The 120,582-nt window shown below is 40.5% G+C and overlaps 6 gene segments (V, D, J or C); 1 reads left to right on the top strand and 5 right to left on the bottom strand.

The window, feature by feature from the left end:
* Positions 1 to 28,364: 28,364 nt before the first annotated feature.
* Positions 28,365 to 30,140, bottom strand: LOC139648137 (Ig kappa-b4 chain C region-like). The segment is given in 2 exon segments: positions 28,365 to 28,739; positions 29,902 to 30,140. A coding segment is annotated over 1 exon segment (261 nt).
* Positions 30,141 to 30,600: 460 nt separating this feature from the next.
* Positions 30,601 to 30,969, top strand: LOC139648119 (Ig kappa chain V region 2717-like). The segment is given in 1 exon segment: positions 30,601 to 30,969. A coding segment is annotated over 1 exon segment (369 nt).
* A 23,416-nt stretch (positions 30,970 to 54,385) lies between these two features.
* LOC139648126 (Ig kappa-b4 chain C region-like) lies at positions 54,386 to 105,127 on the bottom strand. The segment is given in 2 exon segments: positions 54,386 to 54,720; positions 105,001 to 105,127. Coding segments are annotated over 2 exon segments (384 nt in total).
* LOC139648127 (Ig kappa-b4 chain C region-like) lies at positions 78,683 to 79,992 on the bottom strand. The segment is given in 2 exon segments: positions 78,683 to 79,135; positions 79,976 to 79,992. A coding segment is annotated over 1 exon segment (267 nt).
* On the bottom strand, positions 87,594 to 89,322 carry LOC139648128 (Ig kappa-b4 chain C region-like). The segment is given in 2 exon segments: positions 87,594 to 88,080; positions 89,207 to 89,322. A coding segment is annotated over 1 exon segment (261 nt).
* Positions 100,807 to 103,055, bottom strand: LOC139648139 (Ig kappa-b4 chain C region-like). The segment is given in 2 exon segments: positions 100,807 to 101,288; positions 102,903 to 103,055. A coding segment is annotated over 1 exon segment (267 nt).
* Positions 105,128 to 120,582: the final 15,455 nt, after the last annotated feature.

The following is a 120,582-nucleotide window of genomic DNA, read 5'->3' as shown; positions in this document are numbered from 1 at the left end:
CAGAGTCATAGACAAACTTACAATGACTCTGTAGGAGTAGTCTCTTCTAGAACAACAACGCCCTGACACTTTATTAAGACCTTTTATTAAATTGATACATAACCTATTCAAACCCCATAGAATACATAACCTGGGTCAAAAAATAAGTATTTGAGCTGTGATTTGGATGATACAGGACGGTTTTGATGTTTGAAATCTGCTTGACCTTTCAGCAGTCATAATATTTCAATATAAAAAGGCAGCAGATATCCTTATACCTGTTGAGCCTCACTGTGGCCTGGTAGTTTGGATTTTGCTGTGGATCTAAAAACATCTACATAGACAAATCCCAGCTCTTTTCTCCACCAGCAAGGAGTGTCAAAACCTGTCACGGGGAGGCAAGTGAACCCAGGTGCAGACACAAAGACAGGAGGCAAAGAGTACAGTTCAAGAAAACATTTATTTACTGTGCTGGTAGCTGGATGTCTGGAGCTGAGGATGAGGCGGGAAGCTGGGCCAAGGCAGGACAGGCAAAGTGCAGGGGAGAGCCAGGCAGAGGGGGTCCAGAGCTCAGGGATCCAACACGGGAGACAGACGAGGCAGGAAGACTGGAGGGTAAGGGCTGGAGTCTGGCTGAGGTGTACTCATGACAGAGAGTATGATTCGGCGGAGAGTGGATGGCAGACTGGGGTTTTTAAAGTGTGGGCTGGAGGGAAGCAGGTGAGCAGACAGTGATGAGTGATAGGATTCAGGTGTGCAGGATGAGCTGAGCTGGGAGCCAGGAGAACAGGGATGGGAGACCACGCCCACACACACACAAAGCATGGACAGGGAAAGAGACAGACAGGAGAGCACTAGGAACACAGGAAAGGGGAAACACAAGGAAAACACAAGGGCTAGGCAGGGATCATGACCAAACCTCTAAATTTGTGCATTTGAGCAGCTCTTCAATGATGAACATCTCCCAGGCATCTTTTGGGGACACAGCAGTTGGTCCTACTGCAGGTCTGGGAAGCTCCTCAGGATGTTATGGGTTCTTGCTGTGCCTTCAGAGGGACGAAGCTCACTCTGATAAAAGCCCTGTCCACTTGATCTATCAGACTGATTCTGACTTTCCTCTTCAGGAGTCTCATCAGAAGAGTCCTCTGTCTGTTTATCTAGGAGAGCTTGACTCCCAGGTGCATCTACAAACAGCTTGTCCCTGTCTCTCAGTCCAAGTCAGAAGCATCAGACATGTCAGAATCTGAATCAGGACCAGCAATAGGCTCCTCATCTGTTGATCTGGTATCTGGTCCTCAGTCAGCATCTATGACACTTTCTGCTATATATCTGGAACTATTGTGACCAGAAGGATGAAGCAAAACAAAAGAAGGTACTTCATTTTAAATGCACATAAATCAATTGATGAATTAGTCGATATGTGACTATAACTGAGCAATATTCAATCTCTAGATGAATAAGGTTAAATGCACCAGTCAACATTAGTAAATCTCTAAACTGGCTAATTATTATATTCAATTATACTAGTTAGGTCAACAGTACATCCACAACAGCTATCTTGCAAGTAGTTTTGGACAAATTTGTTTCTCACTATAGTAAGGGATATGTAAATATGATGTAACATAATCTACCATAGGACATCAGAAAAGCAGAATATAACAGAATATACATTAATTAGATACATGAGTATTCTTGCAGAGTCGCGAAATTGTTATGTTACATTTCAAAAAAGTGTTAAAAAAATGTTGTTCCTGACTGTAAAAACTGCAAAAGTCGCTAACACATTCCATAGAAAATGTATACGGGTAATTTGTAATACAAATGCAAAAAGTATTATTACTCCAAAAGTAATAATTCAGAACAAGAAACATTCAGAACATCAAGAACAAGATATGTAATGATAAAATGCATTGATTTAAAAGATACAGCAAAGAAACGCCCTCCACCCGTTAAGAGGCCAGTGTTGATCAGTGGCTGTCCTTTCAGAGACACTGACACGCCGGCAGCAGAATGATGATGTCACAGATTCTCCTGCTGGGCACCCTAGGGCTCCTTGCTCAGGGTGAGACTCTCTTCTGAAAACTTTGTTTCAGGATGTAACCAGGTTTACCAGAATGATGTTCTGCTATGATGGAGAAACACTGAAACAACCAGCATTTACCTTCTTCCATCTATTCTCCATGTTAAAGAAATGATACTCTTCTGTTTTGAAATTGATCATCTTTCTTCAAGTTGTATTTGTCGCAATAACCCTTCTCCTCTGTTTTGATATTTTTTCAGATTCATTGGGACAAATCGTTCTGACTCAGTCTCCGGAATCTCAGTCTGTTGAACCAGGACAGACGGTCTCTAGCAGATGTAAAACCAGTTCAGATATTAGTAGCTACCTCAACTGGTACCTTCAGAAACCTGGAGAAGCTCCTAAACTCCTGATTTATGATGCTGCAAACCGTCAGTCTGGGATTTCAAATCGTTTTAGTGGGAGTGGATCTGGGACTGACTTCACTCTGACCATCAGTGGAGTCCAGACTGAAGATACAGGAGTTTACTACTGTCAGCAGCGTAAAAGCTGGCCGATCACACAGTGATACAACGTCGTACAAAAACCTCCCTCAGCTGGAGAGGAACTGATCTGACTCAACAGCTGCAGAGAAACTAAAACATTAGAGGTTTGACTAAAAAAACAGGTCATAATAGTATACAATAATTACATTTTCATCATTAGAGGTTTGACTAAAAAAACAGTTCATAATAGTATACAATAATTACATTTTCATCATGAAAACTAATTTGTAATATAGTTTTAATGATTATATCGTTGAAAATTGGTTTGAAACAGGACTACTGTTACAGTACGTCTAACACTTTACTCAAAGTCAAACACATTTTAAATATAGAATTTCAACTGTCATGAAGCAAGATATTTTAAAACAGATTATGAGACATTGATACTTTATTTGCAAGTTTAATAATAAATATTAAGAGGTTCTTCATCATTTAACTATTATTTTCTAATTTATTTTCTACTGCAGTTATTTTCTACTTCAAACATACTAAGAATTTGTCAAACAATCTCAATCTCAAACTCAGTGCAGAATTACATCAAATAAATTAAAAAAAAAAAACTCCACAAATTCCTACTCATTCCAATTCTCCAGCAAAAGAAAATACAATTTAATGCATTGTGTAATTCAATATTATTTCAATGTATCATATTTTAGGACAAACATACTGAGAGTCCTTTAGCAAAACAATTCTCCCAACCTTACAATTGAACAGATTCAGTGTAAACTATTTTCAGTGAGTCTAAATGTAATTAATTTGACATTATTTATGAAGTAGAGATACATTTTCTTGGCTGTTTCAATGCGTGTCAATCCATCTCTATTCATGTTTGACCTCCCCATGCTGACCTCCAATCTGTTGAAAGTCAACTTCCCAACCATTCAGCTGTTCCTTCTCCACCCTCTAAAACCTGGACTGGGAAGACTGGTTCAGTCCAAACACAAACCCACACTTGACTTGTTGTGCTCCATTCAGCCTCAGGTCAGAAAACTGAACAACCCTCTGTCAGTGATAATGCTTCCTTTTCATTTTTAAAGACGTCTTCTACCTTTTAAATTGAAAGGGGGACACATCAAGGGGATCTGTTGTCACCACTTTTATTTGTCTCAGAGCTTGAACCCTTTGCAGAGACAGAACACACACATACATATTTCAGTGGTCAAAACTGGAGGTCACACTCATGTTATATCCCTTTATGCTGATATCCTGCTTTTTATTTCTAATCCTGAAATTTCTTTTACTACTTTTGTAGATTTATTACAAAGACTCAGCATATTACGTTATTTACACAAGTGACTCACTTCTCACATTTGCAGCTTGAACTGGGAAGCCTTTTGGCCAGCCAGACAGGAGTGTTACTGCCCTGATTACATTAACCTGCCACTTACTGAACTAACATAATACTAAACTTTCTCACTTTTCTTAAAATTTTCATACATACTTTTACACTTTACATGTTCTACTGATTAGGCCTACATATACATTAGTAAATACAAGTGAATATTATATCCATCCAAATCCTCAGCCCATCACCCATTCCCTAACCCCATTCAGATCTATTTTTACTCTGAGTATGTGCCAACAACTCCAATGTTGAGGTGTTCAGCCACGTCAGATGAATTTAAATCTCCATCCTCCTGCTGTTCCTGGAGTGATCTCCTCCTTCCCGACTGCTCATGACGACGATTCCCCCGACTGTACATCCAGATGTATGCAGCACATAACTAACCCCGTCCAAATAGGGCTTATGTTGATATTCATATCACACTCAGCTTCTAAAAAATAAACATGCAGGCTGATAGGGCAATTCACAAAATCTGTTCCAGTTCTGGGCAATTGATTACAGATCCTAAACAAATAAATGATAGGTTTTTGGAATATTACACACAGTTATATTCCTCTAGATCCACAGCCACTAATTCTGACATTGCAGACTTTCTTAATGCTGTAGAGATGCCTGTTCTCAGCACAGATGCCGTAAAGGAGCTGGACACTGCATTTACGTTGGAAGAAATCAAATCGGCAATACATTCATTTCCTAATGGTAAAGCTCCTGGCCCTGATGGGTTTGGGATCGAATTATTCACACTCAGAAACAATAGCATTGCTGCTTCGAATGATCAACTGCTCTGTAAAAACTGGAATTTTTCCTGGCACAATATATGAAGCAAACATGTGTCTTTTATTGAAAAAATATAGGGATGGAACTAATGCAGCTTCTTATAGGCCTTTAAGCTTTCTAAACGACCAAAAGATAATTGCAAAGGTTTTAGTTAACCAACTGAATAAACATATTGGCTCCCTCATATATCCTGATCAATCAGGCTTTATTCCTTATAGATACTCTTTTTCAAATGTTCGCCTGCTGTTGGTCTGCTGTGTTAACGAACTATGATAAATCCACCCAGTTCCTATTACATCGTGGGACTCGACAGGGATGTTGTCTTTCTCTGATGCTCTTCGATTTGGCGCTCGAGCCTTTGGTGATTTCTATTAGGAGTAACACACAAATAACAGGAATAAAATTGGGCACTGTGGAGTCCCTTATTGGCTTGTATGCCGATGATGTGATCCTGAGTCTCTCTGACGTCCAGACCTCTCTTCCTCCTCTTCAAGTCTGATTGGGGATTTTGGTAAGATATCAGGTTTCTCTATTAACTGGGTAAAGAGTCTCTTTATGCCCCTTACTGATGATTTAAACTCAAGTTTTCTTAACAACCTGCCCTTTAAAATCTGGACTGATCAGTTTGTCTATCTTGGTCTGAAAATTTCCAGGAAACCAACAAATTTATTCAAGCTCAATTACCTAGATATGGTTATGAAGCTCAGAAAATTCATTGAAAATTGGAAGCTTTTACCATTATCTATGATCGGTCAGGTGAATGTTATCAAGATGGTGGTACTCCCTACATTTCTTTATCTTTTTCAAAATATACGTTCCACTCCGTTCCAGCGCGTCCCGTCTCCTCTCTCCGGTGCGCCCACGGCCCACACTGATGATGTGTTTTGACTGTGTGTATATGTGGTGTGCATGCATATAGCTGATCTTCTGATCTAGCTGATCTTCCAAAAAAAAGGGGTTTGTCAGTGTAGAGGTGCGCAGAATGACGTCCCACCGGCTCAATCTGGTGCTACACATTTAATGAAAATTTTCTGCAAGATGCAACAATATATCTTTAGATTCACAATCTCTACACAGCACTTTCTGCTTCCATCTCGTACACAGAGATTCTCATATTCTGACGCTCGCTTGAAAGCTCCAAGGCAGGTGGTGTCTGCGTATATGGACTTGCAGGTGGCTAGGAAGACGTGGACAGTATGGCTTGTCCATTTTGCAGAGAGATTTGGTGGTAAACTAGCTACGTTTTACTGTATAGATTGTACATTGTTAACTTGATAGCAAGCTACGCTCTGATTACTGTAACCTTTCTTTTTCTTCCTTGCTGTGCAGTTGTTACCAGCCATAAACTGCACTTCCTACGTTATGATTACTATTGCTGACGTTAGTTTTATTTATAGCCAAATTGTAGCCTAGCCCATATTTTCTGTCCACATGACGCGCCGTGTCGCCATGGCGCTGTCAGGCGCTTTGTTTGCCACTTCGCGCAGGTGCAGTGAGAAAAAAAGCACTGACCTTGGGGAATCGACTCGTGGCTCTGCTTCAACTGTGCGAGAGCCTGACGATGGCCGACCAAATTTCACCACGTCAGAAATTCATCCGAACATCTGACGGCCGGTCGGGACCAGTTGATCAGTCCTCGCTCCCCCCTGTACACTGCATGGCAAACGACGCCCAACGAAGCTGAAATTCGGTCCGAGTTGTGAGGCTCAAAAATCAGGTCAGGAACGGGCTCAAATCGTACAGTGTATGTGCAGCTTTACAGTTCATCCAATTCCAGTTTTCTTTTTTTTCCACAAGTGCCTTTATGCAGTGTGTGACTCTGACTGTCTGGTGCTGTCCACGGTCGCCACATGACCGGTCTCTTGCAGGCTCGCAGAGTCTTATCTGGCACATCCAGAGTCACAGAGGCGTCGTCAGACTGCTCACTCTCGCCAGTCTCAGGAGCTGCAATCTGGGGTGGCTGTGTGGTTGTGCTGGTGGAAGGCCTTACTTTGGCATTAGGCAGTGGTGGGGGGACATCAGTCACCACCATGTGGCGACGCTCCAGCTCCTCAAGCAGCCTTTCAATAAGGAAAAAAAAGAAAAAACAATTTAGATTCCGTGTGAATACATTTCAGACAGAGGAAACAAGAAGTGAGGTTTAAAAAAAAGACTGAAAAGCTCTTGCACCAACCTGCTGAGTGGATCAGCATCATCCATGATTTGGCGAAGGAGACCATAACTAAACACCCTGCCAGACACTAGAATGTGGTGAACTTCCATCTTTGCCTTCTCCACCACTGCGGCAATGGCCTCTGGTGTACCTTGCTTCATGCAGACCCTGCGCAGATGCACTGACAGGGCTGACTGGGTTTTCTTGCACACAGGACATAGCAGATAGTGCCTGTTGGGTACACTGGGAATAGAAAAAGACATTCTTCACTTAATTTAAAACTTATTCAGAGAGAAGTTTGTACACATTAAAAAAGTCTTGATAAATTATATACAGTACTGTGCAAAAGTCTTAGGCACATGTAAAAGACAAAAGTAAAGCGAAGATGCTTTCAAAAATAAGTTTCTAATTATATAAAAATGTACTATAAAGAGCAGTCTACTGACACACTAATGCAGGAAAAAAATGAATAAACATCTAAGACAATTTATATAAAACCTCTTGGGACTTTTGCACAGTACTGTAGAAGGAAGAAAGTTTTTCCACAAGAGTTTCTACAGATTCAAATATAGAATTAAAAATTGATCTTAACTTACCCCAGGGAAGCCATTCTTCAGGAATGAAAAAAGCAGGTAAAAAAACAGGAACAAAAGCAGGAGAAATCTTCAATGAAGATGGGAACCCTTCTCTAGAAGCAGAAGATGGGTAACTGGTGGTCTGGTGGTCTCATCTTATATATGTCTAAAACAATCTGACAGTCCCGCCCACAGTCCTGCATTATTAGCATATGCATACCTGCATACCTGAGAGAGAGGGCCATTAAGCAGAACAAAAGATGTGGCCAGCCAAATTAGATGTGATTCACAGGTCACTTACTCAAGCTGAGAGTTGCACCATCAGTGTTGATGGCTCCCAAACTGAGGAAGGGTGTGACAGAATGTAGTTACTTGTAAAAAAAAAAGTCATTTCTAATCAAGTTAAAATAAAATAAACACATTCCTGGATTCATTGATTGATTGACTTTATTCGATAAATTAAAATACCATATACAAGTGTACATACAGTACTAAAATTCATCAGGATATCGCAATAAAGTCACACGACTTATTTCCATTGCGGTCCTGAGGTCTAGGCTAGGAGGCAGGCAGGAAAATGGAGTGACATGTATATGCTACTAATATCCCATTTTTACACTAACACACCTTATAGAAACCTCAATATTATACAATCATGAAAATAATAAAATACCACACAAGTTCAGAAACCAGTCCAAACTTAGAACTGGCCTAGAAAAGATGTTCACTATACTAGCTTACTCAGCATCCATTTTTTCAGTTGTTTTTTAAACCTATTCAGAGAATGGGCAGATTTAATTTCCTTTGGGATTTTATTCCACCCCCATGTGTAGAGAAATGTACTTCTCCCTACTTTGCTTTTTAGATTGGGTTGTTTCAGGTTAGATACACTAGCCCTCGTATTCAGGCCATGAGAGTCCAGAACATACTGAAAATACCCGGTAAAATAATTTGGACATAGATCTTGAAAAGACCTAGACCTTGGACATGCCTAAACGTGTCCTGTAGCTAAGAAAACCAAATTATTCTATTAGCAGCAGTGTAACAGTCAAATAAGTTCATTTGTCATTGTTTGGCCTAGTATGTGACACAGAGTCTCACCTGTAAAACACTACAACTGCATCAAAAACAGACAAAATGCTGCTCCAAATACTTTTTCTGGCTTTCTCTGTTCATGGCATCGTGTTTTGATTTGATCATTTGCAAGGAATTGATTAAAATTGCCAAAGCATGTCCATAGTGTGTGCTGGGGATTGGGGATGAGCAGTTGAGATGTGGGGAAATAGCCCGAAACCAAACTATTGTCTGTTTTTGCAGTCCTGCATTATTAGCATATGCATACCTGAGAGAGAAGCAACAGCAGCAGAAGAGGACCATTAAGCAGAAGAGGGCCATTAAGCAAAACAAAAGATGTGGCCAGACCTGTGAATCAAATTAGGTTTGATTCACAGGTCACTTACTCAAGATGAGAGTTGCACCATCAGTGTTGATGGCTCCCAAACTGAGGAAGTGAGGAAGGGTGTGACAGAATGTCAGCAGAACTTCTGCTGTCTGCTTCAGAAGTCTGTATCTGCCATCCCAGTCACTGCTCCATCAACAATGATGGTGACACTCCGTAAGTACGTACACAACTCTCACAAGATCACATCAACCCTGTCCTTCAGCAACTCCACTGGTTACCTTCCCTCACTGCTCCAAATTCACAATCTCAGGTCTAAACTAACAAGGCTTGCCTGTGCCTGCTGTTTCTGTTGTCCATGGACCTGGTCTCGATGGACCTGGTGTCGATGTTGACGGACCTGCTGTCGCTGATGGATCTTCTGATGGACACCTCTCCGGTCTGAGCAGACTTTTTCAAAACAGACATAATCAAGTGGAACAGAAATAGCTGTAGTCTCTAGGTTGAAGCAAATTCTAAAATACAGAAAATACTTCAAAGTTAATGTCTGTTGCATCTTTGCTTTGTGCTTTTGTTATATTTGTTTGTGGTCTTTTAATTAATTGAGGCAATGCACTGAGTTCACCTCACTGATTCTAAATATTTTCTTTCATAGGTCCATCATCCTATTTGCACAGCATACACAACCAAAGGCTTTATAGTGGTAAGTGCTGTCATATTTCTTTTCGTTTGTGTTGCTGTTAAAGCCTTGCATTTTTGTGACTTTTTGTGCTACATTTCCAAAAATAACTGTAGAGTTTGAGTTATAGATGGAAAATATCAATTATGTTTGTTTCTCAACTGATTATAATTGAAAATATAGACTTGCTTTACTCCACAAACATTGACATTCTAAACAAGCCTTTAACAGCATCAGAAAACATTAAAAACACATTTAGTTGTTGTTTAGTGTTAGTCCTTGTATTTAAAGACCTATCAATTAATTTGGAAGTGATAGCAGATTTCCATCATGTGTTTTGAATTTTGGTAGTGCAGCGGACCTTTGGATTATATCTGAATTGCAGATTTGGGCTTTAATGATGTGACTAATGATGATCTTGATGTATGTTATAGGGTTAGGTGGTGGGAATGTGGAGTTGTAAGGTGTGCACAGAAACTGTGTCAAGTAGGTCCAAGCTTTTGCATCACTACAAGTTAAAGCATCCACATTTTGGACGTAGGTCTCGCTTTCCATGTACATACCTGCACTGTCCATGTACATTTAAGACGTGGAATGCCCTTATTGTCCACCAAAGTAAAATCCACTCCACAGGGGTCACTCACAAAGAGGAAGCAATATTCAGTTGCCACCTTTGTGCTTGTAGTGATTTAGCATCAGAGAGGGAATATTTTGCTCTTACAAATGCACATCTCAAAAGAAATGAGACAGTCAATTCTATTCCAGGGTGTCTGCAGGTCCTTAAAAAAATGTAAAATGTCTGAAATTCAATTGTATAAGTATTAGGGCTTAAAAGTAATTAAAAAGTCTTAAATTTGAATTCATGAGGTCGTAATTTCAAAATAAACGTGCCTTAAAAGTCATTAAATTCTTAAATTTGAATTCATGAGGTCTTAATTTCAACATGAACTTGATTTAAGTCATTAAAGTCTTATTTGAATTCATGAGGTCTTAATTTCAACATAAACTTGACTTAAGTCATTAAAAAGTCATATTTGAATTCATGAGGTCTTAATTTCAAAATAAACTTACCTTGAAAGTCATTAAAAAGTCTTATTTGAATTCATGAGTTCTTAATTTCAAAATAAACTTACCTTGAAAGTAATTAAAAAGTCTTATTTGAATTCATGAGGTCTTAATTTTAACATAAACTTCACTTAAGTCATTAAAGTCTTATTTGAATTCATGAGGTCTTAATTTCAACATAAACTTTACTTGAGTCATTAAATAGTCTTATTTGAATTCATGAGGTCTTAATTTCAACATAAACTTGACTTAAGTCATTAAAAAGTCTTATTTGAATTCATGAGGTCTTAATTTCAAAATAAACTTGCCTTGAAAGTCATTAAAAAGTCTTATTTGAATTCATGAGGTCTTAATTTCAAAATAAACTTACCTTGAAAGTCATTAAAAAGTCTTATTTGAATTCATGAGGTCTTAATTTTAACATAAACTTCACTTAAGTCATTAAAGTCTTATTTGAATTCATGAGGTCTTAATTTCAACATAAACTTTACTTGAGTCATTAAATAGTCTTATTTGAATTCATGAGGTCTTAATTTCAACATAAACTTGACTTAAGTCATTAAAAAGTCTTGTTTGAATTCATGAGGTCTTAATTTCAAAATAAACTTGCCTTGAAAGTCATTAAAAAGTCTTATTTGAATTCATGAGGTCTTAATTTAAACATAAACTTGACTTAAGTCATTAAAAAGTCTTAAATTCGAATTCATGAGGTCTTAATTTCAACATAAACTTTTTCAATTTATTTTTTGTCAACATTACTAAAGTTCTTCTGTATCAGAGGTAGCATTTCTGATGTTAAAACTCTAAGCTTACTGCTGAAGCTAATCCTGCTTTTATACTGACCTACTGCACTTAGCTGCTGGGAAAATGAGCCAGCTCACATTGTACTGACTTGTAGAGAGAAACCCCAGAAAATCCTTGGACTTAGCTACCTGTCCCCAGTTCTATGGGAGAAAGTCCTGGTTAGATTTATACCAGCAGCAGCTTGCTGTCTAACCTAAAGGAAACTGTTACAATAACAGTTCCTACAATCATCTAGTTAACAACCCACCATATTCCTACCTAACACTGACCTCTGACGTGGACCAGATATACAGGACTGATCTTTATACTGATCCGCAGTGATGGTTTGAATTGGGAAAAGGTGTTTTGGCCAAAAATCAGCCTAAAATGTAGTTAAAATTTGTCTTTAAAAAGGTCTCAAAATATTAAATTTAACTCTCCTATGTGTGCAGTCACCCTGTATTCTGCTGGTTATCTTCCTATTTGTTCCTTTTCTCCTTTTTTTCTATCCTACTCTATTTTATCAAACTTTTTTATTATAAATTTGCATACCTGCTGCACTCAGTAATTGAAAAGTAGGCTTTTACCACTGAATTTGAAATCTAAAATTTATGGATGTCTGACGTCTAATCATTTTTTTGTGTGTGTCTGCAGAGTAAATGGCTTTGAAGATGGGGACTCCTGTGATCCTTAGGATCATCTTGACTGATGGCAGCTCCCAGAGGTTGACTCTCTCCCATGGACTCCCTGCATCCGTTGATGAGCTTATGGTTGAAGTGAAGAAACAGTGTAGACTTCGGGGCAATTTTAGACTTCAATTTAAGGATTCCATGTTTGGAAATTAGTTCCTTAACCTTAGCTCAATTTCAGAAGTAGAAGACAAAGGTACTCTTAAAGTCTTTGATATGTCAAGGCCCACCACTATGCAGCATGATGATGAGAGGTCTGCTTTTCTCAATCCAGTCCTAAAACCCCAAGCATTCAGTCCTTCATCTGTAAATGACTCTTCATCTCTGTCAGGTTGATCTGTGGATACAGATGTACTGTCATCAAGTGAGTCTACGAGCTCACGGTCCTCTTGGCCTGCTGTTTTTTCATGTGCCCAAGTTCTCCTATGATGCTCAATTACAACTTCAGCAGGCAAGTTTAGCTTATATTCAAAATGGCACTGTACTTATTCCGGATCCCAAGTTGAAGTCAGCCATCCTTGATGGTTTAGTGCAGGAAATTGTGCAGTATAAAGTCTATGTCAGTGATAAGGAGATGGAACAGGTAGCCCAGAGTCTTATCAAGACGCATCCATGTTTAACTGAGAAGGGGTCCTGCACTGGATGTGACGGATGGAAGACCAGTTTAAAATATAAACTATCTAACTACCGCACACACCTGAGAAAACTAGGCTGCCCAGAGGTGACAGTGAACTCTTTAAAAAACAAACCTGCAGGAAAGCGCAGTGCAGCCTTTGGTCTCAAAAAGGCAAAAAGAGCGGAGGTGAATTTTTGCCTGACATACCCATCAGCAGAAACTGAGGAGAGTCTGGAGGCCATGCAGAAAGATCTACTCTTAGACGTAAAGAAGAGGAACAACAGAGAGGTTGTGAAACTCAAGATGGAAAAGACTTTCGCACACAGAAGACATGAAGTCGTTAGTGATGGACCGATGGTGGAGGATTTCATGGCAAGGTGGCCTGCTCTGTTTGAAGTCAGTGAGGTAAGGCTTATCTCATGCTGGTGTTTTCATCTTGGATTTGCTGTTGTTGAGCTGTTGTTGTTCGTCTGTGCTTTATCTCCCTCCTAGACTGTACCAGTCTGCTGTATGTGTGATGGTGGCTTTCTCCCTGATGTTTACCATTTGAACCTGATTCCTTTGTGCTTTTTACCTGTTTTCAGATCAACGCTGAATTCAAGAGAATCACCACTGTCCCACTTCAATCCAAGTTCCTGTCTCAGCTGGACCTCCACTCGGACAACCTGATGAAGCTGTTCCAGAAGAGAGGAGGACAGCCAGGGGAAAGGCTCAAAACAATCATTGCACAAATGGCTGATGTAAGTGATACAGGGGTCCCACAGTCATGAAAAACCTAGAAAGGTTAAGAATTTTGACAATGTTTTTTGGAAAATATTCAGATTTTTAGAATTGTGGAAAGGTTATGGAAAATTGTAGAACGTTTTAGTTGCCACATAATATATTGGCAAGAAGGGCATACAAATTGTACGGAAAGCCAGGGAGGCCATGAGTGCATTTATTTTTCATCTTTCTCCTTCCACTATTTGTGCATCTTTTTGTCTCAGTTTTAACCTTTCCTCTATTTACTTATTTATCTTCATATATTTGTCTACCTCCTCTTTCTTTCTGTCTCTTTCCTGTCAATCTCCTTCCTACATGATTTGGAGCTCACAGCAAGGCTTGTACCATCGTAGGAACCCTGGTGTTATATTCTAGGAGAAATATCTACCCATATGACAGTTTACACCAGTAGTTGACTTTAAAATAAAGCAAAAGGGCTGAATTAAGACGCTAATCAAGAAAATTTCCTTTCAGTGTGATGATGTAGATGTTGGGCGCAAGTGTATCATTAAGGGAGTCTATCTACATGGGTGAAGATCCAGAAAACCTTGTGCGGGAATTTGTGGTATGTACATGAATCAGTGCTTACTTTTTTCACTTATCTTCCACTCTTCTCTTGTTCTCCCACTTGATCACTTGGGCTGAAATTATTCATTGATTAATAGAAAATGTATTGATTATAATTTTGATAATCTATTAAATTTTTCTGTTTCATACCATTATAAAATCAATACAATGTTTCTTTGTTGCTGGTTAAACTAATTTAACTAATTTGAGACATGACTTTAGTTGTGGTGGGACTGGCTAGTTGTGGTGGGTGTTTATCATTATTTTCAATATTTTTTAACTAAATCATTGATTATTTGAAAAAAAAAGTCAGATTATTTGAATAATCAAGAAAACAATCAGAAAATTAATCAGTTAAATGAATCATAGTTGCAGCCCTATATATCATCACACACTCAATAAATGTTCTGTCACTATTGTTTTTGTCTCTGTCCTGCTGTTCTATTACAATCCATCATTTTTGTAACTATTCACTTGGTCTAGGTCTACATTTTCACTCTTTGTTGCTCATCTTTTATTTTTAGAGTTCATGTGATTTAAATGTCAGCTGAAAAACCTATTTGTTTGATTGTAGTTACTTGTCCTTGTCTCTAAATTTACCTTCATTCTAACTTTCACCTTACCTTGTCTAGATCTATACTGTCACTATGCCTGCACAATTCATTCATATTTATTTATTATTTTCCCGATAGGGCTTGGTTAATAGGTCTTATTTACCTACCTTTATTTACCTACCTTTGTTTTGTACAGGGCATGGATGAAGACGCCATCAACGAGGCCATTGAAGACACCACTGTCGGCATTTATGTTCTTAAAGAACATGCTTCAAGTGATGAACCAGAGGACACTGGAATTGTCCTTGAAGGCATGAAGGTGTTGCAAGATCTGGATACTGTAGCGTTAGCTGTTGCTATGCTGTTCGGACTGATGTATTCCCTGAACCTCAGCTACCCTGCTGGTCTCCACTACACCTTTGAGGTAGTCCAAAAGATTTTCATGGAACTGGATGGAGGTAAACTTTCTACCAAAGCACTCGCTCTAAAAAACAGACTCTTTCAGTGAAAGGGTCGGAGAGACTGCGCTGCCAGCAATAAACCACAAGACATTTGAATTGTCCTTTCAGGGCATCTTTGGTATTGCTGTACCATTTGGACTGCCTTTTCATTTTCTCTTGTGAATCCACTGTTGTAAGTTGACAGTATTTTCTCTTATGAATCCATTATGAAAGCAGTTTAAAGAGGGTTTGTAACCATTTTTGTTTGCTGCTCTGAGCCAACTTTAAAAACAGCTGCAGTATTTGCTGCTTTGAATCCTTTTTGACAACAGCTCATACAAGGTTTACATATCTATTTGTGTTCATTACTCAGGGAAAACAGTTTACGCAGGGTTGATTTTTTTTTTTTTCATTTGTAAATCCACTTTGAAATACTGTTGTCAGCACTGTGAAAATGGTGTACGCAGGGTTAACCTTGGGAGTAAACTTTATAACAAAGCACTAGCTCTAATTTGCCTTATTCACTTTGTGCCATGTTTGGTTTACTTCAGTGAAATAGTATTATTCTTATTTTGTATTTGAACTTATGCACTGTTTGTGATAACAGTTCACAATATTTTGTTTTTGCACTTTTAAATTTACTGTGACAACAGTGGGTTTATACATGTCTTTGCTTTTCTTAATCCACTCTGAAGATATGTTATATGTTCATATTGATACACTGTGAAAACATGCAAGGTTAATGCAAGGTTACATTATGTGTATTGTGAATCCATTGCACTTTATGCAGAAATTTGTGTATGCTCTGCAAAATTTGAAGGCTCAATATAGCAAAATTTTAGTACAGAACTCTGACTCTTTGCCTTTTTTTTGTCAATGCAAATCAGTTTTTTTACATTTATGATTTTGTATTTGCACACTAAACATGGAACCAATGTCTACAATACATTTGGATAAAGTTAATTTTAACAAATCAAGTTAGATTTACAGACCTAACTCAGGTACCAGGGACATAATGAAATTGCTTTAAAGTTACATAATACCTTTGAATAATATTAGCATTAAGAAATCAAGTTGGAGTTACAGTTGAAAATCAGGTACCCTGGACATGATGAAATTACTTTAACATTACACAATAAATTGGTATTGCGGTAACTGACAAATAATATGTTGAATCAACATGATTCTTTTAAACAGTCTAATGTGAATGAAATATTTTGGTTTGACAAGCAATAATTAATTGAGGAAAAGAAGAAAGTTATGTCAGTTGGCCACATTCTGATCATGTGGGACCGATGTACACATTAAAATCAAGTAAATTCAAAGGACTTTTTTTTTCAGTGTATAGTAAGGGATATGTAAATATGATGTAACATAATCTACCATAGGACATCAGAAAAGCAGAATATAACTTATATACATTAATTAGATACATGAGTATTCTTGCAGAGTCGCAAAATTGTATTAAAAAAGTGTTAAAAAAATGTTCCTGACTGTAAAAACTGCAAAAGTCGCTAACACATTCCATAGAAAATGTGTGCGGGTAATTTGTAATACAAATGCAAAAAGTATTATTACTCCAAAAGTAATAATTCAGAACAAGAAACATTCAGAACATCAAGAACAATATATGTAATGATAAAATGCATTGATTTAAAAGATACAGCAAAGAAACGCCCAGCTCACCTTTACCCATGCAATGCATCAAATTAATTGTGTCAACATGACACATGCTCAGGACAGCTACACTTCACTGACTCTCTCTCTCTCGCTCTGTGTCTGTGTGTGTGTGTGTGTGTGTGTGTGTGTGTGCGTGTGTGTGTGTGTTTGCATATCTGTCCGGCCTCTCTGCTCTCCACCCGTTAAGAGGCCAGTGTTGATCAGTGGCTGTCCAGGCCTTTCAGAGACACTGACACGCCGCCAGCACAATGATGATGTCACAGATTCTCCTGCTGGGCACCCTGGGGCTCCTTGTTCAGGGTGAGATTCTCTTCTGAAAACTTTGTTTCAGGATGTAACCAGGTTTACCAGAATGATGTTCTGCTATGATGGAGAAACACTGAAACAACCAGCATTTACCTTCTTCCATCTATTCTCCATGTTAAAGAAATGATACTCTTCTGTTTTGAAATTGATCATCTTTCTCCAAGTTGTATTTGTCTCAATAATCCTTCTCCTCTGTTTTGATATTTTTCCAGATTCATTGGGACAAATCGTTCTGACTCAGTCTCCTGAATCTCAGTCTGTTGAACCAGGACAGACTGTCTCTATCAGATGTAAAACCAGTTCAGATGTTAGTAGCTACCTCAACTGGTACCTTCAGAAACCTGGAGAAGCTCCTAAACTCCTGATTTATGATGCTACAAACCGTCAGTCTGGGATTTCAAATCGTTTTAGTGGGAGTGGATCTGGGACTGACTTCACTCTGACCATCAGTGGAGTCCAGACTGAAGATACAGGAGTTTACTACTGTCAGCAGCGTAAAAGCTGGCCAATCACACAGTGATACAACGTCGTACAAAAACCTCCCTCAGCTGGAGAGGAACTGATCTGACTCAACAGCTGCAGAGAAACTAACACATTAGAGGTTTGACTAAAAAAACAGTTCATAATAGTATACAATAATTACATTTTCATCATGAAAACTAATTTGTAATATAATTTTAATGATTATATTGTTGAAACTTGGTTTGAAACAGGACTACTGTTACAGTAAGTCTAACACTTTACTCAAAGTCAAACACATTTTAAATATAGAATTTCAACTGTCATGAAGCAAGATATTTTAAAACAGATTATGAGACATTGATACTTTATTTGCATGTTTAATAATAAATATTAAGAGGTTCTTCCTCATTTAGAATGAATTACAACAAATAAATAAAAACAAAAACTCCACAAATTCCTACTCATTCCAATTCTCCAGCAAAAGAAAATACTATTTAATGCATTGTGTAATTCAATATTATTTCAATGTATCATATTTTAGGACAAACATACTGAGAGTCCTTTAGCAAAACAATTCTCCCAACCTCAGAATTGAACCGATTCAGTGTAAACTATTTTCAGTGAGTCTAAATGTAATTAATTTGACATTATTTATGAAGTAGAGTACATTTTCTTGGCTGTTTCAATGCATGTCAATCCATCTCTATTCATGTTTGACCTGCCCATGCTGACCTCCAATCTGTTGAAAGTCAACTTCCCAACCATTCAGCTGTTCCTTCTCCACCCTCTCAAACCAAGACTGGGAAGACTGGTTCAGTCCAAACACAAACACACACTTGACTTGTTGTGCTCCATTCAGCCTCAGGTCAGAAAACTGGACAACCCTCTGTCAGTGATAATGCTTCCTTTTAATTTTTAAAGAAGTCTTCTAGCTTTTACTTGGAAAGGGGGACACATCAAGGGTATCTGTTGTCACCACTTTTATTTGTCTCAGTGCTTCAACCCTTTGCAGAGACAGAACACACACATGTAAATATTTCAGGGGTCAAAACTGGAGGTTACACTCATGTTGTATCCCTTTATGCTGACGATATCCTGCTTTTTATTTCTAATCCTGAAATGTATTTTCCTACTTATCTAATATTTTCTAGATAGAGTATAAACTTGACAAAGTCAGAAGCCTTACTAATAGAACACTTTGGTAATTAGGGATCATTTTGTTAAAACATTGGATTATCTATCTAGGTGTAGCCATACAGAGAAATTTGAAAAAGAATAAATGAGAGCAATTTTGCTCCAGTCATGCAACCAGTGACAAGAGCTAAAAATGAAAATGGCCTCCTTTCATCCTTACATCCACACCTAGCTCCTGCCTGTCTTTAGGATACCACTGGTAAACACAGTCACTGTCATGTTGCTGTCACAGAGTTAATGAATAATATAATAAAAAATACACATGGACACATGGATACCATGTAAACACAGCTGATTTGGTGAATAGATCTTTATTTTCTTAACATATCAAGAATATTGACATACTGCAAGCAAGAAAACATAACTATTTAAAGATGTAATGAGTCCGGTGGCAGAAAGTGAGAGAGAGAGAGAGAGAGAGAGAGAGAGAGAGAGAGAGAGAGAGAGACTACAGTGCTGAGTGCAGACTGAGAGCAGTGGCAGAGTAAAACTAGTAGCAGAAGTCCTGGTATGTCAGGTCAGGACTGGGAACACTGGTCTATCCTCAGTGTCTCCGAGAGTGGAGACTGGGAGCCCTGGGTGGCCTCACAGGTCACAGAGCCCACCTTCCCCCACTGGTCTGCAGGGAGCCTCAGGGTGCTGCTCTAGCTGTAGTGGCCGTCCTTCTCCAGCACCCCGGGGCTCCTGCTCTCCTCCCAGCTGCTGCTGCTGCTGCTGCTGCTGCTGTGGTCCACCTTCCAGGCCAGCCTCAAGTCTGAGGGGAAGCCCTTGTTGGCCAGGCACATGAGCGTGGCCTTCCCCTGCTGCAGCTCCACGCTGGAGGGGGGCAGCACCGTCAGGGTGGGGACGACTCGACCCACTGAGAGAGAGAGAGAGAGAGAGAGAGAGAGAGAGAGAGAGAGAGAGAGAGAGAGAGAGAGAATAAAACAAGTGCATGCAAGTGAAAATAAACTACATCCTGTGGACTGCAGGCACTCAGATGAAGAAAATGGAGAGGAGGGGAGGCTGCTAGTTCTGAGCATTTTTCTCAGAAGACTCAGTAATAGGAGAGATTGGATGAAACTGATCTTCAATGTTTCACTTCCCTCTCTGAGCTCAGGAACTATGAAAACAGACAGGCATCATTACTGAACCATGGCAACAGACAGGTTTCACTAGTGAAGATAAAAACCACACACTCTTGCTCAAATGCATACATTTTAAATATCAAACTGAAATGTCAGTGTTTGATCATTACAAATTATGCACTGGAGCAAGAGTGTGAGTCTTTTTACTTTGTATCTTCCAGAACTCTTTGCTGAAACCAGTAAGTTGTAAGACATGGTGTGTGTTTGCTCTACTCATTTACGCAGGTTTCACTAATGAACCAGGGCAACAAACAGGCTTCATGTCTGAAAAAGGCAGTTACAGAAATAGTTTTGCAACTCACCTAATTACTCCTTGTACTAAAGTGTGTGATTGCAATTCTACACTGATATTATATGATATTCATTGATGCTAATGAAGACGTGGTATGTCATTAAAATCATTAAACTGACAAAACAAATAATATACTTAATAAATGCTTTGCAGAACATAAGAGATTTTTTTTGGCAACAATAAGGCTCTACATTTAAAAATTTCATGAACATTTTCTTTTAGACAGTCTTAAAGAGGAAGTCTTTGTCAACAGAAAACTTTATAAAATCAGAATATTGTCTACATTAACCAAATCCGTTTATTAGGAAAAATTAAATGACATGAATCTACAAACAGACAAAAATAATTTTCAGTGCAACCAAACAGTTTTTTCATTGGTGTAGTTTTATTTTATAATAGGAGACATGAAGAGCTTGGTGATCGCTGAAATAATATTAGATTCACTCTAGAGAGACACGGCTCTCTCACTTTGAGAACAACAAACTCACAAAAATCACGCTCAGTTTGTAAAATCATCCTAGTTGACATATTAAGTAGAAAAAAACTATCAAACTATGCCACAGATTTCAAACATTTATCAATTTTGGTTTGTATATTGTTTTGACATAATTGTCTTGCGGTGATATTGATTTCTCTAGCTGTAAACTAAAACAAGACAGAAGACATTTTTTTCAGCCAATTCTACATACAAAATGAGCGCTGATACATTGTTAATCAAGAGTTTGGTAACTTGACTGATCCATTTAGAAACAGCATCATCACAGTAATCCAAGTCCCTGTTGGAGTCAGTCAGAGCATTTCCATAGAGAGCCACTTTGCATCAGCAGCACCATGCTCCAGTGCTCTGGGAGAGTTTATAGTCCTGAGAGTTGAACACTGGATGACTGACAGCTGTCCTTCATGACAACAGAAGCCACAGAAATCCTCCTCATCAAAACATGACTTTGATCTCCATCCTCATCTGGACTCTCCTCTGCTGCTGCTTCACAGGTAAAGTCCAGAGAATCAAACTCCTCTCCTCTATGAACATCCGTCCCTCTGAAATGAAGCGGAGAAAACCATGACGGTGGTTTATGTTTTTGTCTCTGTATCCTCAGAGTCCAGAGGCCAGATCACAGTGACTCAGCCTGGAGCAGTGAGGTCTGCTCCGGGAGGCTCGGTCACCATCAGCTGTCGAACCAGTCCCAAGGTTTATGTTTCTGGCATGGACCACCGTTTAGCCTGGTACCAACAGAGAGATGGAGAAACTCCTAAACTGCTCATTTACTTTGCTAGTTATCGAGCATCAGGGATTCCAGGTCGTTTTACAGGCAGTGGATCAGGGACTGACTTCACTCTGACCATCAGTGGAGTCCAAACTGAAGATGCAGCAGTTTACTACTGTCAGAGTTTTCATGTTATCAACAGTCAGCGAGTGTTCACACAGTGATAAAGCGTCGTACAAAAACCTCCTTCAGTCACACTGAACAGAGACTGAACTGACTGCTGCAGCTGGAAGCTACTGCAGGAACTGATACAGTTCACTGAGGACACACACACACACACACACACACACACACACACACACACAATTGATTAATGATGGCATTCATAGTGTCACTACCAGTTTGCCTTCTGAACTTAAAACAGCCCACCTCCCACCTCAACAACCTGAAAGTTCCCCCAAATGAAGAGGACAGTTCCAGTGAAGAAGCCCAATCAGACCATTAAAAGCACAACAACATCTAGCAAAGTAAGCAGTCCTGATGCCGACCCCCAAACCACTGCTGAATGATCCAAACAGCTTATCCACGCTGGTCCTGGAATATCTGGACTGTCAGGATCCAAACAGATCAGGATGATCATTTAGTCAACTGGATCAGGAAGCCTTGTTTAGATAGAGGAAAGTCAAGAGAGTCTTTTTCTTGAAGGAAGGGAATAGTTGGGTGAACACATGTATCTATTGTACAGACACTGAGTCAGGCCAGAAGAGGGGAATGTGGTGTGAGACTGTAGAAGGAAACCTTGGCATCAGAAAATAAAGACAAGCCACTGGAAATGTTGAAAGCAGGTGTGGACATTTTACTGACATGGTTAAATAATAAATAATATTAAACTTTCAAATAGTAGGGAGGCGGTCCAGGTCAACAACATTATTAAGCAGAATTGGGATATAGTATATAGCGACAGTACTCTATAAGTGTAAACAGAGACTCCAAGGCTCAGCTTTAGACAGGACCCTACAGTAGCTAACAAGCTAGTGACAAGTTACCTGCCAGCTTAAAGTTATGGGGATGTTAGAGGGCTGATAGACTAAAAAGACTCAAAGGGAGACTCACTGAATACACTCCCTACAAGCCACCACTTACCCAGGGCTTAATGAACAAACTGACTTTCCCCTGTTCTTTAGCCATCCTGCCTGTTGGAATTCTATCAGTAAATAGTCCCGAGCATTAAGCTGCCAATAATGAAGCCAATTAGACTTCTGTCTTTATTCTCATCGGGTGTGTGTTGCTATACTTTGAGTGTTGCTATACTCTGTCTCTCATAACTAAGAGTCAAGCCAGAAATCTTGGCGTTATCCTGGATATAGATTTCAATAGCCACATCAAATCGGTAACTTCGTCAGCTTACTACCATCTAAAAAATATTGCAAGAGTCAGAGGAATAATGCCCAAACAAGACCTAGTAAGGCTTACCCACGCCTTTATTTCCAGTAGATTGGATTACTGCAATGGTCTGTTCACAGGGCTTTCAAAAAAAGCTCTTCGGCAACTCCAACTTATTCAGAACGCCGCTGCCGAAAACTAGGAAATACGACCACATTACACCAGTTCTAAAATCCTTACACTGGTTGCCAGTCACTCAGAGAATTGATTTCAAAATCTTTCTGCTTGTCTACAAATCACTCTGTGGCTCTGGGCCCAAACACATCTCTGACATGCTTGTGCCATATGAACCTTCTAGGACCCTTAGGACATCTGGGGCTGGCCTACTGGCTGTCCCAAGAGTTAGAACAAAACACGGTGAAGCAGCGTTTTGTTATCATGAAACACAGACCTGGAATAACCTCCCAGATGATATTAGACAAGCCCCGAATCTGACCACTTTTAAGTCAAAGCTAAAAACTTTCCTATTTTACACTGCCTACTCTATCCTGTAATGGCTAAAAACGTATCTTTTCAGCTTAGCTTTTAAATAGCCTTCATTTTAACTGTTTCTGTTCAGGATCCCAACAGAGCTGACACGGGCAAGTACGACTTTTCATTGGTCTTGTCCGGGTAATGCTTACTTGGACATGAGTGAACACTATATGTGGGGGGGACAGAGCTTTACCCTGTATGATTCTCATCCATCTGTGGATGGTGAGGTTTTTGACCAAGAGGATAATTTATGATTCTCGTCTGCCTTAGGCAGTGAGATCTGACGTAAATATCAGATCAAGAGTAGAATCAGGAAGGACAGGGGAAAAGAACATTACAGAAAAACATATGGGTTCACTCACAATGTGCATCTAAAAGTGGGAGTATTGTGTTCTTTTATCCATTTTACTTGAGTTGAACTGCACTAGTTTACTTTAAGTCTTTTGTATCTCTTGTCTGTACTTTTGCACTTTTTAATTGTAAATCTTTTACCTTTACTGTATTTTTATTACTCTGTAAAGCACTTTGAATTGCCCCAGTGTATGAAATGTGTTATGCCCAGTCTAGGGGTGTCTAAGACACAACATGAACAAGCCCCATCTTCCCCAAGTCCCAAGCAGCCACAAAGACAAATAGCTCAATATAAAGAAAGTAGGTTTATTTACAAGGTTAAATAATGTAGATAGAGCTTGATTTAACTTCAGGGTGGACAAAGGCCAACATAACAAACAAAACTCTAACTGGGAAGTAACCAATGTAAGCTCATGAAAACAAAGAAAACCAAATGACAACAACTCTCCCTAACTAACATAAACATGAGAAAATCAGGTTAGCCAAACTGGCAGTCCACCCCTACTAGCTCCAAAAGAAGGGAACAAAACCATGATCAGACATCATCAGAATCAAAAGTGTGGCCGGTTGGGAGAGGAGGGAGATGGGAGATGCCCCTGCGCAGCAGCGACACCATCTTGGCTCTTTATATAGCAGACTTCCTCTTGAAGCAGCCAATCACCTGCCGGAGCTGGAAGCTGATCCACCAATCACCTCCTTGTCCTCGCACACACCTATTTACATATTACAGAGACACACACACATCTAACAGAAATTACGACCACAGTCGTAACACCCCCTGTCCCAAGAATTGAACATCCCCCTGTGATTCAGAAATTTAGAAAGATCTGGACAAAGCATCGGCGATGACATTTTCTGTGCCTTTCTTATGAAAAATCTGCAGGTTAAAATCCTGCAGAAGAAGGGACCAGCGCATAAGCCTCTGGTTAGAGTTGCGCATCTGGGCGAGAAACACTAAAGGGTTGTGGTCAGTAAAGACTTGAACAGGTTGTGAACTGGACCCGACATACACTTCAAAATTCTGTAGGGCGAGCAGCAGGGCGAGAGCTTCCTTTTCGATGGTGCTACAGTTTAGCTGATGTTTGTTAAACTTTTTGGAGAAGTCGCAGATAGGATGGCAATGGCAATGGCAATGGCAATTTATTTTTAAAGCGCATTTCATTACGAGTAAACTCAATGTGCTTTACATTGAAAGACAAAAAATACAGGCATAAAACATGAGAACAAAGGTAACATGAGCAACATAAATATAAGAATATAAGCATGAGTAAAGTGCTGAAACAGAACCAATGAAGCATACACCCAACTTATATTAAACATACCACACAACAATAAAAACCCAATAAAATCAAACAGAAACCCCCGCCCCGTCACATAGCCGCACATGCAACCAACTGCACACAAAAAAAACCAAGTGCCACAATATGAGTACACACACACACACACACACACACACACACTCAAACACAGTAGCTAATCATAGGCTTTGGAGAATAGGAAAGTTTTTAGTTTGTTTTTGAAAGTGGACACAGTTGTGATGGACCTCAGGTCAGCAGGCAGCTTGTTCCAGAGAGCAGGACCACAGTAACTGAAGGCACCCTCACCAGACCTGGATCTAATTCTGGGTACAGCTAGAAGACCTCTGCCTGATGACCTGAGAGGCCTGATCGGGTTATGATCAGTGAGCAAATCAGAAATGTATTGAGGAGCCAAACCATTAAGTGCTTTATAGACTATTAGCAGGATTTTGAAGGTGATTCTGTATTGTACTGGGAGCCAATGACGTGTTTTCAGTACCGGAGTAATATGTTCAAATTTTCGTGTACGTGTAAGGACTCTGGCTGCTGCATTTTGAATGAGCTGGAACCGTCCTACAGATTGTTTAGATAATCCTGCAAACAGAGCGTTACAGTAGTCTAACCTGCTTGAGATGAATGCATGAACCAGTTTCTGAGAGTCAGTTTGAGATATAAATGCTCTAAGTTTTGATATATTTTTTAAGTGATAAAACGCTGTTCTAGTGATATTGGTAATGTGATTTTCAAAATTGAGATCAGTATCCAAAATAATGCCAAGTTTTCTGACTTGCTCACTGTGTTTCAGAGACAGCGATGCCAAGTGCGAGTACATTTTCTCTCTCTGATTTTTAGGACCAACTATGAGTATCTCAGTCTTGTCTGAATTCAGCTGTAAAAAGTTTCTTGACATCCAGCAATTAATATCGTCAATACAGTTTACCAGTTTGTTAAGAGGACTGAGATCATCAGAGGAAAGTGAAATGTACAACTGTGTGTCATCGGCATATGAATGGTAGGATATATTATGTTTCTTTATGATAGTACCAAACGGGAGCATGTATAGATTGAAGAGCAGTGGCCCAAGGATTGACCCTTGTGGAACGCCAGAGAAAATCTTTGTTTCTGCAGATTTAAAACTACCTATTGAAACGTAAAAGCTCCTGTCCTTTAAATAGGATGAAAACCATAGAACAGGACCCGCTAAGCCGACTGAAACATGAAGCCTTTGAATTAAAATGTTGTGATCAACAGTGTCAAAGGCAGCAGTGAGATCAAGTAATACTAAAATCGAAGTTCTCTGTGAGTCACTGTTGATCTTAAGGTCATTGATTACTCTTATGAGAGCTGTTTCAGTACTATGATTCGCTCTGAAACCCGATTGGTATGTATCATATATATTGTGAATTGAAAGATATTCGTCCAGTTGTTTGTATACAACTTGGCCTGCTCGTCTTCCTGCAGGAGAACAGCACCTGCGCCACATGCACTCGCATCTACCTGCAAAGCCTTAGCTGATTCAAAAGCAGCCTGGCAAGCGGGGGACCAAACAAAGCTTTTTGAAGGACTAACAAGTCCTGTGAGAGGAGCCACCACATCAGAGACATTTCTGCAAAATCCCCGATAATAGCCGCACATTCCAAGAAAACAACGTAATGCTTTTTTTGACTGTGGGGCTGGGAAATCGATAACTGCCTGCACTTTTGCTGCTACCGGACGCACCTGCCCTTGTCCCACCTGTTTACCCAGATAGGTTACATCGCCTTTGCCAAATTCACACTTTGCGAGGTTTAGGGTAAGGGAGGCCTCACGGAGACGGCTTAAAATGAGTGACAGTGTTTCTAGATGGTCGGACCAGGTAGAGGAGTAGGCGACCACGTCATCTAAGTATGCTTCACAATTTCTCACTCCATCCAGAACGTTATGCATGAGGCGCTGAAACGTTGGGAGCGTTGCCCAGCCCAAATGGCATAACGGTATATTGGAGGAAATTATCGGGTGTGACGAAAGCGGATATTTCTGAGGCCCGCGGCGTTAAGGGAACTTGCCAGTAACCTTTTAACAGGTCCAGCTTGGTTACAAATTTAGCTGAGCCTACTCTGTCTATACAGTCCTCCATCATAGGGAGAGGAAATGAAACGGTTCTTGTTTGTTTTTCTGTAGTCATTGCAGAAACGAGGAGTGTTGTCGGATTTTGGGACTAAGACACAGGGAGAGCTCCACGCACTAGTACTGGGAATAGCCAATCCATGTTCAATAAGATAGCTCACCTCTTGTTGCATCATGGCCCTTTTGGTTGGATTAACCCTGTATGCATCCTGCTTAATGGGGTTATGGCCCTCCACATTGATGTCATGAAACAAGACAGTGGTTTGTCGGGGATGGTAAGAGAAAAGTAACAAAATATCCTCAATCAAATGAATAATATCTGCATGAGCAGCACCGGACAGATGAGCCAAGAAAGACTCCAAATTACTCAGTACTTCTGAATTTCTCAACCGAGCGACTGGCATCGAACCACCTTTCACACCCTGCCACTTCTTTCTTCAAACCCCTTCCTTCTAGGAAGAGGTACCAGAGCATTAGCTGTCCAACCTCACGCCTCCATATGGCTCCTACACAGAGACTGTTTGTCACCTGAATGTGCAGGCTAGCTGATTTTTAATGGAAGTATTAGAAGTCAGGTAAATGAAGGGCCTTTGTAAGGTCACTTTATTAAAGGGTGGGCACTCTTATTTTACTCAGTAGTTCTCATACTGCATAGTGTAAGGATAATGTGTAGGTGTGGATTTGGCACATGTGTTTTTGTATGTGTGGTATGCTGTATGACTGTTATCTCATGTACTTCATTGTCATCTGTGTCTGTGTCTTTGTTTTTAATGGAGCGGCATCAAGGCAAATGCTCTGCCTCCACTGACCCCACCTATTGTTTTCCCTGTTCCTCCAAGCTGCCAGCATGGACTGGCCCAGAAATGAAATAAAATGCAATAAAATAAAATGAAATAAAATAAATACACTGAGCAATAAAATAGAGCATTTCCATTTTAGCAGCATCTCTTCAACATTGAACTGTGATGTCACAGGGCACAATGGAGAGCTGTAGGGTCGTATGGGTTGGAGGACTTGTTGATAAACTTAACACAGTCAGAAGCCTTACCAATAGGACACTTTAGTAATGAGGGATCATTTGGAGATTTTGGAGATTCTGGTAAACGCAGTCAATTTCATGTGGCATTCACTGAATTTATGAATGTGTGACAATGCATTACATATTCCCATCATTTCTTCTCAAATCAATTTTATAAAATTTTTATAAAATCCTATAGTCACTTTACCCTGAGACGAGTTCAGTCAAGTTAGTTCAGTTAAGACAGCATCATAAGACATCTGTTATTTTCATAATAATATCCATGGAAACACAACTGATTTGGTCAAAACAACTTTATTGTCTTAATATATAGAGAATATTGGCATTACAGCGAGCAAGAAAACATCACTATTTAAAGATGTAATGAGAGAGACAGAAAGAGAGAGAGAGAGAGAGAGAGAGAGAGAGAGAGAGAGAGAGAGAGAGAGAGAGAGAGCAGTAGCAGAGTGAAACCAGTAGCAGAAGTCCCAGTGAGTCAGGTCAGGACTGGGAACACTGGTCTCTCCTCAGTGTCTCCGAGAGCGGAGACTGGGAGCCCTGGGTGGCCTCGCAGGTCACAGAGCCCACCTTCCCCCACTGGTCTGCAGGGAGCCTCAGGGTGCTGCTCCAGCTGTAGTGGCCGTCCTTCTCCAGCACCCCGGGGCTCCTGCTCTCCTCCCAGCTGCTGCTGCTGCTGCTGCTGCCGTCCACCTTCCAGGCCAGCCTCCAGTCTGAGGGGAAGCCCTTGTTGGCCAGGCACATGAGCGTGGCCTTCCCCTGCTGCAGCTCCACGCTGGAGGGGGGCAGCACCGTCAGGGTGGGGACGACTCGACCCACTGGAGGAGACAGACAGGAGGTTGGAGAGAGAGAGAGAGAGAGAGAGAGAGAGAGAGAGTCAGAGAGAGAGAGAATAAAACAAGTGCATGCAAGTGAAAATAAAGTACATCCTGTGGATTGCAGGCACTCGAGGCACATGAAGAAAATGGAGAGGAGGGGAGGCTGCTAGTTCTGAGCATTTTTCTCAGAAGACTCAGTAGTAGGAGAGATTGGATGAAACTGATCTTCAATGTTTCACTTCCCTCTCTGAGCTCAGGAACTATGAAAACAGACAGGCATCATTACTGAACCATGGCAACAGACAGGTTTCACTAGTGAAGATGAAAACCACACACTCTTGCTCAAATGCATACATTTTAAATATCAAACTGAAATGTCAGTGTTTGATCATTACAAATTATGCACTGGAGCAAGAGTGTGAGTCTTTTTACTTTGTATCTTCCAGAACTCTTTGCTGAAACCAGTAAGTTGTAAGACATGGTGTGTGTTTGCTCTACTCATTTACGCAGGTTTCACTAATGAACCAGGGCAACAAACAGGCTTCATGACTGAAAAAGGCAGTTACAGAAATAGTTTTGCCAACTCACCTCATTACTCCTTGTACTACAGTATGTGATTGAAATTCTATATTGATATTATATGATATTCATTGATGCTGATGAAGACGTGGCATGTCATTAAAATCATTAGACTGTTAAAAGGATGTCATTAAAATCATTAGACTGATAAAATGATTGAGTAAAACAAATAATATACTTAATAAACGCTTCGCAGAACATAAGAGATTTTTTCTGCAACAATAAGGCTCTACATTTAAAAATTTCAATAACATTTTCTTTCAGACAGTCTTAAAGAGGAAGTCTTTGTCAATAGAAAACTTCAAACTTCAAAAATCTGAATATTGTCTACATTAACCAAATCCGTTTTTTAGGAAAAATTAAATGACATACAAACAGACAAAAATAATTTTCAGTGCAACTAAACAGTTTTTCATTGGTGTAGTTTTAGTTTATATTAGGAGACATGAAGAGCTTAGTGATCACTGAAATAATATTAAATTCCAAATCTAAACAGCAATATCTTCAAGAAAGGGTTACATTTATTGAATGAAAATAAAATGAATATTGAATCTGAGCTCATGGAGAAATCAAAGGTACTTACAGTTAACATCCAGTCTGGTTCCTCCACCAAAAGTGTACCACAGTGATACAAACTCATTGAGCCGCCGTACAAAAACCTCTCACTCTAGAGAGACACGGCTCTCTCACTTTGAGAACAACAAACTCACAAAAATCACTCTCAGTTTGTAAAATCATGCTAGCTGACATATTAAGTAGAAAAAACCTATCAAACTATGCCACAGATTTCAAACATTTATCAATTTAGGCTTATATTTTGTTTTGACATAATTATCTGGCAGTGATATTGATTTCTCTACCTGTAAACTAAAACAAGACAAAAGATATTTTTTTCAGCCAATTCTACATAAAAAATGAGCACTGATACATTGTTAATCAAGAGTTTGGTAACTTGATTGATCCATTTAGAAACAGCATCATCACAGTAATCCAAGTCCCTGTTGGAGTCAGTCAGAGCATTTCCATAGAGAGCCACTTTGCATCAGCAGCACCATGCTCCAGTGCTCTGGGAGAGTTTATAGTCCTGAGAGTTGAACACTGGATGACTGACAGCTGTCCTTCATGACAACAGAAGCCACAGAAATCCTCCTCATCAAAACATGACTTTGATCTCCATCCTCATCTGGACTCTCCTCTGCTGCTGCTTCACAGGTAAAGTCCAGAGAATCAAACTCCTCTCCTCTATGAACATCCGTCCCTCTGAAATGAAGCGGAGAAAACCATGACGGTGGTTTATGTTTCTGTCTCTGTATCCTCAGAGTCCAGAGGCCAGATCACAGTGACTCAGCCTGGAGCAGTGAGCTCTGCTCTGGGAGGCTCGGTCACCATCAGCTGTCGAACCAGTCCCAAGGTTTATGTTTGGAGCAGCTACCACTATTTAGCCTGGTACCAACAGAGAGATGGAGAAACTCCTAAACTGCTCATTCACTCAGCTAGTTCTCGAGCATCAGGGATTCCAGATCGTTTTACAGGCAGTGGATCAGGGACTGACTTCACTCTGACCATCAGTGGAGTCCAGACTGAAGATGCAGCAGTTTACTACTGTCAGAGTTTCCACTATATCAACAGTCAGTATGTGTTCACACAGTGATAAAGCGTCGTACAAAAACCTCCCTCAGTCACACTGAACAGAGACTGAACTGACTGCTGCAGCTGGAAGCTACTGCAGGGACTGATACAGTTCACTGAGGACACACACACACACACACACACACACCGAACACACACTGTATACACACACACACACACACACACACACACACACACACACACACACACAAACTGACACATACACACGACTTGTTTAGTGAGAAATTATGATGTTGTTCATAGTGTCACTTCCAGTTTGCCTTCTGAACTTAAAACAGCCGACCTCCCACCTCAACAACCTGAAAGTTCCCCCAAATGAAGTTCAAGTTCAAGTTCATTTTATTTATAAAGCACACTTAAAAACAATAATCGTCGACCAAGGAGCTGTTCCATTATATACAAAACACAAATAAAATAAAAATAAAAATAACAATGATGAAAATAAAGATCATACGGAATCAAAAGCTACAGAAAAGAGATGGGTTTTAAGGTGCCAATAGCTAGACCATGGAACAGCTAAAAGCTTTAGGTCAGTGGACCTGAGAGACCTGCTGGAAACTTGGGGGCAGTGTTAATTTTGACAGCAAATTTATATTTAGTTTTAGTCATAGTCTTTTGACTAAAATGCCATTTAGTTTTAGGCGTATTTTAGTCATCTGAATTGTTTTAGTTTTAATCGACCAAATATTATAAGATTTTAGTCGACTAAATCTACAGTAGATTTAGTCGATGAAAACTAACAGGGGCAGTTGAAGTGTAACACATTATCTAAACGTTTCTCTTGGATTTCCAAGTCATTTTCTGTATATAGCCTATACACAGATTGCTCTACATTTATCCATATGACTGTTCTTCTTTTCTCCCAAACGCTGGTGTGGCAAAGACATTTCTGAACACTTTATTCAATATTAATCTGCATTGAGGGAGCAAAGATTCAGAGTTAAAAAGTTAATATTAACGTTATCAGTCCACTCAGTGGATACTGACTAGCACCTATATGCTAATCTGCTAATCTTGGAAACCCAGCTGTATTCCGAATAATGTTAATAACTGAGTTCTTCTTTTCGGGAATTCAGCCGGTCGTCTTCTTGGCATGGAAAAAAAAAATATCCCCCACGCCCACGTCTGTAATGGGAGGCAGACGGGTCTGCTGAGAGAGCGAGTGAGCGAGAGAGAGAGAGAGAGTGAGAGAGAGAGAGACAGAGAGACTACTTCTGTTTGGATCTCTTCCCAACTCGTCTCTCCATAACATTTTCATCTCAAATGTCAATACATTTCGTCATAGTTTTTGTCATCAATTATTTTTTATTTAGTTATTGTCTCGTTTTCGTCAGCGAAAAAATGTCGTTGACGAAAACTATGATGAAAATTATTCGTCTAAGAAATGAACACTGCTTGGGGGTGTAGGAGATCGGAGATATGAGACGGGGTGAGACCAGTGAGGGCCTTAAAAACAAGTAATAGAATCTTGAAATCAATTGAACAGGGGGCCAATGAAGGGACACCAGAACAGGGGAAATGTGGTCTCTCTTGGTGCCGGTGAGAAGCCTTGAGGCAGCGTTTTTTTTATTTTTTTATTTATTTATTTAGCACAAAAGAGTAGTTCAAACAAAATATCCATAATGTACACCAACATCATAAAGCGCATGTGCAAGGAAGACCAAAGAAACCCCAAGGGGCTTGTGGAGTGTCTCCCTTAATGACAATCATAGTACAATATAGTGTAATAAAACCCCCAAAAAAGTTTAGAAAAAACAAAACAATATAAACCATTCAATAGATTAAAGAGTATAGGGATAAAGAAAGAAAACAAAACAAAACAGGCGGGACAGGGAAGACTGACTGATACCAAAATACAAGGAGTTACAATAGTCGAGGCGACAGGAAATGAATGCATGTATAACTATTTCCAGGTCGTGAAAAGAAAGGAAGGACTTGACTTTGGAAATGGTTCTTAGCTGCAGGAAGCTGGATCTGACTACTGAGTTGATCTGTTTATCAAAGTTAAGGTCTGAATTGAAAAAAACCCCCAAGATTCTTGGTAAAGCGGAGCTGCTGTCGGCCCCTAAATAGAACAGAATTAGCAAAACAAAACATTTTCCCACCAAACCGTGGTGTGCTCTCATAATTGAACTTGAATTTATAAAGAATTTATATATATATATATATTTATTTATATATATATATATATATATATATATATATATATATATGTATATGGCCTATTTACAAAGGAGCTAAAAGAAGTGGAGGAGAGGAGAGGTGAGGTGAAAAAATAATTAAATCAATATTAAAAATAAAAAAAGAAAGTTTGAGGAGATAACTATGTGCAGGAAATCTATATAAATCTCTTCCAGAAGGTTTTGAGCAGAAATAAATACTTAATAAATAATAATAAAAGATAGTTTGTTCCTTGTATTTCTTCATTCTCTCTTGTGCACGCATATAATCCTAAAAGCATGAAGTTTCTTGGGACTGCCAACTCCCACACACTGAAGCAGGAGGCCAACACCAGCCTTATAATCAGCAAGGCCCATCACAGACTTTTCTTCCTGCGTCAGCTCAGTCAATTTGCTGTGACCCTGGAAGCTATGGTTCACTTCTACAGGGCTGTCACTGAGACATGGTATGTCAATACAACAGCTCAAGAGAGGAAGCAGCTGGAGAGAGTTACAAGCACATCATCTAAGATCACTGGCTGTGAGCTCCATATGCCACCTGTATTCACAGGGAGAAACTGTCCACCAACCCTTCACACCCTGCCACTTCTTTCTTTAAACCCCTTCCTTCTAGGAAGAGGTACCAGAGCATTAGCTGTCCAACCTCACACCTCCATATGGCACCTACACAGAGACTGTTTGTCACCTGAATGTGCAGGCTAGCTGATTTTTAATGGGAGCATTGGAAGTCAGGTAAATGAAGGGCCTTTGTAAGGCATTAGGTCACTTTATTACAGGGTGGGCACTCTTATTTTACTCAGTAGTTCTCATATTGCATAGTGTAAGGATAATGTGTAGGTGTGGATTTGGCACATGTGTTTTTGTATGTATGGTATGCTGTATGACTGTTATCTCATGTACTTCATTGTCATCTGTGTCTGTGTCTTTGTTTTTAATGGAGGAAATGAAATAAAATAAAATAAAATAAATACACTGAGCAATAAAAATAGAGCATTTCCATTTTAGCAGCATCTCTTCAACATTGAACTGTGATGTCACAGGGCACAATGGAGAGTTGTGGAGTTTAGAATCTATGGAATCAGAGTTTCAGGTCCAAGATGCGCGTCGTGTGTCAGTTTACATGGATTCCCTCTGCGTACACACCACGTCTTCAAGACTGCCATTGACTGTGTTTTCACCTTGTTGTCTGCTGTTGCTTTGAGCGTGCATTCACCACTTACTTATCAGTAACCACCTTCTCCAAGACCCTGCAAAGGTAGGATTTTTTTCACTCACTTATCTAATTTCACTGCTTAACCTGTAGCATCCTAAGTGTCAGTGAAATGTTACATGTTACAGTTTGTTATATTGTCACCAAATGAATCACTATGGCTAGACTTACACTGCAAAGTTCAAATTTGACACTTTTTCCTCTTGTAACACTTAAATTTGATGTTGTAAGAGGGAAAAACAGGTGAAATAGGATAATTCTCTGTGTAGATAGCAATGTGTTGGGATCAGGATCCCAAAAGCATCCTAGCAGCAAGATGCTCTTGGTTAATATTAAAATGCTTTTGGGAAACAAGGCCCTGATCAGCCTCACATGGGGGAGTTACGGCTTTAATATGAGTCTGTCTGCTGTCAAGGCTCCTGCTGCATTTCTTTGAGGCCTCAAACATTTCACTGAGCTATTGGTGTCTTTCTCTGTAGTAATATTGTACTATAAATGAATAACTTGAATAAATGCTGTATCATACCATGCTGAATGTTATTTTCCATGGTGTTCAGGTTGCCTTGTCGAGATCATGGACTACAGTCCCTCTGAGGTGGAGAAAGCTGAGGCCCAGACCCCCAGGATACAGACCTGGACGGAGCTGGTCCACAGCTACTCCCTCAAACAAGTCATCTCCCAGCTGGCAGTTCAGGTACATTATCATGGATGTGTGTTCAATGTGATATGAAATGAGAACCTTTGAATCCAAAGACAATCACAAGATGCTCCAGTAGTTATAGTTCAGGCTTCTGCAGAATTATTTTATTACATTATGCTCCAACTATTAAACTTATTGACTTATATTACATGTATGTTGATCAAATCTCACCTTATGTTTTTGCTCCGTTCCTTGGTGAGTTACACAGTACATGCATGCTTCCCCTTCATTAAATCTTCATGGTTGAAACTCAAGTTGTCTCATGTTGGTCTTCAGATCAGCCCTTGTGCCCCTGAGCCTGTGGATTGTCTGCAGGCCCATGGCCTTCTGGACACACAGCGCCTCCTCTCTCCCTCCTTCCCCTGGGTCCAGGTGACGGAGGAGAAGCAGGAGGCCAACTGTCTCCTCCAGCCCACTGCGCACTACCAGGTGACTACTGTACTGCCGGCATGTTCAAATGCTGCAAGTGCAGGAGGAATCCCCTTTAATGTGTTGAAAATATTATGTCAAAATACATTGAATGACTTGTTAACACAAAAATAAAATGCATTGCAGTGTAAGATCAACAGCAGGCCTATATGTTGCCATCATATTATATCTAAGGTGTATATTTGCAGGTGGCCAAGTGCGTCCTGGGCAGCTTGGAGGAGGTTTTAGGGCCCAGAGCCGTGCTGGAGAAAGCTCTGTTGGTCTCTTCACCCATCCTCCAGCAGTATGTTGCTCACCTGGTGGCTCTGAACATAGCCCAGCTGGTCCCAGATCAGCTGTCACCCAACCAAGACAGACAGGTGAGTGAGATGAGTTAAACTTACTTTCAATTAAACTTAATCCTGTCTAGATTTGTATATGTTTTTATTTTATTCTATTTAAATTTTGTTCGGCTGACACATTTTAAAATGCATGACATGAATAACATAAAACTGTCAAGTATGATGACAAAAATGATTCAGAATTGTTTTCAGAGTGACAGTTTTGCAGTGGAAGCACTATGTTTGTAGTCACGTAAACATTTACATTTTACACTTACATTTTCAAGACTTAAAGTGTTTGCAACAGTAACATATGCTTAAATTCCTACATCACCAACAAGCAACCAATAGTGACAGTTCAAAGGTCAGAGCCATGGTGTCCTGACAATGGCTATCAAACTATTCCTGTGATCTTAGAATGATGATCTAAGACAGAGAAGAGGGAGGAAAACTATGAAAAGAAATCAGAGAAATGCAAGCTGAGGAGAAAAGTTGAAAAGACTTTGAAGTCAGTTAGTTCTAATATAAAAGCTGATGAAGTAAATGCAAACACTTACCAGCTTGTGATTTGACAGAGTCTGTCGGCAGCAGACTGCCTCCCTCTCCCTGCTACACTCACTGTCAGCAGTGAGCTAGTGGAGGATCTGCTCATCCAGCTGATGCTGAAGCTCCACCCACTGAACGGCTTTGGTACCAGACGGCTGGATCAGCAGCAACTTCTGGCCTTGTGCCTCCATGTAGGTGTACTACTAATACTACTATTATTACTACTATTACTAATACTGCTGCTGCTACTGCTACTACTACCCTTACTACAACTACTACTATCTAACTCTGTTCTTCTCTTCTCTTCTTCGTTGTGATCACCTCTCCTCTCCTTGTCCAGATGAGTGCTGTGACTCTGGAGACCCTGCGGAGAGTTCCAGGCGTTGCCGTGGATACCACTCTCCCTCCTCCACGGTGTAACACCAGGAGAGCCGCTGTGTTGCTCCAGAGCCACCTCATGAAGACCTTTGGATCATCTATTCAGGTACAACTGGATATCAGTGACAATCGCATCCCATTTGTTGGATATGTTTTTCATGCAATAGTGTGAGCACATGCATTTTCAGAATGGATTGTCCCAGTGGGAGTTGAACCCCTAACGCCCTATCTTGACAAAATACTCCTAAAAATTGTCCTTGGTCCAAATCTTTCTGGACTGCCTCTCACAAACATGCCTGGTCTGTTGATGTAGGTGAAGAAACTGCTGGCGATGAGAGACCCTGCTCTCCTCTGCTCAATCCCGCGTGTCATCATCGAGGCCGTCCTGACTATGTACCAGCCAGGCGGGCAGGCCGAGCTGTCAGGTGCTTCCAACCAAGGTGATCAAATGGAAGAAGCTATGGTCATTTATTGCTATACATCCCACAATACCTTGCACTTCATGCAATAGGTGTTCTCGACACAACCAGATTCACGTTGTGGGGAGGAATGGAGGTCTGGTCGGTCCCATGATTTTTTTTTACTTTAGAAATACTCTCCACTATGACACTGCTTCACCCCTCCTTGTTCTCTGCTCCCAGTGTTATGACACTGCCTGACTGATCCTTCTTTTCTGCTCTTAGCACCCAGGGAGAGAGATGAGATGGAGACCAGGCTGTTCTCTCAGCTTCTCCCTGAGTCTCTGCGGGAGAAAATGTTCCAGCAGTATGGAACTTGGATCCGGCGCACCAAGGTCTTCCAGAAGGCTCTGCGCAGGATCACTGACCAGGACGTCCTGGAATACCGGAGCAGAGTCACCAAGCCCCGCTCGTCCAACAGAGATGTGGTGTGGGTGGACGGCACTTTCTTTGTTGGTGACGACTACGAGGAGGTGAAGACGCCGACCAGCTCGCTAGCCAAGAACCCTCTGGCCCTCGACTGCAGCCTGGCTGCCTTCATGAAGCAGTTCCCGGAGACAGAACTGTTTGCAGAGACCAAGCCTGTCACTGACGGACTAGACAGTCGGTCTCTACTCAGTGTCCAAGGAACTGCAGGAAGGAGAGGAGACCAGGGGTTTGTGTATGGCTTCAGATCTCTCCAGTCTTCTCCTCCCCAACCACGGGCTGGTGACTCTACTCCTGTCCAACCACTTCTGACTACAGTAGGTTTACTTCAGCTAAATAAAACAGTGTGTAAGAAAGTGTTTGTGAAACTATAGGTTGGGACCCCAAACTTGAACCCTTAAATTACAGGCCTGTTTCTACTGGCTCCTCACATGCCAACAGTACCAACAAATTTATATTAGTCCAGGTCAAAGATTACAAAGCCCTAACTACCTAAGCTCCATCTGCACTGGGTTCAGGTGAGCCAACCAAAATCTTATGTTCTGACACAGGAAATAGCTGTGGTGCAGGAGTCTACCATCAGATGCATCCTGGTGGAACTTTTCCGAGGCAGAGATGAGACTCTGTACCGGCCGCAGAACCGCACCTTTGAGGAGGAGATGGTGCAGCACATCCACTTCCTGCTGCAGAAGGATGCGGCCAAGTACCAACACAACAGAGTCTTCCTCCGAAACCTCGAACGCCTCACCGACCCCGAGCAGGAGGTTTGTTTTGATTTCATTTGGGGTTAAAACAAAAACATCAAATTTTAAAAGGAACATGAATTCACTTCAAACTCACTTCACTAACAAAACGCAACTCAATATCAGGAAGATGTCCCCAATATTTTGTACATTCAGTGTATAAATTCAGTGTATAAACTCACCCACTTTCTCCTCCCGCAGATCAAACTGAGCCTGGATCTGTCCTGGCCCCTCAAAGTCGTTCTGTGTCAGGCCATTCCTAACGTCTGGCTGAGCAGACAAGGGCTGATGGAGGATCCTCAGTTCGCCTTGCTGGCCTGCAGCTTCGTAGCCACAGAGATCCTCAACCACCTCAAGCCCTCTGTGAGCTTCGCTGAAGGCACCAAGAGCGGAGATGAAACCCCGTTCAGCGTCAACATCCCAGTCCAGCGAGAGGAGGAGGAGACAGAGAGAGCCCAGACCCTGCTGGAGCTGCGTCTGCAGAAGGAGCGCAAGGAGAGCAGGGAGGAGTTCTGGAGCACAGAGCTGGAGGTGAGCCGCCATTCAAAGCAACATGTTCTCAAAGTCACAGTCTGCAGCACATGGTTAGTGTTAAACCTAAGGCATACACTGAATGGACAAAATATTAGGGACACTTGCTCTTTTCATGAAGTACGCTGATGAGGTGAATCCAGGTAAAAGCCATTATCCCTTATTAATTTCCCTCATTAAATCTATAGCAAGCACAATCTGACATGTGGATTGTGGGGCTTCAACTCAATATCAGGAAGATGTTCCTAATATTTCCTACATTCAGTGCAGTTTTACTGCAAAGCTAAAACTCCTTAACCATGGTACTGTGTAAACTGTAACTTTCCTGAAACACAGGCCATTTCCTACTGCTATGGTATGAACATGATGCTCAGAAACAATGCAAAAGGAAACATCAGCTTTAGCTTTTCATATCAATTTACCTCAGAGAAGAACAGACCAACCGTCCAGGTACAAATAAGATCTGACATTTTGTTTTACTCGACAGGTTGCTCCAGTGACAACAGAGCTGAAAGAGAAGAAGAAGAAGAAAAAGTGTCTCTCTTGGCTCTGTGGCCTCTTCAGGCGCAAGAGGACATAGACAGACACACACACACTTTGTATTGTTGTATTATTGTATTGTATCGTTGTATCCCAAACATCTCTCTCTGACCAACTGAGAAACCTCACAGGATGAGGAGCCGTGATTTGCCTCCATATAGTGCTTGGCTGTGGCATATCACCATATCACCAGTTGGATGGCTGTTTTGTGTATTTTGACAGATGACTTATTTTGATCAACATATGCACAATAAGCCTGATTTGCTGATGCTGCTGATTGCTGCTGATATATCAGTAGAACATTGTGTTTTATTCTTGTAATATTGTATTGTATAATTGTGTAATTGTTCACAAGATTGTAAACCTAGTGAACATTCTCAGTGAATATACTCCCACCTTAACATGTCAAGGTGATACGATGATTCTTTTTATTTTCTATACTTCTTCACTTCAGAGCTTTATTTCTTTAAATAAAATGTTTCCTGAATATCAGCTGTGCCTTCAACTTTTCTGTGATGTTTTGGTCAAATTGGACCATTTTCATGTTTACTATGTAATAACTAGCAGATTATTTCTCATGTTTACAAAAGGTTTCATGATAGTTTCAGCATAGGGTTTTTAAACACAAAAACCCACTGTCACCATTCTGCTTGGGTTTGGAAAATAAATAAGCCACGTTCCATATATACATGAGTCTTTATCACTCAACTTTGACCCAGAACTTTTATTTGCAATGCAATAACACCAAACCCTACTCCATACATATCGCAAATATCTGTGGTGACAAAGTTGTCTTGTCCCTCCTGTTCGTTTAAATACTTCAGAAAGTGTCCCGTTTACTCTAATTCTTATTTTGGATGTTGATACATTATTTTTAACCATGCAATAAACTTTTCATAAAATCCAAATGCTTCGCACGTTTCAAATATAAATGAATGTCAAATTAGTTGACAGTCTTTTGGTGCTCTGACACTTTGGTTAAATCTAAAGAATTCAAATGAAACTTCAGTCCCTTATCATTCCTATCTGTTCCTTTATAGAGATTTTTGGCAATATTTCAGAGAACGTGTTGCTGTTTTAGATTTTTCAGATTGGTACTTAGAGTTTTCATCCTTCATTTTAGAAATTATAGTTCTCTCCTTCTCTTTTTTTTAACTTAAATGCCAAGAACTTTAATGCTTTAATGCTTTTGGACTGCTATCGTAATACGTTTGTCTTGTGAAATATTTTTATCTCCTATTTTTTCATGTATGTTTTGCAGTCTTCCTACTTGTTTTTCTATTTCAATTTTTTACTTTTGTGACTTTTTTTTTTCAAAATGGCATATGCTATTATTTCCCCACGTATTGTGGCTTTAGCAGCTTCCCACAAAGTAATGGGTGTAGCTTGTCCATTGTCATTATTCTGAAAATATTGTCCCATAGCTTACCAAATTTTATCTTTAAAATTAAAATTTGTATGCTTTAGTAAAGAGTTATTGGTAACGCTTTAGATTACAGCCCGCAACATACAGTGTAATCTTTTGTACTAACGGTGTACCAGTACAGTACGTACCAATACATATATGTAGGTACAGGGGAACAAGATGTGAAGTTATGGAATAAGGGGAATTTTGGGAGGAATTTAGTTAGTTATTCTATTTTTTCAGGGTACAGTATGACCACAAAACTGAGCAAAAATCTAGACCTTTCAGGGAAGATGGACTGATGATTTCTGCAGCACTTAATATATCTGATGTGATTTTATTTCAAAATGACCTTATTACCAACACACAGGCAAACTACATTACTCCTTTATCATTTTGGGGTAGACCTACTTAAAATAACTACGGGGTACATCTGTGCGTTTACTTCGGAACAAAGGTCCAGGGGACAGTGTGTTGGCATGGATACTGTTGGCCTCTGAAGACTGTCAAAAAAGCAATGAATAAAAGTCAAAGATGAACGATGAAGGTGGCAGGATTTATTTAAAAACAGGATTATAGAAAAATCACACAAGCAAAAACAAGAGGTAAAGATTAAAACAAATGGCATTAAAAGCCTGTGTGTAGTAAATCGTTTTTCTATCCTGATGGGAGTGTGGGAGTGGTCTCTTCTAGGATGACAACGCTCTGACACTTTATTAAGACCTTCTATTAATCTCATGTACATGAGGATCATTTAAATAGTCAATGCTCCCAGCACTGAGGGGGAAACACCATGATATGCTCAGGACAGCTACACTTCACTGACTCTGTGTGTGTGTGTGTGTGTGTGTGTGTTTGCATATCTGTCCTGCCTCTCTGCTCTCCACCCGTTAAGAGGCCAGTGTTGATCAGTGGCTGTCCAGGCCTTTCAGAGACACTGACACGCCACCAGCACAATGATGATGTCACAGATTCTACTGCTGGGCACCCTGGGGCTCCTTGTTCAGGGTGAGACTCTCTTCTGAAAACTTTGTTTCAGGATGTAACCAGGTTTACCAGAATGATGTTCTGCTATGATGGAGAAACACTGAAACAACCAGCATTTACCTTCTTCCATCTATTCTCCATGTTAAAGAAATGATACTCTTCTGTTTTGAAATTGATCATCTTTCTCCAAGTTGTATTTGTCTCAATAACCCTTCTCCTCTGTTTTGATATTTTTCAGATTCATTAGCAGAAATCATTCTGACTCAGTCTCCTGAATCTCAGTCTGTTGAACCAGGACAGACTGTCTCTATCAGATGTAAAACCAGTTCAGGTGTTAGTTATCACCTCCAGTGGTACCTTCAGAAACCTGGAGAAGCTCCTAAACTCCTGATTTATGATGCAACAACACGTCAGTCTGGGATTTCAGATCGTTTTAGTGGGAGTGGATCTGGGACTGACTTCACTCTGACCATCAGTGGAGTCCAGACTGAAGATACAGGAGTTTACTACTGTCAGCAGGATAACAGCTTCCCGTTCACACAGTGATACAACGTCGTACAAAAACCTCCCTCAGCTGGAGAGGAACTGATCTGACTCAACAGCTGCACAGAAACTAAAATAATTTATTTACAGTGTTTACTGTTACAGTGAGTCTTACAGTTTTAGTCAGTCCAACATTATAAGGATTTAATTTCAACTGTCATGAATTTGAACTCTTTCCTTGAGATTATGAGGCATTAATACTTAATTAGTGATTTTAGAAAAATATATTAATAATAACTGAAACAGAATAGCTGAAACATACTGAATATATTTCCAGGGGCGGTTTTAGTGATTTGGAGGCCCCAGGCAAAGACTAATGTGTGAGGCCCTTCTCCATTTTGCTTAACGCAATCATAGCTAGTGAACAAAAACTATTTGGAGGCAGCTCTTTTCAGTTATCAAAGCCACAGAACTAAAGGACAGACCCAAATGAGAATTCTAACTGTTCTAACTGAAGAACTGCAAATGACCTTCAGTGTCACACACACACACACACACACACACACACACACACTCAGTGCTCTTCATCTGATGCATAGCACCGCGACTGCTAGGTGTGGAGAACAAGATGAGGGAAGCAGGAACAATACATGGCTCTTGTACATATGAGAATTGATAACTGGGCCGAGGTGCTATGAAAAATGTCCTTGTGAGATATTACGAACAATGAGCCTCATGCAAGAACCACTCGTACGAACAGATTCGTTCTTAAATCACTCGTACGAGCGTATTTACAATTTTCTCTTAGGTAAGAACAAAATGTAGGAGTGGTCCAGACCTGTCGTACGAGTCACGTACAATTAACCTGCCGTTCTCCAAAGCAAAAACGCAAAAAACTTTGTTGTTGACTAATAGATTGTATCTCTGTCACTTTGAAGAAATTTTGAGTTTGAATATACAGTATAAATGACACTGTAATGTATAATCTTGTTGAGATTAACTACAGTGGTTATAGTCACAGGGAAAATAGCAACCTCATAAATATCCATAGTAGCCTATAAGTGTGCTCAATACAAAGACAAAACAAAAAGGTTAGATTGTATTGGGGAAAATACATTATAGATGGAGATGAATCTGATTTAGGCTATTTTACTCCAGTTGATAACGTTAATGTGGGTTATTAAAGTGCAAGTGAATCTAAATTTTAAAAAGAGAAGAAATGGCTTGGTCTTACCATTAGACTCATGCATAAGCCTATATCATCACATGCTGCAGCAGCTTGCAAGTCGCTGTCCAGGGCGACATCCTCCTCCTGCCACATCCCAGTTATGGCAGGTATAGGCCTATTCTTTCATCTGTCTGTGTAAAGGAGAATTCCTCCTGGCCCTCCTGTTGCAGTCATGGGTCGTCTTGCTTTTTGCATCTAATTTCATGTCAAGCCATTTCTTTTTTTATTTCTGTGACGGTGCCCTAACGACAAATCACTATAGTCCTATAATATTCCTATAATACTCCGATAAGGACTTAGAGTGTCTGTGATACTCACTAGGGAGTGACCATATCATGGTATTTTCGTCTTCTGTAGTATCACTATAATATTCCTATAGGGAATTATAGATTTGTTGGGATATTTATTTAGTATTCATCTAAAATGTAGAATAGGAATACTATGCCTATAGTTGATTTCCGTAAGGGAATGCACAACAGACCACACTGCATTGACAGCACAAGTTATTTTTTTCCCATTCCTGGGCTTTATCAGGGCCTTTGATTCCACTATTAATTATATTAAATATTATATGCTTTGGTTGACTTATTTCTGATAGTAGGATTTCGGTCTCAGAGTTGGTAGACTTCTCTTTAGTGTTCCGTGTCATTTTTATGAATGAAGCTTCCCGACATATGGGCCGGACCCCTAACTTTATATGGCATTATCGGGGCGTCAATTATGCGAATTTATTTAGAACAGGTGGAATTAAAAAAAAGATAATAATAAAAAATTCACGAGGCCCTTTGGCGGACGAGGCCCCAAGCAATTGCCTACCTATGCCTTATGGTAAAACCGCCTATGTTCCGCCTATGTTCCACCCTCTCAAACCAAGACTGGGAAGACTGGTTCAGTCCAAACACAAACACACACTTGACTTGTTGTGCTCCATTCAGCCTCAGGTCAGAAAACTGGACAACCTTTAATTTTTGAAGACATCTTCTAGCTTTTAATTGGAAAGGGGGACACATCAAGGGTATCTGTTGTCACCACTTTTATTTGTCTCAGTGCTTGAACCCTTTGCAGACAGAACACACACATGTAAATATTTCAGTGGTCAAAACTGGAGGTTTTATATGTTGTTTCCCTTTATGCTGACGATATCCTGCTTTTTAATTCTAATCCTGAAATGTATTTTACAACTTTTGTAGATTTATTACAAAGACTCAGCATATGTTCTAGATAGAGTATAAATTTGGAAAATTCAGAAGCCTTACCAATAGAACACTTTGGTAATTAGGGATTATTGGGTTAAAACATATGATTGTCTATCTAGGTGTAACCATACAGAGAAATTTGAAAAAGAATACATGAGAGCAATTTTGCTGCAGTCATGCAACCAGTGATAAGAGATAAAAATGAAAATGGCCTCCTTTCATCCTTACATCCACAACTAGCTCCTCCCTGTCTTTAGGATACCACTGGTAAACACAGTCACTGTCATGTTGCTGTCACAGAGTTAATGAATAATATAATAAAAAATACACATGGACACATGGATACCATGTAAACACAGCTGATTTGGTGAATAGATCTTTATTGTCTTAACATATCAAGAATATTGGCATACCGCGAGCAAGAAAACATTACTATTTAAAGATGTAATGAGTCTGGTGACAGAAAGTGAGGAGAGAGAGAGAGAGAGAGACTACAGTGCTGAGTGCAGACTGAGAGCAGTAGCAGAGTAAAACCAGTAGCAGAAGTCCCAGTGAGTCAGGTCAGGACTGGGAACACTGGTCTCTCCTCAGTGTCTCCGAGAGCGGAGACTGGGAGCCCTGGGTGGCCTCACAGGTCACAGAGCCCACCTTCCCCCACTGGTCTGCAGAGAGCCTCAGGGTGCTGCTCCAGCTGTAGTGGCCGTCCTTCTCCAGCACCCCGGGGCTCCTGCTCTCCTCCCAGCTGCTGCTGCTGCTGCTGCTGCCGTCCACCTTCCAGGCCAGCCTCCAGTCTGAGGGGAAGCCCTTGTTGGCCAGGCACATGAGCGTGGCCTTCCCCTGCTGCAGCTCCACACTGGAGGGGGGCAGCACCGTCAGGGTGGGACGGACATCACCTAGGAGACACCAATCAGCTTAGAGGACAGGAAGGCTGCAGCTGTCAATCAATCACCAGGCGGTTTGACACCTTTACTGTGTGAGAGTCCATTTTCCCCTTTAAGGAGTTTCTGTCAGATTTTATGCTCCACCGGTCACTCACTCACACATTGTTTCACTTCCCTTTAAGAAGCCTCTCATGCATGAGAGCATCTCAGCATATATTTGCTACATTTTAAAAATTTCCTCCAAATTTTCAATTTTCTCTAACTGAATTTTATTTAAAAAGTGAAAAATATGAAAGAATTAGATTACCAATACATTTTAAAATGTTCTATGAAATAACTGGAAACCGGTTGAAATAATGGTCAAAATATAAATGTGTACTAACACATGAATTGTGTTGAAGAAAACAGTAAAAAAGCAGGGTTTAAAACGGCAATTGGAATTAGCAAACTGTCAAAATAATGTTAAAGTACACTATATATGAAAGCATGAGATTTGGCTACATTTTCAAATTTTCAGGTATATAGAAACGCTCATTACTTTAGTTTTAATTTGACTTACATTTACGGTAAAACTGAGAAATTAAACAAGAACCTGCCAAACCATTTCAAATTTTTTCTAAAACTTTTTCTAAAGCTCAAGCTGTTGACTTTTGACAGTCCTACAATGTGTAAAGAAAAGTGCAGTAAAGCAGCTGTAAGTTAGACTCCATGGTTAAGGAGAGAAACAGAGAAAAGGACACTATAAATCACAAGATATTTATATCTACTTAAAAAATCCTGACACAGCAATGAAAGCCTTAATAAATAATATGATGTTGAAAATTTGTGCAAGCAATTTTGGAACAAGTCAGGCAGCTGTAAGTTAGACTCCATGGTTAAGGAGAGAAACAGAGAAAAGAAAAGGTGACTATAAGTGATGAAAATCAACACAGTGAATATTTAAATGTACTACTAACATTCAGACACAGGAGTAAAACTGTTGATAGATGATATGATATTTTATATTTGTAAAGAAACTTACTTCCAACATCCAGTCTGCTTCCTCCACCAAAAGTCAACCACAATGATACAAACTCATTGAGCCGCCGTACAAAAACCTCTCACTCTAGAGAGACACGGCTCTCTCACTTTACCAGACAAAACTAAAACTACAATGCCTCAAAATGCAACATTAAACTAAGAGTTATGAATACATGCTTTCTCCTCTGGCCCAATAACTTATAATAATTAGATTGATCATTTGGATTACATTTATTAACTTTTTCTTTCACTGGTGAGAGAAAACTGATATTAGAAAAATTATATAATAACATGGAAAGTCAAATATTTTGCTCTAAAGTGCATCGCATATGCAAAAATTTAAAATGTAGTTAATAGATTAATAAAAAATATTAGATAGGTGAACTTACTTCCAACATCCAGTCTGGTTCCTCCACCAAAAGTGTACCACAGTGATACAAACTCATTGAGCCGCCGTACAAAAACCTCTCACTCTAGAGAGACACGGCTCTCTCACTTTGAACAAAACAAACTCACCAAAATTATTTTCAGTTCATAAAACTTTAGCTAACTGATGTAATAACAAGCTAAACTATCAAATTATTCACCGAAGTTTCAACTTTAGTCTATTTTTTATTTGTCTATTGTTAATTTTATCTTGTAGTGATATTGATTTCTCTAGCAGTAAACTATAACAAGACATGAGATATCCTTGAAGAAAATTTGTTTATAGACATCAAGCCAAATCTACATCAAATTTTGCGTGAATACATTGTTAATGAAGAGTTTGGTAAATTGATTGATCCATTTAGAAACAGCATCATCACAGTAATCCAAGTCCCTGTTGGAGTCAGTCAGAGCATTTCCATAGAGAGCCACTTTGCATCAGCAGCACCATGCTCCAGTGCTCTGGGAGAGTTTATAGTCCTGAGAGTTGAACACTGGATGACTGACAGCTGTCCTTCATGACAACAGAAGCCACAGAAATCCTCCTCATCAAAACATGACTTTGATCTCCATCCTCATCTGGACTCTCCTCTGCTGCTGCTTCACAGGTAAAGTCCAGAGAATCAAACTCCTCTCCTCTATGAACATCCGTCCCTCTGAAATGAAGCGGAGAAAACCATGACGGTGGTTTATGTTTTTGTCTCTGTATCCTCAGAGTCCAGAGGCCAGATCACAGTGACTCAGCCTGGAGCAGTGAGCTCTGCTCCGGGAGGCTCGGTCACCATCAGATGTCGAACCAGTCAGCCGGTTCATGTTCATAGCAGCTCCTACCACCGTTTAGCCTGGTACCAACAGAGAGATGGAGAAACTCCTAAACGGCTCATTTACTACGCTAGTTCTCGAACATCAGGGATTCCAGCTCGTTTTACAGGCAGTGGATCAGGGACTGACTTCACTCTGACCATCAGTGGAGTCCAGGCTGAAGATGCAGCAGTTTACTACTGTCAGAGTACCCACAATATCAACAGTCAGTATCCGTCTACACGGTGATAAAGCATTGTACAAAAACCTCCCTCAGTCACACTGAACAGAGACTGAACTGACTGCTGCAGCTGGAAGCTACTGCAGGCACTGATACAGTTCACTGAGGACACACATACACACACACACACACACACACACACACACACATTCATGCACACACACAAACGGCATGGTTGGTGAGAATTTATTATGTTATTCATAGTGTCTCTACCAGTTTGTCTTCTGAACTTAAAACAGCCCACCTCCCACCTCAACAACCTGAAAGTGAAGAGGACAGTTCCAGTGAAGAATCCCAATCAGACCATGAAAAGCACAACAACATCTAGCAAAGTAAGCTGTCCTGATGCCGACCCCCAAACCACTGCTGAATGATCCAAACAGCTTATCCACGCTGGTCCTGGAATATCTGGACTGTCAGGATCCAAACAGATCAGGATGATCATTCAGTCAACTGGATCAGGAAGCCTTGTTTAGATAGAGGAAAGTCAAGAGAGTCTTTTTCTTGAAGGAAGGGAATAGTTGGGTGAACACATGTATCTATTGTACAGACACTGAGTCAGGCCAGAAGAGGGGAATGTGGTGTGAGACTGTAGAAGGAAACCTTGGCATCAGAAAATAAAGACAAGCCACTGGAAATACAGACAAGCACCAAGAACAAGGAAATATGTTGAAAGCAGGTTGGGACATTTTACTGACATGGTTAAATAATAAATAATATTAAACTTCAAACAAGAGGAGACCTTCAAATCCTATTGATACAACATATAGTAGGGAGGCGGTCCAGGTCAACAACATTATTAAGCAGAATTGGGATATTGTATATAGCGACAGTACTCTATAAGTGTTAACAGAGACTCCAAGGCTCAGCTTTAGACAGGACCCTACAGTAGCTGACAAGCTAGTGAGGAGTTACCTGCCAGCTTAAAGTTATGGGGATGTTAGAGGGCTGATAGACTAAAAAGACTCAAAGGGAGACTCACTGAATACACTCCCTACAAGCCACCACTTACCCAGGGCTTAATGAACAAACTGACTTTCCCCTGTTCTTTAGCCATCCTGCCTGTTGTAATTCTATCAGTAAATTGTCCCAAGCATTAAGCTGTCAATAATGAAGCCAATTAGACTTCTGTCTTTATTCTCATTGGGTGTGTGTTGCTATACTTTGAGTGTTGCTATACTCTGTCTCTCATAACTAAGAGTCAAGCCAGAAATCCTGGCGTTATCCTGGATTTAAATTTCAATAGCCACATCAAATCGGTAACTTCGTCAGCTTACTACCATCTAAAAAATATTGCAAGAGTCAGATGAATAATGTTTCCAGTAGATTGGATTACTGCAATGGTCTGTTCACAGGGCTTTCAAAAAAAGCTCTTCAGCAACTCCAACTTATTCAGAACGCCGCTGCCGAAAACTAGGAAATACGACCACATTACACCAGTTCTAAAATCCTTACACTGGTTGCCAGTCACTCAGAGAATTGATTTCAAAATCTTTCTGCTTGTCTACAAATCACTCTGTGGCTCTGGGCCCAAACACATCTCTGACATGCTTGTGCCATATGAACCTTCTAGGACCCTTAGGACATCTGGGGCTGGCCTACTGGCTGTCCCAAGAGTAAGAACAAAACACGGTGAAGCAGCGTTTTGTTATCATGCAACACAGACCTGGAATAACCTCCCAGATGATATTAGACAAGCCCCGACTCTGACCACTTTTAAGTCAAAGCTAAAAACTTTCCTATTTTACACTGCCTTCTCTATCCTGTAATGGCTAAAAACTTATCTTTTCAGCTTAGCTTTTAAATAGCCTTCATTTCAACGGTTTCTGTTCAGGATCCCAACAGAGCTGACACGGGCAAGTACGACTTTTCATTGGTCTTGTCCGGGTAATGCTTACTTGGACATGAGTGAACACTATATGTGGGGGGGACAGAGCTTCACCCTGTATGATTCTCATCCATCTGTGGATGGTAAAGTGTTTGACCAAGAGGAGAATCTATGATTCTTGTCTGCCTTAGGCAGTGAGATCTGACGTAAATATCAGATCAAGAGTAGAATCAGGAAGGACAGGGGAAAAGAAAATTACAGAAAAACATATGGGTTCACTCACAATGTGCATCTAAAAGTGGGAGTATTGTGTTCTTTTATCCATTTCACTTGAGTTGAACTGCACTAGTTTACTTTAAGTCTTTTGTATCTCTTGTCTGCACTTTTTAATTGTAAATCTTTTATCTTTACTGTATTTTTATTACTCTGTAAAGCACTTTGAATTGCCCCAGTGTATGAAATGTGTTATGCCCAGTCTAGGGGTGTCTAAGACACAACATGAACAAGCCCCATCTTCCCCAAGTCCCAAGCAGCCACAAAGACAAATAGCTCAATATAAAGAAAGTGGGTTTATTTACAAGGTTAAATCATGTAGATAGAGCTTGATTTAACTTCAGGGTGGACAAAGGCCAACATAACAAACAAAACAACTCTAACTGGGAAGTAACCAATGTAAGCTCACGAAAACAAAGAAAACCAAATGACAACAACTTACCTCCCTAACTAACATAAACATGAGAAAATCAGGTTAGCCAAACTGGCAGTCCACCCCTACTAGCTCCAAAAGAAGGGAACAAAACCATGATCAGACATCATCAGCTTCCTTTTCGATGGTGCTATAGTTTAGCTGATGTTTGTTAAACTTTTAGTTTTGAAGTAGCAGATAGGATGGCAATGGCAATGGCAATGGCAATTTATTTTTAAAGCGCATTTCATTACAAGTAAACTCAATGTGCTTTACATTGAAAGACAAAAAATACAGGCATAAAACATGAGAACAAAGGTAACATGAGCAACATAAATATAAGAATATAAGCATGAGTAAAGTGCTGAAACAGAACCAATGAAGCATACACAAGTGCCACAATACGAGTACACACACACACACACTTGCAGCTTGTTCCAGAGAGCAGGACCACAGTAACTGAAGGCACCCTCACCAGACCTGGATCTAATTCTGGGTACAGCTAGAAGACCTCTGCCTGATGACCTGAGAGACCTGATCGGGTTATGATCAGTGAGCAAATCAGAAATGTATTGAGGAGCCAAACCATTAAATGCTTTATAGACTATTAGCAGGATTTTGAAGGTGATTCTGTATTGTACAGGGAGCCAATGAAGAGATTTCAGTAGCGGAGTAATATGTTCAAATTGCATTTTGAATGAGCTGGAGCCGTCCTACAGATTGTTTAGATAATCCTGCAAACAGAGCGTTACAGTAGTCTAACCTGCTTGAGATGAATGAGAGTCAGTTTGAGATATAAATGCTCTAAGTTTTGATATATTTTTTTAAGTGATAAAATGCTGTTCTAGTGATATTGGTAATGTGATTTTCAAAATTGAGATCAGTATCCAAAATAATGCCAAGGTTTCTGACTTGCTCACTGTGTTTCAGAGACAGCGATGCCAAGTGCGAGTACATTTTCTCTCTCTGATTTTTAGGACCAACTATGAATATCTCAGTCTTGTCTGAATTCAGCTGTAAAATGTTTCTTGACATCCAGCAATTAATATCGTCAATACAGTTTACCAGTTTGTTAACAGGGCTGAGATCATCAGAGGAAAGTGAAATGTACAGCTGTGTGTCATCGGCATATGAATGGTAGGATATATTATGTTTCTTTATGATAGTACCAAGCGGGAGCATGTATAGATTGAAGAGCAGTGGCCCAAGGATTGACCCTTGTGGAACGCCAGAGAAAATTTTTGTTTCTGCAGATTTAAAACTACCTATTGAAACGTAAAAGCTCCTGTCCTTTAAATAGGATGAAAACCATAGAACAGGACCCGCTAAGCCGACTGAAACATGAAGCCTTTGAATTAAAATGTTGTGATCAACAGTGTCAAAGGCAGCAGTGAGATCAAGTAATACTAAAATCGAAGTTCTCTGTGAGTCGCTGTTGATCTTAAGGTCATCGATTACTCTTATGAGAGCTGTTTCAGTACTATGGTTCGCTCTGAAACCCGATTGGTATGTATCATATATATTGTGAATTGAAAGATATTCGTCCAGCTGTTTGTATACAACGTGGCCTGCTCGTCTTCCTGCAGGAGAACAGCACCTGTGCCGCATGCACTCGCATCTACCTCTGATTTGAAAAGGCGGGTGAAGTCGGGCGCAGCGAGGACGGGTGCACTACACAGCAAAGCCTTAGCTGATTCAAAAGCAGCCTGGCAAGCGGGGGACCAAACAAAGCTTCTTGAAGGACTAGCAAGTCCTGTGAGAGGAGCCACCGCATCAGAGACATTTCTGAAAAACCCCCGATAATAACCGCACATTCCAAGAAAACGATGTAATGCTTTTTTTGACTGCGGGACTAGGAAATCCATAACCGCTACCGGACGCACCTGCCCTTGTCCCACCTGTTTACCCAGATAGGTTACATCGCCTTTGCCAAATTCGCACTTTGCGAGGTTTAGGGTAAGGGAGGCCTTGCTGAGACGGCTGAAGATGAGTGACAGTGTTTCTAGATGGTCGGACCAGGTAGAGGAGTAGGCGACCACGTCATCGAAGTATGCTTCACAATTTCTCACTCCATCCAGAACGTTATGTATGAGACGCTGGTTGGGAGCGTTGCCCAACCCAAATGGCATAACGGTATATTGGAGGAAATTATCGGGTGTGAGGAAAGCGGACATTTCTGAGGCCCGCGGCGTTAAGGGAACTTGCCAGTAACCTTTTAACAGGTCCAGCTTGGTTACAAATTTAGCTGAGCCTACTCCGTCTATACAGTCCTCCATCATAGGGAGAGGAAACGAATCGGGTCTTGTGATGGAATTGACTTCTCTGTAGTCATCGCAGAAACGAGGAGTGTTAAGACTAAGACTAAGACACAGGGAGAGCTCCACGCACTAGTACTGGGAATAGCCAATCCATGTTCAATAAGATAGCTCACCTCTTGTTGCATCATGGCCCTTTTGGTTGGATTAACCCTGTATGCATCCTGCTTAATGGGTTTATGGCCCTCCACATCGATGTCATGAAACAAGACAGTGGTTTGTCGGGGATGGTAAGAGAAAAGTAACAAATTATCCTCAATCAAATGAATAATATCTGCATGAGCAGCACCGGACAGATGAGCCAAGAAAGACTCCAAATTACTCAGTACTTCTGAATTTCTCAACCGAGCGACTGGCATCGAACCACCCTTCACACCCTGCCACTTCTTTCTTCAAACCCCTTCCTTCTAGGAAGAGGTACCAGAGCATTAGCTGTCCAACCTCACGCCTCCATATGGCTCCTACACAGAGACTGTTTGTCACCTGAATGTGCAGGCTAGCTGATTTTTAATGGAAGTATTAGAAGTCAGGTAAATGAAGGGCCTTTGTAAGGTCACTTTATTAAAGGGTGGGCACTCTTATTTTACTCAGTAGTTCTCATATTGCATAGTGTAAGGATAATGTGTAGGTGTGGATTTGGCACATGTGTTTTTGTATGTATGGTATGCTGTATGACTGTTATCTCATGTACTTCATTGTCATCTGTGTCTGTGTCTTTGTTTTTAATGGAGCGGCATCAAGGCAAATCCTCTGCCTCCACTGACCCCACCTATTGTTTTCCCTGTTCCTCCAAGCTGCCAGCATGGACTGGCCCAGAAATGAAATAAAATACAATAAAATAAAATGAAATAAAATAAATACACTGAGCAATAAAATAGAGCATTTCCATTTTAGCAGCATCTCTTCAACATTGAACTGTGATGTCACAGGGCACAATGGAGAGCTGTAGGGTCGTATGGGTTGGAGGACTTGTTGATAAACTTAACACAGTCAGAAGCCTTACCAATAGGACACTTTAGTAATGAGGGATCATTTGGAGATTTTGGAGATTCTGGTAAACGCAGTCAATTTCATGTGGCATTCACTGAATTTATGAATGTGTGACAATGCATTACATAATCCCATCATTTCTTCTCAAATCAATTTTATAAAATTTTTATAAAATCCTATAGTCACTTTACCCTGAGACGAGTTCAGTCAAGTTAGTTCAGTTAAGACAGCATCATAACACATCTGTTATTTTCATAATAATATCCATGGAAACACAACTGATTTGGTCAAAACAACTTTATTGTCTTAATATATAGAGAATATTGGCATTACAGCGAGCAAGAAAACATCACTATTTAAAGATGTAATGAGAGAGACAGAAAGAGAGAGAGAGAGAGAGAGAGAGAGAGAGAGAGAGAGAGAGAGCAGTAGCAGAGTGAAACCAGTAGCAGAAGTCTCAGTGAGTCAGGTCAGGACTGGGAACACTGGTCTCTCCTCAGTGTCTCCAAGAGCGGAGACTGGGAGCCCTGGGTGGCCTCACAGGTCACAGAGCCCACCTTCCCCCACTGGTCTGCAGGGAGCCTCAGGGTGCTGCTCCAGCTGTAGTGGCCGTCCTTCTCCAGCACCCCGGGGCTCCTGCTCTCCTCCCAGCTGCTGCTGCTGCTGCTGCTGCCGTCCACCTTCCAGGCCAGCCTCCAGTCTGAGGGGAAGCCCTTGTTGGCCAGGCACATGAGCGTGGCCTTCCCCTGCTGCAGCTCCACGCTGGAGGGGGGCAGCACCGTCAGGGTGGGGACGACTCGACCCACTGAGAGAGAGAGAGAGAGAGAGAGAGAGAGAGAGAATGAAACAAGTGCATGCAAGTGAAAATAAACTACATCCTGTGGATTGCAGGCACTCAGATGAAGAAAATGGAGAGGAGGGGAGGCTGCTAGTTCTGAGCATTTTTCTCACAAGACTCAGTAGTAGGAGAGATTGGATGAAACTGATCTTCAATGTTTCACTTCCCTCTCTGAGCTCAGGAACTATGAAAACAGACGGGCATCATTACTGAACCATGGCAACAGACAGGTTTCACTAGTGAAGATAAAAAACACACACTCTTGCTCAAATGCATACATTTTAAATATCAAACTGAAATGTCAGTGTTTGATCAGTACAAATTATGCACTGGAGCAAGAGTGTGAGTCTTTTTACTTTGTATCTTCCAGAACTCTTTGCTGAAACCAGTAAGTTGTAAGACATGGTGTGTGTTTGCTCTACTCATTTACGCAGGTTTCACTAATGAACCAGGGCAACAAACAGGCTTCATGACTGAAAAAGGCAGTTACAGAAATGGTTTTGTCAACTCACCTCATTACTCCTTGTACTACAGTATGTGATTGAAAATAAATGATGTAATAACAAGCTAAACTATCATATTATGCAGCAAAGTTCCAACAATAATCCTTTTTATTTGTGTATTGTTAATTTTATCTTGTAGTGATATTGATTTCTCTATCAGTAAACTAAAACAAGACATGAGATATCCTTGAAGAAAACTTGTTTATAGACATCAAGCCAAATCTACATCAAATTTTGCATGAATACATTGTTAATCAAGAGTTTGGTAACTTGATTGATCCATTTAGAAACAGCATCATCACAGTAATCCAAGTCCCTGTTGGAGTCAGTCAGAGCATTTCCATAGAGAGCCACTTTGCATCAGCAGCACCATGCTCCAGTGCTCTGGGAGAGTTTATAGTCCTGAGAGTTGAACACTGGATGACTGACAGCTGTCCTTCATGACAACAGAAGCCACAGAAATCCTCCTCATCAAAACATGACTTTGATCTCCATCCTCATCTGGACTCTCCTCTGCTGCTGCTTCACAGGTAAAGTCCAGAGAATCAAACTCCTCTCCTCTATGAACATCCGTCCCTCTGAAATGAAGCGGAGAAAACCATGACGGTGGTTTATGTTTTTGTCTCTGTATCCTCAGAGTCCAGAGGCCAGATCACAGTGACTCAGCCTGGAGCAGTGAGCTCTGCTCCGGGAGGCTCGGTCACCATCAGCTGTCGAACCAGTCCGAAGGTTCATGTTTGGAGCAGGGGCTTCTACAACTACCACCGTTTAGCCTGGTACCAACAGAGAGATGGAGAAACTCCTAAACTGCTCATTCACTCAGCTAGTTCTCGAGAATCAGGGATTCCAGATCGTTTTACAGGCAGTGGATCAGGGACTGACTTCACTCTGACCATCAGTGGAGTCCAGGCTGAAGATGCAGCAGTTTACTACTGTCAGAGTTTCCATGTTATCAACAGTCAGCATGTGTTCACACAGTGATAAAGCGTCGTACAAAAACCTCCCTCAGTCACACTGAACAGAGACTGAACTGACTGCTGCAGCTGGAAGCTACTGCAGGAACTGATACAGTTCACTGAGGACACACACACACACACACACACACACACCTATACTGTGTTCACATACACACACAAACCGACACATACACACGACTTGTTTGGTGAGAATTTATGATGTTGTTCATAGTGTCACGTCCAGTTTGCCTTCTGAACTTAAAACAGCCCACCTCCCACCTCAACAACCTGAAAGTTCCCCCAAATGAAGTTCAAGTTCAAGTTTAAGTTCATTTTATTTATAAAGCACACTTAAAAACAACAATTGTCGACCAAGGTGCTGTACAAGTATACACAAAACAAAGGACCTAAGGGAAGTGGAGGAGAGGAGAGGAGAGGTGAAAAAATAAATAAATCAATATTAAAAATAAAAAAGGAAAGTTCGGGGAGATAACTGCCGGAAATCTATATAAATCTCTTCCAGAAGGTTTTGAGCAGAAATAAATACTTAATAAATAATAATAAAAGATAGTTTTTTCCTTGTATGTCTTCATTCTCTCTTGTGCACGCATATAATCCTAAAAGCATGAAGTTTCTTGGGACTGCCAACTCCCACACACTGAAGCGGGAGGCCAACACCAGCCTTATAATCAGCAAGGCCCATCACAGACTTTTCTTCCTGCGTCAGCTCAGTCAATTTGCTGTGACCCTGGAAGCTATGGTTCACTTCTACAGGGCTGTCACTGAGACATGGTATGTCAATACAACAGCTCAAGAGAGGAAGCAGCTGGAGAGAGTTACAAGCACATCATCTAAGATCACTGGCTGTGAGCTCCATATGCCACCTGTATTCACAGGGAGAAACTGTCCACCAACCCTTCACACCCTGCCACTTCTTTCTTTAAACCCCTTCCTTCTAGGAAGAGGTACCAGAGCATTAGCTGTCCAACCTCACACCTCCATATGGCACCTACACAGAGACTGTTTGTCACCTGAATGTGCAGGCTAGCTGATTTTTAATGGGAGCATTGGAAGTCAGGTAAATGAAGGGCCTTTGTAAGGCATTAGGTCACTTTATTACAGGGTGGGCACTCTTATTTTACTCAGTAGTTCTCATATTGCATAGTGTAAGGATAATGTGTAGGTGTGGATTTGGCACATGTGTTTTTGTATGTATGGTATGCTGTATGACTGTTATCTCATGTACTTCATTGTCATCTGTGTCTGTGTCTTTGTTTTTAATGGAGGAAATGAAATAAAATAAAATAAAATAAATACACTGAGCAATAAAAATAGAGCATTTCCATTTTAGCAGCATCTCTTCAACATTGAACTGTGATGTCACAGGGCACAATGGAGAGCTGTAGAGTTTAGAATCTATGGAATCAGAGTTTCAGGTCCAAGATGCACCTTGTGTGTCAGTTTACATGGATTCCCTCTGCGTACACACCACGTCTTCAAGACTGCCATTGACTGTGTTTTCACCTTGTTGTCTGCTGTTGCTTTGAGCGTGCATTCACCACTTACTTATCAGTAACCACCTTCTCCAAGACCCTGCAAAGGTAGGATTTTTTTCACTCACTTATCTAATTTCACTGCTTAACCTGTCCTAAGTGTCAGTGAAATGTTACATGTTACAGTTTGTTATATTGTCACCAAATGAAACACTATGGCTAGACGTACACTGCAAAGCTCAAATTTGACACTTTTTCCTCTTGTAACACTTAAATTTGATGTTGTAAGAGGGAAAAACAGGTGAAATGGGATAATTCTCTGTGTAGATAGCAATGTATTGGGATCAGGATCCCAAAAGCATCCTAGCAGCAAGATGCTCTTGGTTAATACTAAAATGCTTTTGGGAAACCAGGCCCTGATCAGCCTCACATGGGGGAGTTACAGCTTTAATATGAGTCTGCTGTCAAGGCTCCTGCTGCATTTCTTTGAGACCTCAAACATTTCACTGAGCTATTGGTGTCTTTCTCTGTAGTAATATTGTACTATAAATGAATAACTTGAATAAATGCTGTATCATACCATGCTGTATGTTATTTTCCATGGTGTTCAGGTTGCCTTGTCGAGATCATGGACTACAGTCCCTCTGAGGTGGAGAAAGCTGAGGCCCAGCCCCACACCAGGATCCAGACCTGGACGGAGCTGGTCCACAGCTACTCCCTCAAACAAGTCATCTCCCAGCTGACAGTTCAGGTACATTATCATGGATGTGTGTTCAATGTGATATGAAATGAGAACCTTTGAATCCAAAGATAATCACAAGATGCTCCAGTAGTTACAGTTCAGGCTTCTGCAGAATTATTTTATTACATTATGCTCCAACTATTAAACTTATTGACTTATATTACATGTATAGTTGATCAAATCTCACCTTATGTTTTTGCTCCCTCCCTTGGAGAGATACACAGTACATGCATGCTTCCCCTTCATTAAATCTTTATGGTTGAAACTCAAGTTGTCTCATGTTGGTCTTCAGATCAGCCCTTGTGCCCCTGAGCCTGTGGATTGTCTGCAGGCCCATGGCCTTCTGGACACACAGCTCCTCCTCTCTCCCTCCTTCCCCTGGGTCCAGGTGACGGAGGAGAAGCAGGAGGCCAACTGTCTCCTCCAGCCCACTGCGCACTACCAGGTGACTACTGTACTGCCGGCATGTTCAAATGCTGCAAGTGCAGGAGGAATCCCCTTTAATGTGTTGAAAATATTATGTCAAAATACATTGAATGACAAAAATAAAATGCATTGCAGTGTAAGATCAACAGCAGGCCTATATGTTGCCATCATATTATATCTAAGGTGTATATTTGCAGGTGGCCAAGTGCGTCCTGGGCAGCTTGGAGGAGGTTTTAGGGCCCAGAGCCGTGCTGGAGAAAGCTCTGTTGGTCTCTTCACCCATCCTCCAGCAGTATGTTGCTCACCTGGTGGCTCTGAACATAGCCCAGCTGGTCCCAGATCAGCTGTCACCCAACCAGGACACACAGGTGAGTGAGATGAGTTAAACTTACTTTAAATTAAACTTAATCCTGTCTAGATTTGTTTATGTTTTTATTTTATTCTATTTAAATTTTGTTCAGCTGACACATTTTAAAATGCAAGACATGAATAACATAAAACTGTCAAGTATGATGACAAAAATGATTCAGAATTGTTTTCAGAGTGACAGTTTTGCAGTGGAAGCACTATGTTTGTAGTCACGTAAACATTTACATTTTACACTTACATTTTCAAGACTTAAAGTGTTTGCAACAGTAACATACGCTTAAATTCCTACATCACCAACAAGCAACCAATAGTGACAGTTCAAAGGTCAGAGCCATGGTGTCCTGACAATGGCTATCAAACTATTCCTGTGATCTTAGAATGATGATCTAAGACAGAGAAGAGGGAGGAAAACTATGAAAAGAAATCAGAGAAATGCAAGCTGAGGAGAAAAGTTGAAAAGATTTTGAAGTCAGTTAGTTGTAACATTAAAGCTGATGAAGTAAATGCTAACACTTACCAGCTTGTGATTTCACAGAGTCTGTCGGCAGCAGACTGCCTCCCTCTCCCTGCTACACTCACTGTCAGCAGTGAGCTAGTGGAGGATCTGCTCATCCAGCTGATGCTGAAGCTCCACCCACTGAACGGCTTTGGTACCAGACGGCTGGATCAGCAGCAACTTCTGGCCTTGTGCCTCCATGTAGGTGTACTACTAATACTACTATTATTACTACTACTACTAATACTGCTGCTGCTACTGCTACTACTACCCTTACTACAACTACTACTATCTAACTCTGTTCTTCTCTTCTCTTCTTCATTGTGATCACCTCTCCTCTCCTTGTCCAGATGAGTGCTGTGACTCTGGAGACCCTGCGGAGAGTTCCAGGCGTTGCCGTGGATACCACTCTCCCTCCTCCACGGTGTAACACCAGGAGAGCCGCTGTGTTGCTCCAGAGCCACCTCATGAAGAGCTTTGGATCATCTATTCAGGTACAACTGGATATCAGTGACAATCGCATCCCATTTGTTGGATATGTTTTTCATGCAATAGTGTGAGCACATGCATTTTCTGAATGGATTGTCCCAGTGGGAGTTGAACCCCTAACGCCCTATCTTGACAAAATACTCCTAAAACTTGTCCTTGGTCCAAATCTTTCTGGACTGCCTCTCACAAAAATGCCTGGTCTGTTGATGTAGGTGAAGAAACTGCTGGCGATGAGAGACCCTGCTCTCCTCTGCTCAATCCCGCGTGTCATCATCGAGGCCGTCCTGACTATGTACCAGCCAGGCGGGCAGGCCGAGCTGTCAGGTGCTTCCAACCAAGGTGATCAAATGGAAGAAGCTATGGTCATTTATTGCTATACATCCCACAATACCTTGCACTTCATGCAATAGGTGTTCTTGACACAACCAGATTCATGTTGTGGGGAGGAATGGAGGTCTGGTCGGTCCCATGATTTTTTTTGACTTTAGAAATACTCTCCACTATGACACTGCTTCACCCCTCCTTGTTCTCTGCTCCCAGTGTTATGACACTGCTTGACTGATCCCACTTTTCTGCTCTTAGCACCCAGGGAGAGAGATGAGATGGAGACCAGGCTGTTCTCTCAGCTTCTCCCTGAGTCTCTGCGGGAGAAAATGTTCCAGCAGTATGGAACTTGGATCCGGCGCACCAAGGTCTTCCAGAAGGCTCTGCACCGGATCACTGACCAGGACGTCCTGGAATACCGGAGCAGAGTCACCAAGCCCCGCTCGTCCAACAGAGATGTGGTGTGGGTGGACGGCACTTTCTTTGTTGGTGACGACTACGAGGAGGTGAAGACGCCGACGGACAGCTCGCTAGCCAAGAACCCTCTGGCCCTCGACTGCAGCCTGGCTGCCTTCATGAAGCAGTTCCCGGAGACAGAACTGTTTGCAGAGACCAAGCCTGTCACTGACGGGCTAGACAGTCGGTCTCTGCTCAGTGTCCAAGGAACTGCAGGAAGGAGAGGAGACCAGGGGGTTGTGTATGGCTTCAGAGCTCTCCAGTCTTCTCCTCCTCAACCACGGGCTGGTGACTCTGCTCCCGTCCAACCACTTCTGACTACAGTAGGTTTACTTCAGCTAAATAAAACAGTGTGTAAGAAAGTGTTTGTGAAACTATAGGTTGGGACCCCAAACTTGAACCCTTAAATTACAGGCCTGTTTCTACTGGCTCTTCACATGCCAACAGTACCAGCAAATTTATATTAGTCCAGGTCAAAGATTACAAACCCCTGACTACCTAAGCTCCATCTGCACTGGGTTCAAGTGAGCCAACCAAAATCTTATGTTCTAACACAGGAAATAGCTGTGGTGCAGGAGTCTACCATCAGATGCATCCTGGTGGAACTTTTCCGAGGCAGAGATGAGACTCTGTACCGGCCGCAGAACCGCACCTTTGAGGAGGAGATGGTGCAGCACATCCACTTCCTGCTGCAGAAGGATGCGGCCAAGTACCAACACAACAGAGTCTTCCTCCGAAACCTCAAACGCCTCACCGACCCCGAGCAGGAGGTTTGTTTTGATTTCATTTGGGGTTAAAACAAAAACATCACATTTTAAAAGGAACATGAATTCACTTCAAACTCACTTCACTAACATAACGCAACTCAATATCAGGAAAATGTCCCCAATATTTTGTACATTCAGTGTATAAATTCAGTGTATAAACTCACCCTCTTTCTCCTCTCGCAGATCAAACTGAGCCTGGATCTGTCCTGGCCCCTCGAAGTCGCTCTGTGTCAGGCCATTCCTAACGTCTGGCTGAGCAGACAAGGGCTGATGGAGGATCCTCAGTTCGCCTTGCTGGCCTGCAGCTTCATAGCCACAGAGATCCTCAACCACCTCAAGCCCTCTGTGAGCTTCGCTGAAGGCACCAAGAGCGGAGATGAAACCCCGTTCAGCGTCAACATCCCAGTCCGGCGAGAGGAGGAGGAGACAGAGAGAGCCCAGACCCTGCTGGAGCTGCGTCTGCAGAAGGAGCGCAAGGAGAGCAGGGAGGAGTTCTGGAGCACAGAGCTGGAGGTGAGCCGCCATTCAAAGCAACATGTTCTCAAAGTCACAGTCTGCAGCACATGGTTAGTGTTAAACCTAAGGCATACACTGAATGGACAAAATATTAGGGACACTTGCTCTTTTCATGAAGTACGCTGATGAGGTGAATCCAGGTAAAGGCCATTATCCCTTATTGATTTCCCTCATTAAATCTATAGCAAGCACAAACTGACATGTGGATTGTGGGGCTGCAACTCAATATCAGGAAGATGTCCCTAATATTTCCTACATTCAGTGCAGTTTTACTGCAAAGCTAAAACTCCTTAACCATGGTACTGTGTAAACTGTAACTTTCCTGAAACACAGGCCATTTCCTACTGCTATGGTATGAACATGATGCTCAGAAACAATGCAAAAGGAAACATCAGTTTTAGCTTTTCATATCATTTTACCTCAGAGAAGAACAGATCAACCGTCCAGGTACAAATAAGATCTGACATTTTGTTTTACTCGACAGGTTGCTCCAGTGACAACAGAGCTGAAAGAGAAGAAGAAGAAGAAAAAGTGGCTCTCTTGGCTCTGTGGCCTCTTCAGGCGCAAGAGGACATAGACAGACACACACACACATTGGACTGTTTTATTATTGTATTGTATCGTCGTATCCCAAACATCTCTCTCTGACCAACTGAGAAACCTCACAGGATGAGGAGCCATGATTTGCCTCCATATAGTGCTTGGCTGTGGCATATCACCATATCACCAGTTGGATGGCTGTTTTGTGAATTTTGATAGATGACTTATTTTGACCAACATGGAGAATAAGCCTGATTTGCTGATTCTGCTGATTGCTGGTGATATATCAGTACATTGTGTTTTAATCTTGTAATATTTTATTATTGTATATTTGTGTAATTGTTCACAAGATTGTAAACCTAGTGAACATTCTCAGTGAATATACTCCCACTTTAACATGTCAAGGTGATATGATGATTCTGATTTTTTATTATACTTCTTCACTTCAGAGCTTTATTTCTTTAAATAAAATGATTCCTGAATATCAGCTGTGCCTTCAACTTTTCTGTGATGTTTTGGTCAAATTGGACCGTTTTCATGTTTACTATGTAATAACTAGCAGATTATTTCTCATGTTTACAAAAGGTTTCATGATAGTTTCAGCATAGGGTTTTTAAACACAAAAACCCACTGTCACCATTCTGCTTGGGTTTAGAAAATAAATAAGCCAAATTCCATATATACATGAGTCTCTATCACTCAACTTTGACCCAGAACTTTTATTTGCAATGCAATAACACCAAACCCTACTCCATACATATCACAAATATCTGTGGTGACAAAGTTGTCTTGTCCCTCCTGTTAGTTTAAATACTTCAGAAAGTGTCCCGTTTACTCTAATTCTTGCATTTGGATATTGATACATTATTTTTAACCATGCAATAAACTTTTCATGAAATCCAAATGCTTCGCACATTTCAAATATAAATGAATGTCGAATTAGTTAAGTCAAGTCAAGTCAAGTTTATTTATATATCCCTTTGTCACAAGCATGTCTCAGAGGACTTTATAGAGAATGTGTCTAGCTAGGTCTAACTAAACACAATCAATGGTGAACAAAGTTATGTAGGACAAACATAGGAAGAGCAGATTTAGCAAGACAAACAATCTACCTATTCTACATAGCCTAACCTACCCGGCACCCCAGCCTTAGACCCTAAATGCACACAAGGAAAAACTCCTTGGGCGGGCTGATGCAAATAGGGATCCCCCCCCCCCCACCGGGACGGCTTATAGTGCAATAGGTGTCGGGCAAAACATTGGCAGAGTCATGGGCAACAATAATGACAGTAGAAAACAGAGAGAGACAAAAAGACAGTACCGGTCTGCTGACAGAAGACTGCACAGGAATCTGAGAGAGGGTGGAGAAAACCAGCTGTACACACACACACACACACACACACACACACACACACACACAGAGCTGTGCAGAAGCAGCACAAAACCCAGACATATTTAGGCACAGACACGCTCATACAGACTGTGTTGAACCCAAGCCAAGGTAGGTCGTATGATTGTGAGAATAAATAGGTTTTGAGTCTAGATTCGAAGATTTCAACAATAAGGCTCTACGTTAAAAAATTTCAAGAACATTTTCTTTCAGACAGTCTTAAAGAGGAAGTCTTTGTCAATAGAAAACTTTATAAAATCAGAATATTGTCTACATTCATTTAGGAAAAATTAAATGAATCTACAAACAGACAAAAATAATTTTCAGTGCAACCAAACAGTTTTTCATTGGTGTAGTTTTAGTTTATATTAGGAGACATGAAGAGCTTAGTGATCGCTGAAACAATATTAAATTCCAAATCTAAACAGCAATATCTTCAAGTAAGGGTTGCATTTATTGAATGAAAATAAAATGAATATTGAATATGAGCTCATGGAGAAATCAAAGGTACTTACAGTTAACATCCAGTCTGGTTCCTCCACAGTGAACCACAGTGATACAAACTCATTGAGCCGCCGTACAAAAACCTCTCACTCTAGAGAGACACGGCTCTCTCACTTTGAGAACAACAAACTCACAAAAATCACTCTCAGTTTGTAAAATCATGCTAGTTGACATATTAAGTAGAAAAAAAACTATCAAACTATGCCACAGATTTCAAACATTTATCAATTTTGGTTTGTATATTGTTTTGACATAATTGTCTTGCAGTGATATTGATTTCTCTAGCTGTAAACTAAAACAAGACAGAAGACATTTTTTCCAGCCAATTCTACATGAAAAATGAGCGCTGATACATTGTTAATCAAGTTTGGTAACTTGATTGATCCATTTAGAAACAGCATCATCACAGTAATCCAAGTCCCTGTTGGAGTCAGTCAGAGCATTTCCATAGAGAGCCACTTTGCATCAGCAGCACCATGCTCCAGTGCTCTGGGAGAGTTTATAGTCCTGAGAGTTGAACACTGGATGACTGACAGCTGTCCTTCATGACAACAGAAGCCACAGAAATCCTCCTCATCAAAACATGACTTTGATCTCCATCCTCATCTGGACTCTCCTCTGCTGCTGCTTCACAGGTAAAGTCCAGAGAATCAAACTCCTCTCCTCTATGAACATCCGTCCCTCTGAAATGAAGCGGAGAAAACCATGACGGTGGTTTATGTTTTTGTCTCTGTATCCTCAGAGTCCAGAGGCCAGATCACAGTGACTCAGCCTGGAGCAGTGAGCTCTGCTCCGGGAGGCTCGGTCACCATCAGCTGTCGAACTAGTCAGCCGGTTTATGTTTTGAACAGCTACCACTATTTAGCCTGGTACCAACAGAGAGATGGAGAAACTCCTAAACTGCTCATTTACAGAGCTAGTTCTCGAGCATCAGGGATTCCAGGTCGTTTTAAAGGCAGTGGATCAGGGACTGACTTCACTCTGACCATCAGTGGAGTCCAGGCTGAAGATGCAGCAGTTTACTACTGTCAGAGTTTCCACTATATCAACAGTCAGCGTCTGTTCACACAGTGATAAAGCGTCGTACAAAAACCTCCCTCAGTCAGACTGAACAGAGACTGAACTGACTGCTGCAGCTGGAAGCTACTGCAGGAACTGATACAGTTCACTGAGGACACACACACACACACACACACACACACACACACACACACTGTGTACACACACACACAAACCGACACATACACATGAATTGTTTAGTGAGATGTTATGATGTTGTTCATAGTGTCACTTCCAGTCTGCCTTCTGAACTTAAAACAGCCGACCTCCCACCTCAACAACCTGAAAGTTCCCCCAAATGGAGTTCAAGTTCATTTTATTTATAAAGCACACTTAAAAACAACAATTGTCGACCAAGGTGCTGTGCAAGTAAACATCGAACAAAAAGTTCGGAAATTTGTGTTTGGTAGATTATTTCTCTGTTGTAACAATGCTTCTTGGCAATACATTTTATACTGTTGGAAAGCCTGTTTATTTCCCTTTTAAATGGTGCCTCATTTGTAAGGAACATGCATTTGTGGGATGAGCAGCACAGCTGAGTATCTGGGTTGCGCTCATGTAAAATTTGCCAAATCTTATGGGGTTATTTTACTGCCAATAATCGAGAGTAGAAAAGATTAGAGCGAGAGCATCATTTTCCGTGCTCTCACGCAGATTTTACGTTCGCACTCAAAACTCTCCGCTCATGCTCAGATTTCCCCTGCTCGCGTTCAAAACTCTGTGCTCGCGCTCAGATTTCCTCTGCTCGCACTCAAAACTCTGTGCTCGCGCTCAGATTTCCCCTGCTCGCGTTCAAAACTCTGTGCTCGCGCTCAGATTTCCTCTGCTCGCACTCAAAACTTTGAGACTTTGGGGGCGGGGTTAGAGAGTCGTTGTTGTCTTCTGTGATTGGCTGTCTGATCGCTGCAGATGCTCAACTGACAGCAGCAGTGCACCTACAGGGTCAGGTTGTGCCAAATGCCAACCCGGTTGCCAGGTCAGGCAAACTTTTCTAGCCTAAGAGCAACCGAAACTAGCCAAAAGTAATAATGTAAATAATTTGTCATTACATTTCCACGGTTGTCACTGGAAAACAAATAAAAATGTACGATTTTGAGACCTGACAGAGAGAGAAGAGGAGCAGTTCACTTCCCGACAGCTGCCAACAGCTCCTGTCCAAGCTACTGTCAGCTAACAGGTAACGTTACATTTGTTTAATCAGTTTATCAGTGTTTAGACATTTGGTAAATGCGATTTTGAATCGCTGTAGTATGACAAAGGTGTAGTTAGCTGCTAGGCTAACAGGCTGTGCAACTTTGTCAATAGACATGCTTAGCGTTAGCCTACTTGATAACGGGGAAATTGTGTGCTAACTCTATGCTCTAGCTATGTTTAGCATGTATTCTTATGATTCCTACTATGGATACCAATTTTGGGTATTGTTTCTCGGCCCAAAACCTGTCATCGACCCTCATTATTAACAGTTAACGGGAGATTAGGCTAACGTACTTCCCGGCTCTACTGAGTGCATTGATTCTTTTATTGATTAATACCTTCTACCATGACAGACGTTACTGTCGTCTACTACGATTCCATTCTATTCTACAACTCTTTTACTACTAGTACTACAGCTCTACTATGTTTATTGTAGCTCTACTATAGCCATACTATACTCATAGTATGGCTATTCCCCACTGATGTTGACTTGGTTTCTTCTGTCTGTGTGTGTGTGTGTGTGTGTGTGTGTGTGCGAGAGCAGTGAGCTAGAGGTTTTTCTGTCCTCTCTGCCCTGTCTGTCTGAGGAGCCCAGATCAGACCGAGGCCCCAGTCTGAACAGAGCAGAGTGCTGGGAGCTCCTGTTCTTCTCCAGCACAACCTGATGGAGCAGGTAGGAAGAGGGACCAGAGCCCCGCAGGGCGGAGCCATTCAGCTTCAGTTCCAATGTAGTTTGTTTGTTGTCGGTTTTGACAGTCTCTACTCTACAGTTTCTACTGTCTTCTACCCCACTGATTCACATTCATATGTGAAATACTGACACATGTATACTCCAGTATAATCATATACCTACATATGAAACGCTTGCACATATACAAGTGAAACATTTATAGTATGTATCTGAAATACTTGTACATACATATCCAAGACTACTGCATATAAATACATAAAACACCAGGGGTGTTTTTGTATTTGCATTTGTTTAGGTTTAGCATAGGTTAAACACTTGGACATGAATGTGTAAATTAAAAGTATACATATACTGTATGTATACTTTAATATGCAATTATCTTGATTGTTCAAGCCGGACTTGAATAAACCTGATTACATTAGCTGGAAGTTGGCTTTGTGGAACCGATTAATTCAAGATTGATTTGTTAGGCTAACTCTAGTCAGGATTTTCATAGTAATCCTTGCTTGTCTGAGCCTCCTTTGTGGAATGGGAAGGAGATTTATTTTGAACTTAATTGAGCATTTTCAAGGTCAGCAATTACTTGGTAACACCTTTTTCACCTCTACTGTAGCAAGTGCTTCACAAATAAAATACTGAGCCTCTTACTGTACTGTACTGATAATTACTGTAGTTTCTTCTGTTACAGAAACTCCTGCTCTTCAAGAATCACCTGACACTTCTCGGGAAAATGCTCCCAGTGTTTAAGAGCAAAGAGAAATTAACTTTTTTATGATGTGTTCTGGTGTATTCAGATGTAGTGTTCATAGTGTATACATTTTTACTTATTTATTGGGGTATTTTGGAAAGGCTTACTCAAATTAAGTCAAAGAAGGTTGTAAGGTATGAGACAAGCACCCCCATCTTTTTTTTTTTTTTCATCTCACTTTTGGCAAGCCAAGTGAGGCAGTTTTATATGCTACATGTTTTTGATTTATTTTAGATTTGTTGTTTCTTGTTTGTGAAGCCTTTTATCTAACCAGGACCTTAGTCCTTACATTGGAAGTAAGCATATTAAATTATTTCTGTTACAGTAACACCTACAGTAGATGTTTTTCCTGAATCTTACCTTGTACTGACATATTACAGCTGCTCTCTGTGAACTGGGACTCTCTAAACATCCACCTGTTATAAACTAGTGTTCCAGTTCAAAGATGATTTCTCTTTTCTAATCACTTGATTGGTCTTCTTCAAATCTGAGACTGTCTTGTAATGCTTAATACTCCTTAGTATGTTTCACCCATTTAACATGGAACATGTTGAACGTGTGTTTTGAAATAAATGTTTATTACTTTACACTACATATAACAATTTGTCTTGGATTATCTCTTAAATAAGTCTTATCTGTTACCACATTGTAGTCCATTGCTGGTTATTACAATTTACCATCATTAATTACATGTTTTTCCAGTCACAAATATCAATATTGTCATATTATCATGTAGAATATTCTGGGTTTGTTTGGTGTCAGCTCCAGGCCTGCTGCGTCTCCTCAGTGCAGCAGGAGGTGTTTTCAGTGTCAGGGGGAAAAAGGTCCGTCAGGCAGGAGGAGGGGGAGGGGAGGTGCTGCTACAGGTGCAGCAGCAGTGTCCTGACCAACTCCACTGGAACACACAGGCTGATGAGACAGCAGTCATCCAGAGACGAGTACTGGAGGAGAGGGAAAGAAGAGGAGAGGAGAAGAAGAGAGGGAGATATAGGGACAGGAGGAGTATGTTGAGGGAGCAAAATAGGGGAGAGGAGAGGTTTTAGGCACAATTCAATTTATGTAACAACATATATAGAGGTGTATTAGTTTGCTTATTGCTGTACTCTGTTCAGCAAACTGTTCTGGGAACAGGCTGGTATCAATGTAGCCACCAAGAAAGCTAACATTAGCCAAGAAAAATACTCAAAACTGAAAACTATGATAACTTTCAACAAACAAACTACATTGGAACTGAAGCCGAATGGCTCCGCCCTGCGGGGCTCTGGTCCCTCTTCCTACCTGCTCCATCAGGTTGTGCTGGAGAAGAACAGGAGCTCCCAGCACTCTGCTCTGTTCAGACTGGGGCCTTGGTCTGATCTGGGCTCCTCAGACAGACAGGGCAGAGAGGACAGAAAAACCTCTAGCTCACTGCTCTCGCACACACACACACACACACACACACACACACACACACACACACACACACACACACAGACAGAAGAAACCAAGTCAACATCAGTGGGGAATAGCCATACTATGAGTATAGTATGGCTATAGTAGAGCTACAATAAACATAGTAGAGCTGTAGTACTAGTAGTAAAAGAGTTGTAGAATAGAATGGAATCGTAGTAGACGACAGTAACGTCTGTCATGGTAGAAGGTATTAATCAATAAAAGAATCAATGCACTCAGTAGAGCCGGGAAGTACGTTAGCCTAATCTCCCGTTAACTGTTAATAATGAGGGTCGATGACAGGTTTTGGGCCGAGAAACAATACCCAAAATTGGTATCCATAGTAGGAATCATAAGAATACATGCTAAACATAGCTAGAGCATAGAGTTAGCACACAATTTCCCCGTTATCAAGTAGGCTAACGCTAAGCATGTCTATTGACAAAGTTGCACAGCCTGTTAGCCTAGCAGCTAACTACACCTTTGTCATACTACAGCGATTCAAAATCGCATTTACCAAATGTCTAAACACTGATAAACTGATTAAACAAATGTAACGTTACCTGTTAGCTGACAGTAGCTTGGACAGGAGCTGTTGGCAGCTGTCGGGAAGTGAACTGCTCCTCTTCTCCCTCTGTCAGGTCTCAAAATCGTACATTTTTATTTGTTTTCCAGTGACAACCGTGGAAATGTAATGACAAATTATTTACATTATTACTTTTGGCTAGTTTCGGTTGCTCTTAGGCTAGAAAAGTTTGCCTGACCTGGCAACCGGGTTGGCATTTGGCACAACCTGACCCTGTAGGTGCACTGCTGCTGTCAGTTGAGCATCTGCAGCGATCAGACAGCCAATCACAGAAGACAACAACGACTCTCTAACCCCGCCCCCAAAGTCTCAAAGTTTTGAGTGCGAGCAGAGGAAATCTGAGCGCGAGCACAGAGTTTTGAACGCGAGCAGGGGAAATCTGAGCACGAGCACAGAGTTTTGAGTGCGAGCAGAGGAAATCTGAGCGTGAGCACAGAGTTTTGAGTGCGAGCAGAGGAAATCTGAGCGCGAGCACAGAGTTTTGAGTGCGAGCAGAGGAAATCTGAGCGCGAGCACAGAGTTTTGAGTGCGAGCAGAGGAAATCTGAGTGCGAGCACAGAGTTTTGAACGCGAGCAGGGGAAATCTGAGCACGAGCGGAGAGTTGTGAGTGCGAACATGTAAAATCTGCGTGAGAGCACGGAAAATGATGCTCTCGCTCTAATCTTTTCTACTCTCGATTATTGGCAGTAAAATAACCCCATAAAATCTTCTCTGCCAATGCCAAACAGCTTATTCTGCTGTTGCTATTGACTCTTGTTTGGTGTTGTTTGGTGGATTGGATGATTGAAGTCTATCAGTAACAAGGAAGAAACAAAACATATTGGCAATTTTACAATTTATTCATTTAACAAACAGTCAGGAGCCTCAGTAGCGTGTGGAAGAACCATACACAGCCACAACAGCCTGGCACCTCCTCCTCATGCTGGTCACCAGCCTGGTCACACACTGCTGTGGGATGGCATTCCACTCCTCAACCAGGATTTGTCGCAAGTCAGCCAACGTGGTTGTGTTGGTCACTCTAGCACGAACAGCACGCCCAAGCTGATCCCATAAGTGTTCAATTGGGTTGAGGTCAGGACTGTTGGCAGGGCAGGCCATTCCATTCTCTCTACTCCCAAATTCTGGAGGTAGTCTCTGATAAACCCCGCTCTGTGGGGGCGAGCGTTGTCATCTTGGAGGATGGAGTTCGGTCCCAGACTGTGGAGATATGGGATTGCCACTGGTTGCAGAATCTCATCTCGATATCTCTCTGCATTGAGATTGCATCCAATGATGACAAGCCTCGTTTTTCCAGTGATGGAGATGCCGCCCCACACCATCACACTGCCTCCACCAAAAGGTGTTACTCTATCGGTGCAGCAATCAGCATAGCGTTCTCCCCGTCTTCTCCACACTTTGACCCTACGATCCAACTTCCGTAGGCAGAATCTGGACTCATCGCTGAACATAACGTTCCTCCACATGTTCAGGTTCCAGTGCAGGTGTTGCCGACACCAGCGCAAACGGGCCTGACGGTGAAGGGCAGTCATGGCAGGCCTCCTGGCAGCCCTATGAGCCTGGAGATTGGCTGCGTGCAGTCTGTTCCGGATTGTCTGGGCCGAGAGCCGTGTGCCATATCATCCTGCAAACCTTGACTGCAAATCTGTAGAAGACAGCCTACGGTTCCTAAGTGCTGAAAGGGTGAGGAACCGGTCTTCTTGGGGTGTCATCTTCTTGGGACGCCCACTTCGCGGTCTGTCTCTGACATCCCCCGTTTCATGGAACTTGGCCTTCAGTTTGGAGATGGTACTATGGCTCACTCCAAATAATGCCGCAACTTGCTTTTGTGGAACACCAGTTTGAAGTCGCCCTATCGCACAGGCCTTATCGAGATCAGACAAACGTGGCATGCCGATTCTTGGAGCAGACACCAACTGACCACTGTAGCAGGGCCCATGCTCACAGGTGCTGCCAATCAGGTGCCAATCAGGTACCTGATTGTCAGCACCTGGGGGTACCGGAAGCTCAAAACAAGAGTCAATAGCAACAGCAGAATAAGCTGTTTGGCATTGGCAGAGAAGATTTGGCAAATTTTTCATGGGCGCAACCCACATACTCAGCTGTGCTGCTCATCCCACAAATGCATGTTCCTTACAAATGGGGCACCATTTAAAAGGGAAATAAACAGGCTTTCCAACGGTATAAAATGTATTGCCAAGAAGCATTGTTACAACAGAGAAATAATCTACCAAACACAAATTTCCGAACTTTTTGTTCGATGTTTATATACAAAACACAAATAAAAAAAATAAAAAAATAACAAACAATGATGAAAATAAAGATCATACAGAATCAAAAGCTGCAGGAAAGAGATGGGTTTTAATAAGCGATTTAAAGCTGCCAATAGCTAGACCATGGAACAGCTAAAAGCTGTGGGTCAGTGGACCTGAGAGACTGCCGGAAAACTTGGGGGCAGTGTTAACTTTGACAGCAAATTTTTATTTAGCTTTAGTCATAATCTTTTGACTAAAATGCCATTTAGTTGTAGTCGTATTTTAGTCATCTGAATTGTTTTAGTTTTAGTCTAGTTTTATGCCTACCATACACTAGAAGACTTTGAAAAGACTTTGAAAAGACTTTTAAAAGACTAAAGTCTGACACCCTCCTCACATCTAAAGACATTTTTAGTCACAGACTATATTTTGCAAAGACTGGGGATCTTGCAGGGTCACTATTTGCAAGACTACAACTAGATTCCTTTGGAGATTATTTCCCAGCCTGCTCCTGGTGTCTCGGTTCTCTTGGACTGCGGAAAAGGAGGAGAAACTGGTGGAGTTGTGCAGTGAACAGGAGTGCCTCTTTGACGTGTCCTCCCATTTGTACCACGATAGAGTGGAGAAGGAAAAAAAGTGGACAGAAATTGCTGTAGCCCTCGAAATACAGGCCAACAGCTGGCAGAGAGTAGAGAGGATGTTCAGGAAGTGCCAGGGCTCTATAAAACGTCAAGGAGGCCACTGATTGGTTGTTGCTGATTGACACCTCCTTCCTTTGCACTGGACACCAAACCAGGGACCTCGGAGGACAAGTAGAGGGGAGAGAGAGAAACAAAGGACAACCCTCCAACATAACACCTAGAAAATACAAGGAACATAACACCCCTCCCACAAGAACCACCCTATTCTTTTTCCTTACACAGACCCAAATTACTTTCTCTATCCAACCTAAATTTACACTCAGTTTGTTGCCTACTTTAAGCGATCGGCAATCAGCAATGACATGTCCAGGTTTATGACAGTAGAAACATTCTCTGTCTTGTCTTGAACTTATAGGTGAGGTTTTGAATGGTTAGGCTGTGACACAGGACCACTAGGTTGTGACACCACAAACTTGTCTCTGCGAGGGGGAGTAAAAACTGTCTTGTGGGTGAGTATGAACTCATCGGCTAACACTGCCAGCCTATGCTAGGGAAGTTACCTTCTGCTCATTCAAATAGACTACAATGCGTTCCGGCAGACAGTTTTAAACTCTTCAAGCAACATCAGTTCACGAAGAGAGTTGCAGTCATTAGTCATACTAGCATTATACCACTTGTCAAAAAGAGTTCCCTTCTCCCCTGGCAAACTCAACAAATGTCTGATTTTGAGCTTTCTTGTGATTCCTGCATCGTTGCCGTTATGCTTCCGGCACCAGCTCATATGAACGGAGAACAGCGGTTTTTACAACATCATATTGCAAGCTGTCTTCTAAGGACAAAGTAGCCTTTCCAGTGAGCTTACATTGTAACAGAATTGGCCAGACCTCCTGGGGCCACTGCAGGGATGCAGCACTACGCTCAAAAACACTGAAGTAAGTATCCACTTCAGTCTCTCTGAAGGAAGGCAGTGTGTTTACTTATATCAAATGGCCTCTACTGTGTGGATGAAGAGGACATAGTACTAAGCCCTAAAGGAGCCGCCTGAGCAGAAACATGGGAAACATCCTTTGTGTCCCCCAACTCCAGCTGTCACATTCTGACAGTCGTTTCTGCCTCAAGTTCAAGGTTGCGCATAGCTAATTTAAAATCCATTTCAGCCTGTCGTGCCTGAACGTTCTCTTGTGCCTTCATTTGAAGACCGTCTAAACGCACTTTCAAGCGTGCATCAGCCAAAGAATTTATTGAGCTAGGTGAAAATGGATCAAAACATGAGAGGGTAGGAGGTAATTTCACATCAGCATCCCCACCTGAAACATCATTAAGCTGTGGTTGCGCTGCCAAAGGCACAAAAGAGCCTGCGGCTTCTGCAGTGCCCTCCACATCTGAGAGAACTAGAATCAGACCGTGCTGGCAACACAAGTACTTCCTTTTCTACTAGGTTGCTCAACACAATAGACTTAATCTCCTGCTTAGTGAGGGACCTCGCCACCTGGAGTCCATAGTGATCAGCCAACAATAACAAATCATCTTTTTGAACACTTATCAAAAAACGTCAAAGCAAGGATTCTGTACAAACTGGTCCAAGTTAAACGGAGCCATCACTCTACATCAGTGGTTCTCAACGTGGGGTCCGGGGACCACTAGTGGTCCTTGAGGGGGTTCCAGGGGGTCCCCAGCAAATTGATGAATTGTTAAACTTAACCATTATTTAATTTACAAGAAGTGAACCCAATTAGAGAATGTAGAAGAATGGCTGTCATAGTTTCACTGTTATCTCTCTACCTACAATACAGATAGTCATGGAATTCTGGCCAAAATCATATGTGACAATAAAAATATTTTCAGATCTCATCAAATGGGGGTCCGTGGCACTAATGTGGACTAAATTAGGGGTCCTTGATATGAAAAAGGTTGAGAATCACTGCTCTACGTCACTAGTGGAAAGGGAGGAGAGGAGAAGCAAAAACACTCCCTAGTGACCTACACAATACTGATAACTACCAACTTCCACACATATCCTATCATCCTTAGCACAATCACAAAAAGGGTATGCGACATGATTCATCATCCAAACAATAATCTAAAAAAAAAAGAAAACGGGAACCAGCAGTATCCCACACTTGCCCCCATTTTATGTTACACCCCCGGTATGGGAGAAGAATGAAGGGTGAGGGGAGACAACATAAACATGATCATTGTGATGCTGAAATAGGACAAATGAACCAGAAGGAGGACAGAAACACACTGATACATAAGAGTATAGTGAAATATTGTTTAGTGTGTGTTCTTTTGCAGGTAGTTACAATATTCACTATTCACATTAGGGGTGTTTAAACCCCGAGGAAAACAAAGAGCCAGAGGGATGCCAAATCAAACTAAAGAACAGAAGCAAACCAGAACTAACTCAGAAGGAGAAGTCTAACTCACTATCTAAAGAAAAGAACATTGAAACAAAAACCTACTCCTGGCTGTCTGCTCTAACCAAACAAAACATACAGAGGGAGGCATCCACTCCTAACTTAGTGGAATAACATGATTTCACTACGTGTTGGCAAAGGTACTCTACTCTACATCATCATACTCTGATGAAGGCTGAAAGCTGATGTGCGTAAATGCTGCTGTTTTTAATGTTTTTTAGTGTTCTGGCCCATCCAGTAAAGGCTTTTTAACTATTCAGATCCACAGAAGTGCCTGGAATAAGACTTTTGTGCCACATATACCACTGAGGTGCCAGAATCTTTTCAAAACAGAGTTATAGAAAAAAACAATGAATGAAAACCAAAGATGAATGATGAAGATCCCAGGATTTATTTAAAAACAGGATTATAGAAAATCATGTAGACAAATACAAGAGGAATATGTGTGTAATAAATAGTTTTCTGTCCTGATGGGAGTGTGGGAGTGGTATCTTCTAGGATGACAATGCTCTGACACTTTATTAAGACCTTCTATTAATCTCATGTACATGAGGATCATTTAAATAGTCAATGCTCCCAGCACTGAGGGGGAAACACCATGATATACTCAGGACAGCTACACTTCTCTGACTGTGTGTGTGTGTGTGTGTGTGTGTGTGTGTGTGTGTGTATGTGTGTGTGTGTGTGTGTTTGCATATCTTTCCTGCATCTCTGCTCTCCACCCGTTAAGAGGCCAGTGTTGATCAGTGGCTGCCCAGGCCTTTCAGAGACACTGACACGCCGGCAGCACAATGATGATGTCACAGATTCTCCTGCTGGGCACCCTGGGGCTCCTTGTTCAGGGTGAGACTCTCTTCTGAAAACTTTGTTTCAGGATGTAACCAGGTTTACCAGAATGATGTTCTGCTATGATGGAGAAACACTGAAACAACCAGCATTTACCTTCTTCTATCTATTCTCCATGTTAATGAAATGATACTCTTCTGTTTTGAAATTGATCATCATTCTCCAAGTTGTATTTGTCTCAATAACCCTTCTCCTCTGTTTTGATATTTTTCAGATTCATTAGCAGAAATCATTGTGACTCAGTCTCCTGAATCTCAGTCTGTTGAACCAGGACAGACAGTTTCTATCAGATGCAAAACCAGTTCAGGTGTTACTAATGAACTCCAGTGGTACCTTCAGAAACCTGGAGAAGCTCCTAAACTCCTGATTTATGATGCTACAAACCGTCAGTCTGGGATTTCAGATCGTTTTAGTGGGAGTTGATCTGGGACTGACTTCACTCTGACCATCAGTGGAGTCCAGCCTAAAGATACAGGAGTTTACAACTGTCAGCACGATTACGGCTGGCCGTTCACACAGTGATACGTCGTACAAAAACCTCCCTCAGCTGGAGAGGAACTGATCTGACTCAACAGCTGCACATAAACTAAAACGTTAGAGGTTTGACTAAAATGGCAGTTCATTACAGCATACAATAATAACATTTTTCATCATGAAAATATTTTATGTAATTCAATGACTTCATACTTTTTACTTTTTAATGATTCTATTGTTGGAACTGGAATTTTTTCCTTGAGATTATGAGGCATTAATACTAAATTAGTGATTTTGAAAAATATATTAATAATAACTTTCAGCTTTTTAACTGGCATATTAGTATAGTAGCTGGAACATACTTTCAGTCAAACAAACTGAACAAACTCAAATCAAATAATTTTAACTCTTAAGATTAATAAGAGTTAATAAGTTACTTTAGTCAGAGTTCGTATGTCTTATACAAACTGAACAAACTCAAAATAATTAAGATTCTGCAACAGTACAAACAATTTAATGTATCATAAAATTCAATAATATTGATGTCAATATATTATATTTTTGTTCAATCAAACTGTGTGATCAGTCAAACAATTCTCTCAAGCTCAAAGTTGAACAGATTCTATGTAAACTGTTTCTAGTGAGACTGAATGTAATTAATTTGAGGTTAAAATAGAGATGTATTTTCTTTGCTGTGTTTCTATGTGTGTCAATCCAGCTCTATTCATGCTGACCTCCCCATGCTGACCTCCAACCTGCTGAAAGTCAACTTCCCAACCATTCAGCTGTTCCTTCTCCACCCTCTCAAACCAAGACTGGGAAGGCTGATTCAGTCTGATTCAAACACAAACACACATAAGACTTGTTGTGAATGATTCAGCCTAAAAAACTGAACAACATTCTGTCAATCACCTTTTTTCCTTTTCATTTTTAAGGAAGTCCTCTAGCTTTTCCTATAGCTTTTAATTTCAACAGTCCCTTGCCACCACTTGTATTTGCCTCAGTGCTCGATCCCTTTGCAGAGACAGTACACACACATGTACACACAATATTTCCCGGGTCAAAACTGGAGATCACACCCATGTTATATCCCTCTATGCTGATGATATTCTGCTTTTTATTTCCAAACCTGAAATTTCTCATACTACTTTTGTAGAATTGTTACAAAGATTCACCATATTTTCTGGATACAGTATAAACTTGACACAACCAGAATGTGAGCATTTTTTCTCCAATCATGAAGGGCATGACAAGGGATCTTTAAAGATGAAAATGGCCTCCTTTCATCCTTACATCCACACATAGTTCCTGCCCATCTTTAGGATACCACGGGTAAACACAGTAACTTTCATGTGGCACTCACAGAGTTTATGAATGTTTGACAATGCATTACATAATCCCATCATTTATTCTCAAATCATCACCAGTATTTATAAAATCCTGGTCACTTTACACTGAGATGAGCTCAGTCTCTGTGGATTTAATGGAACCACTGTTACCATTAAGCATCATAAGACATCTGTTATTTTTTACAATAATATCCATGGAAACAACTGATTTGGTGTAAAGATCTTTATTGTTTTGAAATATCGAATATATCAGCATTATTGTGAGCAAGAAAACATTACTATTTCAGAAAGAGAGAGACAGACAGACAGAGAGACTACAGTGCTGAGTGCAGACTGAGAGCAGTAGCAGAGTAAAACCAGTAGCAGAAGTCCCAGTGAGTCAGGTCAGGACTGGGAACACTGGTCTCTCCTCAGTGTCTCCGAGAGCGGACACTGGGAGCCCTGGGTGGCCTCACAGGTCACAGAGCCCACCTTCCCCCACTGGTCTGCAGGGAGCCTCAGGGTGCTGCTCCAGCTGTAGTGGCCGTCCTTCTCCAGCACCCCGGGGCTCCTGCTCTCCTCCCAGCTGCTGCTGCTGCTGCTGCTGCTGCTGCCGTCCACCTTCCAGGCCAGCCTCCAGTCTGAGGGGAAGCCCTTGTTGGCCAGGCACATGAGCGTGGCCTTCCCCTGCTGCAGCTCCACGCTGGAGGGGGGCAGCACTGTCAGGGTGGGACGGACATCACCTAGGAGACACCAATCAGCTTAGAGGACAGGAAGGCTGCAGCTGTCAATCAATCACCAGGCGGTTTGACACCTTTACTGTGTGAGAGTCCATTTTCCCCTTTAAGGAGTTTCTGTCAGATGGTTTTTATGCTCCACCAGTCACTCACTCACACATTGTTTCACTTCCTTTTAAGAAGCCTCTCATGCATACCAGCATATATTTGCTACGTTTTAAAAAATTCCTCCAAATTTTCAATTTTCTCTAACTGTATTTTATTTAAAAAGTGACAAATATGAAAGAATTATATTACCAATACATTTTAAAATTTTCTATGAAATAACCGGAAACCGGTTGAAATAATGGTCAAAATGTAAATGTATACAAACACATGGATTGTGTTGAAGAAAACTGTAAAAAAGCAGGGTTACATTTAAAACAGCAATTAGAATTAGCAAACTGTCAAAATAATGTTAAAGTAAGCTATATTTGAAAGCATGAGATTTGGCTACATTTTCAAATTTTCAGGTATATATAAACACTCATTACTTTACTTTTAATTTGACTTAAATTTATGGTAAAACTGAGAAATTAAACAAGAACCTGCCAAACCATTTCATATTATTATTTTTTTTTCTAAAACTTTTTCTAAAGCTCAAGCTGTTGACTTTTAACAGTCCTACAATGTGTAAAGACAAGTACAGTAAAGCAGCTGTAGGTGAGACTCCATGGTTAAGGAGAGAAACAGAGAAAAGGACACTATAAATCACAATATATTTATATCTACTTCTAAAATAATTCCAACACAGCAATTATAGCCTTAATAAATAATATGATATTGAAAATTTGTACAGAAACTTACTTCCAACATCCAGTCTGGTTCCTCCACCAAAAGTCCACCACAGTGATACAAACTCATTGAGCCGCCGTACAAAAACCTCTCACTCTAGAGAGACACGGCTCTCTCACTTTACCAGACAAAACTAAAACTACAATGCCTCAAGATGCAACATTAAACTAAGAGTTATGAATACATGCTTTCTCCTCTCACCCAAGAACTTCTAATAATTAGATTGGTCATTTGGATTACGTCTATTAACTTTTTTTTCACTGGTGAGAGAAAACTGATATTAGAAAAATTACTTATTAACATGGAAAGTAAGATATTTTGCTCTAAAGTGCATTGCATATGCAAGAAATTAAAATGTAGCTAATGGATTAATAAAAACATTAGATAGGTGAACTTACTTCCAACATCCAGTCTGGTTCCTCCACCAAAAGTGTACCACAGTGATACAAACTCATTGAGCCGCCGTACAAAAACCTCTCACTCTAGAGAGACACAGCTCTCTCACTTTGAACAAAACAAACTCACCAAAATTATTTTCACTTCATAAAACTTTAGCTAACTGATGTAATAACAAGCTAAACTATCAAATTATGAACCAAAGTTCCAACTTTAATCTTTTTTTATTTGTGTATTGTTCATTTTATCTTGCAGTGATATTGATTTCTCTAGCAGTAAACTAAAACAAGACATGAGATATCCTTGAAGAAAACTTGTTTATAGACATCAAGCCAAATTTACATATAAATGAGATAAGATACATTGTTAATAAAGAGTTTGGTAACTTGATTGATCCATTTAGAAACAGCATCATCACAGTAATCCAAGTCCCTGTTGGAGTCAGTCAGAGCATTTCCATAGAGAGCCACTTTGCATCAGCAGCACCATGCTCCAGTGCTCTGGGAGAGTTTATAGTCCTGAGAGTTGAACACTGGATGACTGACAGCTGTCCTTCATGACAACAGAAGCCACAGAAATCCTCCTCATCAAAACATGACTTTGATCTCCATCCTCATCTGGACTCTCCTCTGCTGCTGCTTCACAGGTAAAGTCCAGAGAATCAAACTCCTCTCCTCTATGAACATCCGTCCCTCTGAAATGAAGCGGAGAAAACCATGACGGTGGTTTATGTTTTTGTCTCTGTATCCTCAGAGTCCAGAGGCCAGGTCACAGTGACTCAGCCTGGGGCAGTGAGGTCTGCTCCGGGAGGCTCGGCCACCATCAGCTGTCGAACCAGTCAGACGGTTTATAGTAGTATCTATTTATCCTGGTACCAACAGAGAGATGGAGAAACTCCTAAACTGCTCATTTACCAAGCTAGTTCTCGAGCATCAGGGATTCCAGCTCGTTTTACAGGCAGTGGATCAGGGACTGACTTCACTCTGACCATCAGTGGAGTCCAGGCTGAAGATGCAGCAGTTTACTACTGTCAGAGTTTCCACTATATCAACAGTCAGTATGTGTTCACACAGTGATAAAGCGTCGTACAAAAACCTCCCTCAGTCACACTGAACAGAGACTGAACTGACTGCTGCAGCTGGAAGCTACTGCAGGAACTGATACAGTTCACTGAGGACACACACACACACACACACACACACACACATATACACACACACACACGCACACACACACACACACACACACACACACACACACACACACACACACACACACACACACACACGACTTGGTTGGTGAGGATTGATGATATTGTTCATAGTGTCACTTCCAGTTTGCCTTTTGAACTTAAAACAGCCCACCTCCCACCTCAACAACCTGAAAGTTCCCCCAAATGAAGAGGACAGTTCCAGTGAAGAAGCCCAATCAGACCATTAAAAGCACAACAACATCTAGCAAAGTAAGCTGTCCTGATGCCGACCCCCAAACCACTGCTGAATGATCCAAACAGCTTATCCACGCTGGTCCTGGAATATCTGGACTGTCAGGATCCAAACAGATCAGGATGATCATTCAGTCAACTGGATCAGGAAGCCTTGTTTAGATAGAGGAAAGTCAAGAGAGTCTTTTTCTTGAAGGAAGGGAATAGTTGGGTGAGCACATGTATCTATTGTACAGACACTGAGTCAGGCCAGAAGAGGGGAATGTGGTGTGAGACTGTAGAAGGAAAAGACAAGCCACTGGAAAAACAGACAAGCACTGTAGTGGTGATAGGTATTAATGGTGTCTGATATCAATATAATTTAGAGTTAGCTTCTATGAGAATTAAGAACGGGGCACCAGATAACAGACAGCATCAACAGGTCTCATCTGAAGGAGCTAGTTCTCGGCATGTTTGAATTTAAGCCCACACAATAAGCACATGAGGTGACTTTATGCAAAATAATATATTTATTACTAAACTAAAGCACACTCAATAATCAGGTAAATACAAGTGAATATAGTACAATATATACAAGAGATATACCTATGAATTGATTAATCCATGGCAATAGAAATAGATGATCATGTGAATATGTAATACTGATAATTAAACCAACATTTCAGCAGACACAATCATGGAAGATGAGCAGTGGACGACATGAGTCAGCAACGATAGCAATAAAGGGGCGACAGTATAACTATCTGGAAAACTGACTTAAATGAATCCTTGAATAACTGAATGGTTAGGCTACTATAACTATAGGAGCCGTAATAAAGTGTATGATATGTGTGTGAAGTGTGAATGTAATGGAATAGCTATGTGTGATGTATGATATGATGCCCAGCGGACAATGACCATACATACGACACCAGTGGAGGTCCGGAGGGAGATGAAGCACGTTGAGGCCGGGAGGCTGTGAGGAGTCTCGGCTCGACGAGGTGCTGGAGGATGAAGATCCCACGTCTGTTCAGTTGATCTCAGCAGGCCGCAACAGAGTGAAGCACGCAGGCTGGAGCACGCAGGCTGCTGGACAGGGCTGTGGGTCTCTCAAGGCTAACACCAACCCACTCTGGAGGTTCTGATGATTCTTCAGAGTTAAACTCAGCAGGATAGCTGATAGCGAGGTTGTAGCAGGCAGGACACACAGACACACGTGCTGGTGTGTGTGTGTGTATTTGTCAGGCAGATAGGCAAGGCAGCAAGGCTCTCTTCTCTGTTTAGGATGAAACAGGCTTTCTACTTGGCTTGTGATGGTGATGCAGTTGAGTCTGTCTTTGGAGACAAATTTTGGAACAAAGTTGTCAGACTCCGTTAGCACACGTGTCGCGACCACGTAAAGTGCATGAAATCCGCATTGGAAATGTGTGTGTTTGGTTTTGTTGTGATCAGTTGAGGGGTGTGTGCGTGGGCTGGCATGTCTAGTGTTACGGCTCATTACATATGCATGAAACCCTGATTTTGGTTCCCAGATCTATCCAATATAATTGATCGCCGTAACATTAACATTATTAAACTCAGCACAAATTCCTGAACACTTCAATATCAAACATGGCTATCTAAGCCCCATGTAAAGATAAAGAAATTGAATAATGCAATAACTATTATATAAAACATTCCAGTTACATATAAAATTAGACATATACATTAGAGTCCACCACAATGTGATACCCAAGGTTGCATGAGTCTGTATCAAATATTTATCCTGATTGCGGACACATTCCAATGTGTTTCCTTTCAGACTCACTGGGCCCTATTTAAACGATCCATGGCGCATGCTCTAAAGCGCATGGCACAAGAGCATTTAGAGCGTGTCCTAATCCAAATTGCTAGTTAAACAACGCACAATGTGGGTGCAAAGTAAGGCGCAAGGTGCAAAGGGGTTGTACTAAGTTCCTTAATTAATCATAGTTGTGTTTTGGGCTTAACATGAACTCAACAAATCAGTGTCATCTCGCATTCCCTTTAAGAGCCAGGTGTGCTTGCACCTTGGCACGTTGCTATTTAAATAGCGGATTCGGCAAGTTGGACAAACAAATGGTTTTCTGCTGAGGAAACGGATCTGCTCGTGCGTGATGGCGATGTGTGTGTGCGTCGGGTGAAGGTAAGATGCCTTTGCAGTTTAGTTTCATGACTTTTTGTTGGGCTGTGCTTTTTACAGATTTACTGTGTTGTTTTTCTTGGTTGTAGGTTGCGTATTTAGCAATTGGCCATGTGTGATGATGGTTAACGGGACTTGTACGTTACATGTAGTTTTTGGCATTTGGCATTGCGTAATGGTGAAAGCATATGGCAATTTGGCACCAAAATACATGTCAGGAACGAAGTAAAGTGCACATTTTCATAGTAGGCTAGATTATCCTATTTTTCTATTTTGCATGGTAATGGTGAGAGAGAGAGAGAGAGAGAGAGACGCATCTTACTATCTGAATAATGCGCCCATAGCAGGAAAATACTGCGCCAGACTTTAGACCAGGTTTTTGTTGGTCAATGGTGCAATCGCTTTCTGCTGCCTCAAGATAGCAATGCGCCAACAATGCGCCTGACCACACCTCATTTTAAGACCAACACGCCCATGGGCGCAAAGATGGGCGCAAGTACATTTGCTATTTAAACAACGTGGGCGCTGGGCGTGAAAATGACAACTGTGTCGGTTGGAAACTAGCAATGACACTTGCGCTGCGCTTTGCGCTGGGTGTAAGATAGGACCCTCTGTCTGTTTGGGGATTAACAAAGACAGGTCTGTTGGAGTTGTATGGTTATTTACCAGGTCTGTTCCTTGATACCAGCTCTTAGGGGTGGAAATGAGGTAATTTACATTGAGGTCAGTGCCCTTTCCTTTTAATCTCACAGTCTTCCCCCACCATACTGATCTGTTATCAGGGAGGAGGCTCACACAAAATGCACAGGGCCTTTCCAGATGTGAGATGACAATGATGGTGTGGGTGCAGTTACTACAGCACCAAGAACAAGGAAATATGTTGAAAGCAGGTGTGGACATTTTACTGACATGGTTAAATAATAAATAATATTAAACTTTCAAACAGAAGGAGACCTTCAAATCCTATTGATACAACATATAGTAGGGAACAACATTATTAAGCTGAATTGGGATATTGTATATAGTGACAGTACTCTATAAGTGTTAACAGAGATTCCAAGGCTCAGCTTTAGACAGGACCCTACAGTAGCTGACAAGCTAGTGAGGAGTTACCTGCCAGCTTAAAGTTATGGGGATGTTAGAGGGCTGATAGACTAAAATGACAATGAATGAAAACCAAAGATGAATGTTGAAGGTAGCAGGATTTATTTAAAAACAAGATTATAGAAAAATGACACAAGCAAAAACAAGAGGTGAAGATTAAAACAAATTACATTAAAAGCCTGTGTGTAATAAATAGTTTTTCTATCCTGATGGGAGTGTGGGAATGGTCTCTTCTAGGATGACAACACTCTGACACTTTATTAAGACCTTCTATTAATCTCATACATGAGGATCATTTAAATAGTCAATGCTCCCAGCACTGAGGGGAAAACACCATGATATGCTTAAGAGGCCAGTGTTGATCAGTGGCTGTCCAGGCCTTTCAGAGACACTGACACGCCGGCAGCACAATGATGATGTCACAGATTCTACTGCTGGGTACCCTGGGGCTCCTTGTTCAGGGTGAGACTCTCTTCTGAAAACTTTGTTTCAGGATGTAACCAGGTTTAGCAGAATGATGTTCTGCTATGATGGAGAAACGCTGAAACAACCAGCATTTACCTTCTTCCATCTATTCTCCATGTTAAAGAAATTACACTCTTCTGTTTTGAAATTGATCATCTTTCTCCAAGTTGTATTTGTCTCAATAACCCTTCTCCTCTGTTTTGATATTTTTCCAGATTCATTGGGACAAATCATTCTGACTCAGTCTCCTGAATCTCAGTCTGTTGAACCAGGACAGACTGTTTCTATCAGATGTAAAACCAGTTCAGGTGTTAATAGCTACCTCCACTGGTACCTTCAGAAACCTGGAGAAGCTCCTAAACTCCTGATTTATGATGCTACAAACCGTCAGTCTGGGATTTCAAATTGTTTTAGTGGGAGTGGATCTGGGATTGACTTCACTCTGACCATCAGTGGAGTCCAGAGTGAAGATACAGGAGTTTACTACTGTCAGCAGCGTAACAGCTTGGCGTTCACACAGTGGTACAACGTCGTACAGAAACCTCCATCAGCTGGAACTGGTCTGACTCAACAGCTGCACAGAAACTAAAAGGTTTGACTAAAAAAACAGTTCATTATAGTATACAATAATTACATTTTCATCATGAAAACTATTTTTTAATATAGTTTTAATGATTGGTTGGTTGAAACTTGGTTTGAAACAGGACTACTGTTACAGTAAGTCTAACACTTCACTCAAAGTCAAACACATTTTAAATATAGAATTTCAACTGTCATGAAGCAAGATATTTTAAAACAGATTATGAGACACTGATATTTTATTTGCAATTTTAATAATACATATTAAGAGGTTCTTCATCATTTAACTTATTATTTTCTAATTTATTTTCTACTACTGTTATTTTCTACTTCAAACATACTAAGAATTTGTCAAACAAACTCAATCTCAAACTAAGTGCAGAATTACATCAAATAAATAAAAAAAAAACACTCCACAAATCCCAACTCATTCCAATTCTCCAGCAAAAGGAAAGACAATTTAAAGCATTGTGTAATTCAATATTATTTCAATGTATCATATTTTAGGACAAACATACTGAGAGTCCTTTAGCAAAACATTCTCCCAACCTCAGAATTGAACAGATTCAATGGAAACTATTTTCAGTGAGTCTAAATGTAATTAATTTGACATTATTTATGAAGTAGATATACATTTTCTTGGCTGTTTCAATGCGTGTTAATCCATCTCTATTCATGTTTGACCTCCCCATGCTGACCTCCAATCTGTTGAAAGTCAACTTCCCAACCATTCAGCTGTTCCTTCTCCACCCTCTAAAACCTGGACTGGGAAGACTGGTTCAATCCAAACACAAACACACACTTGACTTGTTGTGCTCCATTCAGCCTCAGGTCAGAAAACTGAACAACCCTCTGTCAGTGATAATTCTTCCTTTTAATTTTTAAAGACGTCTTCTAGCTTTTAAATTGAAAGGGGGACACGGCAAGGGTATCTGTTGTCACCACTTTTATTTGTCTCAGTGTTTGAACCCTTTGCAGAGCCAGAACACACACATGTAAATATTTCATGGGTCAAAACTGGAGGTCACACTCATGTTATATCCCTTTATGCTGACAATATCCTGATTTTTATTTCTAATCCTGAAATTTATGTTACTACTTTTGTATATTTATTACAAAGACTCAGCATATTTTCTAGATGAAGAAGCCTTACTAATAGAACACTTTGTCGATTAGGGATCATTGGATTAACATTTGATTATCTATCTAGGTGTAACCATATAGAGAAATTTGAAAAAGAATAAATTAAAACAATTTTGCTCCAGTCATGCAACTAGTGATAAGAGATAAAAATGAAAATGGCCTCCTTTCATCCTTATATCCACACCTAGCTCCTGCCTGTCTTTAGCATAGAACTTGTAAACACAGTCACTGTCATGTTGCTTTCACAGAATTAATGAATTATATAATAAAAAAATACACATGGACACATGGATACCATGTAAACACAGCTGATTTGGTGAATAGATCTTTATTGTCTTAACATATTAAGAATATTGGCATACTGCGAGCAAGAAAACATTATTATTTAAAGATGTAATGAGTCTGGAGACAGAGAGAGGGTTAGAGAGAGAGAGAGAGAGAGAGACTACAGTGCTGAGTGCAGACTGAGAGCAGTAGCAGAGTAAAACCAGTAGCAGAAGTTCCAGTGAGTCAGGTCAGGACTGGGAACACTGGTCTCTCCTCAGTGTCTCCGAGAGCGGAGACTGGGAGCCCTGGGTGGCCTCACAGGTCACAGAGCCCACCTTCCCCCACTGGTCTGCAGGGAGCCTCAGGGTGCTGCTCCAGCTGTAGTGGCCGTCCTTCTCCAGCACCCCGGGGCTCCTGCTCTCCTCCCAGCTGCTGCTGCTGCTGCTGCTGCCGTCCACCTTCCAGGCCAGCCTCCAGTCTGAGGGGAAGCCCTTGTTGGCCAGGCACATGAGCGTGGCCTTCCCCTGCTGCAGCTCCACGCTGGAGGGGGCAGCACCGTCAGGGTGGGACGGACATCACCTAGGAGACACCAATCAGCTTAGAGGACAGGAAGGCTGCAGCTGTCAATCAATCACCAGGCGGTTTGACACCTTTACTGTGTGAGAGTCCATTTTCCCCTTTAAGGAGTTTCTGTCAGATTTTATGCTCCACCAGTCACTCACTCACACATTGTTTCACTTCCCTTTAAGAAGCCTCATGCACACCAGTATGTATTTGCTACATTTTAAAAATTTCATCATTTCTATGAAATAACCGGAAGCCGGTTGAAATAATGGTCAAAATATAAATTTATACTGTTGAAGAAAACCGTAAAAAAGCAGGGCTAGATTTAAAGCAGCAATTAGTATTAGCAAACTGTCAAAATAATGTTAAAGTAAGCTATATTTGAAAGCATGAGATTTGGCTACATTTTAAAATTTTCAGGTATATAGAAACGCTCATTACTTTAGTTTTAATTTGACTTACATTTACGGTAAAACCTGGGAAATTAAAAAATAACCTGGCAAACCATTTCAAAAATAGTATTTATTTTTTCTAAAACCTTTTCTAAAGCTCAAGCTGTTGACTTTTGACAGTCCTACAATGTGTAAAGAAAAGTGGAGTAAAGCAGCTGTAAGTTGGACTCCATGGTTAAGGAGAGAAACAGAGAAAAGAAAAGGACACTATGAGTCACAAGATATTTATATCTACTTCAAAAATTCCAACACAGGAATTAAAGCCTTAATAAATAATATGATACTGAAAATTTGTGCAGAACCTTACTTCCAACATCCAGTCTGGTTCCTCCACCAAAAGTCAACCACAGTGATACAAACTCATTGAGCCGCCGTACAAAAACCTCTCACTCTAGAGAGACACGGCTCTCTCACTTTACCAGACAAAACTAAAACTACAATGCCTCAAGATGCAACATTAAACTAAGAGTTATGAATACATGCTTTCTCCTCTCGCCCAAGAATGTATAATAATTAGATTGGTCATTTGGATTACATTCATTAACTTTTTTTTCACTGGTGAGAGAAAACTGATATTAGAAAAATTACTTATTAACATGGAAAGTAAGATATTTTGCTCTAAAGTGCATTGCATATGCAAGAAATTAAAATGTAATGGATTAATAAAAACATTAAATAGGTAAACTTACTTCCAACATCCAGTCTGGTTCCTCCACCAAAAGTGAACCACAGTGATACAAACTCATTGAGCCGCCGTACAAAAACCTCTCACTCTAGAGACACGGCTCTCTCACTTTGAACACAACAAACTCACCAAAATTATTTTCAGTTCATACAACTTTAGCTAACTGAAGTAATAACAAGCTAAACTATCAAATTATGCACCAAAGTTCCAACTTTAATCTTTTTTTATTTGTGTTTTGTTAATTTTGTAGTGATCTTGATTTCTCTAGCAGTAAACTAAAACAAGACATGAGATATCCTTGCAGAAAACTTGTTTATAGACATCAAGCCAAATCGACATCAAATTTTACGTGAATACATTGTTAATGAAGAGTTTGGTAACTTGATTGATCCATTTAGAAACAGCATCATCACAGTAATCCAAGTCCCTGTTGGAGTCAGTCAGAGCATTTCCATAGAGAGCCACTTTGCATCAGCAGCACCATGCTCCAGTGCTCTGGGAGAGTTTATAGTCCTGAGAGTTGAACACTGGATGACTGACAGCTGTCCTTCATGACAACAGAAGCCACAGAAATCCTCCTCATCAAAACATGACTTTGATCTCCATCCTCATCTGGACTCTCCTCTGCTGCTGCTTCACAGGTAAAGTCCAGAGAATCAAACTCCTCTCCTCTATGAACATCCGCCCCTCTGAAATGAAGCGGAGAAAACCATGATGGTGGTTTATGTTTTTGTCTCTGTATCCTCAGAGTCCAGAGGCCAGATCACAGTGACTCAGCCTGGAGCAGTGAGGTCTGCTCCGGGAGGCTCGGTCACCATCAGCTGTCGAACCAGTCAGCCGGTTCATGTTCATATCATCTACCACCGTTTAGCCTGGTACCAACAGAGAGATGGAGAAACTGCTAAACTGCTCATTCACTCAGCTAGTTCTCGAGAATCAGGGATTCCAGATCGTTTTACAGGCAGTGGATCAGGGACTGACTTCACTCTGACCATCAGTGGAGTCCAGGCTGAAGATGCAGCAGTTTACTACTGTCAGAGTTTGCATGTTAACACTCAGGTAGTGTTCACACAGTGATAAAGCGTCGTACAAAAACCTCCCTCAGTCAGACTGAACAGAGACTGAACTGACTGCTGCAGCTGGAAGCTACTGCAGGGACTGATACAGTTCACTGAGGACACACACACACACACACACACCCACACACTGTGTACACATACACACACAAACCGACACATACACACGACTTGTTTGGTGAGAATTTATGATGTTGTTCATAGTGTCACTACCAGTTTGCCTTCTGAATTTAAAACAGCCCACCTCCCATCTCAACAACCTGAAAGTTCCTCCAAATGTTCAAGTTCAAGTTCATTTTATTTATAAAGCACACTTAAAAACAACAATTGTCGACCAAGGTGCTGTACAAGTATATACAGAATACAATAAAATAAAAATAAAAATAATTATGAAAATAAAGATCATACGGAATCAAAAGCTACAGAAAAGAGATGGGTTTTAAGGCGTGATTTAAAGCTGCCAATAGCTAGACCATGGAACAGCTAAAAGCTTTAGGTTTAATTTTAGTTGTATTTTAGTCATCTAAATTGTTATAGTTTTAGTCTAGTTTTAGTCGACCAAATATTATAAGATTTTAGTCGACTAAATCTACAGTAGATTTAGTCGATGAAAACTAACAGGGGTAGTTGAAGTGTAACGCATTATTTAAACGTTTCTCTTGGATTTCCAAGTCATTTTCTGTATATAGCCTATACACAGATTGCTCTACATTTATCCATATGACTGTTCTTCTTTTCTCCCAAACGCTGGCTGTGGCAAAGACATTTCTGAACAGTTTATGCTCATTCATCAGGTCTTTTCATCAGGTATTCTCTTATATTAATTTGGATTGAGGGAGCAAAGATTCAGAGTCAGAGTTAAAAAGTTAATATTAACGTTATCAGTCCACTCAGTGGATACTGACTAGCACCTATATGCTAATCTGCTAATCTTAGAAACCCAGCTGTATTCCGAATAACGTTAATAACTGAGATCTTGTTTTCGGGAATTCAGCCGGTCGTCTTCTTGGCATGGAGAAAAAAAAACATCCCCCACGCCCGCGTGTGTAATGGGAGGCAGACGGGTCTGGTGAGAGAGCGAGTGAGCGACAGAGACAGAGAACGCAAGAGACAGAGAGAGAGCGAGAGACAGACCTACAAGAGACCACTTCTGTTTGGATCTCTTCCCAACTCGTCTCTCCATAACATTTTCATCTCGTTTTTATTCGTTGACGAAAATGTCAATACATTTCGTCATAGTTTTTGTCATCAATTATTTTTTATTTAGTTATTGTCTCGTTTTCGTCAGTGAAAAAATGTCGTTGACGAAAACTATGACAGAAATTATTTGTCAACGAAATGAACACTGCTTGGGGGTGTAGGAGATGGGAGATATAAGACGGGGTGAGACCAGTGAGGGCCTTAAAAACAAGTAATAGAATCTTGAAATCAATTCTTTGGTGAACAGGGGGCCAATGAAGGGACGCCAGAACAGGGGAAATGTGGTCTCTCTTGGTGCCAGTGAGAAGCCTTGAGGCAGCGTTCTGGACCGGCTGCAGGCGGGACAGGGAAGACTGACTGATACCAAAACACAAGGAGTTACAATAGTCAAGGTGACAGGAAATGAATGCATGTATAACTATTTCCAGGTCTTGAAAAGAAAGGAAGGACTAGACTTTGGAAATGGTTCTTAGCTGCAGGAAGCTGGATCTGACTACTGAGATGATCTGTTTATATATATATTGGCCTATTTGCAAAGGAGCTAAGGGAAGTGGAGGAGAGGAGAGGTGAAAAAATAAATAAATCAATATTAAAAATAAAAAAGGAAAGTTCGGGGAGATAACTATGCCAGAAATCTATATAAATCTCTTCCAGAAGGTTTTGAGCAGAAATAAATACTTAATAAATAATAATAAAAGATAGTTTGTTCCTTGTATTTCCTCATTCTCTCTTGTGCACGCATATAATCCTAAAAGCATGAAGTTTCTTGGGACTGCCAACTCCCACACACTCGCTAGTGGAGAACCCTCTGGCCCTCGACTGCAGCCTGGCTGCCTTCATGAAGCGGTTCCCAGAGACAGAACTGTTTGCGGAGACCAAGCCTGTCACTGATGGGTTAGACGGTCGGTCTTTGCTCAGTGTCCAAGGAACTGCATGAGGGAGAGGAGACCAGGGGTTTGTGTATGGCTTCAGATCTCTCCAGTCTTCTCCTCCCCAACCATGGGCTGGTGACTCTGCTGCTGTCCAACCACTTCTGACTACAGTAGGTTTACTTCAGCTAAATAAAACAGTGTGTAAGAAAGTGTTTGTGAAACTATAGGTTGGGACCCCAAACCTGAACCCTTAAATTCCAGGCCTGTTTCTACTGGCTCCTCACATGCCAACAGTACCAGCAAATTTATATTAGTCCAGGTCAAAGATTACAAAGCCCTAACTACCTCGGCTCCATCTGCACTGGGTTCAGGTGAGCAGGATATCACTTCAAACTTCAAATTACTTCACTGACATAATGCAACTCAATATCAGGAAGATATCCCCAATATTTTGTACATTCAGTGTATAAATTCAGTGTATAAACTCACCCACTTTCTCCTCTGGCAGATCAAACTGAGCCTGGATCTGTCCTGGCCCCTCAAAACCTCTCTGAATCAGGCCCTTCCTAACGTCTGGCTGAGCAGACAACGGCTGATGGAGGATCCTCAGATGGCCTTGCTGGCCCGCAGCCTCATAGCCACAGAGATCCTCGACCACCTCGAGCCCTCTGTGAGCTTTGCTGAAGGCACCGAGAGCGGAGATGAAACCCCGTTCAGTGTCAACATCCCAGTCCGGCGAGAGGAGGAGGAGACAGAGAGAGCCCAGACCCTGCTGGAGCTGCGTCTGCAGAAGCAGCTCAAGGAGAGCAGGGAGGAGTTCTGGAGCACAGAGCTGGAGGTGAGCCGCCATTCAAAGCAACATGTTTTCAAAGTCACAGTCTGCAGCACATGGTTAGTGTTAAACCTAAGGCATACACTGAATGGACAAAATATTAGGGACACTTACTCTTTTCAAGTACGCTGATGAGGTGAATCCAGGTAAAAGCCATTATCCCTTATTGATTTCCCTCAGTAAAGCTATAGCAAGCACAAACTGACATGTGGATTGTGGGGCTGCAACTCAATATCAGGAAGATGTCCCTAATATTTCCTACATTCAGTGCAGTTTTACTGCAAAGCTAAAACTCCTTAACCATGGTACTGTGTAAACTGTAACTTTCCTGAAACACAGGCCATTTCCTACTGCTATGGTATGAACATGATGCTCAGAAACAATGCAAAAGGAAACATCAGTTTTAGCTTTTCATGTAGTTTCAGAGAAGAACAGACCAACACACTGTCCAGGTACAAATAAGATCTGACATTTTGTTTTACTCGACAGGTTGCTCCAGTGACAACAGAGCTGAAAGAGAAGAAGAAGAAGAAGAAGTGGCTCTCTTGGCTCTGTGGCCTCTTCAGGCGCAAGAGGACATAGACAGACACACACACACATTGGACTGTTTTATTATTGTATTGTATCGTTGTATCCCAAACATCTCTCTCTGACCAACTGTGAAACCTCACAGGATGAGGAGCCGTGATTTGCCTCCATATAGTGCTTGGCTGTGGCATATCACCATATCACCAGTTGGATGGCTGTTTTGTGTATTTTGACAGATGACTTATTTTGACCAACATGCACAATAAGCCTGATTTGCTGATGCTGCTGATTGCTGGTGATATATCAGTAGAACATTGTGTTTTATTCTTATAATTGTAATATTGTATTGTATAATTGTGTCATTGTTCACAAGATTGTAAACCTAGTGAACATTCTCAGTGAATATACTCCCACCTTAACATGTCAAGGTGATATGATGATTATTCTTTTTTTATATACTTCACTTCAGAGCTTTATTTCTTTAAATAAAATGTTTCCTGAATATCAGCTGTGCCTTCAACTTTTCTGTGATGTTTTGGACAAAGTTATTACAGAGTAAATTCATGTTTACTCTGTAATAACTAGCAGATTATTTATCATGTTTACAAAAGGCTTCATGATAGTTTCAGCATAGGGTTTTTAAACAAAAACCCACTGTCACCATTCTGCTTGGGTTTAGAAAATAAATAAGCCACATTCCATATATACATGAGTCTCTATCACTCAACTTTGACCCAGAACTTTTATTTGCAATGCAATAACACCAAACCCTACTCCATACATATCGCAAATATCTGTGGTGACAAAGTTGTCTTGTCCCTCCTGTTAGTTTAAATACTTCAGAAAGTGTCCCGTTTACTCTAATTCTTATTTTGGATGTTGATACATTATTTTTAACCATGCAATAAACTTTTCATGAAATCCAAATGCTTCGCACGTTTCAAATATAAATGAATGTCGAATTAGTTGAGTCTTTTGGTCCTCTGACACTTTGGTTAAATCTAAAGAATTCAAATGTAACTTCAGCCCCTTATCATTCCTATCTGTTCCTTTATAGAGATTTTGGTAATATTTCAGAAAACGTGTTGCTATTTCAGATTTTTCAGTTTGGTACTTAGAGGTTTCATCCTTAATTTTAGAAATTATAGTTCTCTCCTTCTGTTTTTTTTAACTTAAATGCCAAGAACTTTAATGCTTTAATGCTTTTGGACTGCTATCATAATACGTTTGTCTTGTGAAATATTTTTATCTCCTGTTTTTTCATGTATGTTTTGCAGTCTTCCTACTTGTTTTTCTATTTCAATTTTTTGCTTTTTGACTTTTTCTTTTTCAAAGCGGCATATGCTATTATTTCCCCACGTATTGTGGCTTTAGTAGCTTCCCACAATGTAATGAGTGTAGCCTGTCCATTGTCATTATTCTGAAAATTTTCGCCCATAGCTTGCCAAATTTTATCTTTAAAATTTGTATCCTTTAGTAAAGAGTTATTGGTATTCCGCTTTAGATTACAGCCCGCAACATACAGCGTAATTACTCTGGAGTTACGGTGTAATCTTTTGTACTAACGGTGTACCAGTACAGTACGTACCAATACATATATGTAGTTACAGGGGAACAAGATGTGAAGTTATGGAATAAGGGGAATAATCTGGAAGTTTGGGAGGAACTTAGAGAGAATACTGTAGTTATTCTATTTTTTCAGGGTACAGTATGACCACAAAACTGAGCAAAAATCTGGACCTTTCCGGGAAGATGGAGTGATGATTTCTGCAGCACTTAATAAATCTGATGTGATTTTATTTCAAAATGACCTTATTACCAACACACAGGCAAACTACATTACTCCTTTATAATTTTGGGGTAGGCCTACTTAAAATAATTATGGGGTACATCTGTGCGTTTACTTCGGAACAAAGGTCCAGGGGACAGTGTGTTGTCATGGATACTGTCGGCCTCTGAAGACTGTCTCAGCTGTCGTTCACCTCACCAGCAAACTTCATTACTGGACGCTCGTTTACAGTTAATTTAGTTTGTTCTTCCATGTTTTGAGGCAAGTAAAATCGAAACAAACTGTTCTCACGTTGTTCTCTGTAGTAAGTGTAGTAGTTAGAGTAAGTTAGATATATGCGGTGGTAGTTCTCCCCTAGTGACATGTACTTACAGGGTAACTACAGGGTAACGACAAGCCACTGGAAATACAGACAAGCACCAAGAACAAGGAAATATGTTGAAAGCAGGTGTGGCCATTTTACTGACATGGTTAAATAATAAATAATATTTAACTTTCAAACAAAAGGAGACCTTCAAATCCTATTGATACAACATATAGTAGGGAGGCGGTGCAGGTCAATAACATTATTAAGTACTCTATAAGTGTTAACAGAGACTCCAAGGCTCAGCTTTGGACAGGACCCTACAGTAGCTGACAAGCTAGTGAGGAGTTACCTTCCAGCTTAAAGTTATGGGGATGTTAGAGGGCTGATAGACTAAAAAGACTCAAAGGGAGACTCACTGAATACACTCCCTACAAGCCACCACTTACCCAGGGCTTAATGAACAAACTGACTTTCCCCTGTTCTTTAGCCATCCTGCCTGTTGTAATTCTATCAGTAAATAGTCCCAAGCATTAAGCTGCCAATAATGAAGCCAATTAGACTTCTGTCTTTATTCCCATCGGGTGTGTGTTGCTATACTTTGAGTGTCACAGGATGATGTTCTCTCTTATATTGCAGGATGCAGATCTGATGAGATTTGTCTTCATGAATATATATAATTTATGTGTGTATCTGTGTGAATGGAAGTCTGTTATTGATCATGTATGATTGATTATATGATTATTTATAATTTCTCATGATTGTCATATGTTGTCAAAATGTATGCTATTTGAATACTGCAGATTATGAGATCTATCCTTCATACATTTGTATCATATCAACTCCTCCCAGAGGCCACTGGGAGTTCATGCATTGTAGTACAGGAGTCAAGACCTTATAATTAGGCCAGACTAACTTTGTTTGTATCATACTCTGATGAAGGCTGAAAGCTGATGTGTGTAAATGCTGCTGTTTTTAATGTTTTTAGTGTCCTTGCCCATCCAGTAAAGGCTTTTAACTATTCAGATCCACAGAAGTGCCTGGAAGTGGATTTTTGTGCCACAGATACCACTGAGGTGCCAGAATCTTTTAATTTTTTCTTAGTTTTAATATGTATTGTATAGCACTTTTGAAAATGGAGTAATAGACAAAAAAGCAATGAATAAAAGTCAAAGATGAACGATGAAGGTGGCAGGATTTATTTAAAAACAGGATTATAGAAAAATCACACAAGCAAAAACAAGAGGTAAAGATTAAAACAAATGGCATTAAAAGCCTGTGTGTAGTAAATCGTTTTTCTATCCTGATGGGAGTGTGGGAGTGGTCTCTTCTAGGATGACAACGCTCTGACACTTTATTAAGACCTTCTATTAATCTCATGTACATGAGGATCATTTAAATAGTCAATGCTCCCAGCACTGAGGGGGAAACACCATGATATGCTCAGGACAGCTACACTTAACTGACTCTGTGTGTGTGTGTGTGTGTGTGTGTGTGTGTTTGCATATCTGTCCTGCCTCTCTGCTCTCCACCCGTTAAGAGGCCAGTGTTGATCAGTGACTGTCCAGGCCTTTCAGAGACACTGACACGCCGGCAGCACAATGATGATGTCACAGATTCTACTGCTGGGCACCCTGGGGCTCCTTGTTCAGGGTGAGACTCTCTTCTGAAAACTTTGTTTCAGGATGTAACCAGGTTTACCAGAATGATGTTCTGCTATGATGGAGAAACACTGAAACAACCAGCATTTACCTTCTTCCATCTATTCTCCATGTTAAAGAAATTATACTCTTCTGTTCTGAAATTGATCATCTTTCTCCAAGTTGTATTTGTCTCAGTAACCCTTCTCCTCTGTTTTGATATTTTTCAGATTCATTAGCAGAAATCGTTCTGACTCAGTCTCCTGAATCTCAGTCTGTTGAACCAGGACAGACTGTTTCTATCAGATGTAAAACCAGTTCAGGTGTTACTGATGACCTCCAGTGGTACCTTCAGAAACCTGGAGAAGCTCCTAAACTCCTGATTTATAATGCTGGAACCCGTCAGTCTGGGATTTCAGATCGTTTTAGTGGGAGTGGATATGGGACTGACTTCACTCTGACCATCAGTGGAGTCCAGACTGAAGATACAGGAGTTTACTACTGTCAACAGGATAACAGCTTCCCGATCACACAGTGATACAACGTCGTACAAAAACCTCCCTCAGCTGGAGAGGAACTAATCTGACTCAACAGCTGCACAGAAACTAAAACATTTGTTTACAGTGTTTACTGTTACAGTGAGTCTTACAGTTTCAGTCAGTCAAACATTCTAAGGATTTAATTTCAACTGTCATGAATTTTAACTTTTTCCTTGAGATTATGAGGCATTAATCCTTAATTAGTCATTTTAACTGGCATGTTAGTATAGTAGCTGAAACATACTGAATATATTTCCAGGGGCGGTTTTAGTGATTTGGAGGCCCCAGGCAAAGACTAATGTGTGAGGCCCTTCTCCATTTTGCTTAACGCAATCATAGCTAGTGAACAAAAACTATTTGGAGGCAGCTCTTTTCAGTTATCAAAGCCACAGAACTAAAGGACAGACCCAAATGAGAATTCTAACTGTTCTAACTGAAGAACTGCAAATGACCTTCAGTGTCACACACACACACACACACACACACACACTCAGTGCTCTTCATCTGATGCATAGCACCGCGACTGCTAGGTGTGGAGAACAAGATGAGGGAAGCAGGAACAATACATGGCTCTTGTACATATGGGAATTGATAACTGGGCCGAGGTGCTATGAAAAATGTCCTTGTCAGATATTACGAACAATGAGCCTCATGCAAGAACCACTCGTACGAACAGATTAGTTCTTAAATCACTCGTACGAGCGATTTAAGAGAACTTGCTGCATTCACCAATTTTCTCGTATTTACAATTTTCTCTTAGGTAAGAACAAAATTCACGAGTGGTCCAGACCTGTCGTACGAGTCACGTACAATTAACCTGCCGTTCTCCAAAGCAAAAAAGAAAAAAAACTTTGTTGTTGACTAATAGATTGTATCTCTGTCACTTTGAAGAAATTTTGAGTTTGAATATACAGTATAAATGACACTGTAATGTATAATCATGTTGAGATTAACTACAGTGGTTATAGTCACAGGAAAAATAGCAATCTCATAAATATCCATAGTAGCCTATAAGTGTGCTCAATACAAAGACAAAACAAAAAGGTTAGATTGTATTGGGGAAAATACATTATAGAGGGAGATGAATCTGATTTAGGCTATTTTACTCCAGTTGATAACGTTAATGTGGGTTATTAAAGTGCAAGTGAATCTAAATTTTAAAAAGAGAAATGGCTTGGTCTTACCATTAGACTCATGCATAAGCCTATATCATCACATGCTGCAGCAGCTTGCAAGTCGTTGTCCAGGGCGACATCCTCCTCCTGCCACATCCCAGTTATGGCAGGTATAGTCCTATTCTTTCATCTGTCTGTCTAAAGGAGAATTCCTCCTGGCCCTCCTGTTGCAGTCATGGGTCGTCTTGCTTTTTGCATCTAATTTCATGTCAAGCCATTTCTTTTTTTATTTCTGTGACGACGACAAATCACTATAGTCCTATAATATTCCTATAATACTCCGATAGGGACTTAGAGTGTTTGTGATACTCACTAGGGAGTTTATAGCGACCATATCATGGTATTTTCGTCTTCTGTAGTATCACTATAATATTCCTATAGGGAATTATAGATTTGTTGGGATATTTATTTAGTATTCATCTAAACTGTAGAATAGGAATACTATGCCTATAGTTGATTTCCGTAAGGGAACGCACAACAGACCACACTGCATTGACAGCACAAGTTATTTTTTCCCATTCCTGGGCTTTAGCAGGGCCTTTGATTCCACTACTAATTATATTAAATATTATATGCTTTGGTTGACTTATGTCTGATAGTAGGATTTCGCTCTCAGAGCTGGTAGACTTCTCCTTAGTCTTCCGTGTCATTTTTATGAATGAAGCTTCCCGACATATGGGCTGGACCCCTAACCTTATATGGCATTATCGGGGCGTCAATTATGCAAATTCACAATAATCATGAAAGCACATTCATTTAGAACAGGTGGAATTAAAAAAAAGATAATAATAAAAAATTCACGAGGCCCTTTGGCGGACGAGGCCCCAAGCAATTGCCTACCTATGCCTTATGGTAAAACCGCCTATGTTCCTTCGCCACCCTCTCAAACCAAGACTGGGAAGACTGGTTCAGTCCAAACACAAACACACACTTGACTTGTTGTGCTCCATTCAGCCTCAGGTCAGAAAACTGGACAACCCTCTGTCAGTGATAATGCTTCCCTTTAATTTTTAAAGACGTCTTCTAGCTTTTAATTGGAAAGGGGGACACATCAAGGGTATCTGTTGTCACCACTTTTATTTGTCTCAGTGCTTGAACCCTTTGCAGACAGAACACACACATGTAAATATTTCAGTGGTCAAAACTGGAGGTTTTATATGTTGTTTCCCTTTATGCTGACGATATCCTGCTTTTTAATTCTAATCCTGAAATTTATTTTACTACTTTTGTAGATTTATTGCAAAGACTCAGCATATTTTCTAGATAGAGTATAAACTTTGAAAATTCAGAAGCCTTACCAATAGAACACTTTGGTAATTAGGGATCATTGGGTTAAAACATATGATTATCTATCTAGGTGTAACCATACAGAGAAATTTGAAAAAGAATACATGAGAGCAATTTTGCTGCAGTCATGCAACCAGTGATAAGAGATAAAAATGAAAATGGCCTCCTTTCATCCTTACATCCACACCCAGCTCCTGCCTGTCTTTAGGATACCAGTGGTAAACACAGTCACTGTCATGTTGCTGTCACATAATTAATGAATAATATAATAAAAAATACACATGGACACATGGATACCATGTAAACACAGCTGATTTGGTGAATAGATCTTTATTTTCTTAACATATCAAGAATATTGGCATACTGCGAGCAGGAAAACATTACCATTTAAAGATGTAATGAGTCCGGTGACAGAGAGCGAGTAGAGAGACAGAGAGAGAGAGAGAGACTACAGTGCTGAGTGCAGACTGAGAGCAGTAGCAGAGTAAAACCAGTAGCAGAAGTCCCAGTGAGTCAGGTCAGGACTGGGAACACTGGTCTCTCCTCAGTGTCTCCGAGAGCGGAGACTGGGAGCCCTGGGTGGCCTCACAGGTCACAGAGCCCACCTTCCCCCACTGGTCTGCAGGGAGCCTCAGGGTGCTGCTCCAGCTGTAGTGGCCGTCCTTCTCCAGCACCCCGGGGCTCCTGCTCTCCTCCCAGCTGCTGCTGCTGCTGCCGTCCACCTTCCAGGCCAGCCTCCAGTCTGAGGGGAAGCCCTTGTTGGCCAGGCACATGAGCGTGGCCATACCCTGCTGCAGCTCCACGCTGGAGGGGGGAAGCACCGTCAGGGTGGGACGGACATCACCTAGGAGACACCAATCAGCTTAGAGGACAGGAAGGCTGCAGCTGTCAATCAACCACCAGGCGGTTTGACACCTTTACTGTGTGAGAGTCGATTTTCCCCTTTAAGGAGTTTCTATCAGATGGTTTTTATGCTCCACCAGTCACTCACTCACACGTTGTTTCACTTCCCTTTAAGAAGCCTCTCATGCATGAGAGCATCTCAGCATATATTTGCTACATTTTAAAAATTTCCTCAAAATTTTTAATTTTCTCTAACTGTATTTTATTTAAAAAGTGACAAATATGAAAGAATTAGATTACCAATACATTTTAAAATGTTCTATGAAATAACCGGAAACCGGTTGAAATAATGGTCAAAATATAAATGTGTACTAACACATGGATTGTGTTGAAGAAAACTGTAAAAAAGCAAGGTTTAAAACTTCCCTTTAAGAAGCCTCTCATGCATATCAGCATATATTTGCTACATTTAAAAAAAATCCTCAAAATTTTCAATTTTCTCTAACTGTATTTTATTTTATAAGTGAAAAATATGAAAGAATTAGATTAAAAATACATTTTAAAAAGCCATTACATTTTTAAATTTTGAAATAATGGTCAAATTATAAATTTAAAATAACACATGGATTGTGTTGAAGAAAACTGTAAAAATGCAGGGTTAGATTTAAAACAGCAATTAGAATTAGCAAGCTGTCAAAATAATGTTAAAGTATGCTATATATGAAAGCATGAGATTTGGCTACATTTTCAAATTTTCAGGTATATAGAAACGCTCATTACTTTAGTTTTAATTCGACTTACATTTACGGTAAAACTAAGAAATTAAACAAGAACCTGCCAAACCATTTTTTTTCTAAAACTTTTTCTAAAGCTCAAGCTGTTGACTTTTGACAGTCCTACAACGTGTAAAGAAAAGTGCAGTAAAGCAGCTGTAAGTTAGACTCAGACAGAGAAAAGGACACTATAAATCACAAGATATTTATATCTACTTAAAAAATCCTGACACAGCAATGAAAGCCTTAATAAATAATATGATGTTGAAAATTTGTGCAAGCAATTTTGGAACAATCAGGCAGCTGTAAGTTAGACTCCATGGTTAAGGAGAGAAACAGAGAAAAGAAAAGGTGACTATAAGTGATGAAAATCAACACAGTGAATATTTAAATGTACTACTAACATTCAGACACAGGAGTAAAACTGTTGATAGATGATATGATATTTTATATTTGCAAAGAAACTTACTTCCAACATCCAGCCTGCTTCCTCCACCAAAAGTCCACCACAGTGATACAAACTCATTGAGCCGCCGTACAAAAACCTCTCACTCTAGAGAGACACGGCTCTCTCACTTTACCAGACAAAACTAAAACTACAATGTCTCAAGATGCAACATTAAACTAAGAGTTATGAATACATGCTTTCTCCTCTGGCCAAAAAACGTATAATATTTAGATTGGTCATTTGGATTACATTTATTAATGTGTTTTTTCACTGGTTGTTTAAAAATTATATATTAACATGGAAAGTCAAATATTTTGCTCTAAAGTGCATTGCATATGCAAGAAATTAAAATGTAGATAATGGATTAATAAAAACATTAGATAGGTGAACTTACTTCCAACATCCAGTCTGGTTCCTCCACCAAAAGTGTACCACAGTGATACAAACTCATTGAGCCGCCGTACAAAAACCTCTCACTCTAGAGAGACACGGCTCTCTCACTTTGAACAAAACAAACTCACCAAAATTATTTTCAGTTCATAAAACTTTAGCTAACTGATGTAATAACAAGCTAAACTATCATATTATGCACCAAAGTTCCAACATTAATCTTTTTTATTTGTGTATTGTTAATTTTATCTTGTAGTGATATTGATTTCTCTAGCAGTAAACTAAAACAAGACATGAGATATCCTTGAAGAAAACTTGTTTATAGACATCAAGCCAAATCTACATCAAATTTTGCGTGAATACATTGTTAATCAAGAGTTTGGTAACTTGATTGATCCATTTAGAAACAGCATCATCACAGTAATCCAAGTCCCTGTTGGAGTCAGTCAGAGCATTTCCATAGAGAGCCACTTTGCATCAGCAGCACCATGCTCCAGTGCTCTGGGAGAGTTTATAGTCCTGAGAGTTGAACACTGGATGACTGACAGCTGTCCTTCATGACAACAGAAGCCACAGAAATCCTCCTCATCAAAACATGACTTTGATCTCCATCCTCATCTGGACTCTCCTCTGCTGCTGCTTCACAGGTAAAGTCCAGAGAATCAAACTCCTCTCCTCTATGAACATCCGTCCCTCTGAAATGAAGCGGAGAAAACCATGACGGTGGTTTATGTTTTTGTCTCTGTATCCTCAGAGTCCAGAGGCCAGATCACAGTGACTCAGCCTGGAGCAGTGAGGTCTGCTCCGGGAGGCTCGGTCACCATCAGCTGTCGAAGCAGTCCGAAGGTTTATAGTGATATCTATTTAGCCTGGTACCAACAGAGAGATGGAGAAACTCCTAAACTGCTCATTCACTCAGCTAGTACTCGAGCATCAGGGATTCCAGCTCGTTTTACAGGCAGTGGATCAGGGACTGACTTCACTCTGACCATCAGTGGAGTCCAGGCTGAAGATGCAGCAGTTTACTACTGTCAGAGTTGGCATGTTAACACTCAGTTTGTGTTCACACAGTGATAAAACATCGTACAAAAACCTCCCTCAGTCAGACTGAACAGAGACTGAACTGACTGTTGCAGCTGGAAGCTACTGCAGGGACTGATACAGTTCACTGAGGACACACACACACACACACACACACACACACACACACAATGTGTACACTTACACACACAAACCGACACATACACACGACTTGTCTGGTGAGAATTTATGATGTTGTTCATAGTGTCACTTCCAGTTTGCCTTCTGAACTTAAAACAGCCGACCTCCCACCTCAACAACCTGAAAGTTCCCCCAAATTAAGTTCAAGTTTATTTTATTTATAAAGCACACTTAAAAACAACAATTGTCGACCATGGTGCTGTACAAGTACACACAAATCACAAATAAAATTAAAATAATCGTAATCGTAATAATAAGAATTCCTTCAATTACAATAGGGCTTCGCATGAAGTCGTGCTCGGGCCCTAACAAAAATAAAAATAATGATGAAAATAAAGATCATACGGAATCAAAAGCTACAGAAAAGAGATTGGTTTTAAGGTGCCAATAGCTAGACCATGGAACAGCTAAAAGCTTTAGGTCAGTGGACCTGAGAGACCTGCCGGAAACTTGGGGGCAGTGTTAATTTTGACAACTTTAATTTAGTCTTAGTCATAGTCTTTTTACTAAAATGCCATTTAGTTTTAGTCATATTTTAGTCATCTGAATTGTTTTAGTTTTAGTCTAGGTTTAGTCGACCAAATATTATAAAATTTTAGTCGACTAAATCTACAGTAGATTTAGTCGATGAAAACTAACAGGGGCAGTTGAAGTGTGACGCATTATTTAAACGTTTGTCTTGGATTTCCAAGTCATTTTCTGTATATAGCCTATACACAGATTGCTCTACATTTATCCATATGACTGTTCTTCTTTTCTCCCAAACGCTGGCTGTGGCAAAGACATTTCTGAACAGTTTATGCTCGTTCATCAGGTCTTTTCATCAGGTATTCTCTTATATTGTCAACATATAGGCTATTATCAATAAAGGATCCCATTACCTGGATGACTGAAAAATGATCTAATGTACTCCATTTTAAATAGTTCCATTTGTCAAAGAAATAACTAAACTGTAGTGCTCCCTTTCAAGTACTTTGTGTCAAAGATAACATAACTTCAAAATATAAACAGGTCCAGACAGGTCCAGACTGTCCCTGTTCCTCCTCAGGACCAGTCCTTCTCCTTCTATGAAAATATTTTTCAATATTAATCTGGATTGAGGGAGCAAAGATTCAGAGTCAGAGTTAAAAAGTTAATATTAACGTTATCAGTCCACTCAGTGGATACTGACTAGCACCTATATGCTAATCTGCTAATCTTGGAAACCCAGCTGTATTCCGAATAACGTTAATAACTGAGTTCTTCTTTCCGTAATTTCAGCTGGTCGTGTTCATGGCATGGAAAAAAAAAAATATCCCCCACGCCCGCATGTGTAATGAAAGGCATACAGGACTGGTGAGAGAGCGAGTGAGAGACAGAGAGCGCGAGAGACAGAGAGCGAGCGAGCGACAGAGACATAGAGAGAGAGAGAGACAGACCTACAAGAGACCACTTCTGTTTGGATCTCTTCCCAACTCGTCTCTCCCTAACATTTTCATCTCGTTTTTATTCGTTGACGAAAATGTCAATACATTTCGTCATAGTTTTTGTCATCAATAATTTTTTATTTAGTTATAGTCTAGTTTTTGTCAGTGGAAAAATGTTGCTGACGAAAACTATGATGAAAATTATTCGTCAATGAAATGAACACTGCTTGGGGGTGTAGGAGATCGGACATATGAGACGGGGTGAGACCAGTGAGGGCCTTAAAAACAAGTAATAGAATCTTGAAATCAATTCTTTGGTGAACAGGGGGCCAATGAAGGGACACCAGAACAGGGGAAATGTGGTCTCTCTTGGTGCCAGTGAGAAGCCTTGCGGCAGCGTTCTGGACCGGCTGCAGGCGGGACAGGGAAGACTGACTGATACCAAAATACAAGGAGTTACAATAGTCGAGGCGACGGGAAATGAATGCATGTATAACTATTTCCAGGTCGTGAAAAGAAAGGAAGGACTTGACTTTGGAAATGGTTCTTAGCTGCAGGAAGCTGGATCTGACTACTGAGTTGATCTGTTTATATATATATTGGCCTATTTACAAAGGAGCTAAGGGAAGTGGAGGAGAGGAGAGGTGAAGAAATAAATAAATATTAAAAATAAAAAAGGAAAGTTCGGGGAGATAACTATGCCGGAAATCTATATAAATCTCTTCCAGAAGGTTTTGAGCAGAAATAAATACTTAATAAATAATAATAAAAGATAGTTTGTTCCTTGTATTTCTTCATTCTCTCTTGTGCACGCATATAATCCTAAAAGCATGAAGTTTCTTGGGACTGCCAACTCCCACACACTCGCTAGTGGAGAACCCTCTGGCCCTCGACTGCAGCCTGGCTGCCTTCATGAAGCGGTTCCCAGAGACAGAACTGTTTGCGGAGACCAAGCCTGTCACTGATGGGTTAGACGGTCGGTCTTTGCTCAGTGTCCAAGGAACTGCAGGAGGGAGAGGAGACCAGGGGTTTGTGTATGGCTTCAGATCTCTCCAGTCTTCTCCTCCCCAACCATGGGCTGGTGACTCTGCTGCTGTCCAACCACTTCTGACTACAGTAGGTTTACTTCAGCTAAATAAAACAGTGTGTAAGAAAGTGTTTGTGAAACTATAGGTTGGGACCCCAAACTTGAACCCTTAAATTACAGGCCTGTTTCTACTGGCTCCTCACATGCCAACAGTACCAGCAAATTTATATTAGTCCAGGTTAAAGATTACAAAGCCCTAACTACCTAAGCTCCATCTGCACTGGGTTCAGGTGAGCAGGAATTCACTTCAAACTCACTTCACTGACATAACGCAACTCAATATCAGGAAGATGTCCCTAATATTTCTTACATTCAGTGCAGTTTTACTGCAAAGCTAAAACTCCTTAACCATGGTACTGTGTAAACTGTAACTTTCCTGAAACACAGGCCATTTCCTACTGCTATGGTATGAACATGATGCTCAGAAACAATGCAAAAGGAAACATCAGTTTTAGCTTTTCATATCATTTTACCTCAGAGAAGAACAGACCAACCGTCCAGGTACAAATAAGATCTGACATTTTGTTTTACTCGACAGGTTGCTGCAGCGACAACAGAGCTGAAAGACAAGAAGAAGAAGAAAAAGTGTCTCTCTTGGCTCTGTGGCCTCTTCAGGCGCAAGAGGACATAGACAGACACACACACACACATTGTATTGTTGTATTATTGTATTGTATCGTTGTATCCCAAACATCTCTCTCTGACCAACTGAGAAACCTCACAGGATGAGGAGCCATGATTTGCCTCCATATAGTGCTTGGCTGTGGCATATCACCATATCACCAGTTGGATGGCTGTTTTGTGTATTTTGACAGATGACTTATTTTGACCAAAATATGCACAATAAGCCTGATTTGCTGATGCTGCTGATTGCTGGTGATATATCAGTAGAACATTGTGTTTTATTCTTGTAATATTGTATTGTATAACTGTGTAATTGTTCACAAGATTGTAAACCTAGTGAACCTTGTCAGTGAATATACTCCCACCTTAACATGTCAAGGTGATATGATGATTCTTCTTTTTTTATATACTTCTTCACTTCAGAGCTTGGATGTTGATACATTATTTTTAACCATGCAATAAACTTTTCATGAAATCCAAATGCTTTGCATGTTTCAAATATAAATGAATGTTGAATTAGTTGAGTCTTTTCGTGCTCTGACACTTTGGTTAAATCTAAAGAATCCAAATGTAACTTAAGTCCCTTAACATTCCTATCTGTTCCTTTATAGAGATTTTGGTAATATTTCAGAAAACGTGTTGCTGTTTTAGATTTTTCAGGTTGGTACTTAGAGTTTTCATCCTTAATTTTAGAAATTTTAGTTTTCTCCTTCTGTTTTTATTTTAACTTAAATGCCAAGAACTTTAATGCTTTAATGCTTTTGGACTGCTATCGTAATACGTTTGTCTTGTGAAATATTTTTCTCTCCTGTTTCTTCATGTATGTTTTGCAGTCTTCCTACTTGTTTTTCTATTTCAATTTTTTGCTTTTTGACTTTTTCTTTTTCAAAGCGGCATATGCTATTATTTCCCCACGTATTGTGGCTTTAGCAGCTTCCCACAATGTAATGAGTGTAGCCTGTCCATTGCCATTATTCTGAAAATATTGTCCCATAGTTTGCCGAATTTTATCTTTAAAATTTGTATCCTTTAGTAAAGAGTTATTGGTAACGCTTTAGATTACAGCCCGCAACATACAGCGTAATTACTCCGGAGTTACGGTGTAATCTTTTGTACTAACGGTGTACCAGTACAGTACGTACCAATACATATATGTAGGTACAGGGGAACAAGATGTGAAGTTATGGAATAAGGGGGTAACAATTCAGGAACTTACAAATAACTTATACTGTAGTTATTTTTTAACTACCGGGTACCTATTCTATTATTACAGGGTATGTATGACCTACTGAGCAATAATCTGGAAGTTTGGGAGGAATTTAGAGAGAACTTATACTGTAGTTATTTTTTAACTACTGGGTACCTATTCTATTATTTCAGGGTATAGTATGACCATCAAACTGAGCAAAAATCTGGACCTTTCAGGGAAGATGAACTGATGATTTCTGCAGCACTTAATAAATCTGATGTGATTTTATTTCAAAATGACCTTATTATCAACACACAGGCAAACTACATTACTCCTATACTGTCGGCCTCTGAAGACTGTCTCAGCTGTCGTTCACCTCACCAGCAAACTTCATTACTGGACGCATATGGCAAGATAAAACACAACGTATGAATCACAACGCATAGGCTATATATGTTTAATATGCTCTTCTGACAGCAAACTGTGCAGTTAATGTAGTTTGTTCTTCCATGTTTTGAGGCAAGTAAAATCGAAACAAACTCTTCTCACATTGTTCTCTGTAGTAACTGTAGTAGTTAGAGTAAGTTATATATATGTGGTGGTAGTTCTCCCCTAGTGACATGTACTTACAGGGTAACTACAGGGTAACGACAAGCCACTGGAAATACAGACAAGCACCAAGAACAAGGAAATATGTTGAAAGCAGGTGTGGGCATTTTACTGACATGGTTAAATAATAAATAATATTAAACTTTAAAACAAAAGGAGACCTTCAAATCCTATTGATACAACATATAGTAGGGAGGCGGTCCAGGTCAACAACATTATTAAGCAGAATTGGAATATTGTATATAGCGACAGTACTCTATAAGTGTTAACAGAGACTCCAAGGCTCAGCTTTAGACAGGACCCTACAGTAGCTGACAAGCTAGTGAGGAGTTACCTGCCAGCTTAAAGTTATGGGGATGTTAGAGGGCTGATAGACTAAAAAGACTCAAAGGGAGACTCACTGAATACACTCCCTACAAGCCACCACTTACCCAGGGCTTAATGAACAAACTGACTTTCCCCTGTTCTTTAGCAATCCTGCCTGTTGTAATTCTATCAGTAAATAGTCCCAAGCATTAAGCTGCCAATAATGAAGCCAATTAGACTTCTGTCTTTATTCCCATCGGGTGTGTGTTGCTATACTTTGAGTGTCACAGGATGATGTTCTCTCTTATATTGCAGGATGCAGATCTGATGAGATTTGTCTTCATGAATATATATGTGTGTATCTGTATGAACAGAAGTCTGTTGATGATCATGTTATTTATTATGATTGCTTTTATGATTATTTATAATTGCTCATGATTGTCATTATGTTTTTAGTGTCCTTGCCCATCCAGTAAAGGCTTTTAACTATTCAGATCCACAGAAGTGCCTGGAACTGGATTTTTGTGCCAGATACCACTGAGGTGCCAGAATGCTTTTAGTTTTTCTTAATTTTAATATGTATTATATAGCACATTTGAAAACAGAGTTATAGACCAAAAAAGGCAAGATTAATGATGAAAGATGATGAAAGCCTGTGTGTAATAAATAGTTTTTCTATCCTGATGGGGGTGTGGGAGTGGTCTCTTCTAGGATGACAACGCTCTGACACTTCATTAAGACCTTCTATTAATCTCATGTACATGAGGATCATTTAAATAGTCAATGCTCCCAGCACTGAGGGGGAAACACCATGATATGCTCAGGACAGCTACACTTCACTAACTCTGTGTGTGTGTGTGTGTGTGTGTGTGTGTGTGTGTGTGTGTGTGTGTGTGTGTGTGTGTGTGTGTGTTTGCATATCTGTCCTGCCTCTCTGCTCTCCACCCGTTAAGAGGCCAGTGTTGATCAGTGGCTGTCCAGGCCTTTCAAAGACACTGACCCAGACCTCTGAGGTCATCTGGGACTGGTCTGTTAGTTGTTCCCAGGGTGAAAACTAAATCAGGTGAAGCTGCTTTTAGTAATTTTGCTCCCAATTACTGGAATAAACTTCCAGAAGCACTGAGATGTGCTCCCACTGTCAGCTCTTTTAAAAGTCGGCTCAAAACATTCCTTTTCTCTGTGGCCTTCTGCTAAATCATCTGTATGTAGATGTAACAGGTGTTATCTTTATTTATTTATTTTATTTATGTTTTACCTATTTTATGCAAAATTATTCATAAATTGGCGTCACGAACAGGATCCCAACAGGAGTCTAGAGGAACTCTGGTGAGTAGTTTATCCGCTCTGATGGGATCCTCAAACCTGTATTGAGAATTGAAGGATTTCTTAAAGTTTATAATTGTAATTGTTTAGATGATCTGTGTATTGTTCTACAGGAACATTTACAAGTCCTATAGGGGCTGTGGGGCCTGCCTATAGGGTGGGGTAAGACCACTGGAAAGACTCTAGGCTCTTTCGAAGAATCCTTCGAAGAATCCTTCAAGATCTCATATAAATTGATTTCCTTTTTGAGTGGAAAAAATGAGGGAGTCAGTCTCAGAGAAGTTATACTGGCTGACCAGAGGTGTCACTAGTGTGAGAGTGACTGCTCAACATCTTTCTTTCTTTTCATTTTTAATGTAATTTTATGTTTTTTTTTTCTGTTTTATGTCAAGCACATTGTATTTGCCTTGTGTATGAAATGTGCTATATAAATACACGTCGGCAGCACAATGATGACACAGATTCTCCTGCTGGGCACCCTGGGGCTCCTTGTTCAGGGTGAGACTCTCTTCTGAAAACTTTGTTTCAGGATGTAACCAGGTTTACCAGAATGATGTTCTGCTATGATGGAGAAACACTGAAACAAACAGCATTTACCTTCCTCCATCTATTCTCCATGTTAAAGAAATTATACTCTTCTGTTTTGAAATTGATCATCTTTCTCCAAGTTGTATTTGTCTCAATAACCCTTCTCCTCTGTTTTGATATTTTTCAGATACATTGGGACAAGTCGTTCTGACTCAGTCTCCTGAATCTCAGTCTGTTGAACCAGGACAGACGGTCTCTATCAGATGTAAAACCAGTTCAAGTGTTAGTAATCAACTCAGCTGGTACCTTCAGAAACCTGGAGAAGCTCCTAAACTCCTGATTTATGATGCTACAACCCGTCAGTCTGGGATTTCAGATCGTTTTAGTGGGAGTGGATCTGGGACTGACTTCACTCTGACCATCAGTGGAGTCCAGACTGAAGATACAGGAGTTTACTACTGTCAGCAGGGTTACAGCAGACCGTTCACACAGTGATACAACGTCGTACAAAAACCTCCCTCAGCTGGAGAGGAACTGATCTGACTCAACAGCTGCACAGAAACTAAAACATTTCTTTACAGTGTTTACTGTTACAGTGAGTCTTACAGTTTTAGTCAGTCAAACATTATAAGGATTATTTTTTTTTTCCTTCAGATTATGAGGCATTAATACTTAATTAGTGATTTTAGAAAAATATATTAATAATAACTTTTCAGCTTTTTAACTTAAACTTTAACGCATATTAGTATAGTAGCTGAAACATACTGAATATATTTCAGTCAAATAAACTAAATAAACTCAAATCAAATAATTTGAACTCTTAAGATTAATAAGAGTTAATAAGTTACTTTAGTCAGACTTCAGACTGAACAAACAACAATTTAATGTATCATAAAATTCAATAATATTGATGTCAATATATTATATTTTTGTTCAATCATACTGTGTGATCAGTCAAACAATTCTCTCAAACTCAGATTTGAAGAGATTCTATGTAAACTGTTTCTAGTAAGAGTGAATGTAATTAATTTGAGGTTAAAGTAGAGATGTATTTTCTTTGCTGTGTTTCTATGTGTGTCAATCCAGCTCTATTCATGTTTGACCTCCCCATGCTGACCTCCAACCTGCTGAAAGTCAACTTCCCAACCATTCAGCTGTTCCTTCTTCACCCTCTCAAACCAAGACTGGGAAGACTGGGAAGACTGGGAAGGCTGATTCAGTCCAAACACAAACACACACATGCTATACTTTGAGAACAACAAACTCACAAAAATCACTCTCAGTTTGTAAAATCATGCTAGTTGACATATTAAGTAGAAAAAACCTATCAAACTATGCCACAGATTTCAAACATTTATCAATTTGTATCAGTTTGTATATTGTTTTGACATGATTGTCTTGCAGTGATATTGTTTTCTCTAGCTATAAACTAAAACAACTTTTTTTCAGCCAATTCTATATATACAATGAGTGCTGATACATTGTTAATGAAGAGTTTGGTAACTTGATTGATCCATTTAGAAACAGCATCATCACAGTAATCCAAGTCCCTGTTGGAGTCAGTCAGAGCATTTCCATAGAGAGCCACTTTGCATCAGCAGCACCATGCTCCAGTGCTCTGGGAGAGTTTATAGTCCTGAGAGTTGAACACTGGATGACTGACAGCTGTCCTTCATGACAACAGAAGCCACAGAAATCCTCCTCATCAAAACATGACTTTGATCTCCATCCTCATCTGGACTCTCCTCTGCTGCTGCTTCACAGGTAAAGTCCAGAGAATCAAACTCCTCTCCTCTATGAACATCCGTCCCTCTGAAATGAAGCGGAGAAAACCATGACGGTGGTTTATGTTTTTGTCTCTGTATCCTCAGAGTCCAGAGGCCAGATCACAGTGACTCAGCCTGGAGCAGTGAGGTCTGCTCCGGGAGGCTCGGTCACCATCAGATGTCGAACCAATCCCAAGGTTTATTTTGGGGGCGTCTCACATTATTTAGCCTGGTACCAACAGAGAGATGGAGAAACTCCTAAACTGCTCATTTACCAAGCTAGTTCTAGAGCATCAGGGACGTACTGTTCACATTGGCACATAATATTATAATATAACAATATAATATTGTACAGAAGTATGAATATGTTAACAAAAATATGTGAATGACACGTGTGCGTGAAAACAAGTGCATCAAAATAAGTGCACTTAATCCTGAGGCAACACAATGGAAAAAAGGAACACAAACGGTTGCCAGTAGGTTTACAGATCTTCTTTCTGTGACTGCCTATTCCCCGGTTTCTAACAAAGTCCCTTATATTTTGCACTGTTCTTTGTGCCAACACGGGGCCTTCTGCCAGCTTGCAGTGACTGCATTCGTTTTTGGTGGCCAGTTGTCCTTTACATATGTGATCTCTGAAATGCCTCATAACTGCAGCAACCTCAGCCTTAGACCACACTTTCTATGGCACTCTTCTGGACCCATGTTCTTCACCAGCATCTTTTCCTGGAAGACATGCAAAGTAGAAAGAAATATCACACAAACAGAAAACAAAATGTTTGAGTTTGAGTTCAACTAATGCCACAGTTGACAAGCAAATATTGTTTAACAATTATTGATAACTTGCTTTAGGTTTCCAGTTGATTGCTCACTTGAATCACTCAGAATTTTACAATATGACTGATTATGTGTTTGCTGTTCATCTATTTAAGTGGCTGAACCTTTTGATATTCGAGTGGAATTAAGTCATTTACTTTGCATTAGAGACATATTTTAAGTTGTTATGACTCTGTACTCAACACACTGGATTTGACTATGGGGTTTAAAAACTTACTCTCAGTTAAAATTGTATTACATTTACATCCACATTAGATAAACAGTGTAGGAACTGGGCATGAAAGTTCATTCTTGACCTACCAAATAGTAGTCTCACAGTCTTCATCAGACAGAGTTTGCTCTGCTCTGTGAAAGCTCCAGAAAAAGGTAGCAAGTGGAATTTGAGATAAGCTTTTTTTTGTCAAAGTGTAATTTTAGCTCTCAAGTCCCCCGTTTTAAAAAAAATCGGTATAAATAAAGTTTGCTTGCTTGCTGAACAACCTCTAACACCCTTAAAACTGAGAGTCAGTACTTAGGCCACATTCAGAGTGTCATTAGCACTGCTTGAAAAGTGACTGCACCATATTTTAAATAGGACTAGTTGAGTCTAGCATATTGTGACTAAAGCCCCATTCAGACGGACACAGTCCCTGACACAGTCAGAGGGGTATAATGAAATCCACTAAGGATACTGTTTATGTGACAGTTTTCATCTAGTTTATTACAGGTTTTTCTGATTGCTTAGGCACTATCTTTGAAACTACAGGCTATTTTTGCAAAACTCTACACACTAACCACAAAACCTTACACCAAACCAGCAAAACATTCTACATCTCTTGCAAAAGAAAACAATTATTGCAAAACTCTTCAAAGTCTTTTACAAATTGTGTTTTTGCGTCAATACAGTTCACACAAACCATCATTTGAATAAACACACGAAGCACCAACTACGCACTGATAGTATAAATTAAAAACACTTGTGGCTTTTGCTTTTTCTGTGTGCAGGGCAGAGCAGTTTGCAATACTGTAAAGTTTTGTCATACATGTAGTAAACACACATACACACAGGTATCCAAATGTATAAAGTATGGATGTGTATTCCAAACATAACACACTATCAATACAAATAAGGGGAAAAAGTAATTTTTCTTTTTTCCTCAAAATGTTCCACAGTAACACTCCTCAAACAACAAAAGTGCAGTAGAAGAAAACAAAAACATTATGTTCTAGACACGGAACAGAACAGAAAAAAATAGGCCAAATCTCGCCTTCTTTGTGGGTCTGGCCATGTGTTTACAGTGTTGCTAGAAATGTGTTACAGTATTACTGTAAATTGCAAACTGAGTGTAAAGCAGTGAGTTATGTTTACAGTTTTCCAAAAGTGTGTTATAAAATTACAAACTGAGTGTAAAGCAGAGAGCGTGCGTTCAGTTTGGCTCACTTATTAAATGCATTGGCTACAAGTGTTACTGGTTTCAGAGATAGTGCTTCAAGAATCACTGTTAGTGTTTAAGCATTCAGAAAAAAACTGTAATTAGGATATTTTTTTGTACAGATGTGGTAGTTTCTCATTGCCACCGCCTTTTATTTAAATAAATTTAGGGCTATTTATTCATGTTTCTTTTTAAAGACTATCTTTTGGCATTATTGCCTCACATGGGGGAGTTACGGCTTTAATATGAGTCTGTCTGCTGTCAAGGCTCCTGCTGCATTTCTTTGAGGCCTCAAACATTTCACTGAGCTATTGGTGTCTTTCTCTGTACTAATATTGTACTATAAATGAATAACTTGAATAAATGCTGTATCATACCATGCTGTATGTTATTTTCCATGGTGTTCAGGTTGCCTTGTCGAGATCATGGACTCGGGTCCCTCTGAGGTGGAGAAAGCTGAGGCCCAGACCCACACCAGGATCCAGACCTGGACGGCGCTGGTCCACAGCTACTCCCTCAAACAAATCATGATTTGCCTCCATATAGTGCTTGGCTGTGGCATATCACCATATCACCAGTTGGATGGCTGTTTTGTGTATTTTGACAGATGACTTATTTTGACCAACATATGCACAATAAGCCTGATTTGCTGATGCTGCTGATTGCTGGTGATATATCAGTAGAACATTGTGTTTTATTCTTGTAATATTGTATTGTATAATTGTGTAATTGTTCACAAGATTGTAAACCTAGTGAACATTCTCAGTGAATATACTCCCACCTTAACATGTCAAGGTGATATGATGATTCTTCTTTTTTTATATACTTCTTCACTTCAGAGCTTTATTTCTTTAAATAAAATGTTTCCTGAATATCAGCTGTGCCTTCAACTTTTCTGTGATGTTTTGGTCAAATTGGACCGTTTTCATGTTTACTATGTAATAAGTAGCAGATTATTTCTCATGTTTACAAAAGGCTTCATGATAGTTTCAGCATAGGGATTTTAAACACAAAAACCCACTGTCACCATTCTGCTTGGGTTTAGAAAATAAATAAGCCACATTCCATATATACATGAGTCTCTATCACTCAACTCTGACCCAGAAGTTTTATTTGCAATGCAATACCACCAAATCCTACTCCATACATATGGCAAATATCTGTGGTGACAAAGTTGTCTTGTCCCTCCTGTTAGTTTAAATACTTCAGAAAGTGTCCCGTTTACTCTAATTCTTGCATTTGGATGTTGAAACATTATTTTTAACCATGCAATAAACTTTTCATGAAATCCAAATGCTTCGCACGTTTCAAATATAAATGAATGTCGAATTAGTCAAGTCAAGTTTATTTATATAGCCCTTTGTCACAAGCATGTCTCAGAGGGCTTTACAGAGAACGTGTCTAGTTAGGTCTAACTAAACACAATCAATGGTGAACAAAGTTATGTAAGACAAACATAGCAAAAAAAACACAGGTAGGCAAGAGCAGATTTAGCAAGACAAACTATTCTACACACAAGGAAAAACTCCCAAGAAAAACCTTAGTAGGAGAACTTGGAAGGAACCTTGGGCGGGCAAATAGGGCGATGAGAGGGGGTTGAGGCTAGCGCTAGAAAATTCAGAGAGACAAGGGCAGCACCCGTCACTGCCAGGTAGAACACTGACCTGGAGTCAGAGAGAGGAGAGAGGACACGAGGCCGCGTACACACAACCAGAGACACACACACAACACACCCAGACACACACACACGTACAGAGGAAGGGGAGAAAACAGCTGCACACAGAACACACAGGGTCAGAGACACGATAGGTGGGAGCAGCATCAGGGATGGGACTAAGGCCAGCACCGAAGACCATCAGAGCCGGGGCAGTACCCGTCTGCTGACAGCTAGAAGACTGCACAGGAATCTGAGAGAGTGTGGAGAAAACCAGCCGTACACACACACACACACACACTCACACACAGAGCTGTGCAGAAGCAGCACAAAACCCAGACGTATTTAGGCACAGACACGCTCATACAGACAACAGATAGAAAGTGATTAGACACAGTGTAACCAGGAGGCAGCCCTATGCTATGTTCCCAACGGCAAATTTCTATATAAATACTGTCTAGGCTAAGATAAGAGAACAGACTGTGTTGAACCCAAGCCAACGGTGCTAAGGTAGGTCGTATGATTGTGAGAATAAATAGGTTTTGAGTCTAGATTTGAAGATTTCAACAATAAGGCTCTATATTAAAAAATTTCAAGAACATTTTCTTTCAGACAGTCTTAAAGAGGAAGTTTTGTCAATAGAAAATTTTATAAAATCAGAATATTCTCTACATTAACCAAATCTGTTTTTTAGGAAAAATTTAATGACATGAATCTACAAACAAACATAATTTTCAGTGCAACCAAACAGTTTTTCACTGGTGTAGTTTTAGTTTATATTAGGAGACATGAAGAGCTTGGTGATCGCTGAAACAATATTAAATTCCAAATCTAAACAGCAATATCGTCAAGTAAGGGTTACATTTATTGAATGGAAATGAAATGAATATTGAATATGAGCTCATGGAGAAATCAAAGGTACTTACAGTTAACATCCAGTCTGGTTCCTCCACCAAAAGTGAACCACAGTGATACAAACTCATTGAGCCGCCGTACAAAAACCTCTCACTCTAGAGAGACACGGCTCTCTCACTTTGAGAACAACAAACTCACAAAAATCACTCTCAGTTTGTAAAATCATGCTAGTTGACATATTAAGTAGAAAAAACCTATCAAACTATGCCACAGATTTCAAACATTTATCAATTTTGGTTTGTATATTGTTTTGACATAATTGTCTTGCAGTGATATTGATTTCTCTAGCTGTAAACTAAAACAAGACAGAAGACATTTTTTTCAGCCAATTCTACATAAAGAGTGAGCGCTGATACATTGTTAATCAAGAGTTTGGTAACTTGATTGATCCATTTAGAAACAGCATCATCACAGTAATCCAAGTCCCTGTTGGAGTCAGTCAGAGCATTTCCATAGAGGGCCACTTTGCATCAGCAGCACCATGCTCCAGTGCTCTGGGAGAGTTTATAGTCCTGAGAGTTGAACACTGGATGACTGACAGCTGTCCTTCATGACAACAGAAGCCACAGAAATCCTCCTCATCAAAACATGACTTTGATCTCCATCCTCATCTGGACTCTCCTCTGCTGCTGCTTCACAGGTAAAGTCCAGAGAATCAAACTCCTCTCCTCTATGAACATCCGTCCCTCTGAAATGAAGCGGAGAAAACCATGACGGTGGTTTATGTTTTTGTCTCTGTATCCTCAGAGTCCAGAGGCCAGATCACAGTGACTCAGCCTGGAGCAGTGAGGTCTGCTCCAGGAGGCTCGGTCACCATCAGCTGTCGAACCAGTCAGCCGGTTTATGTTCATAACAGCAACCACCGTTTAGCCTGGTACCAACAGAGAGATGGAGAAGCTCTGAAACTCCTAATTTTCAACGCTCAGTATCGAGCATCAGGGATTCCAGATCGTTTTACAGGCAGTGGATCAGGGACTGACTTCACTCTGACCATCAGTGGAGTCCAGACTGAAGATGCAGCAGTTTACTACTGTCAGAGTGTCCATGTTATCAACAGTCAAGAAGTGTTCACACAGTGATAAAGCGTCGTACAAAAACCTCCCTCAGTCAGACTGAACAGAGACTGAACTGACTGCTGCAGCTGGAAGCTACTGCAGGAACTGATACAGTTCACTGAGGATGCACACACACACACACACACAGACTGTGTACACATACACACACAAACCGACACATACACACGACTTGTTTCTTGAGAATTTATGATGTTGTTCATAGTGTCACTTCCAGTTTGCCTTCTGAACTTAAAACAGCCGACCTCCCACCTCAACAACCTGAAAGTTCCCCCAAATGAACTTCATTTTATTTATAAAGCACATTTAAAAACAACAATTGTTTTTAAGTGTAAATAACCAAGGTGCTGTACAAGTATATACAAAACACATATAAAATAAAAATAAAAATAACAATGATGAAAATAAAGATCATACGGAATCAAAAGCTACAGTAAAGAGATGGGTTTTAAGCTGCCAATAGCTAGACCATGGAACAGCTAAAAGCTTTAGGTCAGTGGACCTGAGAGACCTGCCGGAAACTTGGGGGCAATGTTAATTTTGACAGTGAATTTTTATTTAGTTTTAGTCATAGTCTTTTGACTAAAATGCCATTTAGTTTTAGTCGTATTTTATCGTCATCTGAATTGTGTCAGTTTAGTCTAGTTTTAGTCTACCAAAGATTATAAGATTATAATTATAAGAAGGAGTTTCAGAGCTTCTCCATCTTCTCTCCCTAACATTTTCATTTTGTTTTTATTCGTTGACGAAAATGTCAATACATTTCGTCATAGTTTTTGTCATCAATTATTTTTTATTTAGTTATTGTCTCATTTTTGTCAGCGGAAACATGTTGCTGACGAAAACTATGATGAAAATTATTTGTCAATGAAATGAACACTGCTTGGGGGTGTAGGAGATCGGAGATATGAGACGGGGTGAGACCAGTGAGGGCCTTAAAAACAAGTAATAGAATCTTGAAATAAATTCTTTGGTGAACAGGGGGCCAATGAAGGGACACCAGAACAGGGGAAATGTGGTCTCTCTTGGTGCCAGTGAGAAGCCTTGCGGCAGCGTTCTGGACCGGCTGCAGGCGGGACAGGGAAGACTGACTGATACCAAAATACAAGGAGTTACAATAGTCGAGGCGACGGGAAATTAATACATGTATAACTATTTCCAGGTCGTGAAAAGAAAGGAAGGACTTGACTTTGGAAATGGTTCTTAGCTGCAGGAAGCTGGATCTGACTACTGAGTTGATCTGTTTATCAAAGTTAAGGTCTGAATTGAAAAAAACTCCAAGATTCTTGGCAAAGCGGAGCTGCTGCCGATCCCTAAATAGAACAGAATTAGCAAAACAAAACATTTTCCACCAAACCCTGGCGTGCTCTCATAATTGAACTTGCCTTGTTTAAGAATTTATATATATATTGGCCTATTTACAAAGGAGCTAAGGGAAGTGGAGGAGAGGAGAGGTGAAAGAATAAATAAATCAATATTAAAAATAAAAAAGGAAAGTTCGGGGAGATAACTATGCTGGAAATCTATATAAATCTCTTCCAGAAGGTTTTGAGCAGAAATAAATACTTACTAAATAATAATAAAAGATAGTTTGTTCCTTGTATTTCTTCATTCTCTCTTGTGCACGCATATAATCCTAAAAGCATGAAGTTTCTTGGGACTGCCAACTCCCACACACTCGCTAGTGGAGAACCCTCTGGCCCTCGACTGCAGCCTGGCTGCCTTCATGAAGCA

The sequence above is a fragment of the Centroberyx affinis genome, unplaced genomic scaffold (assembly GCF_046629955.1).
Source record: "Centroberyx affinis isolate AG114_WGS23_722 - 3 ecotype Tasmania unplaced genomic scaffold, CSIRO-AGI_Caff_v1 ptg001162l_1, whole genome shotgun sequence".
Lineage (NCBI taxonomy): Eukaryota > Metazoa > Chordata > Actinopteri > Beryciformes > Berycidae > Centroberyx > Centroberyx affinis.
This window is presented reverse-complemented; position numbering and strand designations above follow the sequence as displayed.